Here is a 144,179-nt window from a genome sequence, read left to right as displayed (position 1 = left end):
GAATTAGAAGCCCAGAGGCAGGAGTGGGGTGGGGGGAGGAGTTCATGTTTTCACCAAGGCCATGGGTGTGTCTGATGCAGCCCAGGACACTCTATTCCAATCTTTCATCACTGGTCTGGGGTCCATTTTGTGGATTAGAAAACTAAGAACCAGAGAACGGAAGTAACTCACCTCTGAATTGTTTTAGTATGGCAAAATACACCTAACATCAAATTTACTATTTGAACCATTTCTAAGTGTGCAGTCCAGTGACATTAGGTATATTTACCTCGTTATGCAACCAACACTGCCATCCATCTCCGGGACTCTCTCATCATCCCCGACAGAAGCCGCACACCCATTCAACCCTACCTGTCGGGCCCCCGTACCCCCAGCTCCTGGTAACCTTATTCTACTTCCTGTCTCTGTGAAATGGACTCTTCCCAGTGCCACATGTAAGGGGAATCATATAGTATTTACCTTTTTGGCTTCATTCACTTAACATAATATCTTTAAGATTCATCCATGTTATAGCATGTTTCCGAATTCCATTCCTTATTGAAGTTGAATAATATTAGGGGCGCCTGGGTGGCTAATCGGTTGGGTGTCTGACTTCAGCTCAGGTCATGATATCAGGGTTCGTGAGTTCAGGCCCCGCGTCAGGCTCTGTGCTGACAGCTCAGAGCCTGGAGGCGGGTTCAGATTCTGTGTGCCCCCCTCGCCCTGCCTCTGTCCTTCCCCTGCTTGTGCTCAGTCTCTCTTGCTCTCAAAAGTAAACATTTTTTAAAAATTAAAAGAAAGAAAGAAAGAAAGAAAGAAAGAAAGAAAGAAAGAAAGAAAGTTGAATAATATTCCATTGTATGTATGTACATTTTGTGTTTATCCAGTCAACCATCAATGGACATTGAATTTTTATTTTTAGCCATCTTGGACCAAAGACATGACATTTTCACTTAAAAGTCTTCCTTTTCCTGTCCCCATCATAGGGTCGCCAGATTTAACAAAAATACAGAATGCCCAGCTGAATTTCAGGTAAAAACAAAACAAAAAACAGTATACATTTTCAGTGTCAGTATTTTCTATGCAATATTTGAGGCACTCTATGCTAAAACATTTTTCCTTGTTTATCTGAAATTCAAATTTAACTGTGCATCTTGGATTTTATCTGGCAGACCTACAGTCCACATTCAATAAAACCACAAGGAGATTCCTGTCTACTTGGAACCCTGAGTTGCCAGAATTCTTGTTTTTGAACCTTATCTTAATCAAGATTAATGTAAAGCAAGTAAAAGCACAGTATAAGCAATATTTGTACACTTTTTCTCGGCTTCAAAAGCTTTGTCTGATACATTGCACCGTTGCCTCAACCCTGCAGCCATCATCCCAATTCTCTAGATAAGGAAAATGAGGCTTGTATATGGGGACTGCCTGACCTCATACAGGTGGTAAAAATCAGGGGGTGGCTCAAATCCAACACCCCCAGCTTCCAAATCCAGTCTTTAGTGTTTTTTTTTAAATTTCACTTTAAGTATAGAAATAGGATAGACTATGGGGGGAACAGATACCTTCATTCAATGCTGGAGGGGATAACAAATGATACAATTCCAAGAGGAGATTTGGCAATACCCATAAACAACCCAAGCAGGAAGCATTCCTCCATCAATCTAACAATCCCACACCTGGAAATCCACCCCAAACATACTTCCATACTTCCAGCCGCATGAAAATACATATGCACATGGTTTTATTGCTTTATTTATAATTATAAATATTGGAAGCTACTCCAGTGCCCAAATATAGGATTTGGAGTGAATAAACTATCACACATGCACACAATGGAGTACTATGCACCTGAAAGAAAAGAAAGGAAGCCCTAAGAACTGATACAAAGTGATTTCCGGGAAATAATGTCAGATGATGAGAGCAGTGTGCAAAAAGTCGATCTTTTGGGTGGGAAAGAAGATCAAGTAAGAAACAAAGGTACGTCTGCTTAGCTCTGCAAAAAGAACCACAGGAAGGACCCAGCAGAGAAAGCTGATGTCGGGGAGGAGAACAAGGTGGGGGGAGTCCCAGAGTGAGTGGCATTTCTCCGAGCACATCTTCGCCATAGATTTGACTTTCAGAAGCAAGTTTATTTCTGTGTATTTACAAGTAACTTTAAATCAGCAAGGATAGGATGGAGGGAAGAAAATCTAGAACGGCGTACAAACTAAGGCAAATAAACCCCAAAATATTTAAAATCAATGCAAAAACCATACTGATGCGGGTGGGGGGGGGGGTTGGATAACTAATCTGAGTAACACACTGTGTCACCCTTAATCTTGAGTGGGGTTGAGGACCAGGAGACAATTGAATTCCTCTTATGATGTGTGTTTTTCTCAGTGGTGTGGGTGAAGCAATTTTAGTGAGTAATGTGCCATTGATGTTGTTGGGACCCAGGGTTCTCACTAAAGAAGAAGGGAAATTTAAATATAGAATGGGAGGGTGCCAAGAACGACCCCCGGACCGGAGTTAGAGATTTCCGTCAGTGCACACTCACGATTCCCAAAACATGTACACATGTGCATACATATGTGTGTGTGCATGTGTATACATGCGTATTTGCGCCAGTGGCACGTTACAGACAGCCGTACTAGCTCATGAGATCTCATTTTCCAACATTAGGCACTCTGTGAGCCCGTTGTTATCGCAAGTGTTGTTAAAATTAAAGTACATAAGCTTAAAACTAATTACATTAAAAATGAAGGTAATGGGGTACCTGGATGGCTGAGTCAGTTGAGCATCGACCTCTTGATTTCGGCTCAGCTCATGATCCCAGTGTCGTGGGATCAAGCCCTGCATGAGGCTCTGTGGTGAGTGGGAAGCCTACTTAAAGTTCTCTCTCTCGCTCTGCCCCACCCCCACTTGTGTGTATGCTCTGTGTGTGTGTATGTATGTGTGTGTGTGTGTCTGTCTCTCTCTAAAATAAAAAATATATATATAAAGATAAAAAATACACAAAATTCATAACATCCTCATTTTTTACCACATTTTACTATTGTCTATGCACTTGACGTTAGGTGCATTATCATACCTGTTCTCAACGCCATGTTCAGTAACATCACATCGGTAGCTTAAAATTGGCTGCGGTGGAAATATTTACACCATGGAAATCCATAAGTACTACAAAGCAAGGTCCTGTTTGTTTGCGGACCTGGTTGTTAAATACATACCAGCATATATTGTTTGTATGTGCATATACAACTATGCCTACATTCTCTAGTTCTGTTCTTACTATTGCAACATTAAGAATCCACATCTAGGGGCGCCTGGGTGGCTCAGTCGGTTGAGCATCCGACTTCAGCTCAGGTCATGATCTCACAGTCTGTGAGTTCGAGCCCCGCGTCGGGCTCTGTGCTGACAGCTCAGAGCCTGGAGCCTGTTTCAGATTCTGTGTCTCCCTCTCTCTGCCCCTTTCTGCCATGCTCTGTCTCTCTCTGTCTCTTAAATATGAATAAATGTTAAAAAAAAAAATTTACCAAAAAAAAAGAATCCACATCTAGGAGCACCTAGGGGGCTCAGTCGGTTGAGCGTCCGACTTCAGCTCAGGTCATGATCTCACAATTTGTGAGTTCAAACCCCACATTGAGCTCGCTGCTGTCAATGCAGAGCCCGCTTCATATCCTCGGTCCCCTTCTCTCTCTGCCCCTCCCCTGCTTGTGCACACACACACACACACACATACTCTTTCTCACTCTCTCTCTCAAAAATAAATAAACATTAAAAAAGAAAGAAGGCATACTAAGAATTGGTGGAATAGGTGTTTGTTCACTCCCCCTTTATGGTCTGCCTCGGGCCTTTGGAACATTCATTCTGAGAGAGCAGAACCTTGTTTATTTTATGCATCGCCGTATGTAATGTCTAGAACACAGCCTGCCGTACAAGGTGAGTGGTTGAGAACTTTTTGCCAAATGAGTGAAAAGACAAATAAATGTCTAATCATTCTCTTTTAAAAATTCTGAGGGGTCCTTGATTTGTCATAGTTCTAGTAGGAGGAGCCTACCAAAGAATCCCGAGATTCTAGCCCAACTTGAGACTAACAGATGCTCTCTCTGGCAGTGCAAAGAGAATGCCACATGAATTCATTGACTTCCACATACAGGCTGGTGTTTCCCAAGCTCCCTCTTCAACACTGCCCAGAAAACTAGGGTCCAAGGGACTGTGGTGACCATTGCCAAATCCCCAGCTCCTAGAACAGGGCCTGCCACATAGTAATTCCTTGATCAATAAAAACAGCATCTCTTCTGGAAGTTCTCAAAAATGAACTTGAGGTCTCTCCCTTGTGGATCAGCACTTACACACACAGCCACTGTTCCTTAATCAACATGCATGTGACTTCAAATAAATCGAGGGAAGTTATTCTTAAGGAAAAAAAAAAGTTGGGAGCCCAAGTATTCAAATCCAATGAATAATACTTTTGAAATCAAAGAGATTATTCACTGAAAGCGAAACAATGGCCAAACAATAAGTCACCTGGGAAAGCCAGGCAGGACAGGTAACATAGGAGGCCTACCCTATGATGCCACGGTCCACAGCCTACTTAAAAATCCAGAGTTCAGTATTTTCTGGATGTGGGCTTTGCTGCAAACCTCTAAAATATGAAGTGCTAGCCAATCATGTAAGCACCCTCACTGTTTGAGGATAGATCTGACCTTTGATTATTTTTTTCTGCTTCTTCCTTTGCAAAGCCTTCAAAATCACATCTCCTCCCCCAGAAGCCTGATGACCTCATCCACTGCATGGACCCTGAATCACTTCTTTTTTTTTTTAAGATTTTATTTTTTAAATTTTATTGTTTAATTTACATCCAAATTAGTTAGCATCTAGTGCAACAATGATTTCAGGAGTAGATTCCTTAATGCCCCTTACCCATTTATCCCATCCCCCCTCCCACAACCTCTTCAGCAACCCTCTGTTTGTTCTCCATATTTAAGAGTCTCTTGTGTTCTGTCCCCCTCCCTGTTTTATATTATTTTTGTTTCCCTTCCCTTATGTTCATCTGTTTAGTATCTTAAATTTCTCATATGAGTGAAGTCATATGATTTTTGTTTTTCTCTGACTGACTAATTTCACTTAACAGAATACCCTCTAGTTCCATCCACGTAGTTGCAAATGGCAAGACTTTATTCTTTTTGATTGCCAAGTAATACTCCATTGTGTGTGTGGGGGGGGGGGGTGTGTATATACATATATATATACCATATCTTCTTTATCCATTCATCCATCGATGGACATTTGAGGTGTTTCCATACTTTGGCTATTGTCGATAGTGCTGCTATAAACATTGGGGTGCATGTGCCCCTTCGAAACAGCACACCAGTATCCCTGCATAAATGCCTAGTAGTGCAATTGCTGGGTTGTAGGGTAGTTCTATCTTTAGTTTTTGAGGAACCTCCATACTGTTTTTCAGAGTGGCTGCACCAGTTTGCATTCCCACCAGCAGTGCAAAAGAGATCATCTTTCTCTGCATCCTTGGCAACATTTATTGTTGTCTGGGTTGTTAATGTTAGCCATTCTGACAGGTGTGAGGTGGTATCTCTCGTTGTGGTTTTGATTTATATTTCCCTGATGATGAGCGATATTGAGCATTTTTTCATGTGTCTGTTAGTCACCTGGATGTCTTCTTTGGAGAAGTGTCTATTCATGTCTTTTGCCCATTTCTTCACTGGATTATTTGCTTTTTGGGTGTTGAGTTTGATAAGTTCTTTATAGATTTTGGATACTAACCCTTTATCTGATATGCCATTTGTAAATATCTTCTCCCATTCCTTAGGTTGCCTTTTAGTTTTGTTGCTTGTTTCCTTCACTGTGCAGAAGCTTTTTATTTTGATGAGGTCCCAATAGTTCATTTTTGCTTTTGTTTCCCTTGCCTCCGTAGATGTGTTGAGTAAGAAGTTGCTGCAGCCGAGGTCAAAGAGGTTTTTTTCATGCTTTCTCCTGTAGGATTTTGATGGCTTCCTGTCTTACATTTAGGTCTTTCATCCATTTTGAGTTTGTTTTTGTGTATGGGGTGAGAAAGTGGTCCAGGTTCATTTTTCTGCATGTCGCTGTCCAGTTTTCCCAGCACCATTTGCTAAAGAGACTGTCTTTATTCCATTGGATATTCTCTCCTGCTTTGTCAAAGATGAGTTGGCCATATGTTTGTGGGTCCATTTCTGGGTTCTCTATTCTGCTCCATTGATCTGAGTGTCTGTTTTTGTGCTAGTACCATACTGTCTTGATGATTACAGTTTTGCAATACAGCTTAAAGTCTGGGATCGTGATGCCTCCAGCTTGGGTTTTCTTTTTCAAGATTGCTTTGGCTATTCAAGGTCTTTCTGGTTCCATACAAATTTTAGGATTGCTTGTTCTAGCTCTGTGAAGAACACTGGTGTTATTTTGATAGGGATTGCCTGAATCACTTCTTGTTTGAGGATCCCAAGACACCATACTTCCTAAGTCTCTCATTGCATTGAGAAAATACTTTAGGACTAGAAAAAGGAAGAATATGGCAAAGTTCACATGCTAGTTAGTCTCACAGCCCTGTATCAGAACCACAGGCACAGAAACAGTGGTGGAATGGACTCTTTTGCCATTTCTTAACACAGTGAGCCCAGACCCTGTCTTTTCTATTCCATGGGAATATCCTCTGGGAAGGAGAGAGCTTATTTTGTAAAGGTCATCGAACCCTTAGTCTGTGTCGGGCACTGTTCTAAGGGTGTTACAGCTATTAACTCACTTTATCCTTGCAACAGCCCTAAGTATTAGCCACTAATTATGCTCACCAAATTATTTCTGGCTCTCCATTCTGCAGGCACCTCCTGAACCCCTGTGGTTGGACAAGGTCAGGTGACTGGTTCTGACCAATGAGTTGTAAGCAAAAGTGATATGTGTGTCTTCCTGGCTAAGCTAAATTGCCAGACCCTCCAGAGACCTCTTTTCCATCTGCCATGAGTACCCACAACATTCAGGTGCCACTGGCTCTATTAAGAAGCAGTTTCTCACACATTTTATCCTCGCCTCAATCCTACAATCCAATGTCAGTTCTTACGATGTAGGAATTGAGGCTCAGAGAGACCCAGTGTGTTTCTCAAGTTCGCATGGACGATAATAGTTAGAGGTTGAACCCAAAACAGTTTTTTTCAACTTTATAGAAAAAAGGTAGGCAGTTATAATAATGAGCTTCTGACAAGACAGAACAGAGTCCCAACTGACCCACCATGAAGATGGAGTATCAGAGAAATAAAAAAAATCTCTGATATTACAAACCATGAGAAATGGAGGTCTTTTGTTACGACAGCATACCCTGGACTCTCCTGACCCATTTTGTGAGGCAGAGCCTACCATTGTCCTCCCTTTGAGATATGGAAACTGAAGCATAGTGCTATTAAGTAACTTGCCAAGGTGACACAGTTGTAAGCAAGGGGTTCCTATTTGAACCCAGATGGTTTGGAAGGCGATTTATCTCGCTGTTCTTCCAGCTGGTTTGTCTCCCAGAAGCTGATGCTTCCCATTGCCCAGGTACCCACAGAAAGATTGGGACTCCTGCCTGTGAGGACCACGAATGAAGTGTGCTCATTTTAGAGCTGCCGTAAATAATTGCCATGAACGGGGTAGCTTAAAACAGCAGACATTTATTCTTTTGAAGTTCTGGAGGTGAGAAACCTGAGATCAAGGTGTCCCCGGGGCCATGCTCCCTGTGAAGGTTCTAGGGGAAAATCCATTCTTTGCCTCTTCCAGCTTCTGGTGGCTCCACGTGTTACTTGGTGCATAGCCCCATTGCTCGAATCTCTGCCTCCATCATCACTGGCCTCTTCTTCTTCTGTACATCTCGCTTCTTTCTGTGTGTCTTTTATAAAGACACTTGTCATTGGATTTAGAGCCATCTGAAGGCTCCAGTATGATCTCCTCTTCTGAAGATCCTTGACTTAACTACATTTGCAAAGACCCTTTTTTTTTTTTAAAAAAGCTACATTCTGTGATTCTGGGTGGACATGAATTTGGGGGGATGCTAGTCAAGACGTAGAGAAGCAGAATGCTAGGCATTTACTCAGGACACTGCCTCTACGATTCCCAGATCCAAGGGTACACTGACACCTATCAAGGTTTAAACCCCAAAGACTTCAGAAAATTGTGTCAACTCTGGATAAAGTTGGAGATCAGGGGTTGGAGACACTCAATGGGAGGGGGTGAGAAATGTGAGGAGTAGAACAAATCAAGGCTTGAACCGTTGGCCTGGCTAAGCCCCTTCGTTCTTTGATGAGGTCTCACTGCTCAGGTCTCAATCCTCTTTGATTCCTTCTTACATTAAGCAAAATCCTGCAGCAATGGGTATCCCTTCAATTTCATAGGCATGTCTCCCTTTCCCACTTAAAGGGGAAAGCTGGGCTCCAGATTTTGGTCTTCCAGTTCCTTGGAAAACTGAACACGAGCTCTTGCCTAATGATTGGGAAGCATGTGACTACTTGGTCTGAGAGATAGAGATAGGAAACTAGTGTCCTCAAGAACTCAGCTACAGATGTCTTGTTTGACCAGATGCCCTAGTTCTCCAAAGTAGCCTGGACTCTCCACTACCCTGTACACAGCCTGTTCACTCATTTATCCTACTTTCCTGGCCCCCAGAAAGCATTTCGGTTTGAGCCTCTCTGGGGTATGTAAAATTAAATGTACCTCACCACCAAGAGAATTAATTTCATTCTGAAAATTCTTGTCTGGTCTACATTAAAAATTCATAATCTTGCTCCTAACATAACTGACCTCATTTCTTGAGCACTAATAACCTTAGCCTTATTGTGTGTTCGCCAGTCCCCATCCTCCCTGCCAACTCCACCCCCTCCTTCCTGTCCTGAGTCACAATACAATGGTTCCAATATTGAAGGGCCCCATGCCCCAAAAGTTTCTAATCATTAGAGAGAAGGGAGAAAGAGTCACCACAAGAGAGAAGAGTCAAAGGAGAGTTTCTGTTATCCCTAGATGCCAGGGACTTTTGCAACCTGCTGGAATGCACAGATATCATAGCAAGGTGGCTATTGCAGAGGAAATGGAACTGTTCCCCCAGACAGACCCAGGCTTTGCATTTGGCTTGCAAGAAAACTCTCACAGAGAAACCCCAAGTCTTGGCATCTCCATGCCTTCACGTCTAAATGGGGATAGCAATACTCTACTTGGAGAAGTTAGACAAGATGATAGTAGTGAAATCACTTCTTATGCTGCAAAACCTACACAGATACACAAGATTGCTGCCATTTTTCAATCTGCGCATTTCAAGTTTCCTCCTATATGAAGTGACCCTTCCATCCACATCCAGAACTGCCAACCAACCCTTGGTTTCTTCAGTCTGCAAAAGTTGTTGACAAGCCTATTGGAAGGCAGATGTGGATAATCAGACACATGACTTCAAAGGAGAAATACTAACGCCATCATCATTATGGTCCTGGTATGATTTCAGGAGAAGTGCTTCCTTCCTGCCCATCCTCCCCCAGCAATTGCTTTCAGGTTCCCTTCACAGAATGATTATAGTTGATCCCCAATTTGGCTGCTTATGTCAATGATAATCATCTCCATAGTCTGTAATTATTGAAACCTGCTGAGTCTCCACCAGCACCCGCCCTTGGAATAGGAAAAAGAATTAATCACATCATCAACAGATGTGACCAAATAATGGGGATGAAATATGGAAATCCACAATGAACCCTTCCTGCCATATATTCCTCCATCAATTTTACTGCAATGTGAAGAGACACAAATTAAAAATAATAATAAACATTTATTAATGTCTCCAATGTGCCATTATTTCTCTTAACCCTTGTGTATCTGTCAAGATTCTCTAGAAAAACAGAACCAAAGAATACACACATACACACACACACACCCCACAATTAGTGACTGAAAACAACATCCATTTAATAGCTCACAGTTCTGTCAGTCAGAAGTTGGGGTGGGGTGGGGTAGAGAGTCAGCTGGATTTTATATTCAGAATCTTATAAGCCCCAAATCAAGCTATTGGCCATACCCTCTTACCTGAGGGTCCCAAGGAAGAATCTGCTTCAGGCTCATTCAGATTGTTGGCAGAATCCATTTTCTTGCAGTAGGAGGATGGAGATCCTCGCTTTCCTACTGGCTGTGACCCAGGGCTCACTCTACTTCTAGAAGTCACCTGCACTTAGACTACTTCTCACATGGCCTCCTCCAAATTCAAAGCAGCAAGAGCCACTGAATCCTCCTCGCCCTTAGAATCTCTCTAACATCCTGTGTTGCCACTAATAAGCCAGAGAAAACTCTGCTTTTAAGGCCTCATGTGATCAGATGAGGCCCACGTAGATAATCTCTCCCTCTTAAGGTCAACTTTGCCGCCATATCATAAAGCACAATCACCAGAGTAGTATCTCACCCATTCACAGGTCCCAGAGAATTCAGGTGTATGATTCCTGTGTTTTCCAACACCATCAAGCAATTCTCCACTTCTCAGTGAACACTGACCCATTGCCTGACAAATTCAGCTGACTTCTGACACTATATACCTGCAGACAGCACCAGATCCCACAAGGTAAGGGCTCAGGCTCACAAGACTACCCCCTCTCCAGACACTAATTACAAGTCCAGGCTGTCACCTGTGCTTCTGACTGACCAGCTGTACATCAGAGGCTCCCATGACTTCCTCCTCCTTGGGTTCCATCAATTTGCTATGGCAGCTCACAGACCTCAGGGAAATATTTTACGAACTAGTTACCAGTTTATTACCAAAGGATATAATTCAGAAACAACCAGATGAAAGAGATGCACAGGCAAGTTATGTGATGGCTTCCATGTCTTCTCCAAGCAGGCACCCTAGTGTCCATCAATTAGGAAGCTCTCCAGACCCCATGCTTTTGGGTTTATGGAGACTTCATTATGTAGGCATATTGATCAAATCATTGGCCATTGGAAACTGTTCAATCTCCAGCCCCTTTTTCTTCCCTGGAAGTCAGGGGGAGGGGCTGAAAGTGCCAAATCTCTAATCACATGGTTGGTTCTCCTAGCAATCAGCCCCCATTCTTAGGCCTTTTCCCCAAATCACTTCCTTAACAAAAACTCAGGTATGGTTGAAGGTGGTTTGTTATAAATATCAAGACCCCTTTATCGCTCTTGTCATTTAGGAAATTCCAAGGGTTTTAAGAACTCTGTGATAGAAACAGTGATAAAGACAAAATATATATTTCTTAACAATAATCACAGGGTAGAACATCCTTTGGAGGCTTGGAAGCTTCATCTTTGAATTCAGCCTACCACACTGGTGATTCCCATACACATAAAGCTTGAGAAGTACTATTTCACACCATTTAGAATCATAATTCACACAGTCAATTCTTAAATGTCTTATATTTTGGTTAGCAATTTGGCTAGCAAGTATGGTCCATTTTCGACTGCACTTGCATTATCTCATTTAATTCTCCAAAGGGCTTATGTATGGTAATGGATACTTCTCATCTGAGGATGAAGAAGCTGTTACCCAGAGACCCTCCGTGTTCCACCAATATTACATGATAAGTACTCAGAACCTCTGGTATTTGATCCTGAACTCCTGCTTAAAAGTCAAACCTGCTTCCTCCCTCTCTCCTTCATACACTTCGAAAAACTCATTTTCATAAGATTATTAGAAAAGCAACTCTGATATTAAGCTCATTTTTGCTGAGGCACAAGCAACTGAGAGAATTCTTTCAGTGTTTTGTGCGTGACGTGCTATGTGTGACGGGTTTGTCCATTTGTGAACAGGACTGACTATAATTGCTGTCTTCACCAGCATGCGATATTAACAGCTAACAGACAGGGTACTCCAGGACCTAGTGGCCCAAGGTGATAGGGAAGAGTTCTAACCTGGTCTAGGAGGCTCAACAAATCCTTCCACAGTGACTTGAAATTTATGGGTGTCGATTCAAAGAGAAAGAACCCAAATGGCATTTCTGAGAAGATTTTGGATCAACCCCTTTGTTTTGAAATCCTTCAAACCACACCCCCAGGATGATATAGGCATACTTCTGAATCTGTGTGTGAGGTAGAGAATATTTGCCTTGGATGAAAGTTTGAGACCTGGAGTGTGGGTTCTCAACCTGGCATCTGCAGCTATCATTGGAGATATCACATACCGGCTCTGTGCCTCAGGTTTTGAAAAACTTTGGGTGGTTTTTGAAAAAACCTCAGGTGGCAAAGTAACTCTATGATCTTTCTGTTCAAGGATGATGTCCTAGAGACAGCAGTGAGGTGTAAAGGGAACTCATGAAAGGAAGGACCAAATACCTGGAAACCATTTTTTTGGAAATCTTCCCCGCCCCAGTGGCCCCAGGGTGGGGCGGAGAGCTAGCAGTCATTGAGCAAAAGCCAGAAAAGCTGGTGGCTTTGGAGTGGGCCAAGAAAAGGTGGCCTGGAGGAGCTTTGTTGTTGACAACTTTCTACAAATTCCCACCTCATGCCTGGAAGATAGCTGGGTTCAGTAACAATGTAGATCTCTTCCAGCTACAGGACTCAAGTCCTGCTGAAAACATTGAACCAGACCCTTCAGTGCCCACCATCAGACACTTTCTCCTTTGACATTTTAACAGCTCAAATGGAAAACTCTTGGGGACCCAGTTTCTGAAGCATGATGAGTTGTGTCATCAAGTTAAATGATGCCACCTGTATACTTTGTTTCATCTGGAAGGCTTTTAAAGTCTGGTGTCTTTTCTTTAAAAGGGTCTAAACAGCTGGCCACCAGATGCCAGTCTCTATCCCTTGAGTTGTGTTGGCAGCTTATAGTTTGGATAATTTAATGACCACTCTTCACTTAAGTTGGTGCACAATTCCTGCCAAGCTGGACTTTTATTATTATGTGGCATTTATATCCAGGACTATGGAAGACTTAATGAAAAGAGGATAGAGATGGGTCTGGAAAACATTCCCAAGGATAGAATGGCTGGAGCCAACAAAAATTTTAGAATTTTTAATTTAGAACCTTATGCCTGATAAACAGATGAAAATAAATATATAAAAATAAGGCCAGCTTATAGGTAATAATTCAGAACAAGTACCAAATCATGGTACTTTTCAAGACTTTCCAATATTTACCTGAAATATATCTATGATAAAACGAACTGAAGACAACACAAGGAGTGTTTGAACATCAATAGTCATAGTGTTTGCCTTCCTACCGCAGGATCCACTTTTCTGAAGAGGATATACAAACTGAAGGGAAGAATCAGAATTTTCAAGATAACTGCAAAAATTCTTTTCAATACTTTTTGTCAAATTTCTTTAAATATAATTCACGTATAATGCATATAATACAACCACTTTAGGTGTATGGTTTTATGGTTCAATGAGTTGTGACAATTGTCTACCCTTGTAACCACCAACACAGCTAAGATCTAGAATGTTCTCAGTACTCCCTCCAATTTTTCTGGAGCCCTTCCCTGCAGCCCCTATGTTTTCAGTCCCCACTCCAATGCCAGATCCAGGCAATCACTGATCTTCTTTCTCACTATAAATTGGTCTGCCTGTTCTAGAATTTCTTACAAATGGAATCATATAGTATATTCTTTTTCATATCCAATTTCTTTGGCTCAGAAGTGTTTTTGAGATTCATACACATTGTTACACAGGTCAGCCTTCCATTGTCTTTTTCTTGAGTAGCATTCCATTGTATAAATTTACCATAATTGGTTTATTTGTTCACCAATTGATGAACATTTGGGTTGCTTCCAGTTTCACTGCTGAGTAGTGTTCTATCCTATGGATATACTTAGAATTGGTGATCCAATCACAGATAAATGTTTTGTTTCTAGTCTGGGGCTATTATGTGTTAGGCTGCTAGAAATATTTTTTCGTATTCACTTCTCCCAGATATTCTTTCATTTCTCTTGGGTAAATGGCCTAGGAGTGGGATTGCTGGGTTTCACAATAAGGATGTAGTTAACTGTGTATAAAGGCACCAACCAGTTCTTAGAGTGTTTGTGCTATTCTCCTCGCCCACCAGCAATACACAAGAGTTCCAGTTGCTCCACATATCTGTCCGCTCTTGGCAGTGTCATTTTTTACATTTTAGCCACAGTAGGGGGTGTGTACTGTTACCTCACTATGTTTTCAATTTCCATTTCCCTGGTGACACCCCTTAAGACACTCTTTTAGATCAGAAGAGAGAAGACGTCGACACATGTATAAGAGAGAAGGCTAATGTGTAGAGTTACCGTATGCCATAGTGTCTCTAGGACAGTTCGGGATTATACCCAGTGTCCTAATGGCATTACCCACAGCACCGCCTGACTCATTTGCTCCAACTGCCGTAACAAAATACCACAGACTGGGTGGCTTTATTTACAGGAATTCATTTTTCCACAGTTCTGGAGACTAAGAAGTCCTAGATAGGCGCTGGCCAACTTGGTTCCCCAATGAAGCTTCCCTTCCCAGCTTGCAGGTGATCAAGCTGGAAAGAGAGAAAGAAGCAAGCTTTCTGGTGTCTTTTCTTAGGCAGGGCCAACCTTCCTGCCCTCATCTAAACCTTACTACTTCCTAAAGGTGCCATCTCCAAATATCATTGAGGTTAAGGTTTCAATGTATGAATTTGAGAGAGGGGGACACTCCATAGCAGCCCCGTTTAATTTGGATTAAGTTTTGTTGTTGAGTGTGCAATGTAGTCTTCTCTACCTCTTCACAAAACCTCCAGTAAATCCACATTTCTTACCAATCTATTTGAAATTGTAGCTGTGCTTGTAAGTCAGGTACCAAGAGCAGAAGTTACCTGATAAGACCCCATTGCATTTGTGCTACAATTATTATAAGTTTTGAAAACATTCAAAAGGATACACTACTATCTGCATCATCTTATTGAACTATTTCTTTCAGTCTAGTATTTTGGTTTGAAGAACAAAACCTACCTCATAAAAGCACACTGCAAATTAAAGAACCACTATCATCAATGAAAATATATTATTTCAACTTCTGGCCAGTTGTAAAATAACATTTTATTTTGACCTTTTGTGAATTGAAAGAATTATACTGCACATTCAGGTACAAGTTTATCCACAAAGGCAAAATAAAAGTTAAGCCAGACATTCTGTCCATCCCTAAAACCAAAGCCAAGCAAAAGTGTTTTCTTGACTCTGTTCCCATTTTCCTCTTTCATTCTGGCAATAAACCACCATCAGAATGTAACGATTTCAGTTTTACATAGTCTGTCTCTTTCCTGTTCATAATATGATTCACAACATGATAACGTCCAGTCCCAAGCATTATATCTGGTAGCACTTCATGACAGGTTAGAAATAGATGGAAGCATGCATTCATACCTTAAATTTGTTCCATAACTCTGGCCACATTTTCACCACGTAACCTTTCATATAGTTTTACCCTTATGTAGTTTCATTTGGCAAATTTTTAGCATGGATATAAATACAAGGTATCGCAAAAGGCACCATGGATAATGGAAAGTTACAAAGAAGTTTAAGACATAGTCCCAGCCTTCAAGAAACTTATACTTTAGTATGAAGAGGGGGTGGGGCACTTACATAAAGAACTATAAGATAAAGCAGAAAGTGGTAAGTACTCTGTGCATGAGACAAATGGTTGTAGCTTGGAAGCATTGAGTGTCCTTGTAGGCAGGGCTTTGCTGTTCCCAGAGAACTATGTATGCAAGAATTACTAGCCAAGTGGGGAAGAAAGTGATGCTTAATAGCTTTGCGAGTGCCCCTTTGTACCACTCCCTGGTCAGGGAGAAGAAAAGCTGAACTTTTCTGATGTTTAGTGCTGAAGCACAAGGTTTATAATTTCAATTCAAACTGAGATTTGCTGCTCCACATCTCCCACCCCTATATTCACAAAGCCAACACTGAACCCACTTACTTAATCATGGAAGCAGTGGTGGACCCACCTGGTGGGGCACTGACTTGCCCACTACCACACAGAAACAAGAAATTGAAAACACACACCTCACTTAAGCACAGGAAATGAAAGGTAGACAAGGGAACTGGCTCTGCTCAGCCCTGAGAACGTCAGTTATTCCCCAGTCTACCACAGAATCAGAAAAAAGCTCAGCTAGAAAAGCGTCAAGCTGTCATAGCTGTGTCTCCATCCACTAATGAACTGTGGCCAGCCTTGGACCCAGCAGATTATAACTCTGTCTTCATTAGAGGGAGGTTACACCACGAAAGGAAGATTGCAGAAAGGGAAGATGGTAGTATTATCTTTGTGTCTCCTGTGGGCTGAAGATGAGAGATGTAAGCAGGGAGATAAACATATCCTCCCTTTCCCCACAAGTTCATTACTTTAGAACAGCCTCTTTCTGAATGTGCTTTGCCCAATATTTGTATCATAATGTGCACTACCAATAACATTCTTTGAATCAAGTGTTTCTTTGAAAAATATGGAATATTTTAGCTGTTAGTCGAAGATTGATTGCACTCATGATGCAGCTTTTTCACATCTTGTGTCCATGACTTTGGTAGACTCTCTCACACTGACTCTGGGCTTGAGCCAAGACTTGCTCTGGCCAATAGGTTCATAGCAAACTTGATGCACACACAAATTTGAAAAAATAGTTGCCTATTTGCACTTCTTCTTTTGGACTCTTACAACTTCCTTACAACTACATGGCCACACTATCCTTTTGGAGAAAAAGACCCACAAAGCAGAGTCAGTTGCCCAGCCAAGGCCATCTTGGATCAGCCAACAGCCAGAAGACCAAAAGACATATGGGTCAGTGCCCACCAAGACCAGAAGAAATGCCTACTAGCCAAGCACAGCCAAGATCAGTGGAACTGCCCAGTCAACCTACAGATTCATGAAGAATAATAAATTGTTGCTGTTTTAAGCATTTAAAAAAATTGGAATAGCTAAATGATATGCCCTAAATGAGATTGCTCTGGAATGAATTGTGTCACTCCAGAATTCATCTGCTGAAGCCCTAACCTACACTGTGATGGTATTTGGGGGTGGGGCCTTTGGGAAATAAATTGGTTTAGATGAGGTCATGAGGGTGAGGCCCCTATGACAGGATTAGTGCCCTTATAAGAAGAAGAAGAAGAGACACCAGAGTTCTCTCTTCCCACTCCGTGTGAGGACACAGTGAGAAGGCAGCCATCTAAAACAGGAGGAAGAGAGCTCTCACCAGAACCTGACCACACTGGCACCCTGATCTCAGACCTCCAGGCTCCAGAACTCTGAGAAAATAAATGTGCTGTGTAAGCTACCAGTTTACAGTATTTTGTTATGGCAGCCCAAGCAGACTAGGACAGCTTTTGGTACCGAGAAGCAGGGTGCCACTGTACCAAACACTTGAACATCTGAAAGCAACTTTGGAATTGAGAAATATGAATTTGGAATATTGTCCAAATTGGAAATATAGACATTAATAGCAATTCTGGCAAGTCTCAGACAGATGAGGGACATGTTATTGGGAACTGAAGGAAAGGTAATCCTTGTTTAAAATCTTAAAATCAGCAGAGAACTTGGTTGAACTATATTCCTAGTGTTTTGAAGGAGGCAGAAGCTGTGAGCAACAAAACCGGATGTTTGGCTGAGATTTCTAAGCAAAATGCTGGAGAAGTGGCTTCCACGCTCCTGCTGCTTGGAGTGAAATGCCAAAAGAGATAAATTAATTGAAGAAAGAACTGTTACGCAAAAATGAACTATAAATTGAGGGTTTAGAAAATTCTCGGCTTATGCATATCGTAAAAGTAAGAAACTTGTTCTGAAAAGTACACGGAGGGGGTAGCTGAACAAGCATTTGATAGAGAGATCATGGGTGGAGCTCACTCACTTAGTCAGACATCTCAACAGAAGCCAAGAATAGAGATGGGATTTTATCAACAGAGACACTGCCTCTTTGACTACAGGAGAATAAAAAAGGTGGGAGAAAATAAAGGAAGGCTGTCATTTTTTTTTTTTTTTTTGGATTTTACAGGATGGAACCATATCGTTCTTTGGCAGTAAACATGTACTATCTTTCCAGAAAAGGGAAGAAGGAACCCTCAAAGCAATTCAGAAATCATCAAGGCTACCACTGTCACTACAGACCCAGAATACACAGGCTCAGAGGCAAGATGGCCTCCACCACAGTTTCAAAGAGTGAGACCACCACCCAATACAGCCTCATGGGTGTGGGCACCCTGCTAAACTGTGGGGTGATACTACTACCCTCAGACAGTCTGGAGGCAGGGCATCAAACCAAAGTGGCTTCTTCACAAAACTTAAGATCGAATGCAAATTGCCTTGCAATTGCCTTGCTAAGTTTTGGACTTGCCCGAGGCCTATTCTCCCTTTCTTCTTTCCTATCTCTCCTTTTATAATAATGTCTATCCTATGCCTGTTCAACTATTGCACTTTGGAAGCACATAACTTCTCTGGTTTCACACGTTCACAGCTGAAGAGGGATTTGCCTCAGGATGAATCCTGCCTAGAGTCTCACCCACATCTGACTGAGATGATATTTATATGAGAATTTGGACTTTAGAGTTGATACTAGAACAAGTTAAGACTTTGGGATGGAATTAATGTATTCTGAATACAAGTACAACATGAATTTTGGAGGACCCGGGGCAGAATGTTATGTATTGAATTGCGTTCCCTCCAAATTCATATGTTGAAATCCTAACACTCAAGTGATGGCACTTGGAGATGCGTCTTTGGGACATAGTTAGGTTTAGATGTCACAAGGGTCGGGCCCTCGTGATGAGATTTGTACCCTATGGAAAGAAGGAAAAGACACCAGAACTCTATCTCCCTGCCATGGGAGGACACAGTAAGAAGGTGCCCTCAAGAAGACAGAAAGAGAGCTCTCACCAGAACCGAACCCTGACGGCACTCTGATGTCAGATCTCCAGCCTCCAGAACCATGAGAAAATAAATTTTGATTGTTTGGAGCGCCCAGTTTATGGCATTTTGTTATGGCAGCCTGAGCAGACTAAGAGATTCCTATATATAACTAGTATCATCCAAACTTATTTTACTGTCATGTTTCTTCCCATGGAACATTCCAGAATATGAATCTACAGACAACACTCCAGGGAAACACTGGGATAAATAAATTGTAATAATATAAGTGCATCAGGATGCCAGATTTCAGACATAATAAAGAAACAATCAGTATTTTATGATGGAATTTTGGGGGAAAGTAGCAGAGAGAGTCAAAGCAGTATTTAAAATCCTGACAACCTGACAGGATTGTGGTTTTAATGACAGAATTAGGTAACTCAGGAAGAGTGAGTTTGAGGGAAAATAGTTTTCTTTTGAGATATTAAACCTGAAGAGAATGTGCTATCTCCAAGAAGTAAGATCTAGCAGGCATGAGAAAAACAAGAATGGTGTCAGGGGAGAGGTCCTATTAGTTCTATAGATTCCAAAGAGAGGGTGACTAACGCATGAAAGAAAGATCCCACAGAGGAAAGAGAGTCAAAGGCTCAGTGTTGTGCCTCAAAGCGCTGGGACACAGGTGGGGCATACATACAGAGGCCAAGAGTAGGAAAATGACTTTTCAAGGCCAGCTCAGAGTTCAGGCTATAACTCTAACTGTTGAATTCTTGGTAAGCTTACCACAGGGCTCACGAGTCGTTTAGCAATGAATTGGACATTGGTTCCCCGAAGGGCAACCAATCAAGATGGCACCCTAATTGAAGTCATGTTACGTGAAGAACAGTTAGAAAGAGCCAGAATCATCGAACTTGTGATGAGGAAAATGGGCCTGTGGGAGATGAGAATGGCTGAAAGTAGCCTTTGGAGATTGTAACAGCTTTTACGTGTGGAAAACTGAGCAGGAATATTTGCTGTTGCTCAGAGAATAACCTGGGGAAGTTGTGGCCCCTTTCCCTGGGAACAGACAAGCAGAAATGGAGTGGCCTCTGCCACGGCTGTGAAGGAGGCTCGTGAACAGAGAGAGAGAGTTAGATTGTCCCCAGTCGGCTATCCTCTGATCTACAGATAGTCTCCTTTTCTCATTTTGATGAGTGGCAATAAGCTGATCTTCTACTTTATATCACCAAGAAGGTAAAAAGGGACTTTCAGATTTGCTCACCATGACTGGAATCCATGAGAGGTGAGTTCTCGAGAAACTCACAGAAGCGGCTCTATCCCGTCTCCGTCTCTCACAGCTAATAGTGACAAGCACACAGTAGGCATCTGTGTATCATCTAACCCTCTGGAGCAGGGCAAGGGCCCCCCGAATGGCTTCACCTCGAAGTTATGACTAGATGATTCCCTACCACTCTCGATAAAGAACATTTCACTTAACTCTCCCATCTCTAAACTTCAGCAACATCTTCCAAGAGGAAGATGAAAATTTCCAACGAGATTCATTTCTCCTTTGGCCTCTTTCTTGATGTCTTCACGTATTTGATAGAACTCAGCAAAGGCTTTATTATAAGATCCAGATGAAGCCACCTGGGTTTTAGGATATAATTGGAAACTTGGCTGCTGCGTGCATGCAAAGGAGAAGAAATAAAATCAACCATAAGAGCACAGACCCTAATATATGAAAAATGTTCAAACTTTATAATTACATTCAGATAGAGGACTGCAGGTTTTCCAAGAATAACAACTGGTGCCTCTAAGAGTTTAGAGTGTCTTTCACAAGTAATCTGTATTCATCTCGAATGTAATGGATGCGAAGGAAAATATATGGTGCATGAATCTTCTCTGCATTTGGTGTGGAGATTGTGTTTGAACCAGCATTTAACAGCTCAGGTACTGGAAGAACCAGACAACCTACATTCAAATCCCAGCTTGGCTACTTACTGACTGTGTGACCTTGCGCTAGTCACTTAACCTCTCTGTGCTCATGTGTAAATTGAGGATAATGTTAGTATCTATTTTATAGGATTGTTGAAAGGATTAAATGAGCTCATACACTTAGCACATGAACCAGTGTCTCGTGCATAGTTAATGCTCGACAAATGTTTGCAATTTTGCCACTATTGTTTAAAACGGTAGAAAAGAAAAGGGTCTGACCCTTTTACAAGCGTGCGTGGAATGAAAAAAGCCACATTTCTAGTGGGAAGGGCTCAAAATACTTGAGTTAGAAACAAAATGTATGGGGGTGCCTGGGTGGCTCAGTCGGTTAAGCGGCCAACTTCGGCCCGGGTCATGAATTTGCTTTCGTGAGTTCGAGCCCCGCACCGGGCTCTGTGCTGACAGCTCAGAGCCTGCAGCCTGCTTCGGATTCTGTGTCTCCCTCTCTCTCTGCTCCTCCCCTGCTCATGCTCTGTCTGTCTGTCTCTCTCTCTCAAAAATAAATAAAGATTAAAAAAAGTTTAAAAAAAAAACAACAAAATGTATGAACTAGGACTTTCTGTACCTACATTTAGAGCAGTTCAAAGCCAACAACACATGGCCTGAGTAGAGGGCAGCTTTTAGGGATATTAGCTTTCAACTAGCTTTAATAAGCTGTTTAGCCCATTTTGACTGAGGGGCAGCCTGGAACAATGTCAGGATGAAGGCCTTGTTCTGTACACACAGTAAAATAAATGTTTGGGTAAGTGGAGTTTACACTAGTTAAATGCTAAACAGAGTATTTAACTTGTAACTTGGAGTTTATAACTTCCTTTATCCCTTGCTTTGAAGGTTGCTCGTGAAATCTGACAGTGACTTAGTGGACAATTTTCTTAATAAATGCAAGCATTTTTAAAGATGGGGAATAAATGTTGTTTTCAGCATCTATTTCTGTCACTAATCTTTCTACGGTTTCCAATTTACTTAGCCTGATGGCACACAATTTTCAAACCTTCACTTTATCGTGTTCCCAACTGACATTTAGCTAGATTAGTTTTGCAAGAGAGAGGAAGCGGGGATTTACGTTTAATATAAAAATACCCATCATTTGTCGAGCACTTTTTATAGTGTCAGGCCCTGCTCTGCATTTTTTGCATATATTGCCTCATTTAATCTTCTAAGAATCTTTCAAGGCAGCTATCTGTGTTAGAGTATTTGACATTAGCCGACTCTGACAAGCCCCCAAACTCAGTGGGGAGACGCAGCATAGGTTTATACATTTTCCCACAATGTCTGATGCCGTCATGTGGTTCCCCCAGGCAGCATCTTCTAAGGGATGCCTCAGGGTTTGGGTGCCCTCTACCCTGCAGCTCCAGCACTTTCGCTTCCTGCCAAATGGAGAGAGAAGAGGGAAAAATGTGCCCTAGGCACACCACCGCTAACTACCTGAGCCCCAAATGAACCCTCCCTTAGCCCTGCTCACGTCCCATTGGCCAGAAATCAGTCACATGGTCCACCCAACCTCAGAGGCGGCTAGGAAGCGGGAGGAATACTTGACATCACTAAATTTTAAACCTACCTGCCATAATTTACCCTTCTGGTCACTAAATACCTATTTTCTCCCCTCTTTCCTTATATATGAGGAAGAGAACGCAAACACAGAATCCGTGACTCTTCGGATTCCATCTGGTCATTGCACCCAGCTCAAAGTGCAGACTTCCGAGTTATGTGAGGTGCTTGTCAAAAGTCCGGATCTGCCATTTCTCGATCCAGTGGTCTATAAATTCAAAGGAAAGGGATCTCTATCACCTAAAAAGACAAATTAAAAGGAAAGTGATCTCTATCACCCAAAAAGACAGGTTTCCTCCATCAGGCTCGCCCTCTCTCTCTCTCTCTCTGTCTCTCTCTCTCTCTCTCTCTCTCTCTCTCACACACACACACACACACACACACGTGCACACACGCACACACACTCTACAAATGGAGTAACAGTGATGATAGAACTACAACAAAAAATGTCCCTTCAGAGAGATACCCAACAGCCATTGATGCCACATCTCGCCAGGCAGACATAGGAAAAGGTTCAGGCTATGGGCCTAGCTCCCTTTTCTGGGGAGAGCTCCCTTGTCCGTTTTTCTCTGTGGCCATCAGTTCCCCCCTCTGGGAGTCTCCCCTTGCTACCCCCGAGCTGTGTATTGGGGAGCCAGCCCTCCGTACAGCCAATAGTTCACCTGCTGGAGGGAGCGGTTGTTTTTTTCAGTCTTGAAAGATACTCTGAGTACCGGCTTATAGTTATTTCAGCGACAGAAAGTCCTCAAAAAAAATTCGTAGGTTCCTAAAAACCATGAAGTTTAGGTACTGTGTCTCTATTCCCTTTTATTTCTGCGTAGAGTTTAGCCATTTCCTTCCGGGGCTCATCTCATTCTCGAAATACCTTGCAAAATGCAGTCAATAGCAGCCAACACACACGGCGGATGCTTTCCCCCCAGCCTCGCGTCCTAGAGCTGCGGGGTGACTCCCACAGATGGCTGTGCGCGTTATCACAGATGTCGGTTTCACCACACGTGTCTGTTGGGGCAAAACCTGGCACTTTACTTGTCCAGCCTCCGGTATCCATTTCCTTGCCACTCAGCTCCTGACGACCCGGCCAGTGACACCGAGGGTAGGTTTTTATTACGGCAGCACCCTACGTCCATTACCAATTTTGGTATTGATCAGGGAGACAACACTAGCCGCTGTGGTCAATCGCAGTGACTCACAATAGGTCCTGCTGAGTGACCCATACGTAGTGAGGTGCTTAGTTAACGGTCGTTGAGTAAATGCAGCATTATGTGTCTCTATACAATTAGGTTATTTAGCATATTTGTATTTAATCTTTCACAATTAAGCAAACAAATTCCTAAGGAAATTAAGTGCATATTCAAGGTCACAAAACTGGAAAATCATAGATCAAGGTCCGGGGCACTACCTGTACTCGTGCCTATAGACGTCTCTTCAGTAGTAGCCAGAGCGAAAATAGACTCGACCTTTTTCTCTGCTTTCATAGGAAAGAAAATCTGAAACCTGACCGCTTCCCTGCAGTTGTAGATCCTTTCTGTCTTTGCGCTATTTCAGTCAGAGGTATTATCCTCTGTCTATGGCATAACAGTTCCTTTAGGTGAGTCAAAAAACACAGTGGAAAATAATCTATAGTTTTAAAATAACGAATGAGGTTTTTGTCCTGTAATTTGTTCATGTAAGTTTACATACTTAATAGCATACTTAATAGACTGCACCTGTGTCCGTATCTCTATTCTCCACCAAATGGTTTACTTATTTAACTAATGTTTTCTATATTCATCGAGGAGATTTTACTATACCATAACCATTCATTAAGTCTGGCAAGGGCACACATTGTCCTGTTTACTCTCTGCATAAGCTTTGACATATCCCTCCCCAGTGCAAACCCAAATTGTCAAAACTGTCGAATGATGTGAACCCAAATGATACTTTATTCATGCAGCATGTATTTATTGAGGACTTATTATCTCTCGGGAACTGAGTGAGACCTGCTTTAAGATATACTATAAATATTTTTTAAATCATCATTTTCAGCTGGCCACACTTTAAGTTGACTATAATTTGAAATCACAAATGCTCAGGGTGTGTGTGTGTGTGTGTGTGTGTGTGTGCGCGCGCGCGCGCACGGGCGCGTGGGTGTTTCATGGCAGGTGGGGAAGGGTGGTGGCACGAGTTAAATCGGTAACACTGTATGCCACAAGACTTATATCCCGCTGCATGGACACACTCTGCAAAGTAAATATCCCTCCTGGAGTTTATGATTCACATTCAGGATGCAGGTTAAAATAAGCCCGATGCGAATGACGTCATTTTAGGTATGTTCTCCCTTTTATGAAAACATCACATACACTAATTTTACATTTTCAAGCAGACAAATTAGGGAAGAATTGCGTGGAAATAATTGTGTTAGCAAACGTGACGTCTAAACCTAATTTCACCAGGAGTAACCGTTCTATAAGTTGAGACAGAAACTTCCTTATGTACTTTTATGCATCCAGTGAAGTGATGCCATTTGGTCTCAAGGCACCGCTTGAAAAGGCAAAGCAGCTTCAAGCACCACAGCGAGAAGAGCTACGGATAAAAGAGAGAAACAGAACTGCTCAGATACCTGAAACCTTTGCCTCTCGTTTGCCTCAGTCTGGAGCTTGGGGAAGAAATTCACCCACTCCCACTCCTGCCTAACGAGCGTATATATTAAGCTCTTTGAAATGTGAGTATTATGGGAAGGATCGCAGTTGCTTTAAATTATAGACGTTGGCAAGTGGCGGGGAGGAGCAGGAGGTTGTTTAAACTGAGAAAGACAGTTGCAAAACTTCATGCAACAGCATGAGCTCCAAGCTTCAAACACATTCTCGTGCTCAGAAGAGCACTTTATTTTTCACCGAGTTACTTTTTGTATTGTTTCGAAGCGGCTTCGAATAATATACACATATTCCTGCTTTCAATTTTTTAATGGTTTCTAAATTCATGGGACAACCAAAGCAAGAAAGCCTCATGTCTTGGGGGAAATGTTGATAGCGGCAACGCCTAGAAAAGGTAAGCTCCTATTTTCATTGCACTTTTTCTCTTTTTCCCTCCTGTTTGGCCTTTGTCAAAAATATATACTGGAAGAACTTAAGACAGCTACTTGTAAAGAAGGGGGGAACTTGTAGAAAGTACGTCAACAAATGATAAATCAGAGGTTGGAAAACCTCAGCGATCATGCCTTCTCCTGCCTTCTATTCCGCTTGACCCAAACCTCTGTGAAATAGCTTTGACTATTTGAAAAAATGTCATTTCTCTCAGAAAATGTGCGCAGGTCCTCCGAATTTCCAGCCTGATGCACCCCACATTCACTAGTGGGGTGATGGGCTCATTTATTACCCGGGTCAGAGGATCCGTGTTTTCTTGTCCGGTTGTATGTAAGTCAACTTCCGGAGCTGTGATCTTTCTATTAACTCAGAAACCATTCCCAGGGAAGATTTTAATATCTTTCCAAAAATTCTCTTAAGTGTGGTTACTATGACTTCTTATAAACTTGTTTTGCAGAATATGGTTTTAAAAGTTAAATAAATCACTTGGCTTTTCCTTTGTAACGACGCGAGAGGATGTTACAGCTATTATGTCCTGGGAGAAAAAAAGTCCAATTCCAAGTTTGTGCATTCCGGTTGTCGTTGACTGACAATGCTAGTGTCTGGGTAGGGTGGCTGTGCCTTCTCGACTGTGCCTCAGATACAGGTAGGGAGCAGAGAGACTCAGATATTCCTCGGTTTTCTATTGCATTGGTCCTACGGGAAGTATGCTGTGGTTTGAGGTAGAAAGGTGCAAAAATGTGTGGTGTGTTATTCCTATTTCCCTGGGAAAGTCTCTGTTATCAGATTTCCCATCTTTCTGAGGCAGAATTCCAGGTGCAAAGAACTAGCTATCCACAGAGATCTAACTCCAAATTCTTCCAGCAGGCTGTGATTTGAACAGAGCTGTGCGTTCGTTCCTACACACACACATATGTACTCACAGGCAGAGGTTACAGAGCCCCGTGGGTTGGACCGAGCTGGAGGGGTCTGGGGCCTCTAGGCAAGCTCGGTCTACGCAACCCACTGGTACAGAAGCAGGACGGACATCCCCTCAGGCCTGGGTGAGAAGGCGAGGCTCTGCCCCGGGAAGCGTGCTTGGGTTGGGAAGGGTTCTACCTGCTTTGCCGGACCAGCTGCTGCCCTGTTTCTGGGATATTTTTTTTTTTTTTACTTCTGTGTCAAATTCTGATTATGTAAAGTGGATTATGGTGGCCTCCCTTACCTTTTGTGGTCTCAGTGAAAAGAAAGAGGTTAAGATCAAAAGAAAGACATTGTGAGCAGAGAGACGGCAGCTAGATCATTGCAAGGTGGTCAAGGGAAACTGCCAGCTCCTTTCTCCATCCCAGCTGTCAGTGGAGGGAGGGATCCGTGCCTGCCACCCTGCTGTCCTTCTCCCCGTGTCTTCCCGGCTCTCTCTTCCTCCTTCCATTTCTGTCCACACCGGCCATGCAATCTCAAGAGAGGGAGCAGCGGGTTGGACAAACAAGATTATTACCATCTCCTCCTCTCCACCAGTCCCAGGCCAGTTGGGGAAGCCCCCACCCTATTTGGAGGGGGGGGTCTCCAGGACCCCACCCCATGACCTCATCACAGGCAGCCGGGGAGCTGGGATGGCCAGCAGTTGCATGGCGCCTGAGTGCACCCTGGGGAAGGGTGCGGCCCAGAAATGCACAGTGTGGCATGACGTGGCTGCTGGGGAGTGGGGCGCGGACTTCCTATCATGGGCTCTCGTGGAGGCTGGCGGCATTTCTGGAAGCCAGGCCCGCCAGGCCCCACCTCTGGGCCTGAGAAGGCCCAAAGAAGACAAAAACAAAAAGGCAATTAGCGTTGCTAATGAAGCCCCAGGCCAGCTGACTCATCTGAGGCACAGCCACTGGGGGGCTTTGTAATGAAACCTGGACAACACCCTGGAAAGGACAGGTCAGGGTTGTCCCCAGAAGGACACTGATGAGAGGCCGAGGTGACCTAATCGTGCTCCTCACCTCGGAGACGCTGGGGAGAGGCAACATCTGCGAGGCACAGAGGGAGGACGGTGTTAACCAGTGAACTGCCAAGCAGCTCAGGAACCATGCTGTCCGAACCCGGGAAGGTTCGGAGCCAGACTCAGCCCAGGTTGGCAGCTACAATCACACCCCCAAGTCTGAAGAGCCCCAGGCTGAGGAATCAACCCCCCAGAGCAGCTGGGAAGATCATGATTCACTAAGCTCTGAGTGTCCACTCTGTGCCAGAAACTTTACCAAGGCGCTTTGAACATGGCCCTAGACAGACAGACCACACTTGGAGAACACAGAAGGGCTTTGCACATCAACCCGCTGACATCAAAGAAAGCTCCTCACAGAGTTGCATTGGAACTAGACCTTGGAGGAGGAGTAAAAGATCAGGAGACAAGGGGGGCAAGCATGCAGGCAAGGGTCAGTGAGCAAAGGTGCAGAAGTGCAAAGTTCATGGCTCCTCCCGTGAACCAAGTAGCTTGGGAAGGCGAGGCTCTGTTTCCCAAAGTTCATCCCAAGGAACGACACTTTGATGGGACGTTCATAAGAGGATTTCGTGGTCAGGCAAATCCAAGGATGTGGAAAGCCGTGCACCACAGTGGACCAGAACTCGGGTGCTGGGGTGACAAAGGTCTGATTCAAATCCCAGCCCTAACTCTTAACTGCCGTGAGAACTTGGACCATTCGAGCATCAGTTTCTTCATCTGTTAAGTGAGGATCATAATTACATCCATTCTTAAAGGGGCTAAGGCATTTGGAAGATTAAGTTAAAGAATTCAAAGGAATTCTCCTCATATAGGAGCTCAGTGAATGTTAGCTACTCTTGTTAGCTGTTAAGAGCTGGTTTCTTTACTGCAGGACTTCACATACATTTCAGTTTCCTACTGCCCCCTCTGTCTTTCCCTGAGCGGGTCATTAGAATCTAATGTTTTCCATAAGAGACTCTTAAGGACTGAGAATAAACTGAGGGTTGATGGGGGGTGGGAGGGAGGGGAAGTGGGTGATGGGCATGGGGGAGGGCACCTGTTGGGATGAGCACTGGGTGTTGTATGGAAACCAATTTGACAATAAATTTCATATTAAAAAAAATAAAAAATAAAAAAATCAAGTAAAAAAAAAAGAATCTAATGTTTTCATTGGAACTTAAAACCATGTCCCCCCACCCCCACCCCGCAAGGCTTATTGCACAAAACATGGAATACGGAATGCCTGCTGGAAAATGGCGAGGCTGAGTTGATCCAGTTGGTTGAGGCCACCGGGCCTTCAAGAGCATGCATTTCCCGAGATTACTCTACCGGCCTCTTCACACACTGTCTTCCATATTTGTGTGAAACAAAAGCCCCACAACTGGGATTCTCATATCTAAAGAAATCAACTTTTTTTTTAATATGGTCACCTTTTAGAGGGAAGAGAAAAGGGACAGCCAAGAAAATTGTTGTCATACCCAAATGTTACACCTAAAAGGTCAGCTTTTGCCTGTGGTTTGAGGGTGTACCTCACAGGGGGCAACGCACAGGACACAAGCTAACCAAAACATGATCCCACCTTCAAGGAGTTACCGATCCCATGGGGACAATAACACGTGGGTTCCAATATCGAAAATGCAAAAGTATGGGGCGCCTGGGTGGCTCAGTCAGTTAAGCAGCTGACTTTGGCTCCGGTCATGATCTCACAGTTTGTGAGTTTGAGTCCCTAGTCGGGCTCTCTACTGACAGCTCAAAGCCTGGAGCCAGCTTCGGATTCTGTGTGTGTCTCTCTCTCTGCCCCTCTCCCATTCACCTCTGTCTTTCTCTCTCTCTCGAAAATGAATAAACATAAAAAATTTTGTAAACGCAAAACTGGATTTACAAGAAGGACTATGGGAGCTCAAAGGGAGTGGGAGCTCACAGCAAAGGAGCCTTCAGCTCCCTGGAATAATCAAAGTAATGTGTAACATTCTTTGATGTTTACCATGTACAAGTGACTAGGCCTAGTACTCCACAGTATGACCGGCCCATGTGCCCTTCGTAAGGCTTCACGGTAGGTGTGGGCTTGTGCATCTCACAGATGAGAAAACGGAGCCGTAGAGAAATTCGGTAGCCTGCCTGAGATGTCCTAGGAAGTAAGGGGCAGAATACACTCTCAAACTCAGCCCCATCGAGGGCTCTGTATCCCTCACCCAGCGAAGACTCCTCAGAGGAGCTGCTATGTAATTTGGCCTTGAAGGATGCATAGGGATTGGTAGGAGGGGTATTCCAGGCAGCAAGAATATTAGTAAAAGCATGAAACAGGAAAGCATGGGGAGTAGCAGGAAAGCCACCTTAGCAGAATAAAGTGTATGAATAGAGAGCTGGGGGAGATGAGCTCAAAAAAAGAAAAGAAAAGAAGGGCAAGACTTTGTTGGAACGAGATCATAGAAAGCCTCGAACGCCAAACCACAAAGTTTAGATTTTTTTAATGGAATAATCATTAGAAGTTTGTAAACAAGAAAGTAACTCCCTGGCAGTTCATTCGGATGATGATTTAAGACGATTAATCAGGGTCCAGAAGGCGCAGAGACTAAATCTCCAGTTAGGAAGCGGAGATTTGTCCAGACAAGAGATAAGAGCAGCAGGGGGGTCACATGGCAGTTAAAGGGCGGAGATGCTCCTTGGGCCCAGTCCCCTTAAACTGTTTACACCACGGCCTTGACCATCCTAGTGGACTTTCTGAATAGCAGCCTCAAGGACTTCTTAAATCCGGATTCAAGCCTGTAAAATGTGAGGGAGTGGACGATGGACGGGACGAGAGGAGCTGATTGACCTCCGAGGGCCTTCTGATATCTCAAACTCGATGGAGGTAGCCTGCCAAGCACTTTTATGAAAACCACTAACTGTATAGTTCCCTATTCAATCAACTTTCCGGACTGCTCTTTCATATCAAGCCGGCACATTTCCAAGAGAACTTGAGGGTGTGCAAAAGTTCGGTGAGTTCACAGCCGTGGCAATTACATAGGAGTGGTGTTGGCACGCAGTGATTGGGGGAGGGTGTATTTCAACGTATCCCTGTGGGAGGAACATTTATCCATCATCCTGGCCGTGTGCCTTCTGCAACATTCAGCTGCCTACCTCCGGTGACCGCGGGGTCCTGCATTTCATACAACGTCAGGACCTCTCGGGGCTCCAAATGGTAGTTACTCCTATAGGTGTCGTGTGACCTCCTCCAGCTCCCAAAGAGGTGGTCAGCTTCCAGACAGTAGGAATTAATTCATCTTTGACTATCTGCTGCCTTACGGCCATGGCAGGTCTGACTCAGTTTACAAACGCAGGTCTCCAAAAAGTGTCACATTTCCTTATTTTCTGATTTTCTTATTTTCAACTTATTATTTCAACTTATTATTTCAACTTATTTTCAACTTACTTTCTTATTTTCAACTTGAACCTGATCCCGAGTCCATGCCAGCAGGAACTTCAGTTTCTAAAGTTATCTGGCTCCTGTCCCCACAACTTCTAATACCAGGGTGGGCTTCCTTCACAGCAGTCATGCCCACTCTTATAAATTGCCTGTCTCTTAGATGTCTGTGGATTCTGCTTTCCAACTGGGGATCACCATCCAGTCCAGGGACCTGGTGTCTGAGCAATCCTGGGCCACCCAGAGCGAGCGTTTCCACTTTTCACAAATGTACCCATCCACGGGCTCCCAGTCTCCAGGTCAGGGTGAGGATCTCATCTCAAAGGTGCCCCAACTCCCCCTCTCCCAGCATATTCTCTTGGATTTGGACTTTCAGAAAATAAAGGAGCAGGCATTGTTGTCAAGAAATTTCCACCTCCTGCTCTGCACAATCTTGAAACAAGGACACACAAAGGACCAGGCCACATTCTTGGAGTAAGCTGGGGGTGGAGAACACAAATAAAGTTATTTTGTCACTCACCCTATAGGTGTTTAACAATCATCAGTGAAATGCACGCCCCAGTAACTGACGAAGTGGTTCCTTCAAAGTTTGTCACCAGAGGAGGTATTATTATGATCCGCTTAAGAGAGCCTTTTTGTGAAGCACCTACCATGTGCCAATGCTTTACATATACTGTGTCCATATCTCCATTTTTCAGATGAGGAGAAGTGAGCAGCTTACCTAAGATCCCACAAGCACATGGAGGTAGAGCAGGTATTTAAACTCAATTTGTGCCCGTCTCCAAAACCCATACCCTGTCCACTCAGCCACATGGACTCCTGGAAAGGATTCCTATTTTCTGTCTGGCAGTCTAGAGGCCTGCTCTGGACAGGTGCCTTTTCTCACTAAAATTTGTTTTAAATGAAGATTATTTTTTCACCATCAACATAGTATGACTCCGCTCACTATAGTAATAATCCCATAGAACGATTTACTGCCCCAGCTCGTCATACACCTGTAGGCAGTGTGGAGTCAGACGTACTCCTGTCGGAAAGACGAGACCAGGGTAAGGTGGCTCGTCCAGCACCACAAAGGCAGAAGAAGGGTTAAACCCATGTTCGTCCGTCTCTACCTCCAAGTCAAGGAGAGGGAATTAGTCCTAATTAATGAAGGGCTAATTATAAAATAGCATTAAATATTTGCAGTTTAACAGACTTTTCATCTGCCAATAGCCATAGTTTATGCAGCCTCAGAACACATCCTACAGATGTAACCTAATGATATTTGAGAGCCATCAGTAAGACACCAGTTGGTGGCCTTGCCAATCACTAACATCCTCAAAGCAGCTCATCCTCTGAAGGTGGCAAATAATTTTTTTCAGTTTTTTTTTTGCACCATTAATCTTATTTTTTTTTTAAGAAAAGACTCTTGATGAAGTGATTTTTATCCCATTTCACTCTAAAATCTAATTGGACATCACTGGAATCTTTGTCAAGGGATCCCTTGAACTTATTACCACCCTTTTATGTCAGGTGAATTTCTATCAGTTTCTCGGATCATTAGCATCTCCTCTTTTCCTTCACAACAGAGACCATATCCGTCAGGATGGTCTTGGAGAGCCTTTGAAAATTTGTCTTTGGACCACCCTCCTTGTGCACATTCATCCCACCTGCCCCCCATATACCCAGGTTTACCAAATACTACAGACTGGTGGCTTAAACAGCAGGAATTTTTGTCTCACAGAGGCTGGAAGTCTGAGATCAAGGTATCAGTAGGTTTGGTTTTTTCTGAGACCTCTCTGCTTGACTTGCAGAGGGCTGCTTTCTCCCTGTGTCCTCACCTGGTCTTTGTGCGGCCCTGGTATCTCTTTGTGTGCCTAAATTTGCTCCTCTTAGGAGGATACCAGTCGAATTAGATTAGGACCCCCTTCCCGGGCCTCCTTTTACCCTTATCACAGCCTTCATGGCCTTACCTCCGAATACAGTCACATTCTGAGGTACTTCACCATGGAATTTCGGAGAGCCTCCGTTGAACCCAGAGCAACCCAATGCCTGCACAGTGAAGTCCACAGTTTATCGGGCACCCCTTTTCTCTATGTGTCATATAGGTCTAAAGAATCTAGTCCAGGGGCACCTGGGTGGCTCAGTCGGTTGAGCATCTGACTTCGGCTCAGGTCATGGTCTCGCGGTCTGTGAGTTCGAGCCCCGTGTAGGGCTCTGTGCTGACAGCTCAGAGCCTGCAGCCTGCTTCAGATTCTGTGTCTCCCTCGCTTTCTGCCCCTCCCCCACTCACACTCTGTCTGTCTCTCTCTCTCTCACAAATAAATAAAGAATCTAGTCCATTCCCTTGCCTTTGTGTGAATTACGCTGAATCTTATAAAATTGCTGACCTTCAACCCTTCCATACCTACCAAAGTGGCACTTTTATATGATTCCAATATAATCTGGAAACTTAACAAAAACTTTCATTTCTTGATGATGGTTTTATGTGCCAGGCCCTTAAAATATCACACCAACAGTTGCTCGTGCCCCTGTTTGTCCCTGAGGCTGAGACAGAATGATATTCAGACTTTGAGAATTTATTCACAATACAGATCTCACCTCCAGCTTCAATGCCACCGGTAACAAAAAGCTCACACTTAATAAGGCCGCCCCTTCCAGCAAAACACCATTGGTCAGCAGGAAGTTCTTCTTTATTCTGCCTAGAATCTGGCCCTTATTAACGTCTCTCCATTAGTCCTTGTTCTGCATTTTAGCAGTAGCAAGGAAATGTCCAGCTCTTTCTCTAGCATTTTAAATACTCAGAGGTGTCCCTGTGTGCCTTCCCACCCTCTCCCGGGTCTCCCTGCACTTACAGGGAGGGCTTTCCCCCTGGACACCATGGGGTTCACAGAGGATACCCGTGACCCTCTGGAAACAGACCTCCAGACCTGAACACCAGATTCCAGATAAGTTTCACGTCTTGGGCTAACTCCATGTCAACTTCCTGGGATGGAAGGTGACTACTTGCAGTCCTGCACTGAGAAAGGATCTGAACTCACTCTAGGGTTAGCAGGAAAGACTGTAGAAAGAAATCAGTGAATTCTAAGGGAGAATCAGGGGCTTTCTAGAGTTGGTCCAACTACTACTCTGCATATTGCCTGATGGCCCCAATTGCAGGGAGACTAATTTACGCTCTCTGATTTAAACATTCTGTTTTCCTCAATGCTAAATTTTGCATCAGCTTTGCTAGTGAACCCATCTCATAAAAAGACCATCTAAAACGCTCAGATTATTTTTCACACTTACTTGTCGCAAGGGCTATTTTGACCCGTGTTATGATCTTGCTTCTCTTCATGGTTAACTAGAAAAAAAAAATGAAGAATCAGGAACTATGATCTCTGTGTGCCATTTTTAGCCCTAACCCTTCCCGGTTGTGCATGTTATTTGAACTCTGAGTCTCTGTTTGTTCATCGTGGAAGATGGGAATAATATATTCCTATCCCACCGGACTCACTGGAAATATTCTAGTGAGATGTTAGAAAAGGTACGCATGCTGGAAGGCAATGCAAATTTTTGTTACTGTTAGGCACCTGGTATTTCTGGCCAGTCATTCAATGTTTCCCTCGTCCTCCTTGTCTTACGGAACTCCTTCTCACCAAACTGACAACTAATAGGGAATTAAAACAAAAGTCCAAGCAAGAGAAACTAATGCACACCCCCAACTCAGTAAATAGACTTGTATGTGAATGAAAGGTGTCAAGGGAAAGGACTTCAGCCGAGACGAAAGCGTTGCCATGACGCTGTCAAAACAGAGTGACAAATAAAATCCAGATTGGCTCTCTTGGGCCTGATGTGACGGGTCGAGGCCTCGGGTGTGTGGCTTGTGATGGTCTGTGCTCACCATTGGCTCACCTGGTTCTACACTGTGGCTCTAACACTTTTGCCTGCGAAAGAGACTACACCCGCTTCTCAGTGTTCTCAGCAATACCTTAGCAGAGCTCGAATCAATACATTAAGCCAAGGGCTACAGCTACCTATTGGACCTCACGGGAAGTGTGCATGACTGAATAAGCGTGTGGCAGAGACCCTGGCGACCTAGGACATCATGCTCCCCCTGAAGTGGGCAGACACCCTCCACTCTAGTGGGCTGTGTCCGTGGGACAACGTGGCCTCACGGTGTCAGATCTTCAGATTTTTCAAAAAAATCCATACATTTGGATTTATATGTGAGATGTTCCTTTTTGAGAAACACTTGCCGGGGGTGCCTGGGTGGCTCGGTCAGTTAAGCATCAGACTTCAGCTCAGATCGTGATCTCACAGTTCGTGAGTTCGAGCCCCGCGTCCGGCTCTGAGCTGACAGCTCAGAGCCTGGAGCCTGCCTCGGATTCTGTGTCTGCCTCTCTCTCTGCCCTCCCCTGATCACACTCTCTCTCTCTCACTCTCTTTCTCTCAAAAATAAACATTTAAAAAACAAACACACACTTGCTAGGTTTTTGACCCTTAGAAATGGCAATTTCATATGGTGCAACTCACTATAATCTAGAGACAGAAACAAAGTTCCCATTTTCTTGTTGTGTGGGAAATCTCAAGAGCCTTCGCTATTCCAAGAAATTTCCTAAATAAACATGTACACAGACATGCGCAACACTAACGGCAATACTTAAACGAGGGCACCTGCTGCCCAGAAGGTTCTCGTGTGGTAGGGCTTTCTGGAATCCTTTCCGCATCCCTAATAAGGCTGATACTGCTTACCATTTCTTACAAATGAGACCAAAGCCTCCCCATCGGTTAGCGGTGACACATCCGTACATGAGCATATAATCCCCTGGCCAACAAAGCTTGGACCCTTGTGTCTTTTGGATCAGAGGAGGAAGTGTAAAACACAGGTCACCCCAGAAGTGGGCAGGTTGAGGTGAATGCTAATTCTCCTGGACTGTTGTGGTAACCGCCAATCTCCTACCCCTTGTATTCGTGCACTTGGGCCACTGTAACAGAATGATGCCACAGGCTGGGGATTGGACAACAGAAATCTCTCTTCTCATAGTTCTGGAGGCTGGAAGTCCAAGAGCCAGGTCCCAGCAGGGCTCTTTCTGCCTCACAGACACCAGCTTTCATGCTGCGTCCTCACATGACAGAGAGAGAGAGAGAGAGAGATCTGTGTCTCCCTCTCTTATAAGGACACCAGTCCTATTGGGTTAGGCGCCCATCCCCATAACCTTGTTTACCTTAATTACCTCCCTAAAGGTCTTGTCTCCAGGTACAGTCACATTGAAGGTTAGGGCTTCAACATACGAATGGCGGCAGACATCATTAAGGCCCTAACACCCCAAACCCTTTCCATGGACACTTCTCCTCTTCTGCCATTTTGTTCATTGCCAGCCCACACCCTCTGACCCCCACCCGCCTGCCTGCCTCACCCGGCCAGCTCCCTTTCCATCGCACACTTCTTTCAGACCACACTGTCTCTCTTTTCTCCCTTTCCCAACCTCCTTCCCCTTCCCTGTTCTCTGCCTATTTCTCCCTTCTTCTGCTTTTCTTGCCATCTTTTGCTGCCTTCTTGCCTTCTCTTTCTGCTTTTCTTGCCTTCTCTTTCGCTGCGGCCATCACCTTCTCCAAAATCCCATTCTCACCCCATTTTCTCCTCGCCCTCTTCACACATCCCCTTCAAGCCTACATTCCATGTTTGTGTGTGCACCCTCCATAACCAGGGTGCCTCGCCCAGTGCCTGCTAAACAACAGAAACCCCATAAATGTCAGTGTACCCCCCCACACACACAGGATTTGAGGCACGTTCAAAGAGAAGGGCGAATGAAGCGGTTTACGTGGAAATAGAAAATCAAAGCCATGAGAGGAAGGAGGGACAAAATGTGTGAACCACAAGGACTGATCTGGAGACTGTGATTGAGAGTGAAATTTCACTTCCTGGCAGCCGAACCCAATCTTTCCAGACTTCGAGCGACTCGTGCGTTCTCTGGTGTGCTCAGGGTGCGGACTGCAGAAATGGGGGCCACCTCCCTTTCTGTTGCCCTGAGCCCGTCAGGCCTTGGAACAACTGTCTTTCCCCACATGTCAGCTCACTTCTCAGGACTGGCTCTCCACAGCTGTGTTGTGTTAAAATCTCACTCACATCCTATTTAAATGTTGTCTTGTGCTGTAACACATGAAAATCTTATCCTTAAGGCAATGGGTAGTCGAGGTTGCAGCTATGGTGTTGCTGGAGGGAATGTGCAACCTGTGGTGAATCAGAAAGCTTGCCAAGTGCAGGTTCAAAGGACACCTGGGTGGTTTGGGGAGAAAAGGATCAGAGAAAGCAGTGGGGGGAGAAAGGAGGAGGAAGAAAGAGAAAGGTTTCTCTGAGTCCTTCCAACATTCCCCTGAAACCACTCATTTTCCTCATCTTTCTGATCCTGTGCTCTTTCCTCTCACCGTTACCTTCCCTCTGAGATCTGCAGAGAGACCCTGTCTCCACCTCAGGCCGCTCCCTCCCACTGAAAACCTAGTCCTTCATTTCCAACATGTTCTGCGGAACATAGAAAACGAGCCATCAGGGGAGCCTGGGTGGCTCGGTCGGATGAGCGTCCGACTTTGGCTCAGGTCCTGATCTCACATTTTGTGAGTTCGAGCCCCGCGTTGGGCTCTGTGCTGACAGCTCAGAGCCTGGAGCCTGCTTCGGATTCTGTGTCTCCCTCTCTCTGCCCTTCCCCCACTCATGCTCTCTCTCTCTCTCTCTCTCTCTCTGTCAAAAATAAATAAACATAAGAAAGAAAGAAAGAAAGAAAGAAAGAAAGAAAGAAAGAAAGAAAGAAAGAAAGAAAGAAAGAAAGAAAGAAAACGAACAATCATCAATGAACTTTCTGTGTTGTTAGCGGCCCGGCCATTCTCCCAAACGGATCAGTGTCTGAGGCTATCACTGCTCTATTAGATTCTGGACACACGTGTCAACAGGGCCATTGTCAAGCTGAAGAGAGGTGGCTTGGGTGACTGGAAGAGGAGTGTGAAAAACAAAGAACACAGAGAAGGATTGTGGGGTCCCACCGTGCAAAAGGGCAAACCGTCAGGAGACACAAGACTGATTTCAGGTATTTGAATATCTCCCTCAGGAAGGATGTCTGAAGCAGTTCTTCAAGACTGGGCATCAATTACTTAGGATTCTTAATCCATAGAGGATTTTATCTGAGTTAAAATAGCAGCTCTATCATTTTCTAGGCTTGTGTTCTGGGGCAACTAACTCTTCCAGTGGCCATTTCCCTGCTGTAAAAAATGAGGAAAATAGTATCTTTCTCATCAAAGTTTCTGTGAGGATATAATATGGTGCTCAATCGATCAGAGCTAAGATTAATATTCCTGGTATCTCTGTTGAAATGCAATAGAAGAGAAAACATTAGATATACAGGGTTATTAAGTTGTTTGGATCATAAAGTATAAGATTTTCCTCCCTCCCTCCCTTCCTTCCTTCCTTCCTTCCTTCCTTCCTCCCTCCCTCCCTCTCTCCCTCCCTCCTTTCCTCCTGCCCTCCCTCCCTTTCCTTCCTTCCTTCCTTCCTTCCTTCCTTCCTTCCTTCCTCCCTCCCTCCTTTCCTCCTGCCCTCCCTCCCTTTCCTTCCTTCCTTCCTTCCTTCCTCCCTCTCTCCCTCCCTCCTTTCCTCCTGCCCTCCCTCCCTTTCCTTCCTTCCTTCCTTCCTCCCTCCCTCCTTTCCTCCTGCCCTCCCTCCCTTTCCTTCCTTCCTTCCTTCCTTCCTTCCTTCCTTCCTTCCTTCCTCCCTCCCTCTCTCCCTCCCTCCTTTCCTCCTGCCCTCCCTCCCTTTCCTTCCTTCCTTCCTTCCTTCCTTCCTTCCTTCCTCCCTCCCTCCCTCTCTCCCTCCCTCCTTTCCTCCTGCCCTCCCTCCCTTTCCTTCCTTCCTTCCTTCCTTCCTTCCTTCCTTCCTTCCTCCCTCCCTCTCTCCCTCCCTCCTTTCCTCCTGCCCTCCCTCCCTTTCCTTCCTTCCTTCCTTCCTTCCTTCCTTCCTTCCTCCCTCCCTCTCTCCCTCCCTCCTTTCCTCCTGCCCTCCCTCCCTTTCCTTCCTTCCTTCCTTCCTTCCTCCCTCTCTCCCTCCCTCCTTTCCTCCTGCCCTCCCTCCCTTTCCTTCCTTCCTTCCTTCCTTCCTTCCTTCCTTCCTTCCTCCCTCCCTCCTTTCCTCCTGCCCTCCCTCCCTTTCCTTCCTTCCTTCCTTCCTTCCTCCCTCTCTCCCTCCCTCCTTTCCTCCTGCCCTCCCTCCCTTTCCTTCCTTCCTTCCTTCCTCCCTCCCTCCTTTCCTCCTGCCCTCCCTCCCTTTCCTTCCTTCCTTCCTTCCTTCCTTCCTTCCTCCCTCCCTCCCTCTCTCCCTCCCTCCTTTCCTCCTGCCCTCCCTCCCTTTCCTTCCTTCCTTCCTTCCTTCCTTCCTCCCTCCCTCTCTCCCTCCCTCCTTTCCTCCTGCCCTCCCTCCCTTTCCTTCCTTCCTTCCTTCCTTCCTTCCTTCCTTCCTTCCTCCCTCCCTCTCTCCCTCCCTCCTTTCCTCCTGCCCTCCCTCCCTTTCCTTCCTTCCTTCCTTCCTTCCTTCCTTCTTTTCCTTTCTTTCTTTCCTTCCTTCCTTCCTTCCTTCCTTCCTTCCTTCCTTTCTTCCTTCCTTTCTTATCTCTTTCAGAGATAGCTCTCTGACTAACCAAGAATTGCAGGTTTCCTTTAGCAACACTATAGCAACAATTCCAGCTATAAATTGCCTTACTCAAAAGACTGCATTGTAAACAGGATTCGAAAGAGACCCTGAAAGAGACTCAGAGGAAGTGTCTGGCAAGCAGGGGGGAAAGAGAGCTTTGCAATATTATATAAATAAAGGAAAGGGAGAGGAAAGCTGTGGTTCTCAACCTTACCTGCACCTTAATCATCGACAAGGGAGCTTTGAAAGATCCCGGCGCCCAGAGTGGACCCCAAACCATTACATAAGAACCTCTGGGGCTGAGATCCAGACGTAAATAATTCTTAAAGCCCCCCCCCCACTCCAGGGTGATTCTAATGTGCAGCCAAGATTCAGAACCGCTGTGTTAGAGGAAGCGGTGTCCAACAGACGGGGAAGCTGCAGAGTTGACAAGGCTATATGCTGTCCGTGCAGTGTCAGCACACTGGGAACTCTCTAAACTCTGGAGAGACTTTTCAGGAGAACTGCAGAAACAGAAAGCCTGCTGTACACGCAAGGAGGAAGAGCCTATTACAGGGGAGGCTCGGTCCTTCAACACATGTGCTGGAACAGAGAAGGGAAGGGTGAGGACCAGAGCTTGAGGAGTTAGCAAAAGCAAAATACTTCCTTTTCGGCACATGGGAGACCCGAACATACTTGAGCCAGAGATGAGCCTACCATATCGTGTGTGCTTGCAATTTAAATTTTGGAACGTAGCGAAAAAATATGTGCACCGATCCGGTCAATTTCATCTGGAGGATTTCAGGTTCATCGCAGACCAAGTGTGCCCGGCAGCTTTACACCTCACGACTTGTTTTGTTTTAACTGTCACTTGTTACATTTTCCGCTGTGGGTCAAACGTGTCACTGGAGGCTCACAGCCTCCCTGAAGCCCCACAACCCTGTAGAGGGCTGCCATTTTACCGACGAGGAAATGCCTCAGGTGAGGAAATGAGATCCAGAGAGGGTGGGTGGTTTGCCCAGAGTCGGTGGGTGGCAAAACCAGGCTTCAAACCTGGATCTGTAGGACCCCCCAAGTCCCCTGGGTCTTCTCGCCCTGCCGTGGCACCGCCGGATAAAACACAGGGTCAATCCTTGGAGAGCTAGCTGCGTGCTTCCATCGAAATCCACACAATGGCAACGACGACCTGAAAGGTAACGTCCCGGCACTGGGGCCTCTGAAAGAAAAGAATTTTTTAAGAGTGAAAAACGTACCAGAGGCTGCAGCACCTACTCTATAGGTTGCGGAGGGCCTGGGCGAGAGAGGGGCGGGGACGAGGTCTGTGGCATCATGGACGTGGGTGCCCAGGGAGGCAGTGGGGGAGCAGCCAGAATGGGGATCGCCCACAACTGACGCTGATGTGCAAATGCAGCGTCTCGAGCTCAGGTGCGGCGGCATTCAGACAAAAACGGCCACGCTCAACATGGCTCCTCTCTGCCATCTGCCTAATTCCCTGGACGTGCGGTGCTTGCTGGCCTCCGCCTGCCGGCTCATGCGACACATGTCGGCTCACTTGGCTGCCTTCGCTTGCGGAAGCTAAATCTCCGCATCCCTCGATTACCCCTGAAAACTGACTAGTGTTTATTTGCAAGTGGTACTTCCCTTCAGTACGTCCAGGTGTATGTGGCCCAGAGGGCCGCTTTGATTTCCGGAATATTAGCATAGAGGAGAATGAAATCTAACAACATATATAAAATTAGCTCCAAATAGCTGCGTAATCTGTGTCAAAGAGATGATTTCCACTTGGGCCAGCATCTGTACATATTATTGTTAGCTATCCCTCGCGCCCCGACGGAGGACTGAGCAAGACATTGCTTTCCCTTCCAACCAAAAAGCCTGGAAACTGCTGATGCAGTGTCTGCATGAAAGAGCCAGTGACATTTTGTGTTGCCTTTTTAAACAATGTTTTAATATAACCGTATTTTAAGAGAAACTGGCCAGCAAGTTCATTCCAGGACAAGTTTTGGATTCTTTGCGAATCAAGTTGGGTAAGACCACAACAGAGACTGTTTGGTTTGGACAGAAAAACTGCCAACATGCCCATAAAAGGGAGAACTGGCTGGGCATTTTTCTTTCGGCTCTCATTTGCAGATTTTCTTCAAAAGTGAGTCTAAGAAAAATTTGGGAGAAGCCGTGTGATATACCCATAAAACACAAAACACCTCAAATAGAGCTTGTGTCTCAGACCGAACCAGTTTAGGGATTTTGTGGTGATTGAGAACAACATTCCTGTCTCTGATATCCCTAACTGATTATAGAAGTCATCAGAATAAAGGAAAGATGGGCATTGGCTGAGTGCCCACTGTGTGTCTGATATGTGCCCTATGTCCTAACTGTTAGACAAGCATGATCTCATTCAGTCTTCCCGGTCACCCCCTCAGTTAGTATTATTCCCATTTACCAAGAAGAAAAAGAAGCTGAGTTATGAGCTCCAGAATGAAACTACTATTTGTCCAAAATGTGTTTGAACCAACAAATGTATGAATCTTAGAAGATGAATATATGAGTTCATCTTCTAAGATTCATACATTCATTGGTATATGAATCTCTTAGAAGATTCATATATATATAGTGAATATATATGGTGTATATATATATGTATATATGGTGACTTTATATATATATATATATGTGTGTGTATATATATATATAGAGAGAGAGAGAGAGAGTGAATACACACACATATTATATAATGAATCTATAGGTCCTGTATCAATTCTAATCCTTGGAAATAAGAAGTTCATGTTTTGTGTGTCTAAAGCTTCAGTCGAGGTACATCCCAGTATTTGTGGATCTCCTTGAAGAAGCACCACGAGCTCCTCCACCTCCACAGCTGTTTTCTGGAAGGCTGGTTGTGTGCACTTAACCCTCATTAAAACCCACTTTCCAACTGGGGAAAATGAGGCTCAGAAGTCCCAAACTGCAAAGGAGAGGAGGCTGGACAGGGTCTTGAAGGAATGATGGGACCTACGTGTCCAGTGGAAAAACGGCAGAAAAGGCTTGCATATGGAATCCATGGGGAAGGCCAAGGAGCCCTACACAGATCAGAGAAAAAATGTTCTGGAAGGAAAAGTAGTGAGATAAAAGTTGGATAAGATTTGGACGGGATCAAACCAGGAAAAACTCAGTACAGGAGAGTTAATGCTGACTTTGTTCTCAATGAACTGGGGAACCCATCGGAGGCTTTTGAGTGAGGGGGGCATGTGGGATGCAGAATTTTAGGATTAGCCTGGCCCTGGTGTGAAGAGGGACGGAAAGTGGAGAGGCCAGAGGGAGAACTTTCCTCAGAAGGATTCCATGACACTCTCAAGGCCAAGGCTCTGCATGGCATTTGGGCTCTGATGTGTCCTATTCTGGATGAAGAAGACATCCTTATGGACTCCTGTCGAATGGGCTCAACCCTGTGGCCTTTGATATGGCAAAGCCGTCCTGACAGTGCAGGAATTCCAGGAACTCTTCCAGCCCCACCCGCTAATGGAGGAGGCCCCATACACTCATGTTGACCTTAGAAAGCAGGAAGACAAGATAAGCTTGTCTCCTAAAGAATTTGGGGGGGGGGGGGTGGAAATGTGGTTGTCTCCTAAAGAATTTTTCCCAACGCTCTGGAACCCAAATTTAAAGTATGGGCCCCAAAGCAAAAATGTCAGAATGCAAAGAGCTCACTTGAACTTTGTTAATACTTAGAGGACTGTGTCCCAGAGAGACACTGCTTCCTCACTCCACCCCAGCTCAGGTATGCAGGCACGACACCGCTAGATTCTTGCTTTTGTCGGAGCAACGTCCAGAGACTGATGCATTAGGAATATCCAGGCGAGGCCTCGCTTTGGGGCAGGTGATGGGTCCGTGCTGTTTACAGGTTGTAAAAATTCAGGAAGACTGAGTGGGGAAAGGGGCTGGAAAGCTAGGATTGAACATCTAGTCCGCTTTGCCAGAAGACCTTGGGCAAATTCATTCAGCTGCAGAATAGCAATAAACACATGAGGATGAGATTAAGGAATGTAAGTGACGGCATCATAGCAGAAGGAAGGAGCTAACACAGCAGTGAGCCGGGTCCTAAATAAACACCTGTGGGGCCAGGCAGATCGAATGAACGTTGCAACCCTGTGAATACCTGAGAAACTAGAATCTACGGCCCCACCCAAAGAAGGCAGCCCTGGGGACCACTCGATTTACTTTCTGATTTTGAAATAATAGCAGCTGATTCACATCATCAGTTAAACCCCAGACAAAACAGCAGATTGGGGAGCCTGGGTGGCTTAGTCGGTTGAGCGTCTTACTTAGGCTCAGGTCATGATCTCCCAGTTCATGAGTTCAAGCCCCGCATTGGGCTCTCGCTGCTGTCAGCCCAGAGACTGCTTAGGATTCTCTGTCCCTCTCTCTCTGCCTCTTGCCTCCCACTCTCAAAATAAATAAAGAAACACTTAAAAAATAATCCATCAGTCTTTTAAAACACATACAGTCGAGGGGTGCCTGGATGGCTCAGTCAGTTAAGCATCCAACTCTTGGTTTCAGTTCAGGTCATGACCTTACGGTTTGTGGGTTCAAGCCCCACATTGGGCTCTTCATGGTCAGTGCAGAGCCTGCTTGGGATTCTCTCTCTCTCCCTCTCTCTGCCCCTCCCTCATTCATGCTGTCTCTGTGTCTCTCAAAATAAATATAAACTTTAAAAAAAAAAGTCAAAATAAAACACATACAGTCAATTATTGCAATTTGCAGTAGTTACGTTCTATGCAAAGTCATTCCAAAGACTGAATTAGCAAGTCCTGAACCCCTGCTCCTGGGGAAAACACAGGGGTAGGGTCTTGCCAGCTTCTAGTCACAGTGTTTTCAGCAGTAGATCAATATACAACTTTGTTTTACATGTGTTTCTGTTTAAAGGCACTTTATTTAATGCGTATTGTTGGTTCATTAACGTTGAACCCATGGCCAGCAGCACCGTAACTCATGACTGAATGAAGCTTATCTTACTTTCTCCATAAGGCATCTCACAGCCCTCTTGTGCTGAGGAACGTGAGAAGGAACTTTTATGTTTGGGGCCCATTTGAACAGCAAAATCACCACCAAAAAAAAACAAAAAACAAAACAGAAAAACCTAAAAGTGTCCAAAATGTGGCACTAAACAGACAGCTGAAAGGATACTTGTTTATAGCCTGAGGGACTAAAAGAGGAAGGTAATACATCGCCTTGTTTGACCCCAGCTGGAAACACGCCCACCAAGGCACTCAAATCTTTGCTGCTCTGTGCATATCTGCAAATGACCATGAAAGCATCGTTGAGTATTGATTTGCAGTCACCAATAAATTTCAGCAAGTAGGCGAATTTACCAACACAAAGCCTGAGACCGTATCTAAAACTCCATTCATACACATACGAGACATAACATTTACACTTCAAGTTAGCCTATCAGAGCTCTGGTCAATTCCTACCAACTCAGTGTATATCTAAGACCCACAAGAATGTAGCCCAGAGGACACGATGGTTGTCCGAAAACAAAAACAAAAGTTCCATTGTGAAGTCGGATTTTTTTTTTTTTTCTGGAAAGGGCAGAGGCCCAAAATGGAATTATGCCTGAGACAGCTTTCCAAGATACTACAACAGCCTTTTGCACATTTTAGCATTAAATGATAGAAAATCTTCTTCCTATTGAATCAGACTCTCTTTCTGGAATTTTTCTGAATTGATCCTAGTTCTGTCATTGGGAACTGCTCAGAATAAGGCCAGTCCTCCTTCCACGCGGTGGTCTCTCAAATATTTGAAGACTCTACCAGTTCCGTCTTCCAAGACAGCGATTTCCCATGTTAGACACCCTCATCCTTCATAATTTCCTCATTTCCGCTGTCTTTGTGATTTTCTTGCTCTAATCTGTCAGCAATAAACTGCTATCACCCACTTACTTAGGCGCTAGAATAAAATGAGTAGCCTCGAATTCTGCCTAAAGGACAGTTAACTTCAACAACCTTACTGGGGGGTAATTTGGCAATGTATACCGAATTCCTTAAAATAAGCATATCCTTCTATGTCTTAAAATTCATTCTAAGGAAATACTGAGATTTACTCATGAGGATGTTTATTACAGGTGATTTACAATCCCACCATGTGGAAACAATCTAAACACCCAAGAATAAAACAACATTAAAGAAATTAGGGTACATCCATATAGCCAGTAAATACTACGTAGCCATGAAGGAGACACTGAGCAAATCTACATAGACTCACACAGGTATTTATATAATCGTAATAGTAAAAAAGATTATAAAAGAGTGGGCACGGTTTGATTACATTTTTATTAAAGCATTCATCTACATTCCCAGGGGTAAAGAAAAACACTCCCTAGAGGTTAACACAGGCTCTTGAAGGTTTAATTTCAAGTGTTTCCCTCCTTCCTTATCTATTTTTTCTACAATAAGCTACGACATTCATAATAAAGGAAAGCAGCTCTGATTAGTGTATAAAAAGATTAAAATTAAAACAACTCTGGTGTTCCCTATTGCTTTCAGGAAAAAGTCCGACCACCCTGGCTTGCGACACGGGGCCTTTTATGATCTCAACTCTTGGGGTTCATCCCCTAACAAGCCGCACACACAACATATTCCACTTTGGCCAATATGAACCATCTAAAATTCACCCAGTTTGTTAAAGCTCTTTTCCACCTTACACCTTCTGTTCGAGACATCCTCTAAGTTTCAAAACTGGTTTGGGGAGATTGTCCAAAATTATACTACTCATGAATGGCAAAACCAGTCCAGGCTGCCTGCCTCTGGAACCCATGGTGTCTCCCCATGATCCAAATGAAAAACTGGGACAAGTCAAGGTGATATTTTTCTAACTATCTCTGTGCCATATTTAACGTCAGCATAGGCAAACACTTACACCGTTTATGACCTTATCTGAGGGAGAGGAAGAAGCCATGAAATCTAGTTCTTTCCATTGTCATATAGACAGAAAGTCAAAATGATTCCAGAAATGTGTTTTTACCTTCTGAGAAGAATGATCCAGGGTATTTGGAGCAATATTTTAGCCTGACATTAAAGCCCAGTTTGCAAACATATGCCCTATGTAGTCAGATTTCACTAATATGGTCTACTTTGACTTCTTTGTCTGTTTCATTATAAGAATTTAATATTGAGTTTCAAAATCCAAATGGCATAAATAAATTCCAGATGTCTTCCCAAATCCCTAAATCTCGCACTAGAATGAGGAGAGACACAGCTACATATGAGTAGGTGGCTCCATTTTAATTCACTGAAAAAATGAAGAGAGCAGTTGGTCAGAGTTTCTTTCATGAAAAAACACATGAACTCTTTTGAGTTTCTTGAGGAGCTGAGCCTTCAAGATTTACAGCCCAGCTGTTTGACATATGTTCTGCCTTATTTCTCCCCCTCGACGGGTGAAACAGCATCATCGTAACCTAGGGCTCCAGGACCGGGCTGTCTCAATTCCAATCCAACTGGGTGACTTTGAGCGACTCATTTAACCACTGTATTCCTAAGTGTACTCGTCTGCAAAATGGGGATAACCACGGTACCTACCTTGTAGGCTTGTTGTGAAGACGAGTGAGTTTATAATCGGGCATGTTTAGCACAGCGCCAGCCATACAGCAAAACGTTGGCACTCACTGTCCCCTAACAGGTGTGTGTATGAGAAGCTGAGTGACGTCTTCAGTGGCTAGAAAATTCCTTTCTCTTCTTCCCGTCTTGACAAATAGGGCTAAGTCTCCTGAACCTCGGGTTAGGAAGACTCCCATCTTTTCCTCTGTGAGTGACCACCAAGCAAACTTCAGATCCCAGACCCCTCCCTGAAGCCTGGCCCCGGGCCCACACGTGCACTACCTGAGTCCACGTTCCCGATCTCAGTGCCCAGGTCATACCATCCCACCAATTTTGCATCCGGGCAACTTACTCACAAAAACGTAAAAGCTCTGACCTCAGAGGATTTGTGGAGGGAAATTCACGCACGTCTCCAGTGAATTAAAGGTCATATGTGTAAAACACCGAAGGATCATAATTAGTGCTCCAAAATGCTAGTTTTCTTCCCTCATTTTCCCTCCGCCATTAATGATTGGTACTGATGTGTGCAAGAAACAATCACACCCATAAAAGACCTTCACCGCTAACCTTCAAGAGACCGTTTACAGTCCGTATATCCCTCGGCATCTCCGTTTCCACACTTGCCATATCTTTTCACCTCTCAATAACGACGAAAGCCTGTGTGACATTTTGATGTTTACAGGTCCCATATGTACGTCACCTCACTTACTCCTCCTATCAACTCTCTAAGTAGGTTGTATTATTACTGTTGTTGCTATTGCTGCTGCTGCTGTTGTCATAATTCTGCATGCTAGGGAATGAAAGCCTCAGCAAACGGAAAGACTTGCCCCAAATTATGCAACTGATCAGTGACTCCATAAGGATTTGAACCTGGATTCTCTGCCCTACCATTCTGCGCTTTTTTCCTACCAAACTCCACTGCTAGAGTTACAGGATTCAAGAGTGAAAACCTCATTAATTCTGTGCTATATCTCTTCCACTGGATGTCCTTTATTTAGGGGACGCTTTTGATTTTTCTGTTTTCTCTGATGTTGCTACGGCTTGGCAAGCTCGATCTCGGCAGTCTCGTGGCTAGGTCGGAGTTGTTTCTGCAGGCTATCATGGCTGTGTGCTAGATGGTTGGTTTAAAAAAACAAAAAGACATGCTTAATTGGTGTTTTCTTTCGGGCAGCACTGTGTTATACTGTGGCCAAACAATGCCTCATCTAGAAAGAAAAAATGAACGATTCCAGAAAGTTTGTTCAGAAAGAAGCCAAATCTTTTGCAACAACGAGGCATTATACACAAATCTGAAAGTATTTCAGATTGAGAAGATGATGGAAATGTGGTGTAGAGCTGTATCAGTTAGGGAATGTGCTTGACGTCATGCAACAGAAACCCAGCTTCTGTGACCCGGCCCAACGGGGGTTATGTCTCTCATCTACAATGAAGTTAGTTTGGAGCTACGCAGTCAAGGGTTCGTATGATGGCTTCAATGTCATCAGACCCAGGTTCCTTTCTGCTCTTATGTTCTGATATGTGACTGTGTTTGCCATGATCACAAGATGTCTATATTAATGTCATGACTGCATTCTTGGTGAATGGCAAAATACAAAGAACAAGAACTGAACAGGTGACACCTGTCTTTCTCCTTCAAGAGGTTTTCCCAGCAACCTCTTCCATCAATCTCTGCTCACATATTCTGGCCCCGACTGGGGGTGCCACATGGCCTTCCCTAGCCACAGAGAGTCTGGGAAGGGGGGCATTACGTGGTCACATTGCCTCCTCAAACAAAAAATCTGTTAGTACAAACAAAGGGCAAGATCGACATTGGGAAGCAACTAACAGAGACTTTCAAGACAACTACCATTCACTGAGGGCCTGCAGTGTGTCAGGCACAAACTAAGACAAAGCTAAGAAAGAAATAACCCTAGGCGAGCCTGGGTGGCTCAGCCAGTTAAGCGTCCGACCTCAGGTCAGGTCATGATCTCACAGATCGTGAGTTGGAGCCCCATTTCAGGCTCTGTGCTGACAGCTCAGAGCCTGGAGCCTGCTTTGGATTCTGTGCCTCCCTCTCTCTGCCCTTCCCCTGCTCACACTCTCTATCTCTCTCTCAAAAATAAAGAAACATTAAAAAAAATTTAAAAAGAAAGAAAGAAAGAACACTATCCTTGGGGTACCTGGATGTCTCAGTCGGTTAAGCATCCAACTTCGACTCACATCATGACCTCATGGTTCGTGGATTCTAGCCCCGCATCGCTGGAGCCTGCTTCAGGTTCTGTGTCTCCCTCTCTCTCTGCCCCTCCCTCTCTCTCTCTCTCTCTCTCTCTCTTTCTCAAAAATGAATAAACATTAAACAATTTTTTAAAAACAAATAACACTATCCTTGCCTTAGACATACAGAAAATGATATCCACAGAGATATAAAGTGTGAAATGAGAGGCACTGTTCTCAGAAGATTGCTATGTGAATTTTTCTCATGTAACAATGCCTGGCACTGAGTAGACACTCAAAAATGGTTTCAAATGTTTCGCTTCTCTCTGTCCTCTCTCTCCGTTGAAATTAGAGATGCAGTGCCAGCTTTCACTTGGAATGCCTTTATATTTGCATTGTCTAATTAATCTTATTATGATCTAACTATGGCTACCGTTCTGGCCTATGCACCCATATACCCCAACCTTTGGCAAACATAGCATTGCTGACTCTATTAGATCACGTCAAATCTTTCCTACTTGATATGTTCTCTCTTTTTGATTGACTCTCCAGAACTGTGATGACACTGTTTTTACTTGTCATTTCATCAGCTAAGGCATAAACAGTCTTTGGCTTGGTGCCTTATCAGTCTCTTCGTGTAGGGACTCAGTGATATCCATTGAATGAATGAATCTAGGCTTCATCAATTACCAGTTGCATGGTCTTGGGCGTGTTTCATAACCTGCCATGAGCGAGAAAAAAAAATCAATGTTTTTTGTCGTTACAAACCACTGAGATTTGGGAGAAGTATTATAGCTGCAATAACTGATTATTAGATTCCTCTACAGGGGGAAGGGAATTCGTGGAAAAGAAATGATCAGTAGATAATACCAACGGGATTTACTACAGAATAGTATCCACACGGTAAGAAGACACATTGTTTTTCTAGCATTCATTACAATCAATGGGCAGTCTTGAATGATAATAATTTCACACATAATAAAGGTTAAAAAAATGACACACAAACTTCCCCAAATCATACTGAGGTTTTTAGAGCATATATAGATTACCAACAGGGAAAAGAAATGTTTTCTGGGCAAGCACCATTCTGCTGCATCACTGGGCAAGCACATGAGATGCCAGAGATTAAGAAAACACTCTGAATGCTTATCTCGCTGACACAGCCGCGTTTTCAGGGTGTTAGGTTTGAGTTACGGGAAACAAATTAAACAATCTCTCTGTACAGAGTAGAACGGGTAAAGGATTTCTCTTTCGTAGAGGCAAAAATTGCATCTCTTGATTGTCAGTGAAAACCAAAGCTGGAGTAAATTTGGAAATCTGACATATGATCGCCTGGAGCTTTATCCCTGCTAAAATGTAAATACACACCAGGGTACAATGGGGTTTTCCATCTCGTTTGGCATTCTCCTGTATTTGACTTCTTTTCATGAAACAGCCAGTGACACAGGGATTTGGGGAGCAATAAGCAGGTGTTTGGCACCATATATAAGTTCATACGTAGGGTGTGAGTCACAATTCAGTACTTTTCAAGGCATTTGTCAAATAGCAAAGGATAGCTCTCAAGAGATTGCTTTTTATTTTTCAAGAAGCATGAAGAACTGGAAATGTATTTGTGTACCTTGGAATCAAACCGACCTGGATCTGATTTCCAGGTCTCCTATCTAATAAATGTACAACATTAGGCACACTACTTATCACCACTGAGGTGTTTTTTTTTCCTCATCTGTAAAATGGGGGAAATAATACTTAGTTGAAGCAAGTGATCCTGCCATATTTGCAGTCAACAGAAGTGGAATGTTAGCAGTTTCATACGGGTCTACTGTCTCGCGGGACTGAGTTCAGAAAAGAAGACCAAGCCCATATATGTCTGCTAGTCACAACTCCTTTGTTTCATGTGACAGACACCCTACTCAAGATAGCTTAAGAAAAAAGGGAATACATTAGCTTATGTATTTGGTCAGTTTAGGAATGGTGTTGGCTTCATGCATGGCACAATCCAGGGGTTCAGATGATGCTTTGGATCCCTTTATCTCTCTCTCTCTCTCTCTCCCTTTCTCTCCCTCTCTCCCTCTTCTTCTCTCTCTCCTTCTCTTCCTCTCTCCTTCTTTCTCTCCCATCCCACTTTCTGCTGTGTCTGTTGACTTTGTTATACACAGTGGACAGGATGGCCAGTGATAGTCTTTAGGAGAAGCAGAAAGGACTTCTCTCTCCCAAGGGCTGTCTCTCTTCAGTTACACTCTCACCTCTACCAGTCATTGTTTTCAGATGTTTCAGGTGGCTTGCCATGCTTGACCCAGCCTAGTTAACTTTTTCGCTCCAAGGGAGGTAGTGCTAGCCCAATTAGAACCACATAAGATAAGGAAGGAGTTAACCAAAGAATATTGGGGCACCAGGTAGGCAGGGAAAAAGAGATATCCATTACATTGTGTGCAACACTTAACAGATGCACCGAAACTAGCTAAAGCATTTTCTACACAATATCCAAAGGACATGAGAGGTAATATTTACCCAAAGATAAGGTTTCACCCAAAGACACAGTGACCAACTTTTTTCAATTTGCCCAGGACTTTTCTGGTTTAACACTGTAAGCCTCATCCCCTGGAAAACTCCTTGCCCCCAAGCAAACCATTTTAGTTTGTCTGGACTATCGGGTTTTACACTGAAAGTCCCACATCTGGGGAACCCCCTAAGTCCCAGGCAAACCAAGATAGCTGGTCACCCTGTCCAAACATGGCACTTGTAAGTGTAAATGTTAGCTGCATTTGAACTCTTAGTAAGTGAGCTTATAAGGTGCTGCTTCTGTAGAAGAATGATGTAGTATGGTACATCCAAAACAGCAGCTGGTCTTATGGGAAAAATGCTTATCATGCCTGTTTGATCTAGAGTTGTAGGCTCTGCCCCTTTGCTTTTCTTCCCCCTCTGCCTTCTTTGTTTTCCTTTCATTGTGTCTTTCTTTCTCCCTTTTTTTCTACCCCCCCCCCCCCCCGCCTTTCTTTCCTTCCTTCTTGCCTTCCTACTGACCTTCCTTCCTTCCCTCTCTTATTTTCCTCTTTCTCTTTTACTTTCTTTTCTGGTGACATATTGACCTTTCAAATTGCATATGGCTTAGATTATGTTTCAAATCTTCAAAGGAGCTCTTATGCGTTGTTTGACTGAGATAAACTGACCACCGTACATTCATTTATCCCAGATAATGCCCCAAATAAGTGGAAAGATCATTGCTGATTAAGATGAGCAGCATATGGGTGATTACTAGGAGTTTGCTGAGAAAGCACAGTCATGATGTTGAGCATGAAAAATGAAATAATTAGGATGGGGAGCAGAAAAGACAGTGATGGTTGTGAAATGAGGAAGTGGGAGACTGGAAGAATTTGAGATTGAGTTCCTTCAAGGGACATTTTGGTTTAAGTGTTTACGTAGAGGTTACATCTACTACCAATGGAAATTGCTAAGATTTGGGAGCTCTTTCTTCCTTTGAATCAATATTATCATTAATTAAGCAATGTAAACCAGGAAATCCTTCCTGGTTACAAACTATGCTTTGAAGCCAGGCTTGCATTTGAGTGTTTTCAATCAAAATCTTAGAATAAAATTGGAAAGAAAGCAATTTCTCATCTTCAAAGGAGAGCTATCCTTGGGGAAAACAGTCTTCTGAATTATACTTCAGAGAATGATGAGAATTTTGTTGCCCTTATTGAAGTGCTGTAGTTCTAAAGAAATAACTACACTTTGGAGACAAATCCAAATGCTCCCTTATAGCAAGGTTCCACCCACAAGTCAAGGTCATTGACTTAGGACTTCCACGAAATGTGGGTTTTTCACATATTAGTACTCACATTATTTTCATAATTTTTGTCATTGCATGGTACCACCTGTGCCATTTATTTACCTGACATCTTGCTGCAAATATATTTTTTAATTAGATAGACTAAGCCAATGCACCCAATGCAGCCAATGCAGCTTATTAGGGCTCATTAATACCCTTTGTGGGAAGAATAGTATTGTCACTCAGAAGAAAAGCAGTATACTATGGATGCATTGAGTAAAGGCTGGGAGACTCACCACCTGGTTCTCAGCTTGGTTCTACCTTCTGGTAGCCTTGAAACTTGGGATTAATTTCAATTTTCTACTCATATAGTTGTAAGGATTAATTGGTTGTAAAAATTGAGGAGCAATGTTAGCACATAACAAATGTTAGCTAAGATTCTCTTCTTAGTCCATTAGTGAAGAGAGAGATTTGCATAGTCCTGTAGTGCAGAAGAGACACTTTTGGGAGGAAATGTGTCATAGCTAGGAAGGGACAAAGGACACATCATCATCTTTGTTTCTAAACTGGTTTCCCCCAGACCAGGTTTTTATCACTTGTGGCTTGAATAATCAAGAAGGGAAAACAAGATTTTGTGAATCTGTCCACACAAGTTGAGCCTATTAAGGGCCCAAGTGAGAAAAAAAGCCCAGAGTTAGGGAGAGGATAGGATGCCCTTCCTCTAAAGAAAAACCAACATCATTTTGCTGTTAACAAGGATTTTAGCTGATTTTTTTTAACATTCTATCCTCTGATTATTTTTAGTGTTTAGGTTATTTTTCATGTGTTTATTTTTTGTCTGGCAACCATATTGAATGTATATTCTTTCTAATAGGCTTTTAAAATTTGCATGCATTGTTTGGGTGTGCAACTGTGGTATCTTTCAATAATGATACATTTGCTTCTTCTAATCCAATTCCTGTACCTCTTATTTTTTGTTTCTTGTCTTATCACATATAAATTATTTTACCACTATTTAGGAATGATTAAACTAGTATTGCATTCTTGGATACACTATGGTAAGGATGATCTTGAGAATGTAACAACTAAAGCCCAAGAAATAGCTAAAAATATGTTGCAATAATTTGAATGTATTGTGACAATGCCATGGACAAAGACAATGGGTAAAAGAGCATACAGGAAAAAAAAATCACTGAGTCATATGTTAATTGAATAAATGAATGAACATAATGGAATGTAAGAATCAAAGCCTGACTGTAAGGCTTCAAGTGTGTAATGACACCAGAAGATTAGCATTCATATCAGTCAGGAATCAGAAAAATAAAAATCACTCTAGGTAGGGATTGAACATGAGAAATCAAAGCCTTAAACAACCATCAAAAGAACTGTAGAGAATCTACACATAAGATTAAATTGCACTGAACTTTACAACATACAAATGAACCCATGCAAACCTGGTGAAATCTGAATATGTTCTACAATCTACTTAATAGTGTTGTACTGATGCCAACTTCTAGTTTTGATATATTACAGTGATAAAAGATGTCATTATTGAGGGGAGCTAGTTTTTGTTTTATTTGGTTTTTATGCAACTTTTTTTTTTGCAACCTCCTAAGAGTATGCCATTATTTCTAAATTTAAAAAAAAGCTGTGGAACCAATATTTGAAGAAGAGACCATGATGTTTTTCTGGAAACTCAGAAGTGCAGGGTTGCTGGAAAACCACACTAGATTATGTGATTCCGGGATCTCACCCAGAAGCTTCTACAAACTTTGCATCATTTGAGTGTCCTCACTCTGACTGCGACTGCCACCGAAGGGTGTCCCCTCATTCATTTCTGCCTTTGACATCCCTGTGGTGCCCTCATTGGCTGGTTCTAAGCAGGGAAACTGACTGAAAAAGTTTTGAGGAAATTTAGTTTCAGGTGTCGGGTCCCTGAAATATAAGAGAGAGTAGAAAGATCCAGGGATAATGCTGAGTTAAAAACCTGTATCCCAGCTCACTGACGTTTAATAAATACTAGAAATTTATAATCTAGTCTTTGAAAGGGGGATTTGAAGAAGGAAATTAGTCAAATTTTTCAGTTTGTGAATGAAGAAAATTCATAAATAATTTCATTTCCCAGCATAGTTTCTCGGTCTCTCTGCCAAGCTATCTTCATCCAAAAGAATTTCTAATAAGCAAATTTTTATAACATTTTTACAGTTTATAAAACAATTTCACATGGACTCTGTCATTGGCCCACCAAACACAGATGAGAAACAGATAATAATGAAAACACTTAATACCTATCTGGAACTTTCACTAATGTTATCACATTTCCTTGCAACACACTGACAAAAGCGTCTTCCTTGTAATTCTCTAACACAGCACGTTGTCTTTCCATATCTTTGCACATGTGGCTTCTGTCGCTGAGAATGTCTTTCCTGGTACAAACTCCTGCTTGGCAAGTCCTATACCGCCTCATGCCTTGTTGCATCGGGATCTCTCTTTCGTCTCTTTCCTGAAAGAGACCAAGACTAGAGGAGTATGAATAGGCAGCCCCCACCGTGGAGAGGGCCAGGCTGTGCTGCCCTTACAGGAATCCGAGGGTTGACCAGAAGGCTGGCAGGTGTGACCCAAAGTCCGTTCCTCAGCTATTGTTTCTTATTCCAAGAACCTCACTCTTGATGAGCCAAATCTAGTTTCCTTGTGGAAAACAGCAAGGAGAAAAATTAATTTGGTGATAACAGAGGGCTTAACATTACTGGTCTAATGGTTGGAGATATTTCAGTGAACCAGACATCCCTGCCCACAGTGAAACCTACAAACCAGTGAGGAAGACAAGCATTATGCAATTATCTTAAAAATATACAACTCCTCAACTACTATAGCTATGAAGTAACATTTGTAAAGGTGTACAAAAAGGAAACAATAATGAAGGGGAAGGATAGGAGAGTATAAGGGAGAGCTAGAGCAGGCACAGGGCAAGTCAAAGAAAGCTTCCCTGAGGTAAGGACACTGGTTGAGTTCAAACTGATGAGAAGGATTTATCAACACAGAGGAGTCTGGGAGGAAAGCAGGAAGAGAAAAAGAACGTTCTGGGCAGACTCCCGACAGCTGTCACCCTAAATTCAGTGGGGAGTCCCTAAAGAAAACCACAGAGTTCCCCTTCACCCCCTCCCCTTCTCACCGGGTAACACCTCCCTGACGTGAGGCAGCTGAGCTCAGTGTTAGCAGGAAAGAAACATAGAGCTTGATGGCTCAGAGCCCAGGAGAAAAGAGGGGATGGAGGTAGATTGTGTCATGAAAAGAACACGGTGCTGGTCATCACAATTTACATGTGGACACTGCCACTTACTAGATTTGTGACCTTGGAAAAGTCACTACCAGCCTCTGAAAATTGTTATGAGGATTCAATGAGAAAAGAAACAAGTGGGGCCTTATACCCAGTGAGTGCTCCGTAATGTTAGCTTAATGTTCTCACTTTCTCCAGGTCTGCTCTGGACTCAACTGTGTCCCTTCAAAGTTCGTAGGTTGAAGCCCTGACATATAGGGTAATGAGACTATATCTGCAGATAAGAGTCTTTAGGAGGTAATTAAGGTTAAATAAGCTATAGGGTCGGAGCCCTGCTCCACATGGACCGTGGCCTTATAAGAAGAGGGAGAGAGGGAGAGAGGGAGAGAGGGAGAGATGGAGGGAGGGAGGGAGAGCCTTCCCACTCTCCATCATGTGGGGATACAGTGAGAGGCAGCTGTCCACAAGCCAGGGAAAGGGCTCTCACCAGAACCCGACCATGCTGACACCTCATCTCAGACTTCCAGCCTCCAAAACCATGAGAAAGTTAATTTCTGTTGCTTAAGCCCCCTGTCTATGGTGGTTCGTTATGGCGGCCCAAAAACTGCTCTTAGAGATGATGGAGTGCAAATCTTAACTGCAATGACATTCAAAGAATGAATTTATGAAAGGGCAAAGGAAGGGAATGGGATAACTAAACAGGACTGGGGGTTTGAGCATTTTCATCAGTGAGGCTGGTCTCGATCCATTTGCTGTCTGGCCATGAATACTTGGATGTACAAGTACATCCTGTGTCCAGGATGCACACAGCCTCGCATGTGTCAAAACTCTACAGATGGTTTTCTGTGTGGTTGAGGAAAACATTTTCTCCTTCTTTTCATTCTTACTGTTGCATGAGAGATGGAAGGACACATAAACTCTAAGAAAGAAGGAAGATCAGTAGTGGCCAGACCGGGGATACAAGCGCCAAGAGATGGCATAATAAGGGAAGAAAGGCAAAGTATACTCCTTAAAAGGAGAAGGGAACAAGTCCAAGAACCCAGGATAGAGGACGTGGCACCATCCCATCAACAGAGCTTTCTGTGTGAGATGCTATTCGGGATGCTGGAAAATACTTCCTCACAATTTCAAAGCCTGCAAGTGTTGATAAGCACGACCTCCATGCAGAATGCATTTGATCTTCCCACCGCAAAATGAGGCAAGCCCGGCAGGACAGGGATTATGTCTCCAGGGAGGAAATTGTGGTTTGTAATGCTTCAATGAAGTTCCCTTGGCTGATGAGTGTTAGAGGCAGTAGCCAAGCCTTGATTTTCTGATTCCAGACCCAGTGTCCTTTCTGTGGCAAATGTCCAAACATGCTCTACCTTTGCATCTGATCTTGATCTGGTTTTCCAAGGTCAAAAGTTTTCTCCGTGTCCTGTCTTCTTCCTTGACCCAAGGAAATTCTCTGCCCCAACAAGTCAGATGGCTTGTTGGATGGCTTCTTCCAGAACAGAAAATAACCCTGAATGGACTATGAGAACAGAAAGGGACAAGAGAAGCATGTAGATTGGGCCCTACTGACAAAATCCCATCGTGGGGTATAATTGGTCTCCGCCTTGATGAAGTTCTCCCTCAGCGATCCCGATACTGTGAGACCACACAAACACAACCGTTATTCTGACTCCCACTTTGCAGCCCTGAGAACTGAGATTTATGACACGCCTTCTAAAGATCAAGAGCCAGATGCCAAATCTTTGTCTCGACCTCCCTATAGGGGACGGAGCTCTGGTGTGACAGTCAGGAGGCTCTTGGGATCCAGTCCTTCCACTCATACCCCGTGCGCTCCTGGTCAAGGCTTGTAAACCCTGGGTTTCATTTCCTTCCACTGTGAAATGAAGGGACCGGAGGGCATGGTCTCTGAGAACGTTCTCTGAAGTGGCTGGTAAGAAAGCAATCACAAATATTGAAACAAAATATGGTCCAGATTCTTCATGCTGGTTCCCAGATATGATTCAGGGAGGGAGCCAACAGATAGAGGAGGCTACTTATTTTTGCTGGTGAGGTCAACAGATACTTCTTTCGAGCTCGATCAAACAGGAGGTCTGTGCAGGCCACAGCGTCATTGCACGTCATGGGGCTTGCGTGCTCCCTCTCTCCCAGCCACTGCTCGAAGCCCGGGAGAACGCTTTTGAAACCAATCAGGAAATTACTTATCAATCTGCAGCCCCGCAGAGCTATCAGGCTCCTCGCTGCCAAAGAGAAGGGGATTTCGAGTTAAAGCTCCACATCTGCGTGCACTAGAATTCAAAGACTCCAGCTGTTGGAAGGTCTTGCGAGCAACGTAAGTAAACAGCCCTCTCTCCCGATCGAAGTGAACTTCTTCAGGCTTTTCTTCTCCCACAGATGAGTCTTTTGGCTCGCGCTGGTGTTGAGCTGTTCTCTCTCTGTCCATCTATGAAGTTTGGGGGTGTTTACTGACTGGGGCTTACTCAATGAACCGTCTCCTCTGGGGGTTGCTTCTGCTGAACAGAGGAGAGAAAGCGAAAGTCGTCAGAATCGGCTTGGCTTGGGAAGGGTTAGTTCTGAAAAGAGCCTTTGACTTGGCAGTTACGCTCCTTAGTGGCTATAGATCCATAGTCAAGAGGAGCAAGAGGCTGACACTTGCGGGAGCCTCACCCGGAAACACGGAATTGTCATCGAGTGCCTACATCTGTCATCCGTGCCTACATAATTCAAATTGAAGGGCTTTCCTTCATTCTGATACACCGCAGGAGTTTGCTCAAGGAAAGGGAAACATACAAGCTAATAGTGTCTGGTGGAGATTTCCCTGTAGTAGTATAAACCTTGTGCTAGATGTCGTTTGGGTTGAGGGTGCTGATTTATTTACTGTTTATTTTATTAAACAAATGTGCTCGACATTTTACATTGCTGTGGGGAGGATAAGCCGTTCGTTGCAATACACGAGCGCGAACTGTGTTGGTAAAACCATGGGCTTGCGTTAAGAGTAATTATGAGACGGGATTGCCTAGTGTCGTACATAACACACTGTACTAGAGCATATTTCTTTCAAAGCTTTTTTGAAATGTTTATTTTTGAGAGAGGGAGAGAGCGCTGGGGAGGGGCAGAGAGAGAGGAGGACAGAGGATCCAAAGTGGGCTCTGCACTGACAGCAGAAAGCCTGATGCAGGGCTCAAACTCATGAACCGTGAGATCGTGAGATCACTATTAGGAGATCATGACCTGAGCCGAAGTTAGACGCTTAACCGACTGAGCCACCCAGGCACCCCTCTTTTAAAGATTTTTTAAATCAGATTGTGGTTAAGGACTGGGAAGTAATTGCTAAGAGGACAGCTCATGTAAAGGAAATAGCTCTGTTTTGATCAACATTCGCTCTCTGACACCCTGCAGCTTCCCCAGGACCTTGTCCTTTTCCAGGGTCTCTCATCAAGAACCCTACGGCTGCAGGGAACTCGCGTCCCAAGGTCTCGGACTCTGTCCCCCCATCAGACTACACATCTCTCAATATGTCTTGATTCCTACTTTGCATAATAAAGCCTGGCATCCGCATCTTGGTTCTCCTACTCCCTGGAAAGCTCTCCTAAGCACAAGAACAACTGGCCTTAACTCTCCTCGATATCTGACTCGCTTTCTTTCCCTTTGAATACCTTTGCTTCACAGTTTGATGTCCTGTAAGGACGAGACCGGCTTGTTCCTCATATGCTAATTAACTCCTCTGTGCCTTGATGGCAGTGCGTGCGTAAGGCATGTCAGAGGGCCAGGAGGCTCCGGATGGAAAGGGATGTATAACAGCCTATTTCCTGTGTAGACACCCCCGGAGCAACTTTTAGTCTGAGGTGATCTCTAACCTTTCACTTTTACTTAGTACATATTACGTGCTTGATGTGCTAAAAGCAATAAAAACAAAAGCTGAGACGATGCTCCCCTTCTAGAACGAATGTGTTTGTAGTCTGTGGAGCCCAAGCCAGCTTTTGTTTTCATGGCAATAATTAAATAAATCTGGGCACTAGCTGTTGGACATGTGGGGTGCAATGGATCATAAAATGGAGGGATACGTGTTTGGAATGTGAAAGGAAATTATCCAAATATTGGGAAACATTTACTGGGCATTCGCCATGCATTTGGCCCTCTGCTCACCGTGTCGCGTGATGTCTTTGGAGCAGGCAACTCGCTGGTTAGGAGTAGCGGCTCTGCAACCACAGCACCCGGGGACACGTCCCAGAGTGGCCTCTGCGTGGTCACTTCACTCCTCTGTGCCTCAGTTTCCTGAGTATGAAATATGGGTAAAAACCTTGGGAGCTCATGGGAGGGTTGAGAGTTAATGTAAGCAAAGCGTTTCTCTGTAGGAGAAACTGAGGCTAAGGCTAGCTAAGTAACTCGCCCATGGCGGTCATGGCCGGCAGGGTTGGAATTTGGAGGTAAATGATCTGGCTGCATCGTAGTGGAGAAAGTCCACGTTTAGAACCAGCATCTGCTTTCCTTGCTTCCCTCATGCTGTTGGGTTCTTTGGGGTGTCTCCTTGCCAGGCCCTCACAATGCCTCCTGGGGACATGTGACTGACCACCGCCCGCGAAGATTTCAGACCAGGAAACAAGCTCAAGATGCGAGACAACTCGCCCCTAGGTCACGCACTGAGAAATTACCAGAGCTAGGAGCTAAGCACGGTCTTTCAAATCCCCACTCCCACTTTCAAATCCCCTCTCCCACTCTTTTCGGGACCCCACACTCTTGATGAGGCCAAGTCCATACTGCCCCCTGCAGGGGAGAGTGAGCTAGTGGAAGAAGCCAGTGCTGCATGCGTATCAGTGAAGGCCTCGTGGGTAACTGGCCCGCGGGCCTCATTAATTAAGGGCCCCTTGGTCAGTAACTCTCCAGAGGATTTGGATGTGCATCAGAGTCAGACAATCACATTCCTCAGCCTGTTTTGTAATCTGGGAAAGAATGCATATTGCCATATCCACCTGAAGAAGGTGAAAACTTGTGCTAAGTACAAGAGATTGGGCCTTTTCCCCATTCAAATTTTTTGGATTACCCTGTGGTCAGAATCAACCTTATTCCAGAGTTAGTTACTGTCTTGTTTATATCCCGGTGCTTTCTTCAACTTCTGGCATGCGTCACCTGCTTCCAAGCCCTGTGACCACCTGAACTTGTTGTCATCAACACTTTTGGTTGCATCAGCAGAGGGGCGGTTTTCCTTCCTTTGTAGGCCTTTTATTATAAATCCGTACAGCTCCGTGGAATTCATCACCACTTAGTACAAAGTGAGCTGCTGTCTGTATAGCATGAGAAATTTGCTCAATAAACTTAACACAGAGAAATCACGACTTGGAGCATTTACTGTGCCGAATAAAATACAATGAGATCGATTTCTCTGAAGACTACTTCGGCACAGATAAATGCAAGCCAAACGTGTTCTCAAAACATGTGCTAGGATCTTTAGCTGCCTCGGAAAGAGGTCACAGAGGGCGTGGTGGAACAGGAACCACTGATGCTGGGAATAATTTCTGGTGGTGGCAAATGTCAGAATTGGAAGGGAAACGGCCGTGGTTTTGAACTCTGGCTTGATCACCTTCTAACTGCAAGACTCCAAGTATGTCACTTACCTCTCAGGTGTATGTAACAGACATAACCAAGCCCGCATGGCACCTAGCATAATAGGTGCCCGACCAGCAGGGGTGTTCCTTTTCTCCTTAGCTCTGGTCCATTCAGTCTGCAGATATTTACTGAGCACCTACAATGTGCTATGCACTATTCTAGATATACCTGTGAAGCGAGAGCCAAAGTCTCTACCTTCCTACCTCTAGAGGGGGCAAAAATAGAATCATCAACCAGAATGTAACTTCAGAGACTGGAAAATGCTATGGAGAGAAAATAAAGTACAGTAATGAGATAGCGTGACTAGCAGTAAATCCATGGAGCTTCTTTTAGGCCTGAAAATCTGTTTTGTCATTTCCTTTCCTCATCGTAACATCATATGCCGTGAGTAATTGCATGAAAAGAAGGAGAGAAAAATCTCTGAACCAAACCATACTACATTCATTCTTTCATTCCATCTTCTGCACTTTTTTTCAAACTGCTCTTTGTCATCAATGATAAAGGAGTAGGTCTTAAGTGAATGAAGATTAATTAATTATTCTTCTTAAAAAGTTCAAATCATCACAATTCCTAGGGATTACATTGTTGGAGAGGAGAAGAACCACCGCATGGCAGATTTTAGGGATGATTTGTGCCGCTTCACCATGACTTCATGTGTGGCTGCGAGTCTGAAATTGTACATATGTTAGTGCAGCCAACATGCAGAGCTGCCAGACGTCGGCCGATCCAACGTTCTATTAGCCAAGAGTCATGTGTATGGCTTTGAAAAACAATCCACGGTCTGAAATGTTTCCTTTCTTAAAATGGTGCAGCAAACCTCACTTGGGTCTGAGACAGCGTCTCTCCATAGCGAAGGTCACAGTGTAGATAACTTGTACCGGAGGAGTCTTTGTCTTTCAATCAGCCAACTATTTGTGGCCAGAGTATACTTGGCCGTAACAATCTGGATGATTGTCTCATTACTCCATTATGCCTTTATCACCATCGTGTAAACCCCAATTAAGGGTCCACAACTTAGAACGAAAATCTTGTGTTCATGGCAACACAAACCGTGAAGGCCAAGGTTTCCGATTTTCAAATATAGCACTGATATTTTTTTTTTTTTGCTTAATTTATAGAAATGTGATCTCTCCAAATTGCAAACACATTTTTAGCAATTGTTTTGGGAAAACCGGGTCCAAAGTTAAAATCCAAGGACTGAAAACTAAGAGTGAAGAAGAAGGGACTAGGACATTGACAAGTTAATTAACTGGTCATGGAGAGTGTTGTGGGGCAATTCTCCAGTCATGGAGAGTGTTGTGGGGATGCTTCTCAGGACTCCAAAGCAATCTCACCCAGAGAATGGTGGTGAGCTGCTGTCCAGAGGCAAGAGTAGGAGAAAGAGGCTACTGTTACATGTGCACTTTTATGACAGATACCATTCTCAGCTTTTTATGTATATTAGCTCCTCATCAAGACCCTAGTGTGGCTACTATTTGCTTATTCTACAGATGGGGGGCTGAAGCTTGGTGCAGTTAAGTAACAAGAAAGTTCAGCACCCGCTAGGAAATGGCAGGACAACCTTAATCCAGGACTGCCCAGCCACACACCCCACTCTACCGCCCTGCTGGAGAGAGATAAAGTGTTCTCCCATCCCATGCGATACACATTCTATGTAAGTAAAGGAAGGATGTACTGCACGTTTTTAAATGTTGAAATGGCCTTCTGAGGGAAGAGGCTGAGGAATCGTCTCTTCTTTGGAGGTCTATTAAACCCAGATTGCTTATCATACACGTCTGGTAGGACTTCAGTGTGGTCCTTTCCCAAGGTGAAAAGAAAGACAAAATGATTGCTCAAGGTCCTTTCTAGTTTTCCTGACCAAAGGCCAACTCTACACCCATGCAAGGCAAAATGGTGGTGACATGTCAAGCCTGGTCACCCCGCTCTCCCTGCCCGACTCCATGCCGAGTGCTTTGGCTGAAGTGATGTCCAGGCTTCCTGGAAAAACCACAGTCAGTCAGATCACAGGCTCTGCTGGCCATTTTCCCACAACCAGGGAGGAGACCCAACTCTGTTCCAGTTCATGCCCAACCAAAGGAACACCATTCCAGGGAATCTATTATCTAATTTGGTGGTTGTACTTCCAGTGTTTCGGAAATGCAAATTGGGACCAAACCGGCATAAAAATGGAACACGGTTAGAAAATAAGAATGTCTTCTAAAATTCTGGTTACCAAGTGCATCAGTTTGGATTGCATGTATCTGTGAGCATCAGAAAATCTGGTCCTTTCACATGTAAGGGGTTTATTTTTCTCACATAACAAGAAGCCGAAAGGTAGATGATCCAAGGACGATGTGGCTATTTAAAGGTGCCATCAGGAAGCCACATTCCTTCTGTCTCCCTGCTTCACTAGTGTTGGTTAGCACATGGTTTTCATCCTCATGGTGGCAAGACAGCTGCTGTACCGCTAGGTATTGAGTTCATATTCTGGGCAGGAAGGGAAAAACCTTCTTGTCAAACTTTGCCCCTTTAATTGGAAAAGGAAACCCTCTTCCAGGACTTCCCATGTACTTGTGCACCCCTCACAGCAAGACGATCTGGAAATTTGTGTATTGTTTGTGTATTCTGTCTTTCATGTAGAAAAAGTCAGGGGGAAACGGATTGGGGTGGGTTTTGCAAGAGTCAAACCTATAGTATTTGTCAAAATATTCCACAAATTCCTGTTTATGAAAGCAATAAATTTGGAATTTGATACATAAATAAGAACTATATTACATAAACATTTGCTAGTTGCATATATTTTGATACTTAGTTGTGAACATAAAAGTATTTTTAAAACAAGGGGCAGGTAGGGACAGGATAAGGGGGCAGGTAGGGACAGGATTCTATCCAAAGTACCACAGAGGAGGAGGAAGAAATGGGTTTGGGTGTCAGATCAAGGTCTGCATTCTGCCTCATACCTAACTAGGTGTGGGATATCTGCAGGCCGTCATTTATTTATATTTAAACTAGGGGTAATAGTAACTACCCACAGAATTACTTTAGGATTTAATAAGATATATAAGTTTATAAAGAATATACCTTATAAAGAGTCTGGCACATAATAAGCATTCAAGAAATGATAGTTCTAAGGGTGCCCGGGTGGCTCAGTTGGTTAAGCGTCCGACTTTGACTCAGGTCATGATCTCACAGTCCCTGAGTTCGAGTCCCACGTCGGGCTCTGTGCTGACAGCTCAGAGCCTGGAGTCTGCTTCAGGTTCTATGTCTCCCTCTCTCTCTGCCCCTCCCCCACTCATGTTCTGTCTCTCTCTGTCTCTCTGTCTGTCTCTCTCTCTCTCTTTCTGTCTCTCAAAAATTAAAAAAAAAGATAAAACGTCTAGAAATGATAGTTTTCTCTTGCTTTGCACCTTTTATTCAGCAAGCGCGTAAACCTTCATGAGCTGACAGTTGAAAAATCAACTCTTTGATTGCAAGAAATGAGGACAAATCCACCGAATGGTGTGTAGCCTTGTTCTATCCGTACACGCCAAGATTCTTTCATTTTGGGTTTCATCACATTATCTTAGCAAACCAGACAAAAATGTCCAAGTGATTGTGTTTTCTAAACTGCATCATACACTTCAAAGTGCCATCTGCTTGTAACTTGTTACAAAACAGAGTCAACAGAGCCATTTGTTGACATCTGAAAAAGTGACCAGTGTTTGTTATCAAGGGACATCATTCCCAGAATTTGTGCAATTTGTTCTGTGGTGTTGGGATGTGAAGGAAAGCCTGCACAGAAACTCTCAGCTGTTTCAATACATTTTCCTCATTTTAATCCACGGACCCAGGTCTTAAATCGTGTTGCTTTCCGTTTTAATTATCTCTCCATGTCACTCCAAACTTTGCAGTCAAAGGTGGAGATTTAAGGCTTATCACCTCACAGTCGTCATTGCAAAATTAAAAAGAGGAAATGAAACAAACCAAAAAATGTCCACAGCTTTGCCAAGTCTAAATCTATCCATCAGCCAAAATCTCATTTCTGCACTACGATCAGGTTAAAAAAAAAAAAAATGATAGAAAGCAATTCAAAGTCATTGGCTCCTGTTCACACATGAGCGGACCATTTAAAGTGACCTTTAGCAAGCCATTTATTGTCTCTGTCCTTACCCAGAAAAGTTAATGAACATACCCGTCCCTCCCATCCCACTCGTTTGCTATGAAGACCACTGAGCTAATGCATTAGCAGTGGCACTCAAAATAAAATGATGCACTCAAGCTCGTTTTGGTGTTTTCTGTCCCTCGCAGCACCGTTTGCAGCACACCGTCGTGCATGAACTGCATGACCTTCTCGGGCTCTCCTCTGATTTCTCACCATATTTTTGCAGCCACGCTCTCTTAACAAAAGGCCACTGCTCCTCTGTCATTCTCTCTTCCATACCTAAGTCTGAATTTAGCCAATTCAACCCTTTTTCCTGACCCGAAGGAAGCCAAATTCATTTCATGCTCCTTGAATGTATACTTATTTATTGGACCGAAAGTGATCCAAACAGGCAAAAATCCCTGCCCTCCTTGAGATTGCATTTCCGTCCTCTGGCCTCACCAGCCTAGATATACTGATAAGGACACCTCAGAGTCAACCATCCAATGTCATGCTCTCTCCTCTCGCTGAGATCCTTCCAAGTTGTTTCTACGCTGTGCTCACATGTGCTCATGAATTTCTGTGCAGCAGTCACCATAAATCATGGTCCAAATCATAGTCCTCTATGCAAATCACAGTCTTTAATGGGGTCCATCTTGAGAATGGCAACATTCAAATGATAGATGCAATCTCTTGTTTTCCCAAAGTTGATGATCCTCATGCAGCCAGAGTGTTGCTAAGTTCTGGGCAGAGATGGAGAGAAAGCCTCTTTCCCATAGTGAGTCACCTGGCTCCAAAATAGTTTTGCTTGTACCCAAAGACTCAAGTTTTTACTGGAAATGTCTTCCTGAAAAGTTTCCCTGGAAACATTTCTTTCAACATCTGACATTAACAACTCTCTCCATAAAGCCTTAAAACTAGTCACTGGGCAGGGAAGAGAAACAACTTATACTCTCTACTGTCTGTATCTATCCCCCACCATTCAGATACCCGTGCATACACATCCCCACACCTCTCACCCTTAATGGCCAATATCTAACTTCTAGTTGGCCTTAGGTAGAATACTTTAAAAACCAATGAAATCTAAGCAGTCTAACTAAACAGTTGCCCGTTCAAATGAGTATAGTTTGGAAATAGTTATTCCCAACTGCTATGAAGCACAGAATGGCCAGGCACACCTGAATGCCTTCAGATAGTGGCTTGTGAAGCACCCTTGGAAAAAGCTGATTTGCTTTCTTCACTCTTTATTGGTCCTGTAAGTTGCCTTTAACCTACCAGATCTACTTTCCTTGGAAGAACATAGAAGTAGAGTGGTTAGAAATAGAGCTAAGTTCAAATTATTTCAGGGTGAGAAAGACGAACGTTTGTACAGACTGAGAGCAGTCGGCCAGTGGTGAAGTCGAAGATACCGGAAAATGACAGAAGGTTACTGAGCCAGGTAATCTAGGAGAGACAAGAGGTAGGTTGAAACAGTCCCCAGGGGGAGGGCTTGGTTTTGAATAAGCATGGGTCCTGCCTCACACCAGTGTCCATTAAGACCGGCAGGAAGCTGGCTGGCTCAGTCAGGTAAGCGTCCGACTTCAGCCCAAGCCATGATCTCACGGTTCGTGAGTTCAAGCCCCGCGTCAGGTTCTGTGCTGACAGCTCAGAGACTGGAGCCTGCTTCAGATTCTGTGTCTCCCTCTTTCTCTGCCCCTCCCCCACTTGCACTCTGTCTCTCTCTCTCTCTCACACAAATAAATACACACACACACACAAAAAAAAAGACCAGCGGGAAGCAAATGAGAATGGATGAGAATGTGGATAAATTAGGTATGGTAGAAACATTGAGAGGATCCAGATCATGCTCTCTGTTTTTTGCTAGGATGTTGGAAATAAGATCATTGCTTAAGATAAAGACAGCAAACTGATTAAATGTGTACTGCAAGTACCCAGCCCAGTTCTTGTCATGGGGAAGCACTAGAAACAAATTATATTTACTTCTTTCCCCCTTGACAGGTTGAAATCTATAGCAAATGTTTATCTCCAAAAGACATCATATAAAAATAGCCACCATGACACCAGTCATATATTTTGCATTTTAACTGAAACACATGAGCCTTCCTGAAACTTTTATTTTAAACTCTGAACTATAATGACCTCTCTAAACTCATCTCAGCTTTGAAAATAACTTGGCTCAAGTGCAGACTGTCAGAGAAGGCCTCTGACCACACATATTCTCTTTCTGTGACCCATGAGCCTGGAGAATGTTCTGGAACCTTGCCAGCAAAGAGGTGTGTGGAGGAAGAAAGCTGAACTCTTGGAGCTTTTGATTTCAGTGCTGTAAAAATGGTTCCAGACATGACAAATGAGAGGGAGATAATCTAAAACATGGACCATTTTCATGTTTGCCCTTTGAAGATTTTAATAAGCATCAGCTTTCTTGGGGCAAATCGGGTTCTCAGCTTCCAAATGTTTCAGATTTAGACTGTCTTCCTTTGATTACTTGAAATCCTAAGGGTCAGTTTGGGGAGGTTTCATGCTCAGACTCGAGGGCAGCTGGCAGACAGACACACAGGTAGTGGCCTCTCAGAGGAGAAGATGTTCTTCTTCCCCTCGATACCACCCTCGCCGGCAACGGGGTGGGGAGGAGCATGGATGTGGATGGACCAGGTCCAGATTTAGCCAGGTTTCAAGGTTCCCAAGGGAAGAACTCTCTTACGAGAACAAGGGCTAGGAGTTTGAGATTTCTAGAACACTGGTTTTCTCAATCTCTCTCTCTCTCTCTTTCTCTCCTCTCTTGTAAGTAAGTACTGGTTTCTTTGGCTTGTCCATTAAGAATCCTTGTTACCTACAAGACTGGTAGAGTCATAGGGAGCCAGGATTAAGTATCCACAGAGTGTCTGGAACTATTCTAGACACTCAGGGCAGGGCTGCTATCAAAACAAATGAACTCTCTCCTCTAGGTCTTACAGGCCACTTGAGGAGTATACAGACAAAGACAACAAAAGATGTGAAAACAATGAAGAGGGAAGTGGCTAAGAGAGAGATGTGCTGCTTTAGAAAGGTGGGTCAGGCAATAGCCAAAGTAGGGAAAGAGCCCAAATGTCCATCAACAGATGAATGGATAAAGAAGATGTGGGGTGTGTGTGTGTGTGTGTGTGTGTGTATGTGTGTGTGTAATGGAATATTACTCAGTGATCAAGAATGAAATCTTGCCATTTGCAACAATGTGCATGGAAGTATAATGTACCATGCTAAGCGAAATTAGTCAGAGAAAGACAAATATCATACGACTTCACTCATGTAGAATTTAAGATACAAAACAGATGAATATAAGGGAAAGGAAGCAAAAAAAAATGGAGGGGGGGACATAAGAGACTCTTAAATATAGAGACAAACTGAGGGTTGCTGGAGGCATTGTAGGTAGGAGGATGCGCTAAATGGGAGAGGTTCATTAAGGAAGACACTTGTTGGGATGAACACTGGGGGTTAGGTGTCAGGGACGAATCACTGGAATCTACTCCTGAAATCATTATTGCACTATATGCTAATGGCTTGGATGTAAATTAAAAATAAATAATAAATAAATAAATAAAATGAACCTGCAGAAAGAAAGAAAGAAAGAAAGAAAGAAAGAAAGAAAGAAAGAAAGAAAGGTGGGTCGGGAAAGGCTGGGGCCACAGAAAGCCAACATTTGAGCAGAGACTGGAAGGTAGCAGAATGAGTCATGCCAGCATCTGGGTGAAGATCATTGTGGGCTGAGGAGTAACAAGTTGGAGGGAAGGTATGATTGATGGTGCTTGGTTCCTTCCAGACATAGGAGGATGCCAGGTAGCTGGAATGAAGTGCATGAGGAGGGATGTGAGGTCAGAAGGGAATGAGGATCGAGCCCATCTAAGACCTCGCAAGGGCCTTGAGATTTACCTCCAGGGATGCAGGAGGCTATGGCAGGGCTTTGAGCACGAGAGTGACCGACAGGCTCTGATTTAAGTTCTAAGACCAATCTAAGGCTGCTGCTTGGAAAATGGACCGTTGGGTAGATCGTAGCATCCCTGCTCCAGCTCTCAGCAGCCTCGCCAGGCTTATTGGTGTTTCAACAATAGCAGGCTCACTTGATAAAGAATTCACAGACCAAAATAAAACGGACGTGCATGAAAAGTCTGACAACGGTCCACCTCACAGCTTCTATTTTACGTTGCCTTGTTCTGTTTGAGGGTAGACCAACCCCATCAAAGCACGGTAAAACAATGCAATTAATTTGATTAAGGACATTTCTATTTGTGACATTTTACTTTCCCAGCCAGAAAGCTCAAATGCCAGACTGCTTTGTTCAAAACTAGACCCAAAAGCCAAATAAAAACTGTCTGTTGCCTTTGTTTTCCCTGGACCTGTCTTCCGTGGCAATCAGAGTGATATCTCCCAGAACGCAAGAAGGATGTTTGCATCCCAGCCCCGCTCACCAGGGTCCTGGGGGTCCTACTTGAGCACGTGTGACCAAAGCTCTAGCTGTAACCAGATGTTCCTTTGATGGGCCTTATCTCTTGTGCACAGGACTTTTTAGGGGGCCGGGAGTGGGGGACCGGGCTGATACAGAAACTAGCTAATTGAAGACTTAGATATGAGGAGACATAGATCCCAATCAAATACTGTTTATCATCATTCGTGGCCTTTATTTCATTGTTTCATCAATAAATTCATGTCCCTAATATGCAGCAGCTGCTGTTCCAGACGCTCAGGGCTCAGCGACAAAAGGACAAACAAGAATACCTGCCTTCGTGGAGCTTACATTTCATGGGGGTAGATAGGTGATACCGAAATAAATCAAAAGCATAGTATGTTCTAGAATAATACACGCAATGGGCTTTAAAAAGAACACACAAAGAAGAGGGTATGGAATGGCTGGATTTGTAGTTTTGAGAAGAGCGGTCGGAGAGGCCTCGGTGGGAAAATGAAATGTGAGTATAGCCCTGAAGTGGTGATACAGCAAGATGATGACAGATACAGATACAGATGATACAGATACAGATACAGGTGTAGTTATAGGTATAAATAGACGCAGGTGTAGGTGTAGATATCATACATGTGTACATACACAGATACACAAACACATGTAGATGTACATTACCTACACATATACAGACACCTAGGTGTTGAGGATATAGAAACAGGTATAGATATGGACAAACCTCTGAGGGAAAGTTTTCTGGGTGGGAAGAACAGTGCGTGCAAATATTTTACCTTGCGTTGTTCTGTCTGGGGGCAGACTCACCCCGTCAATGCACAGTGGCAGGAATATGTTGAGGAGCAGCTCAGAGACAGTGTGGCTGGAGCAAAGGAGAGAAAGGTAGACTATAAGGTCACACGGTGGGGAGGGGCAGGCCATCAAAGGCTTGTGACTTATTCTAAGCCTTTACTTTTTAGTCTAAGAAGGGAAGCCATGAGAGGGGTTGCACGGGAGTGCTCTGCCTGTTGAGCGCCTTCTCCAAGGGCGGGAGCAAAAGACCGGGTGGAAATGGTTGCAATGACTCAGGCAGGAGATAATGGTGAAAAAGGGACAAGAGTGACAGCGGTGGAGACGGTGAGGAAGGGTGAGATGCTTGAGACAGCGCTCAAGGAGAAGCACAATGAGTTGTCTCTAATGTCGGATTCATGGAAAAGAGGGGCATCAAGGGGAATCCAAGGTATTTGGTCCGAGGATCAAAAAAAAGAAAAAAATTGTTACTGATTGGAGCTCGAGGCTGGCGATATTGGGTTCATGTTTCTCTGAGACACCATGTGTAGATGTCTAGTCGGTGAGTCTGGAGTTCAGGAGGAAGGTCTGAGCTGCAAGTAGATGTTTCAAGCCATGTGATTGGATTGGATAACTAAGGGGAAGAGGATCAGTACAGATAAAGAAGGGATCCGAGGATTGAGCCTGGGCTTCCAACATTTACAGATTAGGAAGAGGATAGGAATCCAGGAAAGGAGGCAGTGAAAAGGAAAAGGAATAAGAGGAGAACTAAGAGACAGTGGTTTCTCGTGGACACGCGAAGGGAAGAAGTAGGAGTGATAGTTCAGGTACTGAGAGGACTAGGAAGTGACCGCCACCGTAGACTCGTGGGAGTGGTTGATGGCTTTGAACAGGTTGCTTGCACTGGAGCAGCGGGAAGGAAGATGGAAGCCGGTGGGGCAGGTCTGAGAGACAGTGTTGGGGGCTGGGGATGAAACTCCAGGGAGGGAGTAGAGAGACTTCATTCAAGGACTTTGCTATAAAAGGGAGCAGCAAGGTGCATAGGGGCACTTGTACCCCAATATTTATAGCAGCACTCTCAACAATAGCCAAATTATGGAAAGAGCCTAAATGTCCATCAACTGATGAATGGATACAGAAATTGTGGTTTATATACACAATGGAATACTACGCGGCAATGAGAAAGAATGAAATGTGGCCCTTTGTAGCAACGTGGATGGAACTGGAGAGTGTTATGCTAAGTGAAATAAGTCATACAGAGAAAGACAGATACCATATGTTTTCACTCTTATGTGGATCCTGAGAAACTTAACAGAAGTCCATGGGGGAGGGGAAGAAAAAAAAAGAGGTTAGAGAGGGAGAGAGCCAAAGCATAAGAGACTGTTAAAAACTGAGAACAAGCTGAGGGTCGATGGGGGGTGGGAGGGAAGGGAGGGTGGGTGAGGAGTATTGAGGAGGGCACCTTTTGGGATGAGCACTGGGTGTTGTATGGAAGCCAATGTGACAATAAATTTCATATTAAAAAATAAATAAATAAAAGGGAGCAGCGAAATGAGGCACTGTCTTGAGAGAGAAGCCTTTGGAAAAGGTAACATATTAGTGCTGTATATAGTATATGTAGCAATACAGATCAGTACCCAAACATAATTTACTTTATATGCATTGTTCCTATACATTATTTCATTACTATATATGTATATGCAGCTACATATATAACTTCCACATTTACATATATAATATGTATATATGTAATCTCTAGATATACATTATTACACAACTAGAGAGAGAGAGAGTGAGTGATAGATAGAAGGGAAGAAATGACCTTCAGAGTGTGCAGGACACCGAAGAGACTTGCTGGGGTGATGTCATTGAGAAGACAAGAGGGGGAAGGGAGAATGGATGAGATCCAAGGCACAGGAGGTAGGTTGACCTGGGATAGAGGCACAAACAACAATAAGGGAGTGGCAGAGCATACCCACTTGATACAATACAAAAGGGGGTATCAGTGTGGTGGTGGGAACTTCTAGGTCTTCTCCTCTATTTTCTGAATAAAATGGGAAATAAGGTCATTCATTGAGGATAACCACAGAGGAAGAGGTGTCAAAGATTTAAAAAGAGAAGACAGGTATGAAATGGTTATAAAGGAGAGTGGGATGGTTAATGAAATGAGAAAATTGAGTATCACTGATGGGCAGCATTAATCAAGGACGCTTCTGAGGTGAGCAATCACATTTGGAGACGCAGGGCAGTCAGCCTGGTGGTGCGTTTTTCTCTAGTGCTTCTAGCCAAAGTGGTGGTTTAGCTAAATAAGGTTCAATAAGGCAAAAGAGAGGCCAAGGAGTCAAGGGTTTATTGCTGAGAGTAATTGTCATAGAATCTAAACAGGGTAAGGAAGGAGGTGAGGACTTGAATAGGGTAAAGAATAAAAATGGCAGCATCCAAGTAAAATTAAGCAGTGGTTGAATTGGGGATACTGACTGGAGTCCCAGAAAAGAAGCGTCAGTAGGACAATGGGAAGCATGAAGCTTGGTTTATGAAGATTCTGCAGTTATAGGTAGTTACAAGCTCTCCATACCAGCATGTCAGTAAGAGGCTGAGATTGGGTGGGAGACGAGACCACTGGAAGAAGTCAAGGAACTGTTAACCAAAGTATGTGGCAGGTTTTCTAAGGAAACACTGAAATCACCTAGAATCAGGACAAGAGTGTCGAAGAGAGTGACGGACAGAGGCCAGGAACTGAGACCTCCCAGATATGATGGCAGTGAAGTGAATTAGGAGATGATGTCAACCCGGAAGACTGGTGAACGTCATGGACTGATGACGTGAGACTCAACCCTGGAGGGATAGAAGGATGCAGGGAGATGAACCATCTAGAAATGGCAAGGAGGAACAGGTAGGTCCTATGCACATCAAGATCCAGCAGAATGACAACCGAGGGGTAAAGAACAGCCACTGCCTGAGTGTGCTACAGGGACAGAGATGTCTCTCAGGGGACAGCCAAGCTGCAGTCAGAACAAAGAGATGCGATAACATTCAGAAAGGAGGGTGAGGATACAGAGCACTTCACTGATGAGCAACCTTGCATTCTGAGAGGCATCAGGGAAGGGAAGGAAGGGGTGGGAGATGGGTCAGGAAGGGGTATATGGTGATGAGAACCCACAAGATGGGTGATGGCCTGGGGGTCCAGAAGGACATGAACTGGGATAAAGGGGGTGATAAGACTCCCCTGTGTCTCAAGGTAGAGAGTGGTGATCAGTCTGTAAGTGGCAGGGAGGACCAAGGTGGGGTCTACAGGAACCATGACAGGTTTATGGAGCTTTGAAGATGGGAGAGTGAGGAGCCTTGTCTGAAGCACCTAGAAAGCTCTGGTGTGTTTTCCTTGCTCCCCGTAGAGATTTTCATGAACTCTCTTGTGGAGCCCGGGTGCATTGTTAATCCCGGATTCTAAAAAGTGAGAAGGTGGGAGGCCAGAAATGAGGTTGAGGTGGTCAGCGGGGACAGGTTATGGAGCACTGTGCACCATTTTAAAGACTTGGGCCTTTATCCAGCAGACCAGGGTTCTTAATCTTTGTGATGTGAAAGGAGCTCCTTGGAACTCTAAAGACTGTGGTCTTACCTCCACTCCTACATAGCCCTGCACACCCACTCTGCCTACCATTTCAGGGAGTTAAAGATTTGTCACTTGTGTATGTCAGTGTTCAACCAGAGAACCAGAACCAGGAGGAGATAATATATAAAAATCGATGTATGGGAAGCAACTGATTATGCAATTGTGAAGATTATCTGGAGAGTCTGAAATCTGTAGGGGAGACCTCTAGTTAGGACACATAGGACTTTTAGGCACGAGCAGATGCTGTAGTGTGTAGGTAGAATGTCTTCTTTATCAGGGAAGCCTCAAAGACCTTTTAATTAACTAAAGCATGCCCACCAGATTACTTAGAAAAATCTCCTTTACTTAAAGTCAACTGGTAATGGATTTTAATCACCTCTACAAGATACTTTCACACCAAAACCCAGATGAATGTTTAATGAAGAACTGGGGACTGAAGCCTAGCCAAGTTGATGCATAGAACTGACCATGACTTCAGTGTATTCCCTAAAATCTACAGATCTATGGCTGGGGGCTCCTTTTGTGAGCAATCAGGAATCTGTGAAGCAAGAGGAAGAAGGTGGTCCACCTTGCAGTTCAGAAAGATCAGATCTCTGTGCTTAAGTGGTAAAAATTCTTAGTAAAGAATTTGAGTAAACAGTACTAAAAATAAAATATGACTTTCTCCAGTGCAAATCCATGTGAACTACAGTTGGTCTCAGTGGGAAATCAAGCAAGTTGGAAACAACCCCAAAGAAAAGTTATTTCAAATTTCCCTGGATATCTCATGAAAGGGAGTAAATGAGTCCAGTATGCAAGGATTTTTAAGTAATCGTTCAAAATTCTTAATAACTACCCCATCCTCCACTGAATTTGTGCTTAATGAATCAATAAATATTTATGGGAACCTAATCAGTGCCCAGCATTCCAATGAAAAAGGAAAAAAATAATTAGTCACAGTCCCCCTTTCCCCCTGCCAAGAAGTGGTCTACTTGGGGGGGGGGGGGGGGGCGGGTCTGTCAGTTAATACCCTTTCAACTGAAACTGACAGAACACCCAACTCAAGACACCTCGAAGCAAGAAATAGGGAGGGGATTTCTTAATGCATAGAACTAAAATCTGGAGTAGATTTTCTGGCTTCAGGTTCTGTTAGATCCAGTTACTCTAAGGAGATGCCCTGAACTCTGCCCACATCTCTTGGTTCTGCTTTTTCCCAAGTTGACTTCACGGGTGATCAAGTCTCTCCTTGCCATGGTAGATGGGGTCACCAACAGCTATAGGCCTCTATCCTTGGAGCTCAGCAATCCCAGCAGAACAGTCCCAACATTGAATGGATGGATGAATGGTTGTGACCAGACTAACATCACACCCTGGAGAGGCTGGAGCATTGGGTAGGAAGACCTCATGTGAGCCACAAGTTCTGAGGTGAGGAGTGAAAAAAAAAAAAAAAGTCCTCAGATGAAAATCAAGAGTCTATTCCAGAAGATATAAGAGATGTTAGATAAACAACCAAGTCAAGGACCTCTACAGGAACATCATCACAACTCAAGATCCAGAAACCAGTGCAAGTCAGAACAGAGCTGAGAATTCCGACGGGCTCGCTGTCCTAACCACGAGGCTGTTTCCTTATCTCTAAAAGGCAGCTAATAACAATGCACGTACTATGTGAGACAAATACAAGCGTTATTAAAAGCCAAATGAGATATGTGCAAATACACCTCATAAATAATAAACATCATACATTTAAAAAGACATGATGAGAGCTTGACTGCTGAGGTGAGGCTTGGTTTGTGCTGAAAAGGGGAAGCAGGAAGAAATAGAACAAGCAGAAAGAAGTACCACTCTTGGGGCAAAGTTACTCACAGGTAAAGAGATTTGTTCTGTTTTGCTGACGTATAGTTAGTCGACGTAGTTAACACAGTCTTAGTTTGTATTCAGAAGTCCCATCTGCGAGAATGATGTAAAATAATAGTAGTGAGAGATACGGACTTGTTCCTTACTGGCTGTGTGACTTTGGAAAAGTTTTTTAACCTCTCACTGTTTCCTCATTTGTAAAATGGCATAATAACAGTACCTACCTCCTAGGATAATTGTGAGGATTACATGTGTTAATATTGGTAAAGTGTTGGGTGTAGACTAAGTGTTCTACAAATATTAACTCTTGTTACTGGTCCTCAGAACCACCTGGATTGCTAGGGTATTCGTATCCCCATTTTTCTAAGTTAAAAAATTGATGCATAAAGGGCGCCTGCGTGGCTCAGTCGGTTGAGCATCGGACTTCGGCTCAGGTCATGATCTCGCAGTCTGTGAGTTCGAGCCCCGCATCGGGATCTGTGCTGACAGCTCGGAGCCTGGAGCCTGCTTCGGATTCTGTGTCTCCCTCTCTCTCTGCCCCTCCCCTGCTCATGCTCTATTTCTCTCTCTGTCAAAAGTAAACATTTTAAAAAATTTAAAAAAAAAACTGATGCATAAAACAATTCAGTAGATAAGGTAAGATCTGAACCCAGGTCTGACTGACTCTGAATTTCGTGCTCTTCCTGTTGCAACAAAGACTTCATAAATCTAGGCAGGCAGAGAGGGAGGTAAGGAGACAGAGGAGGGAGGGAGAGAAAAGCATTCATGAGTATCCAGATCCTTAACCTGAATTTACTCTAACAACAGTTAACCAAATATTCTAGAATATTCCTTTAGCTTTGGATTGAGTAATATTAATTTTTTTTACTTTTTTAACATTTATTTATTATTGAGAGACAGAGAGAGACAGAGCATGAGCAGGGGAGGGGCAGAGAGAGAGGTGGAGACACAGAATCCGAAGCAGGCACCAGGCTTTGAGCTGTCAGCACAGAGCCCGAAGCGGGGCTCGAACCCACGGACTGTGAGATCATGACCTGAACCGAAGTCGGATGCTTAACCGACTGAGCCACCCAGGCTCCCCAGGATTGGGTGATATTAATTTAAATGGTTCTGTTAGAGTTTTGGCCAGCGCAAAAAGTGACAATTTGAGGAATGTGCCTCAGACACCAAGCTGAATGTAAGTGCACCTCTGTCGAAATTCCCCAGCTCTCCATTCCTCCGGACTTGGAGAAACCCGACTCCATGTCCTGCCAGGGGGCTGAGATGGCACATTCATCCACCTCGTGGTCCACACCTGTGCCCATCTATAACGCTCTCCCACACAGTGGCAGAGTGGACACAGCCATCATCACAGCCCCGCCGTACAGACAAGAAGAGACTGGCAGAGACATTTGCGAAGCAAACCTCAATCCAAGCGCTCTGCTCCTTCAGCTCCGTACCTGGCATCTTTCCAGGGAAAGCGGCCCCAGCCCCAAGGCCTTGGCCCTGCTCCCCCTGCACAGCCCCGAGGCACAGCCTGGTCCATCCACGGCCTCTCCTCCGGGAAACCCAGTCTCAGCCCTTCCTCAGATGACAGTGTTGAGTGATGCCAGAAGGTTCCCAGGAGCCTGCAGGCAGAGCACAGGGTTTACGGAAAGAGGCTTTAGAGCCAGAAATTCCCTGGGGGTCCTCTTTGCTCTCCATGGGCTTATTTCCTTCCCCCATCACCTAACAGTAAACAGCATAATTACCATCTAAAAAGAGCACCAACAGGTTTTGCAAGAGGGATTTGAGTGATAGGTAAGTGTAGGAGCGAGAATAATCAGGAAAAAGAGGTGCATGCCTAAACCTGGGAGTTTGATATCCTCCCCTCCTCCCCCAAGAAGGAAGTAATCGTGACAATTGCAATAGAAGCCCAGAGAGAGACTGTGAGTTTGCCTGGAAAACACAGTCCCCTGACTGAAAAACATCCGACACTCATCCCTCAGGGTGGTCTGCACAACCCTTCCTTGCGGTCAGAACCTAGGGTGCCTGGGCTGCGGGAGCTTAGAGAGCAGGCAGGAGCAGACCCTCCAGGGAGGCAAAAACACATTCTAGGACAGTGGCTCCCAGCCCTGGTCTTTCTCAGAACTGCCTAAGAGCAGGTTAGATTCCCTGGAAATTTTGGGTTTCAAAGCCACCACTCCAGGGGCACCTGGGTGTCTCAGTCACTTAAGCATCCGACTTCAGCTTAGGTCATGACCTCGCGGTCTGTGAGTTCAAGCCCCGAGTCGGGCCCTACGCTGACAGCTCAGAGCCTGGAGCCTGCTTCAGAATCTGTGACTCCCTCTCGCTCTGCCCCTCCTCTCCCCTGCTCATTCTCTGTCTCTCTCTGTCTCTTAAAATATAAATAAATGTTTTTTAAAAATTAAAAAAAAACAAAAGCCACCACTCCAGTTAACTTCCTTGCTGTGTGATTTGGGCCAAGAGAGTTTACCTCCCGGAGCCTGTTTCCCTCCTCTTCCAGATGGTGGCTGTGAACAGCCAGGCAATGTGAGAGCACTGGCAACCCTCAGGGCTGTTCACAGTAAACACACACCTGTTGAGGACCTGCTCCGTCCTAAACATGGGGGACACAGTGAATGAACAACACAGAAACTCAGTATGCACTTGGACCTTCCAAACAATAAACCAAAACCACTCACTATCTCAAAGAATGACACAGCACTCAGGGAGAAAATAGAGCAAGGGTGGGGGCACAGGGCCACAGTGGGGAGAGTTATATAGTGGGTAAGAAAATGTCAGATGTGTGATGTTTGAGCAGGGCCCTGAAGGAGGTGAGGGCACGAGCCTAAGAAAGTCTAAAATATAAGCATTCCAGGCAGACAAACAGTCCTATGCAAAGGCCCCAGAGTCAGAATATGTTTGGAATATTTGAGGAACAGTGAGGTATGTAAGACAGTGTGGCTGAGGAAGAGGTAATGACAGGAACTGAGATCAGAGAGAAACCCAAGGATAGATAGCAGAGGGCCTCACCAGTGGCTGTAGTGAGCTCTCTAGAAATAGCAGTTAAGTCAGCACAAAATTAAAGACAGCCTAGATGTACATCAAGAGGAAAAGGCCTAAGTAAGTCATAGTCTACTCATACTACAGAACTCTGGCCGGAGGTGGGCATTCACCAAATATTGTTGAGTGAGGAAGCATGTTGCAGAAAAGAGATCTATTTGCATCTCATTTTTGAAAGAAATTTACCTCGATATGTGTACCTGTCCACGCAGAATAAAACAAGTGTGGAAAATGTGCACACAAATCGTTAGTAGGCATCTTTGAGGGTCAGGATTGAAAGGAGATTTATGGAGAGGGACCCTCACATTTACCTTCATATCCTTCCATATCATGTTCATTTTTTTTGCAACAAATATATTTATTTTGTAATTTTCAAAAAATACGCAATATGTATCTGATCCAAATGGAATTGGCATCTACCCTTCATATTTCAGGGCTCACAGGTGAGATAGTGAGGAGTCTTATAGGTCGTGAGCCAAAAGCCTTAGCTCTGGCACTTTCTTACCCAAGGAACCAGACATCTGTCCCCAAGGGGATTCTAATTACTAACAACAATTTGAACACTTCATTTGTTTCCCAAAAGGATTTGAGCAGGACTACCTCAAAATGCACCTGTGGGATTTTAACCCAGGGAGGTGACTGATAACACGGAGAGGCTGAGACAGTGCAGGATCTTTATTACTTCCATTTCCTGAGAGGAGAGGTGTACCGGGACACCCCAGACCACAGGGGGAATCACCTAGCTTGGTTATAAGACAGAGCGAGAGAAAGAAAACCCTACACCCGAATCTAGGTTGTGTTTTCTACAAGAAAAGTAAGGCAGGTCAGGGTACACAAGATTGGCTAGTTTGAATAATTCCGGCAGGCTCTGGGGCATAGGAACTCTCCCCAGCTGTCAGAAAGCTAGCCCTGGGGTGATTTAGGGCAGGAGAAATATAGGCTTGGTATGTGAGAGTTTGATAAAGGATTTGTTTTGGGGGTCTGGTCTCTGGATTGGATTTTGCTTATAAAAGTCACGCCCCCCCCCAAGTGAGCCTTTTGCCATCTCTAAAAATTGGCTAGCCCTAGAAGGAAGCAGTCTCTCCCCGGGCAGTGAGGCCATAAGTGTCAGAGCATCGTGAATATCGAATTTAAGACAGCTAGTGAATTTATTACTTGGTCCTGTTATGAATTAATGTCAAATAGATTCACAATCTAAGAAAACACAGAACAATGACCCACTGAAAAGAGGCCAGTGTCCTGGAACATAACTCAAGACATTCTCTGCCAGGAGGCATAGCTGGCTGTGGGTTGAGGGGGCCAAGGTAGGGGGAGGCAGGGCCAAGACTGGGGAATCAAGAGCAGGGCTAATAATTTAAATGACACTGAAAAGAGCAGCAGAAAATCCTAGAGCCTCCAATGTGCCGAGCAAATACACAGCACTCTTAATATATTACCTCTCATAACCCTTTGAAACAGGTGTGACTATCACATTTTACAGACAAGAAAACCAAGGCTCAGAGAGGCTAAGCGTCTCCCCCAGAGTCATCTGGCCAGTAAGTGGTGGAGGTGGGGTTTCCTCCTCAGTCCATATGATTCCAGATTTAAAGCCTGATTCCTCATGAATTTGGGCTTAAACCTGGGTAGATGCTGACCTTTAAGGAGATGAACTCTGGTGAGTCAGGAGGAAGGAGGAAGCAATGGCGGCTGTCAACACTAGTGTTCCCCAGTCAGGGCGCGGCCGCAGGACAATTCCAAGAAGAGCTGCCAAGCAAGAAATTTAGCATAACCGAAACTTTCACAAGGATCCCAGGGCAGATGTCATTCCGAGCGCAGCCAGACGGCAGGAAAGGGTGCGGACGACCGCTTGAGGGCACCTGGCTGTGAAGACGCGGCCACCTGTCCCGCGTGCTGGGCCCCCTTAGTCCAGATCCCCACAGAGGTGGCCTGAGCCAGTGCCAGTCAGGTTTGGCAATAAGACTGGACAGAGGGGCCAACTGTGGATGGGAGGGGAGCAGTGCCTCTAAGTGGGAGGGCCAGGGGGCAGACAGTGACTGGCACAGAGGACCATGCATGCAGCAAGGCAGGAGAGGTCCCATCCAAGGTCAAGTGAATCAACACAGGTGCAACTGACGCTTCTGCGAGCTTCCCATGTTGTGATCTGGGAAGAGTTGAGCACATCTCTCTCTTTTTTTTAATGTGTATTAATTTTATTTTTGAGAGAGAGAGAGAGCGCACAGGCCAAAGTGGGGGAAGGGCAGAAAGAGAGGGGCACAGAAGCAGGTTCCAGGCTCCAAGCTGTCAGCACAGAGCCCTGTGCAGGGCTGGAACCCACAACCCGTGAGATCACGACCCAAGCTGAAGTCAGACGCTTAATCTACTGAGCCACCCGGGCACCCCTGAGCAGATCTCTTATACTGAATCTGTATTTACGGAGCGCCAACCATGTGTGTCACACGGGGAATCATACTTGGTTTTCCCAAAAGTGAACCCTAAGACAAAGACTTGGGGGCAGGTTGGTTTTTTTTGTGCATAAAGCAAAAAAGTGGAAGAAGGAAGAAAAGCGACAGTAAAGCAAAAAGGAGGGGTATTATCGAAAGGATCAGCGCTGGAGGCAGCTGCAACTCCGTCCCTCTGGGGATCCCGAGGAGCTGTGTAAAACACACTTCACCTTCATCTCATCAAAGATAGGGAAGCTGAGCTTTTATCCACCAACCCACGTCCCTCACGGGTTGAGGGTCACCCCTGGGGCTTTCCATCTCCAGCACTTCCTGGCAGGTCACAGGCTCCAGTAGCCCCAGAGAAATCCCCCAGACTGGGAAGCAAAGGGCCAGGAGAGGCAGCTGTCCGCGTGGATGGGGACTTCCCACCGCAGATGCATGCAAGCAGGCTCAGAGGTGAGTCGAGGCCACGGAGCAGGATCACAACAGTTTCTGATCCCGCAGAGCCCTCACAGACTCTGTACTTCCCTCCTGAACTGTGTGCCGTAACAGCCACCCCAGCTCGGCAACCATCCAGGCCTATGCTCAGGAATCCTCCTTCTGATTGGGAACCCCCGAACCAAGCTCCCGAGCTGAAGGCAGACATTCCTTTCCCCAAACGTCCTTTGTGAGCCTCCCTCCCTAGGCGACGATCGGCTTCTTCTGGCAGCTGAGTATCACTAGCAGATCCATAGACAGTGGTTAAGCTCACGCGCTTGGGCTTGAAGACAGTAAGTCATGGCCCTTATCTTCAAGGGGCTCGCGGTTCAAAGCCCAAGATCATCGCAAAATCTTCTAGGCTGTAAACGCTCCCGAGTCTTTAAGGCTTCACTTAGAAACGTGCTTTCTGAGAAATGAAAACAAGCAATGTTCTTTGGAATCAGCCTCACTCTAGCTCCTAAATTAAACAGACGACACCTAATATCCCACCTAAGACTGCCCCACCCACAGCCAGGGAAATCCCCCTCCTGGTGCTGATGACTACTGAGTTCTACTTCCAAGAATCCCCAAACCATCCAAACGCTTTTGAAGGTGCCAGACACACAGTGGGGTAACCACCCCACCCCAGCTCCTACCCCCATGCAGAACACATCCTCAACCAACACAGGAGCTCTTCTACGAATCTGGTCTTTATTGCTTTTTTCCTCCACCTTGGCTACTGTCAGTAATCTACGTATTCATTCGTTAATTCACCCACTCAGCCAACAATTTCTTGGGTACCAGTCATGGGTCAGATGCTATATTCTGTTCCAGCAATGCCAATAAAAATGAGGCATGGCCATAGGTAACAAGGAGCTTAATAGACCATAAAGAGGATAACTATTTTACACTTCCATACCCAGCTGAAAACTTAGAGCACTTGGGGTACCCAAGAGTTCTAATGAATCCCAGCTAGAATCCATTTCCCAAAACCTACCAGCAAAGCCAGTGATATTAGACTTGTGCTCAACATCCAGTACCGGTCTGCCGTCAGGGGCCCAGCTCTTTCATTTGACGTCTAAATATCTTGATCAGATCCAAGCCTGTCCTCCGATACTGACCCACACAGCTTCTAACACTTGCCCAGGCTCAGGTTTCCTCTGAGCGGTCACCCCCTCCTCAGACTTCAGGGCTGAGCTCAGGCACCCTTTTCTCCAAAGGCCTTCCATGACCATCCATCCTGAGGTAGCTGTCTGCTTCCAGTGCCCATCTCCTGAGGCGCTGGAGGCGATGGTTAAACACGTGCACCTGAGGTCACACTGCCTTCAGTGTCTGCTCAAACTCTGCTGCTCGGTGACGTGGGCCTATTCCTTCGTACCTCTGTGCCTCAGTTTCCTTGTCTCTAGAGTGGGGATAGTGATGCGGCTATATCTAGAGCTGATGCACAGATTTCATGAGACGGCCCATGTACGGCCGTAGCCTTGTGCCTGAGCACATGGTGAGCACTCGGTGCTAGCTACTGTAATCTCAGAATACACGCAACATCTGATTTTAGTTGTTACCTTAATTTGACTGTCACCTCCTGATGTATGTCTCGCGTAACAGCAAGCAACTGTGTATGCGTTAAGTACATGAATAAACGCACCCATAGGCCACTTGCAAAATTAGCAAAGTACTTTCGAGTAAGAGGTACTGAGTGCCCACTGGGGACCAGGCACTGCTCCAGGGGTTTTCCCGCATATGAGCTCATCAGCTCTCCCAGTATTCCTGTGGGATTAAAAAATCCACTGCTATTATAGCATTTTTGCCGATGAGAAAATAAGCTCAGAAATTGGATGCCATTTCTCTGGGGCCGTGCCATTAAAGAATGACCAGGCCGGGATGTAAGCCTGGATGGTCTGGTTCTGGAGAAGAGACGTACTATAGAACTAACGTGCAGGCAACAGACAAAACCAGAGCCAAGATATCTTCAATTGTCTCTTGGTCCCAGTGGTAATTCAGAGATGCAAGGTTTTATTTTTCGGAAATATCTAGGGTTGTACATACATCTTTTAATTACAGAGAGAACAAATAACTTGATCGAAAAAAAAAGAGAGAGAAACATTTACAGATTATAAATTGCAAAAAGACCTGAAGGCAGCAGCTCCCGTGGTTCTCTGGCTCTTTAGGGGATACACGGTCAATATAACCAATCAGAAATCAACCCGGTTTGTTCAGAGGTAGTAATTGAGGCTGTTAACAGCAATATGTCTGGGCAAAAGAAGGTGGAGAAAAGGAAGCAAAGAGAAACAAAGCCAAACAAGGTTAGGTTCCACTGTTGCATTTCCCCGTGAAGGCAAGCAATCTGAAAACTTCTGCAATAAGAGGCCTTAACTTCGCAGATTCGACAAAATTTCCCCTCCAACGTACAAGGAAGTCATCGAAGCTAGCCAGTGCCCTGGACGGGTGATGGATGGTCTGCTCTGATGTACACCTTGCAGCCTGCCCTCCCCACCTCCTCAATGCCCAGGCTCCCTAATGGTTGATACAGAAACTGTTGGCTTTTCTTGTCCTGTATTGGTCAAAGACCATGCGGGAGAAACAAAAAAATCCCAAACGTCAGTGACTTAAAACAGCAAAAGCTTCTGTATTCTCTATTGTTATTTTTGCCCCCTACTGTTGCTGCTACAACATGGTTATTGCCACATGCTCGACATGAGATAACCAGGTAGGCACTTAGAGAATTCACCAACCTTACGGTCTTCCTATACCACTATCATGGCACAGAGCTTCACAGTCCATCATGGAAAAGGAAGAAAGAAGGTAGGTGGTTCATGTTACTTCCACTCGCATTTTGCTGTTCAAGCAATTCATCTGGCCACGACTAGCTTTGAGGGGTGATGAAGGGTACATCTCAAAAGAGGATAGAACTAGAAATTCTGGTGGGCATCAGTGCTGTGCACCTCACACAGGGTAAGTCAGAATAGCCCTACAAATATCTACCTTCACATTGCTGATAGCTAGAGGGAAGGGAGTGGCAAATAAATGAGGAGGAAGCAGGAAGGCCCTCCATGTTTATTGTCTAGGATGCCTCTGGTTGGGAGAGCCTGCTTGGAATCAAATGGGATGAATTGGACTGGGTGGGACAACTCTGGAGTCACAACGTTCCCTGCTTCCTAAGCCACACTGATCCCCTGGTGACCAGTCTGAGGGACACATTTCACTGAAACACTTTGAATAGGAAGGCAGAGACCACAAAGTAATTTGGTTAACCACACCCCCCCGGCCCCCTCCACACTGTGTTGTTGATCAACATTTGCATGCACCTACTCATGTTTGAGTGATACCAAGAAAGACACCAGGCAGCAAGGACCCCAGTATGAGTATTGCAAGAGGGGGAAAATAGGAAGAAAAAACTAAATGCTGAAGGCAGATTTAAAAAATACAAAGCATAAATGATCTATGCCAGAGAACAGAAACATTAGTTCTCTTCAGTATTAAATGACTCTCAACATAGTTTTTCAAAGAAAAAAAAAAGTTCAAAGAAGGACTAGAAGTCATCAAAAAAGAAATAAGAAGAAAACAAGTTGCAAAGTGACCAAGCAGGACTCAGGAAATAAATGGAAGCTAAAAATAAAGCAATTATAGAGATGAAAGTCAACTTAGAAGAAACCGAAAATAGATAAATACCGTGGAAAGCACAGGCCACGCTTAAGAAATCACATGAAATGAAATAGAAAGGAACAGAGATCAAAATGATTGCAGACAAGACCATTCAAATTGAAGAAAAAGCCAGGCTCTCATCCTCAAACTGGTATTCTGAACAGAAAAAAAGCAAGGGAACATAAAAAAAAAAAACAAAAAACAAAACTTAAAGACAATTCAGAAAAGCTTCTTGAAGTAAAATAAAGCTAGGCATCTCTAGATTTAAAGGACATACCGTATCCCAGGAAAAATAAGCAAAATTAGAAGCATCAGGACAGTAGTGTGAGATACTGAAATTTAGGGGACGTGCAAGAGAACAGAATCACGTGATTCCTTCCAACAGCCACTGCCAACATGCAACAGGGAAACATCAACAAGTTCGAAGGGACAAAAGGGGGACCCGAGAGTTTTCTACTCAGCCAAACAGTGCCGTTACTATAAAAGAAACCAACGTTCCCAAACATGCAAGAATTCAAGGACTACAGTAACAAAGCATTTCCTAAAAAAATATTTGATGATGGGGGCATCCGGGTGGCTCAGTCGGTTAAGCATCTGAGTTTACTTCAGGTCACGATCCCATGGTTCGTAAGTTCGAGCCCAGCATCGAGCTCTGTGCTGACAGCTGGAAGCCTGGAACCTACTTTGGATTCTGTGTCTCCCTCTCTCTTTGCCCCTCCCCCGCTCATGCTCTATCTCTCTCAAAAATAAAAAATAAACGTTAAAAAAAATTTTTTTTAAATATTTAATGATGAAATCCAGCATCCAAAGGCCCGAATCAAAATTAAACACCCAGCAATGGAGAAGCCACCCTAAAGCACAACGGTGAGCTCCAGATGGATTTAAATACAGAACCACAGCTAAGCAACCCTAGGAGTGAGCTGACCGAACAGAACACAAATGTTGCAATTCCAGGCAATCCAAAAATAATAATGTAACTAACAAAAATCAGGGAGGCCAGGGGCGGAAAGGAAAAGGAAGTGCATAAAATCCCCTTTTCATGGCACAAAGTAATGACCTATCATGTAAAGTTGATAGAAACTTTCAGTTTTTAGAAAGTGAAATCATGCCAAACTCTTCATACCTTTTTTTAATAATTGTCTCTTAACCTTAGAAATGTCTTTTAGGAGTTAATATCTCCTGTTATGAACAAATATTTATGGGGAGTTCAACAATTCCTTCAGTTTGATTCGACTTTATTTTCCTCCTGGTAAATTCCAGTGGACTCAGGTTTAATCTTTTTTTATAAAAATAGCATGCGTAGTATGAATCTACTTTTGTAAAACTGTATCTACCAAGGCTTCTGGCTAAATATGTGCCTAGAGAGAAGTTCGGGACAATGTTTGATAATGTTGGCAAAATGGTTTCTAAGAGGTGTAAGTTTTGCTTCACTCTTTTTTTCTTCGTCTTTTCTCTAAATCTTAGATTTGTGTGTGTGTGTGTGTGTGTGTGTGTGTGTGTGTGTGTGTTTTAAGTTTACGTATATATTTTTGAGAAAGAGGGAGAGTGGGAGAGAGAATCCCAAGTAGGCTCTGCCCTCTCAACACACAGCCCGACACAGAGCTCGAGCCCCTGAACCATGAGATCGTGACCTGAGCCGAAACCAAGAGTCGGACGCTTAACCGACTGAGTCACCTGGGTGCCCCGGAAATTCTTAGATTATTTGTAATAAGCAGCCACACGTCCACAAACAGTACCACTGTTTCAGGCAAGTAAGTGGCCCTGCCACCTCCCTGGACGGTCGCTGAGCACCGTGCTTCCCCCCTGCCCCCCCAGACCCTGCACAAGCCCAGCCAAGCCGGGTGCTCTCTCTGCCCAGGGAGAATGTGTCTGGCCTGCGTAGCTCTTCTGTCCCCACCGTCATAGGCAATGCATGTAGCCTGTGCTTCTCATTCAGACACCGAGTGTTGGTCTCATCCTGTCCTATCCTCTTACCCTAGTGCTGTGCTGGTTTCCTAGATCGCATAACAAGTGACCACAGACGTGGTGCTTAAAGCAACAGAAATGGATTCTCTCTCTGTTCTGGAGGCCGGAAGTGATTTGGTTCCTCTTGGAGACCCTGAGGTAGAATCCCTTCTATGCTTCTGTCCCACCTGCTGGTGGCTGCCCCCACCTCCGGGCTCTGTGGCTGGCACATGCATCGCGGCAGCCTCTGCCTTCACATCAGCTTCGCTGTGTCTTCTCCCCTAGTCTCCTCTTCTAAGGACATGTTGGGTTTCGGGCCCACCCTAATCCAGACAATCTCATCCCCTCAAAATCCTCAACTTAATTTCATCTGCAAAAAAAATATATATTTTTTCCAAATAAAGTCACCCTCACAGATTTTGGGTGAACCTGTCTTTTGGGGGTCAGCATTCAATCTTCTGTTAATGCTTTCCGACTGGTGTTAAAACCAAAACTGTGTGTTTCCTCCCCCGGGTGGTTCAGGGAAGCCGCCAGCGGCCCTCTAGACAGGGCCCAAGGATCCCTAAAAATCACAGGTTTTAGAACCAGGTAAATATCCAAGAACAAGTTCTTTTTGTCCATTTACTGAGCTTTAGGACTTTGGGGAAATGACTTGACTTTTCTGGGTCTTGATTTTCATCAGGAAAATCATGTGTAGTCTGCAAAGCCTGGTGAAGATTAATTTTGGATTAGAGATCATTTTTTATAAAATGTTTCATAATATGCCTAGAGTAGAGTAGACGCTTATGCTCCTGTTATAAATTAATGGTATTTTAAAAGGATTATGGCAGGGAGACCACACCCCTCAGTAATTTCATCAGGGAACAGGAATGTCTCAAACTCAGAGGCGTTTGCATGCATCAGTGACCAGCATCACTGAAATAGCGTGCTTCCTGAACTCAGATGTGCACTTAGGACTTTAAAATGGCAGTCAGATGGGGCGCCTGGGTGGCTCAGTCGGTTAAGCGTCCGGTCACGATCTCGCGGTCCGTGAGTTCCAGCCCCGCGTCGGGCTCTGTGCTGACTGCTCAGAGCCTGGAGCCTGTTTCAGATTCTGTGTCTCCCTCTCTCTCTGACCCTCCCCCGTTCATGCTCTGTCTCTCTCTGTCTCAAAAATAAATAAACGTTAAAAAAAAAAATTAAAATGGCAGTCAGAACCAGACTGGCTGGAGTAAGGGTGTCGTGTGACCCTTAATGAGGACTAAATAGTCTGAGAGAGAAAGAAAGCCTCCAGCATGGCTCCTCTCTCAGGTAAAGGATGTCTGCACAAAACAGTAGAAAGCGTCTTTTCATCACGTCGCAATTTAAGAGCACGTCTGTAACGTCGAGATCATGAGCTCGAATCCACAAGCACAAGTTTCCCAAGTTAGGTTTGGCGATTGTTTCAATTTTAACACACCATGACTTATTCAAAACTTTAACGATTTGCGTAAGATTCTGTGGAATTACTAATGCAGTTGGTTTTACTTTGCCAAGGTGATCAATGTATCAGTTAGGAAGGCTTTGGCTACAATCAACAGGATACCTAAGGAACAGCAGCTTCAACTGGTGGGGGAGTTTCCTCTTTCCCATAAACAAAAAAGTCAGGGGGTTGCTGGCATTCGTGGTTCAGCCGCTCATTCAAGCCGTCAGAGACCCAGGCTGTTTCTCTCTTCCCACCTTGTCCTCCTTAACGTGTTAGCTTTCCTTCTCATGCTTGTCGTCAAATGAGAACGAGATGGCTCTGTGCTTGAGACATCACCTCTGTTCTAGTCACAGGCAGAGGAGGAGGTGGGGATGTGCCAATTGCGTCGTCTCGTGGGGAAAGCAGAAGCCTTTCCAGAATTCTCCAGGCAGTGTTTTCTTATACCTGATTGGCTAGAATTGTGTCACATGCTTCCCAAGGCTACCTGCAAAGGAGGCTGGGAGGGAGCCCTATATTGGCACCTGACAAAAATCAGAATTCTGGTAGCAAAGATCGAGGGGGTTGCATTTTGGATGTACCTTATTTGATAATTTTTAAAAAGTATTTCCATTTAAGGTATCTGTTTGCAGGTCAGAAAATGAGAAAATGTAATTGTGTAATGCTCTGAAATATTTCTTCAAAAGCTATAAATAAAATCGACTAAATAAAAAGATAGAGGGGGAATGGGTATCGATTTTTTTTTAATTATAATTACTGAAGTAGAGTTGACATGCCTAGTTACATTAGTTCCAGGTGCACAGCATAGTGATCCCACAATTCCTGGATATTGATTTAATAACAGAATCTGCCACAAGGAGAAACCTGGAAGGCTCAGGCAATGAAAACTCAGAAAACCATGTTCCTTCCTCCTGGCCAATATCTGTTCAGGAGTTATCACTCTCCCTCCTGAGCGTTTATCATCTGGATAAAAATTGTGGTTTAGGATAAAATTTGAGCCGAGTGATCTTTCTAAAATGAAAACCAGGGGCACCCGGGTGGCTCAGTCAGTTAAGTGTCTGACTCTTTTTTTTGTTGTTGTTAATTTTTTTTTTTTAACATTTATTTATTTTTGAGACAGAGAGAGACAAAGCGTGAACGGGGGAGGGTCAGAGAGAGGGAGACACAGAATCTGAAACAGGTTCCAGGCTCTGAGCTGTCAGCACAGAGCCCGACATGGGGCTCGAACTCACAGACTGCGAGATCGTGACCTGAGCTGAAGTCGGCCGCTTAACCGACTGAGCCACCCAGGCGCCCCAAGTGTCTGACTCTTAATTTCAGCTCAGGTCATGATCTCATGGTTTGTGAGTTCGAGCCCCACGTAGGGCTCTGCACTGATGATGCAGAGCCTGCTTGGGATTCTCTCTCTCTCTCTCTCTCTCTCTCTCTCTCTCTCGCTCTCTGCCCCTCCCTCACTCAGCCTCTCTCTCAAAATAAATAAATAAACTTAAAAAAATAAAATTCTAAAGAAAAAAAAAAAGAAAACCAGATCATGCTCCTCTCCCACTGCCTTCAAATAAACTGAACATCAAATAAAATTTAACCTCCTCCCCATGGCCTCTAAGACCAGCAGTGTAGCCCCTGTCCTGCCCCTCACCCTCTGTGTCTCCTGCTGTCCTGGGAACAGCTCGATTGTTCCTGCGCTGGCCTCCTTAGCGTGGCTACTCCTCTACAAGGGGCTGCTGGTCCCCTGCCCCAGTCACAGGCCACACCTTTGCCCCATCCAGATCTCTTCCCATGAGTGGTTTCCCCAGAGAAACTTCCTCTGAGCCCCTCCCGGAGACTCCCCATCCTCCTACCTGCTTTCTTGTCCTCCTACCGGGCATGGCTATTTGAAACCACCCCTGCCTGTGTTCCCTGGCCTGAGGTCTGCCTATCCCTCTCCAATGCCGCTCCCCGAGGGCACGGCCACTTTCTGTCTCATTTGCCCTTTTTCCCAGCTGCTGGATCAACACTTGGCACATCGGAAGGTCTCAGTCGGTCTCTCTTGAATGAGCGAGGATATGGACTAGAGTTAAGAACACAAACATCAAATATCCAAGCACAACAAGCAATGGCAAAGCAAGTTCGGGGTAACGGGCTGAGAGTAGAAATGCACGGAGGGCTACAGGGCTATATACTGGAGAGGAGGGAAGGAAGAGAGCATACGCTCACTGCCCTCAAAGGAGCACACGGTCTCCCCCAGGAACCCACGCATGCCCAGACAGTGCACCCACGTGCACGGACAGTACCCACAGATGCCCAGATGGTAATCACGCGTGCCCAGACCGTACCCACACGTGCACAGCAGGTCACACGCGTGCACAGACAGTACAGGGGAATCTGCAAAGGGAAGTAAGAGAAAAAGAGGGTGTGGGCCCTGTATGACAGCTGCCAGCTTCAGGCTTCCAAATTGGAGAATGGTGCACACAGATTTTGCTAGAGGGATGTGTATAATTGCAATGTTATTGGCAAAAGCAGAAATTGAAACCACTAAGCCATTCAACAATAGGGAATTAGTTAAGACAGTTTCAATACATCCATATAATACAGTTTAAAAATTACAATCCAGAATTAGATTTTATAATATGGAAATGTGAGTACATATAGAGTAAATGACAATATGATTCCAAAGAAAGTAATGTATAGAATGGTTTTAGAAAGAAGAGAGGAAGAGAATGTGTATCTTTCCAGATGCAGATCCCAAAATGATAACAAGGTTATTTCTGGGTGGTCTGATGATTACAGCTGATTTCTATTTTCTTCCTTTTGTTTATCCATATAGCCTAATTTTTCTATGATTAACATGTACTAATTATGTAATCTTTTTCCACTTTGGAACAACTGAATTAGGAATCATGTTTTAAATCCCATCTCAACAGTACGATCAAAACATTAGATATCAGATGGTTTTTTTTTTCTTGAGCAGGAGAATAGGCTGCTGTTAAATATTATTCCAGGCACACAGAAATGTTTAAGAGGTTCAGCGGGGCATGGGGACAAGCCCCTGGATGGCCGCACCAATGGTACACCATGAGGAGGCATAGGTGTCTTTTAACTTGACAGCCAGTGACACCATATGAACCCAAGGAAGGGCCACCACCGGTAGAATGCCTCTTATGGTTGTGCCTCACCAAACTCACTTTAACTTCAGAACGTGCAAACTAGGCATTACTCTGCCATTTTACAGATGAGGATCCTGAAGTTCAAGAAGGCTCAGTGAACCGTCCAATATCCTCCGGAGAGCAAAAGTTAGACCCACTTGGCCTGTCCCCAAAGACCGTGTTTGTTTCCTTACATCACAGTCAATCCTCATACGTACTGTCAGCCTCAAGTCATACAAGTGGAAGACAACTAGCCAGCAGTTAACCCGGTGGACAGCAAACGTTTCTTTCTGTTGTCATTCTGGAACCATTGATTTGAATAAAATTTTAATCAGAGGCAGAATCAGATAGGACACTAAATGCAACATGGGGTCTTGGATTGGATCCTGGAAAAGACAAAGAGCATTATGGGAAAAGCTGGCGAAATCTAAACAGTCTGGAGTTTAATCCTAAAAAGATAGATAGATAGATAGATAGATAGATAGATAGATAGATAGATAGATATTAGATAGATAAATAGATAGATAGAGGTCAGATTGATTGATAGATGTTAGATAGATAGATGATAGATAGATAGATAGATAGATAGATAGATAGATAGATGTCAGATAGATAGATACATGTCAGATAGATGTTAGATAGAAGATAGATAGATAGATAGATAGATAGATAGATAGATAGATGTCAGATAGATAGATGATAGATAGATAGATAGATAGATAGATAGATAGATAAGAGAGAGTTGCTCTTACTGAATAATGAGCTGTGGCAGGTAGGGGAGGGCTAGCCTACTGAGATAGAAACCTGCCTACTCAGTCCTCTACCTCAGCCCCAAAGAATGCTCTAGGTTTCCCGGGGGAGACTTTGGATACCCTTGAGCTGGTCCAATCAGCTTACCTTATAGATGAAGAAATTAAAGGCTGACAATCATAATAACTTGACAAGACCTTTCAGCTCGACATGGCAGAGCAGACTAGACCCAAAGTTATAGACTAAACGTTGTAGCCCCACTAAAATCCACCTGTTGAAGCTTTTACCTGCCAATATGAAGGTATTAGAGGTGGGTCTTTTGGAGGTAAGAAGGTTGAGATGAGGTCATGAGAGTGAGGCTCCCATGATGGGACTAGTTATAAGGAGAGGAAGAGAGATCGGAGCTCTCTCCCCATCACGTGAAGTTGTGACAAGAAGTGGCCGTCTGTAAGCCAGGAAGAGGTTCTCACCAGGAACTGAACTGGCCTGCACCTCGGTCTTGGACTTTCCTGCCTCCAGAATGTGAAAAATAAAAGTCTGTAAAACCAAGAAAAGTTGAACCTGTTTTCTCAAACACCTATATTCCCGCGAGGCTGTATGAACTGAAATAGTTGACATATGCAGCGTGAATTTGCTATTTTTTATTGAATTGTATAACTGTATCACTGGAGCAGTGGTCCTCAGCCCCAGACCCTGCATCCAAATTATCTGGGATGCTTGTTAAAAGTCCAGCCTCCAGGGCAAACTTAGGAGATTCTAGATCATCAAAACTTGAGAATGGGTCCCCAAGACCTATGTTTATTAGTGTTCTCCCTTTACGATGGTCTTCTCAAGGAAGACAAACTGGGGAATGACAGGTGGATATAGAAGACTTATTTTCACTGTATATGCTTTTTATTATATGGACTTTTCAAACACTGTGGTGTCCTGCCTATTTAAAACTAAACTACACTTAACAACTCCCCGTGCACAGCCATGGTAGGGAGTGATTAATCTAGGGAGAGACACTGTCGGGTCCCTGAAAAACAGAGCATTATACCAAATCAGCTGGAGGGTCTCTGGGCAGCCTCGTAAGCTAGCATCCTGTCTAAGGTAATGAACTGTGGCACCCGACAGCCCAAAGTCTGAACCTGCTTCTGCCTCAACCAATTAGTGTTCACTTTTCTGAGCATCTTTTCTGTTAAGTCCCTACAATCGAACCTACTTCACAGACGCGTGAGGATGAATGGAGACGATAAACTTAAAGCACCCAGCACAGAGCCTGGCACATAGCAGGCCTCTGTAAATGATAGATTTTCTTTCTTTTCTCCAGAGCCCCTGAGCTGGAATGGAGGTTACTGATCTAATCAGAACTGAATTGTTTTGGAGAGCAAAACTTTTCTTTGTTTCCTGAAACCCAATCAGCCGACTTAGAGCAAGAAAGCTGATGTGTTAGAATGGTCTCCGCATGCCCTGCTAAGTGCTAATAGCCAAGATTTCTCACCACGGGGTTCCTGCAATCAGCCCTAATCTAGGAAATGAGAACCCCTTGTGCATTTTCATTTGACTTGAAAATGTGTGCATTCATGATTTTCTTGCACATCTTCCACGCTGTCGTGAAGCTCTGGTTTATTGCTTTATGGTTTTTTAGCTAATTTTTTTCCTTAAATATGTAAATAGCTATATTACTAAATGTTTGGAAAATAGGAGAAAAAAGTTCACAATTCCATTGCGTGAACACAAGAGATGTTGGCGTTTTGTTATATTTTCTGCTAGGCTATTGATGTGTGAGTTAGAATCATCATAAGCATTTTATTACACCAAACACCATTTTGTCTCAATTTTTCTCCTATCAGTACATTGCAAATATTTTCCCTATAATGACAAGGTCATTATAGCCACACTTTCAACTAGCTACAAAATATTCCACTGAGTGACTAGACCACAATATATTTAACAGTCCCCCTATTGTCTAACATTTCCATTTATTCCATTTTTTTTTGCCGTTTTTAATAATGCTGCAATGAGAATTTTTGTATGTAGATATTTCTACTGAATTAAAAACGATTTCCTTAAGCTAAATTCACACAAGTGGTAAGTCTTCTGTTTTTCAAATATGAAATCACTTAGAGAACAGTATTATCCTAACTGGATAAACTCAGAAAAATAACGATTTCATGTGAACAAACTCCTTCTCTGGTCTTCAGAATTATCAGGGGAGTGACTTTTTTGCATAGCAGAAACAAGCAGCCCGTGATCTACCAGAGACGAACAGAAATGCAAAAAGTTCACAGGGCCACATTTTATTTGGCTGTTACAGCTGCAACATGAATTTTGAATTTCAAGCAGGAGACAAGACAGAGCTTTGAGGAGCATAAGTGCTGTCACCCCGTTTGAATCTCACTGTCCGCATGTGAGCAGAAAGGGAAAGAAACTGCCCTTGGCCTCACTGAAAAAAAAAAAAAAAAAGGCCGTGGAAATGAACACATACACTAACTAAAACAATCCTTGGACACTGCTCAACAGCTATCTGGTGAGCTGCTACCAACACCTGGATGCCAGCGCTCTAATCATTCTCCACTATTCCGGAAAACCAGGAATTCATTTCAGTAAGAACTTGTTTCTATTAATAACAACTTCTATTTATTGAGCACTTACCACGGGCCAATGTACTAATTATATCCATAATGTATGTTAGCTTTCATCCCATTTTATAGAAGGCACACTGAGGCACAGAGACTGGAGTTTTCTCAAGATCACAGTTAGATGGTGGAGTGGGCTGCAAGCCTAGGTATGCTGGCTTTAGAAATCATTATGTTGAGCAGCCCCAGAGACCCCTACTCTCATGTTGCCTGGGGCTCAGGCAGGGTCTCCCGGTTTCACCTGTATTTGTTTCCTAGTGCTACTCAGATGACCACAAATTTGGTGGCTTTAATCAGCATAGTTCTTACCCTACAGCTCTGGAGATGAGAAGTCTGAAAGGGTTCACAGGGGGGTGCCATGGTGGCTCAGTCTGTTAAGCATCTGACTTTGGCTCAGGTCATGATCTCGTAGTTCATGGGTTCAAGCCCCACATCAGGCTTGTGCTGAGAGCTCAGAGCCTGGAGCCTGCTTCGGATTCTGTGTCTTCCTCTGTCTCCCTGCCCCACCCCCACTCGTTCTCTCTTGCTTGCTCTCTCTCTCTCTCTCTCTCTCTCTCAAAAATAACTAAATTTTTTTTTAATTTTAATTAAAAATTAAATAAAAGGGTTCGCAGGGCTGTGTTCCTCTCAGAGGCTCTAGGGGAGAAGCGGTTCCCTTGCCTTTTCTTTTCTAGAGGCTATGTTCCTTGTTGATTTCCCCACCTTCAGAGCCATCAGATGGCAGCTCCTTCTCTCACTGTTTCCCTCCAGTTCCATCCTTACATCGCCTTCCCTCTATAACACCGACCCTCCTGCTTCCCTCTAGTAAGGACCCTTGGTTTGTCGTCAGGGGTTGCACCCGGATAATGCAGGATGCTCTCCCTCTCGCAAGACTCATAACTTCATCACATCTGCGAGGCCCCTTTGCCAAGTAACGTAGCATATTAACAGGTGCTGGGGGTTAGGATGTGGACATCTTTGGGTGGCCATTACTCAGTTTACCACACCTGAGAAGTGACTAAAGCTAAAAGACAGCTCGGAAAACCACAAGCGTACCTGCAGAGCTATTTTCTTGGAGACGATACAAGAAGGAAAAGCTGTCAGGCTTAGAATCCCAGGGATCCTGGCAGAACCGGCCATCAAGATGGAGACAGCATTAAAAGAATGTGTGTCAACCCTTCTGTTTCTGAGCAGCTGATATGATCCACATCCTTCACTTAATCCATTTCATCATCATAACACAACTGACAGGGAGTTTCTTTGTCCCCAACACAGAGCTGAGGGGCTCAGATTAGTTATGTAACCATCCCGACGTCACACGGCTAGCAACACTGGTGGGCACCAGGCTTATGGTTGGGACCCAGGTGACTGTGACGCCAAAGCCCAGGTGTACCCACCCTGCCCAGGCAACTGGTGACAACACTGATCAAAATGAACCACACCAGCCATGTGCACAGAACCCCTCCACTACCACCCCCTGAATAGCATTCAGCACTGATTTCCTTATTCATTTGCTTGTCCACATGTTTGTTATCTATCTCTCCTCATAGGTAAGAATCCTGCCTGTTGCTGACTGGGGTCACCCCGGCTCTGAGAACAGGCCAGGCACATAGTAGACACTAAATAACTGTTTATGTAACAAACGAATAACACTTCTTTGACCTGGAGATAACCAATGTGAGCAAACTCAACCACTTACAACGAGGATGAGATACTGAAAAGTAACAAACACCCCAAAAAGTCTTTGGAACAGCCAAAGCAAACATCTCTGAAGTCCAAGTTAATGCACTATCTCTTTAGAAAACCCCTTGAGACCCAATCCGAAGCCCGTGTTCTCTTTCTGGAAAATGATTTCTAACTAATTTGTTGAGCTCTTTATTACTCTGCTTCCTGCTAAAAGGGATATGCTTCAGTGACTGTTAAAATTAAAAAGGAAGATGGTCCATCTAAAGTATATGATCCGAGGGGGCAAGGTAACCACACATTAATATTATAGAGTTCAAGAGCTACATCAGTGAAGTTACAACCTCTGCTGGTGGAGACAAGGCTTCAGAGGAACAGATTCGTGACATTTCCCAAAATGACCAGTTGCAAAGCCCCAACCCCAACACCGCTATGCCCCTCTGTCAGCCCCTCTGTCTAAATATACATAACCAGATGGAACAACCTAGACAGAGAGAGATCATGTTCTTTCATGCAGACAGGACCCTGACATTATGGTCATACGCACTTAATCATTTTTAAATTTTGATCCTGCGTGTAAATATAATACCATTACTTTTTTGATTCACACTTTGGCCTCAAATATACCTCCTTCATGGCAACGGTTCACCTCTTAACTAGTTCTCTCTCTTCCTCAGAGTGCTATAAGCTTCTTTGTGGCAGATAATTGGCTAAATAATCTTTGAATCTCTAACCTTGGTGATTGGCACCTGCATGTTGATCATTAGGTGATCATTAAGATTAATGATCATTAAGAATTTCAGAAAATAGAGAAGGGTGGAGAACAACCAACATAGTCCATGACTGTGAAAAAGCAGGAAACATTTTGTGATATTTTTCTGTTTCTTTTTTAATGTAGACTGGTTTTTCTTTATTTATATTTTTCTCTTTACAAAATCCTATACATGCTTTTCTAAGCTGGGACTTTTTCACTGAACATTACAACATAAGCATTGCCCAGTGCCATCTCAAAGTTCTGAAGCTTGATGAAAGATATAGAATGCTCTAACACATCTCTTGAGGGCACTAATTTTATGCCATTGGGCACATTATCAACTTCAACTCTGGTGTAATACAAAGAGAATTCATCCCATGTCACAGCTACTATAATTCAGGCTTCATTTCCCCAACTCAACCAGAAACTCCTTTTGTTACCTTTTACCATCTGTGACCTAAATGGAGGTGCACCCATTTCTTCCCAGCTTGGTAAGCATCAACAGCCATCTGAATCTATCCCTAAAACCATCCAGCAGGAGCCTTTTGGCAAAACCCGGTGTAGGGCACTCTCGTTCTAGTCCCGTTCTATCGGGATTTTTTCTATTAAAATAAATGTTTTCATGAACTCACAAATGTGTTAGTCATAACCATCACAGAGTTCCAGTTGATGATTAAAAAACAAACTAGGTTTGGGAAAAAATTCAAGATGCCTTCCATACTCCAAATTTGTTCCCAGTCAACAGAGAACAGGGGCCAATGCCTTGAAACCAACATATTTTTATGAAACAAACATCATAAAACATGAGTGAGCGTACCCTTACATCACTCAGACCACTAAGATTAATAGACACGCTGAAAGCATTTGCTTCACACTTGCTCAACTGAACAAATACATCTTCTCACAAAACCAATCCAAAATCTTGGCCATTCCCAGATGTCTAAAATCCAAGACGTTTTGCTCTCAAATTCCTCAATGAGAAAGTGTAGAAGAAGAGAATTTGGGACTTTAATCAAATGTTTAAATCTAGCACCAGGAAGAGAAGGAACTAAAATTGTACATTGAAGAAGGAAGGGAAAGGAAAAGGAAGGGAAGGGAAAGGAAGGGAAGGGAAGGGAAGGGAAGGGAAGGGAAGGGAAGGGAAGGGAAGGGAAGGGAAGGGAAGGGAAGGGAAGGGAAAGAAAGGAAACAAAAGGAAAGGAAAGGAAAGAAGAAAGGAGGGAGGGAGGGAGAGGGAAAATAGAGGAGGAAAAGAAAACACACTGAGATAAATATCCACAAATAATCTCTTACGTTATCAATGTTTTATTTCTATGAGAGAAAAGACATTTCTTCTATCTGTACATGATCCTGTCCATTGGGTGGGTAGACTCAGTTTGTTTTGTTTTGATGTAGCATTCATTTGTTCACTTTTTAAAACCAGAAGGGATATGCTTATTGGCTCTCATGGAAATGTGGAAACCACAACAGGAATGAAAGTTGAAACTAGAAATCACTCATAACCCCTCCACAAAGCAATAAAGCCACATTAGCATTTTGGTATTGAGGCTTCTCATCTTCGTGATACACATGTTATTTTTTTTAACTTTTTTTTTAACGTTTATTTATTTTTGAGACAGAGAGAGACGGAGCATGAACGGGGGAGGGGCAGAGAGAGAGGGAGACAGAGAATCAGAAGCAGGCTCCAGTCTCTGAGCCATCAGCCCAGAGCCCGACGCGGGGCTCGAACTCACGGACCGCGAGATCGTGACCTGGGCCGAAGTCGGACGTCTAACCGACTGAGCCACCCAGGCACCCCCATATGTTATTTTTTTAAGCCAAAATGAATGTTCCAACACTGGAAACACTATTTGGCAGCCTATTTTTTCCCCTTAATTAACATATAATAAATATTTGCCTTTGTCATTAAATGTTCCTGTAGAACATACATTTTAGTGGCTGAAAAATCGTCCTTTTGTTGATGTCCCATTGACTTAATTAATCCATAACTGTAGAAGAAATAATTTATAACCAAAAAAGACCATCATTATACATATAGCTTTGCCTACATTCTTAAAATTTTCTTCAAATTAAACCATAAAAGTGTCGAGACAAAGGGTGGCGTAATTTTCAGACTCTTCGTATGTATTTGTCAATATGAATTTTGCAGCCCTAAAAGGTTGTACCACTTTGTATTTGTACAGCCTAAGAACATGCCTGCCCCCGAGCTGGTTTGAATTCTGTGCATCTTTGCCAAACCATTTGGCCATTAAAAACTATTTTGTTTTGCTACCATTTGTTTATTTATTAAACAAGTGCTTATCCAGCAACTTCTATGTACAGGCTCTGTTCTTGGGTGGGAGGCATTGCAATGAACACAGGCTCTGGCACAGACAGGGTTGGACTCCCAGCTGTCTCGTTCCCTCTGTGACCTTGGGCAGGTTCCTCACCTGAGCCTCCATTTTCTCAGCTACAAAATGGAGGCAAACACAACCCATCCAAGTAGTGATTCTAGAAGTTAGACACATGGACATGTGCACAGTGGTGCAGCCCAGGCGGAGTCCTGGGGCCTCTCAGTAAGTATTAATGCTTGGACTCCATCGCCCTGCAAGCCTGTGCAGCTACTCTGTTGATGCACCCACTCTTCCCATGACATTTGATGGAGCCTCCACTGGGAAGCTCCAGCCCTCCACTCACTATGCTTTTGTGTCTCAGACAACTTCTCCATCTGAGGGAAGAGAGACTAATTATGGGAAGCTGATACTTGTAGTTTGTCAGATCTCACACTGACATCGCATTCATTTTAAGATGGGAACTGTGGCCACACACACGGCATCTGAATCTAATGACCTTGAAGTCTCTCCTTTTATGTTTAAAGGCAGAGGCTTTAGTGGATGGAGAATTAGGCTGAAACTTGGCCAAGTCCGCCTTCATGCTGAGCTACGGCACTCTGATTTGCCTTAGCTCCCCTTCTCTGTTTGGAATCATTCCACCATTAATACAAATAATGCTAGGGTTTTACATTTCAGATCTTTTATAAGGAAATAAAAAATGTATTTATCTTTACAGAAAATAAAAAGTTGTAGGTTTAGCTAAGGCTCCATTCTGACCCTTTCCTTACTCTTCAGTTAACCACTAGCCTGGAGCTAGTACATTGCATTACTATGCATTATTTTTTATGGAGGTGAAACTTAACATGGTATAAAATTCACCATCTTAAAGTAAACAATTCGTGGCATTCAGCGCATTACACTAGCACAGTCACCAGCTCTAGCAAGCTCAAAACGTTTTCTTCTTGCCAAAAGAAAGCCCCTGTAACCGTTAAGCAGTCACTTTCCATTTCTTACGCCCCCACCTCCAACCCTTGGCAACTACCAATCTGTTCCTGTCACTACAGACTTACCTATTCTAGATCTTTCATACAAAGGGACATATATAAAACGTGGCTTTTTGTGTCTGGTTTCCCTCACTTAGAATAATGTTGTCAAGGTTCTTCCATGTTGTGACACGTACCCATATTTCATTCCTTTCTCGTAGCTCAACAATATTCCGTTGTATGTCTACACTGTCTAAGTCGGGTTGAGTTCCATGTACACCTACTTTCTGCCTGCTGCATTGGGCCAGCATTTCTTACTTGGTGATGATCCGAGCAAGAGCCCCGCTTCCCTAACGTGTAAGCCTGGTGGAGGGTGTGGGCAGGAAGGCCGCTGGGTGATCTTGCGCATGGTCTTTGGCACCAAAAAACGTGGATTCAAGCCACGCTTTAACGCATCATAGTTACGTGAGTGTGATAAAGGCAACCGGCCCTTCATGCCTTTGTTTCCTCTTCTATAAAATGGGGATGAAATATTAACCACTTCATTTGGGGTTGCTGAGTGTAGCACACGAAACAGTGCACAGTGACTCTGTGCGGTGCCTGGCACACAGGGAAGTGACCAATTCAACACATTTTCAAATCATTTATCAAGTACCTGCCATGTGGCAGGTACCGTTCTAAGTGGTAGGAGTGCAACAGTGGACACAACAATGAACAATAGGTAACTCGCCATCCAGAGAAAGCAGACAAGATAAAGTGAAAACCATCACCAGTGTGATAACAGGCTGGGGTGCTATAGGCCAGAGAGAGGGTGCTCCAGAGCTAGCTAGTGTTGACAAGGTCAGAGGGGCTCCCACAGGACACGATGTCTGATCCATCAAGACTTAAACAAAAGTACGTTTAAAATCTCTCCCTTCCTCTCTGTATCCCCTGCCCCCACGGTGCCCAACTGGCTGCATCAGTCTCCCGGTTGGTCATTCATCTCCCCTCCCTAGCCCTCTCTCATCCACTGTCCACACCACAGCCAGAGAATCATTATAAGAATAAGAAAGATGACAGTTTCCCCCACTCGGGGGTTCCTATGATACAATCTAAACTCTTCAAGCCCTGAAGTCATTTGATCTCATCTATTTCTCTGACTGCCTCTGTTATAGGCCACTTTGCCCTTTTTAAGCCCCAACCCACTCTCCTTTCATTGCTAGAATTCCCAACGCCCTCTCCTGCCTCAGAACCTTCACGTAGGCTTTTCTCCCTTCCTGGAGGACTCCATTCCTGTCTTCACCAAGCTAAGTCATCCTCAGGAATCTCTTTAAATGTCCCGTCCTTAGTGTGGTCTTCCTTGACCCCTAGAACTAAAGTAGTCTCTGAAGCTCTCGAGACCTGGCCAGATCAGGGGCAACTCTGGTGTCCTGATAGAGCTGTCCTCTCAGGGGGACAACAAGATGACTTCAACCCAGGCATTGTGTCTCATCACCTATATCCCATCTGCTAAGGTCGGCTGAGCACCCACTATGCACCCAGCATGGCTCTAGTTCTGTGAAATTACAAATGACCAGGGCTTAACCCCTGGCAGGAGCTGTGTAGGGAATTTGGGACCACCCAGCCCAGAGACGGTACAATTGTCAATACCACTGAGGAACAAGGTTCAATGTCCTCTCCACAAAACATACTGCTATGATCAAGCATCAGTAGAGGTCAGCTTTGCTGGCCTTTAAAGTTACTTCCAAATCAAAGATTCTGTGACCCTGTCTGTGTTCCAGGGACTGAGGATGCCTAACTGTTGGGGAGTTCACATTCCCCTAGATTTTGTTTTCATACAGGAATAGGGTAGTGTAAATTCACACAACCTTTTGGAAAGCAGTTTGGCAGCATGTACCAAGAGAGACATAAAACATCCAAATCTTTTGACCCAGTAATTCCATTTCTGGGAATCTATCCCAAGGAAATAATCCTAAATAGGGGTAAAGGCTTATGCACAAAAGTTTTCAATGTAATCTCATTTATAACAGGAAAAAATGGAAATAGCTTAATTGTCCAATCACAAGGGGAAAGAGATTAAATAAATTATGGTACAACTACTTGATGAATATTGTTTGGCCATTAATGGTTCCAAAGAATAACAGAGGAGAAATGCTTATTATATAATATTAGGTTAAAGAAAAAGTAAGCTGGTGATCTAGCAAGCCCACTTCTGGGTATATATCCAAAGGAAAAGAAAACAGGATGTAGAAGAGATATCTGCACTACACTATTTATTGCTATATTATTCACCATAACCATGATATGGAAACCGCCTAAGTGCCCAATACCAGTTGAATGGATAAAGATGTGGTATATATCATAGAATATTATTCAGCCATGAGAAAGAAGGAAATCCTGTCATTTGTGACAACATTATAGTAAGTGAGATAAGTCAGGCAGAGAAAAACAAATACTATATGTTATCACTTATATGTAGGTTCTTAAAAAGCTAACTATGGCTACAATGGCAATCATATTATAATACAAACATATTTCAAATCAACGTGTTTTACACCTCAAATTTGCACAATGTTGAGTGCCAGATATATTTCAATTACAAAGAAAGAAAGAAAAAGCAAGCAGCAACAGTGACAGATAATATTACACATCTCTGCACAAAAGATCTATGCACATGCACGCACACACACACAGAACAAAAGATAACAGAATAATAAACTAAAATGGTAACAGTGGTTATTTGAAAAATAGAACTGAAGTTTCATTACTTTTATTTTTCCACCTTTTCCTCTTCTACAAGTTTTTTTTAAGTTTTTAAGTTTTTATTTTATTTATTTATTTATTTATTTATTTATTTATTTATTTTTGAGAGAGAAAGAGACAGAGTGCAAATGGGGGAGGGGGTAGAGAGAGAGAGAGAGGGAGACACAGAATCCGAAGCAGGCTCCAAGCTCTGAGCTGTCAGCACAGAGCCCGATGCAGGGCCCGAACTCACTGTGAGACCGTGACCTGAGCCAAACTCGGACGCTTAACCGACTGAGCCACCCAGGAGCCCCTACAAGTTTTCTTTAATGAGCACATATGTAAAATAAAATATGAGTAATTCTGCATGACAGTTACACTCAGCATCCAGGACATAGAAAATAAATTCTGAGGTTAAATAGAGTACATGTATTTTGATGAAAACTTTCCAAATTATGAATAGGAAAACCTATTAGAAGGAAATCATACACACACACAAACACACACTCACACGGCCAAACAAAAAATGAAAAAGCGAAGCCTGTCACCGGTTCTATTACAAACATGATCCGTCGTTGGATGGTTTTCTTACCTATTTCCTTGCTCAAGGGTGCTGTCTACCATAGCCCTTCATTCTTGCTTTCCTCAATCCTTCTTGACATGGCAGTCCAAGAGACCTTTTCTTCTTTAAATGTTTATTTTTGAGGGAGGGGAGGCGGTAGTAGAGAGAGGGAGGGGCAGAGAGAGGGAGACAGAGAATCTCAAGCAGGCTCCATGCTGGCAGCGCAGAACCCGTCACAGGGCTTGAACTGATGAACTATGAGATCATGACCTGAGCCGAAGTCTGACGCTTAACTGACTTAGGCACCCAGGCGCCCCTAAGAGACCTTTGTAAATTGTATGTATGGTCCTGTCACTCCCAATCCTACTCTTCACTAGATCCACAATGGCCTTTCCATTCCTGTGATCAGCCTCTGCTCCCTCTCCACCTGTATTTCTCACCGGTGTCTTTTCACACTCTTCTGCTCCCCGCCAACTTTCTCCTAGTTTCTCCAAGGTATCCTGTCCTGTCCCAATGCCAGGCTTTTCCTCAAGCTGTTAGCTCTGCTTGGAAAGCTTACTCTACCCCAGCTCATACCTATTTTTCCAGATACCTGACATCAGCTTTCAAGTCTTAAGAAATTGCTTAGAAGTTATTTCTTTGGGCAGTTTTTCTAACCACATACATGAGGTTATTCCAAAAACACAGATCTAGAGCCCAGAAGGGGTGCCACCAAAGAAATGCATTTCCCAGCACCAGCAAGAAGGTAAATTCTAAATATTTTAAAAGAACATTTAAAAATATTTTTAAAAAAAAATTTAAAAAAAGAAGGAAGATCTCTGACTTAAAATTGCTTCTCCTTTCATCAACAGAAACCAACATTTCTTGCGTAGCACGAATGCCCGTCAATGAGATGCATTACTTCATTAACCTTAACAAGTATCCCTGGTTTGAGCAGTTTTCGATTTTTAATTTATGGAAGAGAAAAGTAAGGTTTAGACAGGCGATGCAAATTGCCCAAGGGCACATGGTGGGGCAAAGAAGACTTTAACTTTCAAAGCCAGTGGTCTTACTCTGCCTGCTGCCACAAAGAAATGTCAGTGGGAAGAGAGAAGATGGGGAGAGTCCTGCTAATTTAGACTGTGGTAACATTCCATTTATTTTGTCTTTCCTTTGCCAAAACCACTCTCCTCAGCTTTCTTCCCAAGCACACTATGAGTCACTATTGGATTTCCATCCACTGGGATGGAGTCAGTGAGAATGTTGTTTTGGCTGGCAGGGTCTGTGTGTGCAAGTGTTACCACCTGCTGCTAAATCTTTGTCTCTGTTGGGTCTATTGTCACTCTGGACTCTGAGACTGGCTCATGTCCACTGGTCTCCTCCAAGAATGCCCCAAATGTTTTCAGCAAGAAGAAAAGCAGAGAACAAGGGTCTTCCTTATCTGGGTAGACATTTAGTAACACCCGGGAGTTGGAATACAACTGAGATGCCCCAAAAGAAGCGAGTTTAGGGGTTTTCAATAAATGTGAGCTATCGTATTATTATCACCACCATCATCACTCTTTTTCTGCCTAGATAATGTCACACAGAGACTCTCAACGGCCTCAGGATAGAGAGGCTTCATCAGCAAATGGCCATGTTGCCTCTGGCCTCCCTGCAACCAACATGGGCCTTTGGATGCTTTTCAGGTGCAAACAAAGTGGACACAGAGAACAGAGGACAGATAGTTCATCAAAGAACACAGTCCAAGCTGCAAGAGTCAGAGCAGTGGGGCTAATGCCAGCAATATTAACAAATGTCCATTGTTTGGGTTCACTTTTGTAGCACGCAAGAGCTTGGACGTGAAGGCACAAAACTGCAAGGCCAAAGAGAGCAGGTCAGAGACTGTTGCAAGAGTCAGGGGAGAGACAGGGAACAGGAGAGCTACTCACATAGCTGTTGAAACATACTGGTCAGTGGTTACCTCCAGAAGCCAATCAGCATTGAATACTCTGACATCTAATTAGCATTAGTCATTAACCCATCAGTATATGCTGCACCTCTACATTCTAGCCCTTGGCTGCGTGGGGGTAGCGCAGAGATGAGTAAGACAGGGCTCTTGCCCCATATGAGCACATTATAAGGTGTGTATTCTTATACCTGAGTCTGTACCAGTCATAACTCATGTACAGAAGCCTGAATTCCCCTCGGAGATTGCAAACCCGTTAAAAGGAGGCATTGGCTTCTCACATTTACTGGGGTCCCTCTTCCCTTCCAGAACTCCAGACAAATTGAGAAATAAAGCAAAAGATGATGGGCATCCACATTGTGGAAATTAGTGAAGATTAACCAGATGAGAGCAAGGAAAGACTATGTACTCTGAACTTGCTATAGCAAGGGAGTCGGCCACCATCACTTGCTTTTTGGCAGAGATTCAAAGAAAGGCAGAGGGGCAGGAAAGCTTTCTAGTAGAAAAAAATGGGAGGCTTCAGGCATTGCCTGACTGGAGGCTGTCAGTGTAGGGAACAGGAGGGTTTTGGAGTCCAGCTCTGCCCCTTACCAGCAAGGCTAGTGAGCCATGGCTATCGCCACGGCTGCAAAGACAATCTTCCCCTAACCTCGGTCCCCTTGTCCACCATAAGGAAGTCCAAGCAGCTACCTCACTGGCTCGTGGTAAAGAATAAACAAGAAGTAAATGTAAAGTGCTTAGGACAGTGCCTCACCACGATAAACACTTGATGAATGGTAACTATTTTTTTATTTTTCATCATTCAAAGATGCGGCATCTCAGAAACAACCTTAAGTGTCCATCGATGGACGAATGGATAGAGAAAATGTGGTATGTATATACAATGAAAAATTATTCAGCCATAAAAAAGAAGGAAATCCTGCCCTTTGCCACAACATGGATGGGCATGATGTCAAGTGAAATAAGTCAGACGGAGAGAGACAAGTGCCGTATGATCTCACTTACATGTGGAATCTAAAATCAAAAACAAAACCTGGGGCACCCAGTGGCTCAGTTGGTGGAGCTGGACTTCGGCTCAGGTCATGATCTTGCTGTTGGTGAGTTCGAGCCCTACATCAGGCTCTGTGCTGTCAGCCTATCCGCGCAGAGCCCGCTTTGGATCTTCTGTCCCCTCTCGCTGCCCCTCCCTCACTTCTGCTCTTCCAAAATTAAATAAATATTAAAAAAAAAAAAACTCCTACTATAGACATCAGATTGGTGGTTTCCCAGGCTGGGAGTAGGGTTGGGTGGGTGGCATGGGTGTAGGAGGCTGAGGGGTGCAAACTTTCACTTATAAAATAAATAAGTCCCAGGGGTGTCACGTACAGCATGGTGACTAGAGCGCACACTGTCTCGCAGACCTGAAAGTTGTGAAGAGAATAAATCTTTTAGTTCTCAGCACGCGAAAAAAATCATTTGTAACTAAGGGTGGTAAGGGATGCCAACTAGACTGCGTGACCACTTCACAATATGTACATCTACTGAATCACTACGCTGTGCACCTGAAACTAACATAATGTCATACGTGGACCGTATCTCGATGTTGTTTTTAAAAAGAACACACACACACACAAAGATACAGCGTCTCTCACATGCCTGATAGGTCTCAAGAAAGTGTGCAAATTGAAGTCCGCCTAGCCCAGAGGCATAGAGGTAGTGAAGCAAACACACTGAGATGGGCTGTCCACCTGGAGGTCATGCCCAAGTTCCCCCCTGGCCCCTCTGGTCCGACTGCCCCACGGTGGGGATGGAAGCCACTGTGCCCAGCCTTGCAGAGACCTGCTCCAGGGCAGACGCACCCCATTCTACGCCGGTCGGTTGACTCTTAAGTCTCCAAAGCAACTCATCACCCCGTTGGCCTTCACATTCCAACATTCTTAGATTACCTTTTAAAAACAGCACCGGCTCTCTAGTGTCTCTTCAACAATCTCAGGACGGTTTGACAGGTTGTGTTAGTGACAGCCGAACACTGGAGCACCCAGCACCAGCACCACTCATCCTGGACGTGCCGTGTGTGGTCTTCCGTCCCAGGGTTCCCCACCCCCCAACCATCATAGGGTCAGGCCTTCCATGAACCCGCCTCTTCTTGGAATTTTTGTAACAAGTCATGGGAGAGCTTCCCGTGCACTTTGAAAACTTCGCTGAAGAAGCTTGACAGCCCCATAAAATTATATTTCAGAACTTCAGGGCACAATATGGCAGTCTGTGAGTAAAGTGCTTTCCAGACATTTTTGACTTATCTAAAGTATGCTCGTTTTTTGCTTAAAGAGGCCTCAAGGGATGATGGAGCTGCAGGGTGTCAATCGCTCTGTCACTTATTATCCAAGATGATAAAAATTGCTAGGTTTTCTGAACTAGTTATGGAATAAATGATATGATGGGTGGAGTTTGCTTCACAACACACAAAATGCAGGGAATGGGGGAGAGGGGGAAGGGACCTTAAGTGAACGGGGGCACGGGGGACACAATATTATTCCCCTTGCGTAACTTGCTGCCAGATGCTGGGTGCAGGGGACCTCATTGTATATGAAATTTTCTGCAATTTTTAAACATTTTCTTATGATTTACAATACAAGAAGTGATATTTTGAACATAAGGGGAGATCAAGTATTATAGCCTGGGATAGTACTGTTTGTTAATTCTCAATTTATCCACAATGACAGATATTTATATATATAAAGAATTTTGCAGTGTCTTCTCCATGTGAAGTCAGGAATGAGGGCTTGATGACAGGCCATGCTGTGTGAGGAGTGACTCCTGGAAGTGATACAGGAATGCAAGTTCTAACATCGTGTGTTATTGTGACCTTTGGGCAAGTCACTTCTCCCTGCATCTGTTTTCTGGTCTATAAAATGGGAAAATCAGGCTGTTGCCCTCTGGGGGTCCTTCCTTCCCTGATGGCATGAAATTCTTGCTGGAATGTGAGCTCCGTGCACATCAGGATCCTGTCTTCCTCTTTCAACTCCTATCCCCCCGGGGCCAGGGACACCACCTGGCACACAGAAGGAGTCAATAACATTTGTTCGTTCAATGAGTGAGTGAACTGCCTTATTTTTAAACATGCAAACTACTTTTCTCACAAGAGCACACTTCTTTCCCTACAGCGAAAGCAGACTGAGTTCATAAATCACACTGAACTGGCAGCTGGGTGGCTCAGTCGGTTGAGCATCTGACTTGATTTCGGCTCAGGCCATGATCTTAGAGTTTGTGAGTTCAAGCCCTGCATCAGGCTCTGCGCTGACAATGTGGAGCCTGCTTGGGATTCTCTCTCTCTCTCTCTCTCTCTCTCTCTCTCTTTCTCTAAATAAATAAATAAGCTTTAAAAAAAGAAAAGAAAGAAAGAAACTACACTGAGTCTTTATGGCTTGTTGAACTCACCTTGAAAAGCCCAGAAAGTGCCAATAGGCATCTCCTTAATGTATACCATCCCCATTGTTCTAACCTATCAGGGCTAAAGGAAAGTTGACAGCCTGACCCAGAAAACCTTGCCCATAGTCCTTCAAGGGTTCCTACCACTCCCCAGGACAAAGCCCAGAACCTTCCATGGGCAGCAGAGCCATCCCCCTTCTAGGCTCATGCTCTCCTTTGTTCTTTCTCAATGGCCTTCTTCTACCCCAGGACCTTTGCACATGGCAACCCCTGCACATGGAAGTGTTTTCTCACCCCTCTTCCTGGCTATTGTCTGCTCCTGTTTCATATTTCAGGTCAGATGCCCTCCCTGATCCGTACTCTCGGCTATGTCTCCTGGTAAACACACCCGTAACACCCTTCACCTTTCCTTCAGAATGGTTTCCAGAGTTTACTGAACTTATCAAATTACCTCATCTGTCCTTAATATGATATAATTCCAAAACAACTTCATACTTCTCCCATCACTTCTTCCAATCAAATGTGTTTGGATCTTTCTTCCCCGTCCTTTCATGTCACTGCAGGCAAATTCATTAACTTTCTGGTCACTTTCAGTTACATGACCCAGTTTCATTATTTAATTGTGACTCATTTTCAGATATTAAAAAGACCAATCTAAAGAATAACTTTCATCTCACATCCAAAACACAGTTTGTTCCCTTTCTGTGCCTTCAGTTCAGGATATACTACGGGTTTTCCGCTTTTCCTCCATCTCCTACCCCTACTTCTGCTTCACACATGCCTAGAATCAGACCACAGGGTAAGAGAATTAGAAAAACATGATAAAAGTATTTTGAGATATCACCTCATGCCAGTCAGTCTGCCTAAAATGAACAAATAGGAAACTATAGATGCTGGCAGGGATGTGGAGAAATGGGAACGCTGTTGCACTGTTGGTGGGAATGCAAACTGGTGCAGCCGTTCTGTAAAACAGTGTGGAGGTTCCTCAAAAAATTAAAAATAGATCTCCCCCATGACCCAGCAATAGCACTGCTAAGAATTTACCCAAGGGATACAGGAGTGCTGATGCATAGGGGCACTTGTACTTCAATGTTTATAGCAGCACTTTCAACAATAGCCAAACTATGGAAAGAGCCTAAATGTCCATCAGCTGATGAATGGATAAAGAAATTGTGGTTTATATTCACAAAAGAATACTACTTGGCAATGAGAAAGAATGAAGTATGGCCTTTTGTAGCAACATGGATGGAACTGGAGAGTGTTATGCTAAGTGAAATAAGTCATATAGAGAAAGACAGATACCATACGTTTTCACTCTTATGTGGATCCTGAGAAACTTAACAGAAGACCATGGGGAGGGGAAGGGAAAAAAAAGTTAGAGAAGCAGGGAGCCAAAGCATAAGAGACTCTTAAAAACTGAGAACAAACTGAGGGTTGATGGGGGGTGGGAGGGAGGAGAGGGTGGGTGATGGGTATTGAGCAGGGCACTTGTTGGGATGAGCACTGGGTGTTGTGTAGAAACCAATTTGACAATAAATTTCATATTTAAAAAAAAACAAAGTATTTTTACTCAATACGTGCTATTTGCATGGTTCTCTCCTCGCACACATGGCTGTACCCCAAGTCTTCAAATGCCAGCTCTCTCTAGTTGAACATATTCCCAGGGCCGGTAGAAGCTTTCTGAAAGACCTCCATAGTATAGAGTTCCCTGAATGGATGAATCACTCCTTGGTTGGTATTTTGCATTGCCCTGCGCCAGCCTCAGGTTCTGTATGTAGCTGCTGGCTTCTTACTGGCTTCCTCACCCTAGGAGGACTCTATCCTGGCTTAAGGTCCCATCTAATGGCCAACCCCACCTGCATCCTCAGCACCATCTGCCTCTTGAGAAGGCAAGGAGAGGCTCTTTGCCTCTCCAATGGCTACCCCTCTACTGGCTCTCTTCTCTGATGGCCTTCTGCCTTTACAGAACTAGAATTCTCTGGTTTCTATGATCACATAAGACATCAAGCTCCAGGGGTGGGCCAAGCTCCCCCACAACTTGTTTATCACATGTCTCTGATCCCACGAAAGCTGCAAAGCTTTCAGTTTCACAGTTTAGCTAAACATCCAACTGGAGAATAAACAGCTTCTTTCTTGCAGGCACCTTTCACATTATCAGTGATCCTTTGGGATCCTCGCCACTTGGTTGGAAAGTTGGTGTCACTCTTCTCTTACCTCCCTTATCGGAATGGAGGGGAGAGCTCCTCAGCACTTCCTTATCAGCTATTATCTCCCTACCTTGAAGCCTCTCTTCAACCATTAATCATTTTTGAACTTCTAGTTTTCTCTTATGTGTACTGAAAGTGGATGCTGGTCCAGCTATTTTTGGCAAGTCTTAAGTGGATGTGTGGGAACCGATTGCCCATTTATTCCCTACTTTGGGTCCTCATCTGAAACTCCAAGATGATAAGTCATCTTGTTAAACATAGTTCTGTGAGTATTTGATGAATGTCTGTCTTTTCCAGTAGACTTTTCCTCGATAAGGGCTCTGTGTTTACTCTCCCTTGAATACCAAGACCAAGCATTCAATGTCTAGCATATAGTAACAGCTCAATAAATATGTGATGAGGTAATCAGGGGCACCTGGGTGGCTCAGTCGGTTGAGCGTCCGACCTCAGCTCAGGTCATGATCTCACTGTTTGTGAGTTTGAGCTCTGTGTTGGGCTCTGTGCTGACAGCTCAGAGCCTGGAGCCTGCTTCGGATTCTGTGCCTCCCTCTCTCTCTGCCCCTCCCTCACTCATTCTGTGTCTCTCTTTCTGCCTCTCAAAAATAAACATTTAAAAAAAAATTTAAATAAATATGTGATGAGGTAATGAATAGAAAAACAATATGAAAGAGGGAGAAGACCAGATTTGTATCATTAAAACACCCTGCTTTAGAAGAACTAACAGACAGAGCATCATTCGAACAATAGAAGATCAGGCAAAGATTCCCAAAACCTGGCTATCCATCAGAATTACTCATGGAGCTGTTGAAAAATATAGATGCTTAGATCTGATCTGCTGGTATGCTGATTCAATAGATCTCATTGAGAATCCATGAGCTAAGATGCATAAGAGAGATCTAAATAATGTGCCAGGAGAGCTCCTGGGAAGGAGAAGCTGTACCTGATGGGGAGAATCAGGGAAACTTTCTGGACAAAGCAATGCATAAGGATGAAAAATGTGAGCAGGTGAAGAAAGAGGCATGGGGAAGACATGGTTATCAGGAACTTGTAAGCCAGAGAAGATGAAGCAAGCAAGGCACTGTGACTAGAAAGAGATTAGATTCTGGACAGAATCTAGTGCTTTGGGGAGGAGGAGTCAGATGGGCATTCCACCTGACTGAAAGCTCTTTGGATGCAGAAACCTGACCTAAAGTTAGCAACACCCAGGGAGGTATATGGTGTAATGTGGTTGGGTGAGCCACCTGTGGATTAGACTGCCTACATTCTTCACCTATAAAAGGAGGAGGATGAAATTATTCACCTCAAGAGGTTATCATGAAGATTAAAAGAAGTATTGATGTAATGTCTTAGTCTGTAAGTGCTCGTTATATATCAGCTAGAACTTTTTTTTAATAATTCTAGTACCTAACAAAATAGCCAGTTCTGCAAATATCTTCCCAACGTTGCATTTAGTCAAGGTCAGGTTGGTGGCTTGAAATAAGCCATGATGGGAAGTTTGTTTTGCTGTTGTTGTTGTTGGTGGTGGTGGTGGTGGCTTGAAATAAGCCATGATGGGAAGTTTGTTTTGCTGTTGTTGTTGTTGTTGTTGTTGTTGTTGTTTTAAATCATTAATCATCAAGGAAATGCAAATCAAAACCATAATGAGATACCACCTTGTACCTGTCAGAATGGCTAACATCAAAAAGACAGGAAGTAACCAGTGTTGGCAAGGATTTGGAGAAAAAGGAACGCTCGTTCGTTGTTGGTAAAAATGTGAATTGGTTCAGCCACTGTGGAAAACAGTATGGAGGTTCTTAAAAAAATTAAAAATACCACATGATCCCGTCATTCCACCACTGGGTATCTAACCAAAGAATATGAAAATGCTAATTCAGAAAAATATATGCACCCTCACCGTGGGAGTGTTTATACACCGAGGAAATTGGCAAAACTACAAACTTGAACCCTTTCTTTGAGATCTGAACCAACGCATTGTTAGATGCTCTGTGGATATTGATTGGATTGATCTAGATTGAACAGACTTCAGTTGAAAAGTGAGTCAAGGATACAGGAAAACAAAAGCACAAGCTGAGAGGAAAAACTTCTCTGTATAGGCAAGACAGAGGAAGACCTTGGCCTTGGAATGACTGACAGGAAAAAACAGAATATGATTTTTTTACTCTAAGCTAATGAAATAAGCTTCAGCATATTATTTTACCCATCACTTTCACCATTGTCTCTAAAATAAGCATCAGAAAAGCTGAGTGAAATAGTCACTGACAAGCTGTAGCCCCATCAGAGCTCTGAATGCTCTAGGAGAAAATTTCAAAGGCTAGTTCTCTCTGGAAAGAAGATGTCCGAGAAGATACAGTTAATAAGGAGTTATCTGAGATGAAAAATAATTTTAAAAATCTAATATTGCAAAACAGAAAAATGCATGATACCTCAATAATACAAGAAACTTTATCATCAAATATTAAAGAGAAATTAAGGAAGTTGCAAATGACACAGGAAAGAGAATATAAATGCCCAAAAATTGTATCAACACTTGGCCAAGGGAAGGCAGTAACACAAAAATACATCTGTCTGTTTTGGAAGTCAACAAACCACTTCTAAGTTCTTTAATAGAGATTGTGCTATTTCGTAGAATGAGTGAGAAAAGTCCTTTAAGAAGTCATTACTTTATATAAATAAATTAACACATCAAACGGCTAAAACACCTGAAATTAAGCTTGTAAGGACTGATATTCTAGTTCAGCCTCTTACAACACTTCAGTGTCAGAAGTGGGGAGATTCCTTCAAGTCAGATAGTCAAGGCCATCTTACACATAAAAGTGTTATGGTGTGACATTATATTGGTACTGAGCTAATGGAAGCATTTAGCCCCAGGGACCTGCTTTGCCTGTTCAAGTTCAATACAGTCATGCGGTTTTTCAATACGGTCATACGGTTTTATTTCAATGAATTGCTAGGATCCCATTTACTTTTATTAGCACATGGACTACTCAAGACCTAAATACTCCCCTCCATGAACAACCCAAGAATTCTAGGGGCTTGCTTGCTTCAAAAGTGGTCATCCCAACTTCCAACCTACTTCCAAGGAAGATGTACAAAACAAAACCTTTAATTGTCCGCCCCATCCCCCCACCGTTGATTTAGCTGTCACCAATTTGTGACATTGTTGAACCCTAGTCACGCACATTCCAGTAGATGCTCGTCCGTTTGTGGGAGATACTGTTGCTGACCCCAATAGTACCCCCTTCCTAAGTTTCAGTGTAATGATCCTTTTAATTCACCACTATGTGTTTAACCACTATCCCCCAAATGATATCTGCTCTGACAGAATGACTGAAAGCAGACCAATTCGCAGCCTCATTCATACACTGTACCAAAGCCGCCACCCCAAAATCCTTTAGACCTTTTGGCCCAGATTCCCACTTACCTCCTGGTCAATTCCATTCTGTAATCCACCGTGTCCTTTCTTGGGGTGTCCTTTCTGGATGACAGGATTTGGACCAGGCCAACCCTGTAGTCCATGACTAACTTCCCTGAAGTTGCATCATGGAGAGGAATTGGACCCTTGGTTCTTTCCTTCCAGAAGACCATGGATGCTTTAAGCAAATAATCTCAACACCTCTCCAGCCAAAAATTCCTAAGAGGAAAAAGCCTTCATCGAGCTACTATCAAGTACCTCCTTGTATGCACAGCACTAAAAGAGTCACTTGAGTGACTTCTGTCAGTAACTGTCTCCTTAACTGTACTTGTATCTCTACCCATATGTATAGAAGTGGCATTTTTTACAAATTCCATCTCATCAGCCACAACACATTGTTAGGGGATATTAAGAACTGTGAGAAAGCTTAGAAATAATGAAGGATGCCATTTTATTTTGAGGAAGAGAAGACAAACCCAGGGACTCCATCTGATTAAGACCATACTCGATAAAATGATGGTAATCAGGGAAGGAAGGGGATAAAATCTGATGGTGTTAAGGGTACTAACTTGTAACGAGTGGTTAATAAACCTTAGAGCTCTAAGGCACAATTTGATGAATATAGATAATATTATTGTACTATAATTATATAATTTGATAACAACCACATTACAATATTTAAGTATACCAAAGAACACCATACACCTTAAACTTACACAATGCTGTATGTAAAATTGACCAATTTTTAGAAACCCTACTCTAACTAGGCAGAAAATAACTGTCTCACTTCTGTGCCCAAGGCATGGTTTTTACTACCCTATGATAGCATTCATATTTTGGACAGCCAACAAATCCAAAAGACCATTTTCCTCCAGATGGGAGGGTGGACAGCTAGGGTAAAATGAAGATCATCAAGATGGGGATCCCATCCATCTTCTTGGTCAAACTTAGCATCAGTGTTCACTTCGATAACTTTGAAAATACTTCTCCCAATTAGCGTTCTCAATGGCTTGAGAGGAATGGTGGGGAAAGCAGGATAAAAACAAGATTTTTCAGACACTGAATTTCCATAAATGACATCATGAATTATATATTGCTGTTGCTAAGGAGATGTAAGAAGTATGTATCAGAAGGAAACAAAGAAACTGATTACACCAAAGATGAGCAGTCACAGGCTTTGGAGAACCATTCTGCTTTTTGAGTTGTTATGATCAATTCTCTATAGTAACAAAGACATATCAGTCTTCTAAAAATACCCAATCATTTATCCATTCAGCAGAAAACAAAGAAAAGATCAGTGCAGTACTCATAGCCCTCTTCCATTTCAGAGCACATAGGATGCGGGGCCCTTTTCCTGCCATGTTGACCAAGAATATTTACCACCTCTCCCTGTTTAGTCCACGAGACACCACCCAATTTCCAGAATTTGAAGATTCTACCTTGAAAATTCTCAACTAGGAAATGACTCTCTTCTCTAAGTTAACAACTAATTTCCAGTCAGTGAGTAATTTTTTTCCTGAAACTTCCACTCAGTGGAAAACAAATTAAGAGGGAAAAACTTAAGTAAACAAATCTGCAAAAAGAGGCCACGACATACAGAGGTGGAGACACCTCTAAACTCACCAGTCAAAGAAAGCAGGAGCTTCAGGTTTATCTCAAACAAAACCGTAATTTTGACCAGCCCCTGATTGAGCCTCACCCCATGAATGACTTCCAGGACCTCTGGCTTTTTGGGACTAAAGGAGAAAATTATTTTTAGCACAACTATTTGGAAACCTCTGAGAACTTGGATCTCTTTTTCTGTCTGGTACCAAAGCAAGTTTTTCGCTGAAGCTCTCATGAAAGATCCTCAGTCTCTTGTGGATTTAGAATCCTGGAGCAAGCCACCAACCCAGAGAAAGGTATGGTGTTTCTTTTTTTTTTTTTTTTTTTAGAACTTTGGCAAATGTAGATGCAGTGGCCCATTTCATGATGGTAGCTTTGGAGTTTATTAAACAGACAGCTCTGTAAGAAAAATCCATGAAACTGAAGACCTGAGTTCAAATCTCTGGTCTGACAGTAGTTTTGTGGCCATAGACAAGTTACCTGACTTCTTGAGACATCAGTTCCCTGTCCAATCGACCACAGGGGGTCCTTTGGAAAGATGATACGGACTTAACGTTGCTCTGTAGGCTACAAAATCTTTGCCAGCTCTCAGAATATTTTACTCTTATGCCGTCATAGCACTTTACATAAAGCAGTCGAAGCTTTATCAGTCATGAGCTGTTGATATAACTAAATGTTGAGGAATACATGCTTTCTTCATTCAGCCTTCACTGAGCCTCTCCAGTCTTGGTCCTAAATGTTAGCGATACAGAGTTTATATTTCGGTGGAGAAAAAGCAAGGAGATAGACAGTCCTAACACAGCGTAGTTGTGAGGTGCTGCACGCCGCGTAGTGACAGGAGAAGGGAAGGTTTTCCATGGCTAACCGGAGAGGCACTTGTGAGGAGGAAAACTGGAGCCCCAAAGACAGAGATGAGGAACCAACCAGAAGCTTCTGGTATATGAACACCTAAGTTCTCTACCCTGTCTTGCTCACTCCTAGGGTCACTCCTAGGGCAGCTAGGGAAGGATAAAACCTACTATTGTGAAATGTCTTCCTCTGGGGGCCAAGGATATGTCACGTTTTGGCCACGCCTGGTTACCTATCTTTTCCCTAATGATTTCCAGGCAAAATACATTCTCAAGTCAAACTAGTAATCGAGTCAGCCCTTTGTCATGAAGTGATGTGACAGTTTCCCTCCCATGATGTGGGGGAAAACTCGAGTGTTTGGAGACAGGAAGAGCTCAGTTCAAATCCTGCCTGTGCCATTTTTATGGCTGTGTGGACCTGGGCCCTCAGAGTCTCAATTATCTTGTTTGTAAAATCGAGATAATATCACCTACTGTATACGAGTGGTTTAGGGATGAAGTAAATGCTGTTTTAAAACACCCAGCACAGGGGGCCTGGGTGGCTCGGTTGATCAAGTGTCTGACTCTTGATTTTGGCTCGAGTCATGATCTCACAGTTCATGAGCTCAAGCCCCACGTCAGGCTTTGCACTAATGGCATGGAGCCTGCTTGGGATTCTCTCTCTCCTTTCTCTCTGCCCCTCTCCTCTTCATGCTCTCTTTCTCTCTCTCTCTCTCAAAATTAAAAAAAAAAAGGGGCGCCTGGGTGGCGCAGTCGGTTAAGCGTCCGACTTCAGCCAGGTCACGATCTCGCGGTCCGTGAGTTCGAGCCCCGCGTCAGGCTCTGGGCTGATGGCTCGGAGCCTGGAGCCTGCTTCCGATTCTGTCTCCCTCTCTCTCTGCCCCTCCCCTGTTCATGCTCTGTCTCTCTGTGTCCCAAAAATAAATAAAAAACGTTGAAAAAAAAAAAAAAACCATAAATAAATAAATAAATAAATAAAGCACAGTAATAAAAATGCTAGTATGTTCCCTGCATTCCAACTCATCTGGGTTTTTTTTTTTTTCACTTAGTGTTTTTTCTGTTATGGCAAAATATACGTAACATAAAACTTACAATTTTTAAGTATACAGCTCTGTGGCAGCAAGGATACTTACACTGTTGTACAACCATCACACCATCATCTATCTCCAGAACTTTTTGAGACTTTGAACTCATTAAATATTAACCCCCACCCCACTCTCCAGCTGCTGGCAAGCACCATTTGACCTTCCATGTCTCCAATTTTGACTATTCCAGATACATCATGTAGGTAAAATCATGCAATGTTTGTCCTTTTGTGACTGGCTTATTTCACTTAACATAAAGTTTTCAAGATTCCTCCATGTTGTAGAATGGGTCAAAATTCCCTTTTAATGGTCGAATAAGATTCCATTGTATGTAGGTACTATACTGTGTCTATCCATTCATCCGCTAATTCACCTTTTTGCTGTTATGAATAATGCTATGATGAGAATGGGTGTGCAAATATCTGAGTCTCTGCTTTCAGTGCCTTTACGTATATACCCAGAAGTGGAATTGCTGGATCATATGATAATTCTAGGTTAAGTTTTTTGAGGAATTAACTTACCGTTTTGCACAGCTGTTGCGCCATTTTACATTCTACCAAGTATGTTTTTTCCAGGTTTACTGAGATATAATTGACATACAACATTGTGTAAGTTTAAGGTATGCAATGTAAAAGTTTGATACATATATGTATTGTGAAATGATTATGGCAATAAGTTAGTTAACACATCCATCACCATACATAATTATTATTTTTCGTGTGCACTAAGAACACGCAGTAACATCTCTTCTCTTAGCGACTTTCAAGCATGCAAGAGACTATTATTAATTGCAGACACCATGCTGCACATTAGATCCCCAAAACTTATTCAGCTTGTAACTGAAAGTTTGTATTTTTTGACCACCATCTCCCCATTTTCCCCACCCTCCAGCCCTGGGCCACCACCATTCCACTTTCTGTTTCTATGAGTTCAGTGTTTTAGATTCCACATATAAGTTAGATCGTACAGTGTTTGTCTTTCTCTGACTTCTTTCACCTAGTATATTGCTTTCAAAGTTCATCCGTGATGTCACAAGTGACAGGATTTCCTTCTCTTTATGGCTGAATAATATTTCATTGTATATATACCACATTTTCTTTATCATTCATTTGCCAGTGGATATTTAGGTTGCTTCCATGTCTGGATTATTGTGAATAATGCTGCAATGAACGTGGGAATATAGATAGCTCTTTGATATCCTATTTTCTTTTCTTTTGGATATATACGCAGGCGTGGGAGACCACTGCCAAGGATCTTTTTCTCTGTGTTCTCTTCTAGAGGTTTTCCAGTTTCAAGTCTTATATTTAAATCTTAATCCATTTTTAGTTGATTTTTTGAGTGGTATAAACTAGTGATCCAATTTCATTCTTCTGCATACAAATATACAGCTGCCCAACACCATTTTATTGAAGAGACTATTCTTTCCCCAGAAAGTATTCTTGGCTTCCTTTTCAAATATTAGTTGACTGTATATACATGGGTTTTTTTAATAAGTAAAAACATGCTATTTACAAAGAGATCTCAACCAGTGGACACATTTTCTAAAAGTTCAATTTTTGCAGTGATTTATTCAGTATTTCTCCAAGTACTTTCATGATGAGTTTAGCAAGAACAAAGGGTTCTATCACTAAAAATCTTAGAAAACACTACATGCTACATTCCTGCCTTACACATTCAAAACACATTTTTGACATAAAGAGTGTGAAATCTATAGTACCATAAAGTAAATATAAGTTTCAAAAACTGAAAACCTGTTACTTTATAATCCCTACAGAAAAATAGGATACATTAGCATCCCAGGACAGATCTGCACAAGATTAACAATATTTCCAGAGCTTTGATTTTCTCACTCCAAAGGAGCGTGATGTGGGAAAAAATACATTTTAGCACATATTCTACATAAATTTGCATATTCAATGTAATTCTTCAAAATACTTTGTATGAGGCATGACTGCAAATGTGGATGAGGTTTCTTTTTGTAGTTTTGAAAATGATCTAAAATTGGAGTATAGTATACATTGAGTTGTGTACTTTAAATTGGTCCAATTTATGGTGTGTAAATTAAATCTCAATAAATCTGTTAAAACATATTATAATGTTTATAAAACCATGACCCACATAGTGCAGTCCCAGCCAAAATAACCAAATCCACTTCAACCCAGTGGGACAGTGGGCAAAGGATAGATTATTCAATATAAGGTGCTGAAAATATACAGCTGGATCCCTACCTCACACTTTTTATCAGAAACATTCTAATGGGTCAAAGATTAAATGTGAACAAATGAAACAACAAAGAAACTGAAAGTGGGAGAATTTTTTTTTTTTTTTAGTATCGTGGAGTGAGGAAGGCCTTTTAAATGGAATAAATTGAACTTCAAAAATGTTTTTATAATAAAAATTTTTTAAAATTCATGAACAAAATACAAAGGCAAACTGGGGGAAGCTATTGTCTGCTCATATCATAAACTATGTACACACACACACACACACACACACACACACACACACACACAAAGCGACTTATTGTACTGTTGCTTATACAAGAATGAAAAAATCCCAAATATCCATCAGTAGGAGATAGGTTAAATGTAACACAACCATATAGTGGATATTCTATAGTCACTAAAAAAAGGATGAGGCAACTCTACCTACTGATAACAGAAAATCTCTTAGGTACCTGAAAAAGCAAGATATAGAAAGTTGCATATTTTTTGCCAAAGTGGAGAAGAAGACACACAAGAAACTAGCAACAATGATTGCCTCTAGAGAGGAGGACTGCATGTCTGGAAGACTGGGAGGAAGGGAGAGATTTACTTCTCATTGCATACCCTTTTTTAATTTTATAAATGTGCATGTTCTATTTGTACCAAAAAAAAAGATAATTATTTAAAATATTTCTAAATACTTAGACTATGCAAAATTGAAACAACTGAAGTCTTTTGTTTGTGTTTTTAAACACTGTGAGAGGGACCCACAGACCCCTTGAATATTTAAGTTCTTTTTTCTCTTTCCCTTATAATATTCTCATATTCCATTCTCCCATGTTTTTCATTTAGTTTTTCATAAAACACATACCTCACCCTGCCAAAAAAAACCCAAAAAAACAAAACAAAAAAACTTCTCTGTCCACAGCGTGAGTTTTTTATGCCAAACACTGTTCTAGATGGTTGTAGAAATCAATGACTAAGACAAAGATCCCTGCTGTGTGCCCTCATCCCTTACGTTCCATCAGATGGAGATATACCATATTTTTAAATCATAATAAAGGTAATAATAATCTAGTGAGTTAGAAGATGGTGGGTACAAAGAATAGAAAACAATAGAGCAGAAGGAGGGGGGTGGAGGTATGAGATGGCAGATGGCAGATGGCAATGTTAAATACAGTGTAAGAATTGGCTTCAGGGAGAGGTTGGCATTTGAGCAAAGACTCAAAGAGGGAGATGAGTGAGTGAGACATGTAGACAACTTGGGGAAGAGAAAGACAGAGGGAAGAGACAGCATGAAGGCCCTAAGGCAGAACATTCCTGGTGTCTTTGGGAGACACCAAGGCATCCTGAGAGACTGGAGCTGGAGAGAGGGAGAGAGAGTAGCGGAGGATGAAGTTAGGGAAGTAAGGAGGGTGGGTGCCCAATCCAGTAGACCCTTGAACCATGTACCATGAGACTTTTGGCTTTTAAGTAAAGTGAGGAAACATGGCAGGGTGATGCCACTGTAGTTTTCTATTATAACCCACACTCCTTTGTCATCCTAATAAACTGAGTCCCGAGACTCAAGTGGCCAGTTACCACCACTCTGTCATTATGTGTCAGGCAGCACAACACATTGTTCCTCGATTCTGATGAGGACTCTTAATGGATAATCATTTTGAGAGCCTTTCAAAACTTCTAATTGGGGATGCTTCCGGCATTTAGACTACCATACAGACAATATTCTAATGCATTTGTCAATGAAAGGCAAACCATTTGTTCAATGAATGCATCTGTTTCTTTTTTTTTTTTTTTTTTTTTTTTTTGGCTCTTTCATTATTTTCTTTTTTTTTTCCAATATATGAAATTTATTGTAAAATTGGTTTCCATACAACATGAATGCATCTGTTTCAATTGTATTAAGTTTTTACCTCCTTTGAGCACCTTTTTGCCTGGCTATTGGAAATATTAATATCCTTTCTTCCAAGCACATGTTTAGAATTTCTGCTTTTTCTATTCACCATAACCTGGAGCCTTACCCCAAGCTTCTTTGTAGACTGATCCCTGACTATTGGCGTGTTTGTGTTTTCAGCTTCTCCATCGTAATGTCTGAGAAGCCACTTCCCACAGCGCCTTCTCTCCAAGTAATTTCAAGTTCATCTTAGAATCAAGTCCTGGTCTCAGCTATAGGATGCCATCCCATGTCTCTTTAAACATTTAAACATTTAAACTTTTATGAGTATCTCCTATGAACATGTTCTATTCTTTCAAATTCTTTCTCAAAGCCTCCTCTCATCCATTTTTTACACACAAAAAAGCTAGCAATTTCATCATCACAGTTTTGTTTTAACTGTGGCAGAGGTATGGATAGAATGTTCTTTCATTTTCTATCATCTGGGACACCTTTGAAAAGGCTGGTATCTTTATCAGATCCACCGGGCTTTTCAGAAAGTGCCTTCATCCCAGTTGAGCAATGGAATCAGTAATGTTGAATTTGTGCTCTATTATAAGCAGACAGTGCACAGCAAAAATGTTCTCCTGGATGTGGGGGAGGGAGAACGGTGGGGAGAGACACTGGTGACGTGGAGATTTGGTGAAGGATACAGGGCCTATATCTGGGTAAGTTGCTTCAGTTTCTCACTAATAAGATTTCTAGGAATAGACTTATTTTGAATCACATGTGCACGCTGTGTTTTTCTCAATTTGTCATTCCTATGCTCTGGCAAATTTCTAGGTCTAATTCCAAGATGTTGCAATTTCCCCATGGGTATCATAAAACTGGTACAGCGCGCCTGGTTAATTTTCTGATGTGGCTGTAAGAAAGCAAGGAAGCCCCATCCGATTGCTTTTTTTACATTTCATGATTATTTCCTTTGGGCGGGTACATGCCAGGCATATACGTCAAGCGATGTTGAGATTTCTTATTAAAGCACAGGTCCAACTACCCCAAAACTATTCATTTGCACTGCCCTAAAACCACGTGCATACATTCTCCCATCCAAGAAGCTGCTAATCCTAGGGACCATTTAGCCTAGAAAGTCAGGTGTCCCAGCCCATATGGCCCACCGCTCAGTTTATATGCCAAACGTCATGCTAATAAACGATCCGTCATTCTCAGGATCCTGTTTGTGGAGGGAAAAACCAAGTCCTATTAGACCACAACTAAAGAGACCTGTTGTCTGCCTCCCTAGGCACATGTGACACCATGCATGGTTTAATTTCACTCAGCTCTTTAATTGAGCCCTGGTGCTAACAGCTTAATGGTTCACTAGGGCATTGTATTCTGCAGATTTTAAATTAAAGTTTGAGCCCCCCCCCCCTCCTTAGGACATACACAGTACTCCAATTAACACTAATTGGTTTTACACATGATTATCAAGTGAAAAACATGGTTTTCCTGAAAATGCCACTTCTTTTCTCCTGCTTAAAAAAACCCACAAATTCTAAGAAAATGACCATGGATGCATGCCAAGACTAGATATAAGGATGCCTAGCATAGTGTTTATATTGGCAGAAAACTGGAAGGAAATATCTACAATGGAGAATTGTGTACACAAAGAATAGTACAGAAAATGCAACATTTTTTTAATGTTAAGAATAATTTTTGACATGGGAGGATGTTCATGATGTATTGTAAAGGGAAAAAAAAGTTGGAGACATACAGGAGGGGCATAATATCATTTTCCTCCACAGCATAGACAGAAAGACCGGAAGGATGTCTGTATCAAAATGTAAAGAATAATTATCTCTAGTGGTGGGAATATTGTTGATGTTTACCTTATTCGTTTGCATTTCTAATTTTCTAAAAATAATGCATTATTTCTGCAAGAAGAAACCATCATTTTTCAAAGTCCATCATCGAGCCTACAGGAAAAAAAAATGCAACAAGTGGCTTTATTTTGAATTTTTTTTAACCTTTCATCTCCACCAACCCTTGTGTGGGACACTGAGAACCCTCTATCAGTAATGTGTTAATAGTTTCCAATGGAATTACGAGAGGTAACTAAGGTTTTATACATGCGTGGAGAGGCGAGCGCTGAAGTACGCGGTTGCCAATGCCCGCCCTCATGTTCATTTGTGCCAAAACTACCACCTGAGAGGGTGGATTTATGTCCCTGTGTTTCTTTTCCAGAGCCAAAGATGTTTATCTTGCTCTATGTTACAAGTTTTGCCATTTGTGCCAGTGGACAGCCTCGGGGTAATCAGTTCAAAGGAGAGAGCTACTCCCCAAGATATATCTGTAGCATCCCTGGCTTACCTGGACCTCCGGGACCCCCTGGAGCGAATGGTTCCCCGGGGCCCCATGGTCGGATCGGCCTTCCAGGACGAGATGGTAGAGACGGCAGGAAAGGAGAGAAAGGTGAAAAGGGGGCTGCAGGTAATGAACGATGAAGTGCCATGAAACACCCCTCGTTCACCCACCCACCCTCCCCCGCCTTAAACCGCTTCCTTTCTCTGTTGCCTTTTCTAATGGGAATTGCTCCTGAAATCCCTTCTCTATTTCACCTTCCTCAATCATAACAATGTGTTGAGCCCTTACTGTGCTTTAGATACCGCTCTGAACTCTTTACCTACACCTTATTTGATGGCAATGACAACTCTTTTGGTTATCCCATTTTACAGATGAGAACACAGAGCAATAACATGGTTAAATTAATTACTGAAGACGGAAGTTCACTGCTAGTGACCGGCAGAGCTGGACTCAAACACTGATGCCCGTGGCCACGGGGCTGTTATAGCTAGCAGGCAATGGCTGGATGTGCGGGGGCATGGATGGATAGACAGACAGATGGACAAGGAAGAGAAATGGACAGACGAAGCAGAGGCAGGAATTAGGAGCCAAAAGCACAGATGCCATCCTGACCTGTACTAAATATCCTGAGCAAAGCTGCATAAAGGACTTCTAGGTTTTATTTTTCACAGATGAAATGGCAATAGCACTGTTTAGCCCACCTTTCGTAGCTCATCTCTTTCCCTCCTGTCTTGTCCCAGCTAGAAAAGTACATTCGTATCACCCTTAACAGCAACACAATTGCTCCCTACTACTTCAGGAATGTTTACTTTCCCCCCCCCCCCCACAAATAAATTGGCCCAGGAAGATTGCCAGACTCTGCAATCCTTCAGAGTAAACCGAATTGAAATTCTAGAGAAGCTGGGTTAACTCTAAAAGAGGAAGCGATGTGGCATCAATCTTTAAAAACAAGTTTCCGAGTGTAAAGGCTAAGACAAAAGACAGGAAGAGAAAAGTCAATTAGTCTAAGAAACATGTCTCTATCTAGTCATTGCCCCTGATTTACTGGTGTTACGTGAAATAGCAGCATAATATACATGCAAGTTACTGGATAATAATTCATTTCTGAATTTGTCCTGCAGAAAATACTTGGAAAATCAGTAGCTACCGAATGTGTGAATATTGTTCAATATTAGATTAAAAACCTTTAGGTAAAGGTTCAACATCAGATAAAGAACCTTTAATTTGGAGCTTACATCTTAATCTATGGTGACACCTATGACTACAACTTACCGCTGTGTCATGATCACGAATAGCCTTGAAATCCTGTAATAATAACAGGACCGTCGCTACATACGACCAACCCTTTTAGTTTCTTTACTGTGTCTGGAAGCAATAATGTAGTGCTTCCACAAGCATGTATTGGAGTCAGTCTGATTGAGGCTTAGATCTCGGCTCCTTCAATTACTAACCTAGTATCCTTGGACCAATAACCGCTTGAAGCCTCAGTTTCCTCATTTGTAGTAAGGGTGATTGTGACAGTTAATAATACAATAATACACGGAAAACACTCAGTAGGGTAACTGCCATCTGGTAAACACTCAGTAAATGTTAGTTCTTATTACATATCACACAGTGATCTGCAAACATGAGTCATAGCTAACTTGCTGAATATCCAAACTCATGTAATAAACTCGAAATGGGCGCTCAGTTTCATTAAGTAGTTCTGATATCATTTAAAAATACACATGTGGAGAGGTGCCTGGCTGGCTCACTTGGTGGAGCGTGAGACTCTTGATCTCAGGGTTGTGAGTTTGAGCCCCACATTGGGTGTAAAGATTACTTAAAAAATAAAATCTTTAAAAATATAAGTATGTAGAGGGGCGCCTGGGTGGCTCAGTCAGTTGGGCATCCGACTTCGGCTCAGGTCGTGATATCATGGTTCGTGAGTTCGAGCCCCGCGTCGGGCTCGGTGCTGGCCACTCAGAGCCTGGAGTCCGCTTCCGATTCTGTGTCTCCTTCTCTCTCTGCCCCTCCCCCACTTGTGCTCTGTCTCTCAAAAATAAATAAATGTAAAAAAACATTTTTTAAATATAAAAGTATGTGGATATGCATTCAGATTAAATTGAATTGTTCATAATTATTACAAGGTTAACCATATGAGGTCAGCTACACCTCCGTATTCATGGGGCACCCAAGCATTGTCCTTCAACAAGCTTCTTGTGTACCTGTTGTTATCCAGTATTATTCCAGACCAGTGTTTTTCAACCTCTATCCTAATGATATTTCAGGCCAAATAATTGTTTACTGTGGGATGGATATCCTATGCATTAGAGGACATTTAGCAGCATCCGACTAGCTGCCAGTGGCACCCCCACCAACTATGACAACAAAAATGTCTTCAGACATTGCCAACTATTCCTTGGTGGGCAGTGTAAAATTGTCCCTGGTTGATATTACTGTTCTAGACAAAAAGAACACAAACATGAATAAGACATTGCCTTGATAAACATTTGGGTGTGGAAGGCCAATATAGAAACATATAATTACAATATTCATCATCATCATCATCATCATCATCATTATCATAGCCATTTATTAAGAACTTACTACATCGGGAATTTTACATTTAATACTTAATGTTTATCATAAGCCTATTAGAAAACATTATAATCAGCAATAATTGTGTTACAATGGAAAAATTGAGATTTGGAAATAAAATGACTTTGCGAACCTGAGATTATTTAAATCCAATATGCACACATACACACATAAGGATTTAGAACATCTAAGAAAGGTAGGAATGCCTTTGTGATCAATGAAGAAAAACACACCTTATTTACAAACAACAGTAACAGAGCCCTGGTGTTTTGGGGATAAGCTGTTAATGCATCTGAAACTGGGCACAACATGGCTAGTAGTCTTTGATTCTTCTTTCCCCTTTAATGACACCACGAATGTCTTCTCCTTCATGTGCCCTTGGTAAACATCCCCACCACATCCATCCCAACCAAGCACAAGCAGAATCAAGCATATTTTGGCTCAACTTCTCTACCTTAAATTACAAATACAGAGCTTATCATTACTGAATTAGAAACTTTCTATTAAAAATATGTCTCCTTCACTGGTCTGTCATAATTACTGTTGTAGCAGAATAGTACCATTTAATTTAATCTGAATGCACATCCATATAAATATCTTCAGGTAGCACTGGAATCACCTCATGAAACCCATCACTCTGGTTTCTTATATGGCTTTGCATATTCATGAACTTAGCTATGACCCATATTTGCAGATCACAGTGTAATATGTAGTAACAGCTAACTTGGGGGTGAAATAGGTGTCATTCATATCAATGTCCCACTCAGTCCCTAGCATAGTGCCTAGCATGTAGTAGATGATCAATCAATATTACACAGTTTAGATGTATGTATGCATGCACACACAAACCCTGGGATGGATGGATGGATGGATGGATGGATGGATGGATGGATGGGAGAAAAAAATAACACTGAAGAAGAAATCTTTGTAAGCCCATTTCATGGAGAACTAAGAAATCCTTTCTCTCCAAGTGTTAGTACCTAAACATAGACTAACCAGTACTCCATAATTCTCCCTCTACGTAATCATATGTCTAACTAAGTAGGAAGAGGGAGACTGATTTATCCCTTCTTTCCATTATTCATTAATTGGCCATTAGCACAGGTGAAAACCCTTCATGCAAATAGGAAGAATTACTTCAAGTTACTACAGCTCATCTCTGATTTTCTAATTCAATAACTATAGAAACCCAAACACTGAGATGGTAAAGATCTTTCCATGGCTAGCATTGTAAAATTGCATTTGTGGTTTTGTCTCAAAGAATTTTCAGTAGGATGAGGCCTTAGTAGGATGTTGGCCTAGTCCAACACCTTCATTTCAAGGACTGAGAAACAAGTCAGAGAGATGAAGCCCCTTCTTCAAATTCACATAATGAATCCATGGATGAACTAAAGTTTGCCGGTCTGCTGAGCCACTGTTGACTGCTTTTCTCACTAGGTTTGGAGTGGATTTAAATCCAGTTCTTCATATTGAAGCATTTGAAACACAGACAAGTGACTTGCCCAAAGTCATAGAGACAGGAGGATTGGAGTACGTAATGAAATTTAATAGTCAAAATTGTTGCTGATGCCAAAAAATTTTTCTATTATACATCCAAGGTCACTCATGACCTTCACCCATGAAGACAGCAAAAGTTAAGCTCCTATTGAAGATAAAAATAACAATTTAGAATTTGTGGTCCTTGATTCAAAAGTAAATTTAACATAAAATTGTATTCATATTTTATTTCTACCAGAAAGAAGCAAACATTGAAAGATCACACTATTATGGCCTTATTTCAAGAAATCAATACCAGAGTATATTCTGGCCGGGACCAGGGGAATTTCAACTTCACAACAAAAGCCATCCAGAGCTTTAGGACAGTTCTGTGATCAGTAACGATACTGATCCCAGTCACCAAAAAAAGGGGTTTCGTTCATTATTAAAATCTTTGGTGCATCATAAATTGTTAAACAACCTCTTTCCAAAACTATTAAAACAAAATACTGGATGTTTTAAGAGTAAAGCATTCATTCTAAAATTTTCATTATCCAGAACATTTCGTGCCTAAATTTGCCAAACTGAAAATTAATTAAACTCATATACTGGTGTGCATGTAATTTTCAAATAAAAGGTACCAAAGCACTATCAAGATAAAAATGTTCAACTTAATAAAGTTCCTGAAAGCAAATACATAGTTAAGAGTGAAAGTACACAGTATATCCATAATATATTTTCCCTGACTACAAAAGTCCTTCATGAATTTCCTATAATTTGGATATTTTTGAGGGTGTATCATTATACAAGCACTATCTATGGAACGGATTTGACCATAAAAATTAAAGGACATTTTTATGCTATTAAGTCACTGTTATTATATATATGGTTTAAAAATTAAATAGATGTTGCTTATCCCTTTCAACCGACGATCACAAGTTCTCTGCATTTAGCCTTTGGTTGATCTGTAGATGTAAAGATTTGGACAAACAGAAAATATTTCACTGTGGTGATTTTGAATTTGTTGAAATCCTTTCACAGATATTATGTCTTTTCTATATATAAGGAGACCCAGAGAAATTAAGGGACTTGCCTAAAATGATACAACCATTTAGCTGCAGAGCCAAACAGAATTTAGGATTCTTGATTCCAGCCCCAAAGGTAAGAGGCACTTTGATGGAGGGGAAGCATCATTACACTAAGACTTGGATTCCAGTCCTAGCTTGCTACAGAAGCCAGTTTCTCCACCTCTCTGGGATTCGATTTTCTCCTCCAAAAAAGAGCTACTGCATAGCGGTGGCATCACTATTTTTCAGTTATTGTAGCATATTGAACCCTCACTATGTGGCAGGTGCTCTTTATACTCGAGCTGCTGCCCTGGGGAGATGCTCAGGCTCCAGAGTCAGGCAGGCATGAGTTCAGATCACAGATCCATCACGTACTAGCTTTGTTCCCTTGAGCAAACCAACTTCTCTGTAGCTCAGTCTCCCCATCTGCAATGGAAGTAATAATTCCTAACTCATAAAGTTGTTGCAAGTCCTAAAGAAGCCAATGCCTGTCAATAGGATGCTGTCCCTGGTACATAGTAAATGTTGAATACATATGAGCTCATCTAATTTTGATTAATTATTTTATTATTAAAACTAATAGAAGTAGGGCGGGACATGAGACTAAATAACCTCTAAGGATTCATCTGGCTCTGTCTGCTCCCATGACCCCACTCTGGAAAATATCATTACGCTCAATTGAATTTCTCCTGTGGTGACAAATACTGTATGTGACTGATTTAGTTGCAGATGATCCATCACCAAAATAGCACTTAAATGATTTTTCATATACTCAGGAAAATTCACCTGAAATTCTGATGAAAATCTTCTATTTGTATTTTAATGCATCAGTGATTGTTTTTAAGAGATGCATCAGTATTTAGTAGTGTCCCATTGAAAGTTGGCTGGAGAGACGAATTTAGGGTGTGCTGGCACTGTGTGGACATGCTGTTTGTGACTGTATATCTAGAGGAACTATTAAATAAACTGTAAACTCTTTTTAAAGGTTTGAGAGGTAAGACTGGACCACTGGGCCTTGCTGGAGAGAAGGGGGACCAAGGAGAGACTGGGAAGAAAGGACCCATTGGACCAGAGGGAGAAAAAGGAGAAGTAGGTCCAGCTGGGCCTCCTGGAGCAAAGGGGGACAGAGGAGAGCAAGGGGATCCAGGGTTGCCTGGAGTTTGCAGATGTGGAAGCATCGTGCTCAAATCCGCCTTTTCTGTTGGCATCACAACCAGCTACCCAGAAGAAAGGCTACCGATTATATTTAACAAGGTCCTCTTCAATGAGGGAGAGCACTACAATCCTGCAACAGGCAAGTTCATCTGTGCCTTCCCAGGGATCTATTACTTTTCTTATGATATCACATTGGCGAATAAGCATCTGGCAATAGGGCTGGTGCACAACGGGCAGTACCGGATAAAGACCTTTGACGCCAACACTGGGAACCATGATGTGGCTTCGGGGTCCACGGTCATCTATCTGCAGCCAGAAGATGAAGTCTGGCTGGAGATCTTCTTCACCGACCAGAACGGCCTCTTCTCAGACCCGGGTTGGGCAGACAGCTTGTTCTCCGGATTTCTCCTGTATGTTGACACAGATTATCTAGATTCCATATCAGAAGACGACGAGCTGTGATCAGGACTGCCGTCCTGAATGTTCCAAGATTTTTGTGGCAGACACTTTGACTTAATCTGGGGCCTTGGAAGGTGGAGGAAGCAGCAATGAGATCCAAAGAGACTCCCACTCAGATTCCAAAGCATTTACAGAAAATTCTAGCAGAATCTATTAAAACAAGATGAACCACCAAATGGTTGAAACCACACCAAGATGAATTATATGAAACAATAACCCCAGATAAGAATCCTCCTGAAAGCAATGTTCATAAATATTTAAGCAAATTAAAGACAATGTTAACAAATTTTCTGTTAAACTCCCTGAGTGATAAAATCAGCTGGCAATGATATTGTCTCATTAAATCTTCATAAAATTACACTTTTGCTTGTTATTTAAGAGAATCATCACACCCCAGAGTCTTTAACAGTTCTCAAAAGTCAAAAACTAAAGGTAAGAGATACTAAGTGATTGCAAGTAAGCGAAAGTGATAACTTTCCTTTTTTTGTTGTTATGCGTTCCTTCGTGCTCGTATCTGTATTCACTCAACAGCTCTTAAATACGCCTGTGTGAGCCAGACACTGAGGTGCTAGGTCAGATCTGATCATGAGTTTGGACAAAAGCTGTGCCTTCATACGGCTGGTGTGTGAGGAACATGCTGTCACAATTCAGGGAGATGAGCACCTGACCAACAGACTGACTCCAAGCTGGACATACATGGGAGCCGCTCTTCCTGGGAACGGGGGCCAGAGAAGGTTTCACACGTGGAAAAACACTAACCATGCTAAGTTGTGTGTGTTTAAGGAAGTGGGAGGGATACAAAGGAAACAAGGAATTCTGCAGCTGCATTTACCCCATCCCATCCTCGAAACACCACTGGTATTCGCAATCAGAAAAGGGTGGAAAGCCCAGAGATAAAGGGGACCTGGGAAGGGTAATGGAAATGAAGAGAAACAAGTTACTGAGATCAGCCAAGAGGTCATTCTCCTAAATGTGTTTAGCTTGATGGTTTCCAAGACAATTATTATTCCTCTTAGCTTGCACACGAATGAGGACACTACCTTACATTGGTGGGAAGCATTATTTCTCATGGATTTCCGAGGTATTGAATCCAAATAAAAGTGAAGCGTATGTGCACTGATTTATAGTGAAATGGTGGCAGTGAACAGGAGGAGGAGGGAAAGAGACCAGACGTCTGAGAAGATAACTGTCGCTTCCAAGCCTCATGGCCCCTGCAGTCCCGCTGTCCCTGGGGGACATGATTCCACATGATTTTTCATGATTTCTACTGACAGTGATAGGATTCCCTTACTCTCTTTTTGGTGGCTTCTTTTTTTAATGTTTATTTATTTATTTTTGAGAGAGAGCAAGGGGGGAGGGGCAGAGAGAGAGGGAGAGAGAGAATCCCAAGCAGACTCTGTGCTATCAGCACAGAGTCTGACGCGGGATTCAAACCCACAAACTATGAGATCTTGACCTGAGCCAAAATCAAGAGCCAACGCTTAACTGACTGAGTCACCCAGGCTTTTTGGTGGCTTCTAATTTTTCTTCCATGCTTTCTCTCTTTGCTCACTCACTTAGTAAACGTTTGTAATGCCTCCTATGTGTGAGTCACCGAACTGGGTTCTGTGAAGGTAGAGGAAAACCAAGGTAAATATGTCACAGCCCCCTGCCACTACATGTCTAAGGATACAAGAAAGGAAATGACATGTGTACACATACACAAAATACCAAGAATTCTAGAAACGAACGGGCTAAAATATGCTAAGTTCTAAACTGGACATAGAGACCAATGGTCTGGAAGAAAAACTGAGGGGGGCAGGTGTAAAATTGAGCAGTGAGAGAGGAGGCTTGGGGAAAATCTCCTCCACCCTCTGGTCCTTCAGTGGTAGGTGGGACTTGGAATAGCCAAAGTGGGGACAGCGGTGACAATGGGGACAAAGCATGAAAGTGAGAACAGAGACCCAGAAGAGCCTCAAATGCCAATGTGATGATTGGGGACTTCATTTATGAGGAACCCTGGAGCCCCTGTGTGCCCCAGAGCCGGGCGCTGCCCTTATCAGCAAGGACATTTGCCATGATCAAGCAGCTGTAAACAAGGAAATCCTCGTTTCTGTCATCTCCAGACCTATCTCCCATCATCCTCTTCCGCCTGCCTTGCTCTGCCCACTTGTTGGTCTCCATCTGAGTCAGGACACAGGTCTGGAAGGCTAAGGGCAATGAAAGTATACAAAGAAGAGAAAGCAAAGGTCGTTTGAGATAGTCACCTGCCTCTAGATAACAGCTTAACCTGGAAGGCCAGGCTACAGAGGGTAAACACAGCCAAGAGCAGAAGCTGATCTGGGGATCATGAAACTATGGGCCCTTTGAAGACAGTGGGATGTGCTGGAAAAACTGGCGATGGACGAGTTATTGCAGACAGTCGTGAGCTACAAGGTTGTTGTGTAATTGAGAACTTTTTCTGATCGTGATCCATTAATGCATTCATTTTTTTTCTGGACGTTGTTTACTTATCTTTTAAATGTTTCTTTCATTACAAAGCCTATTTTGAGTAGCTTTCTTAAACGCATGTTTCTTCAGCTGGTTCTAGGCCCAGAGATGAACTTTATTTTGAAATATCTGGTGGGATGGTGATGGGGATCAGAGAGCTTAAGTAGGAAGCAAAAGGGTATTTTGGTTTTAAAAGGAAAAACTCCTTAAGCAAACATGGCTGTCTTTTATTCCATTAAAAAAAAAAAAAAAAAAACGACAGATACAACATATCCACATTTGTGGGTATTTGTGTAAAGAAAATAGAAGACAGATTTTGGTTTAAAAACTTCTGATTTTTTAGATTCCAATCATTCTTCGTAAGGGCTGACTTGTGATGAATTTGTGTTAAGAGAGATTTATTGACTATATAACATCTTGTTTCAGAAGGATTTAGAGTCACTTGCAAAGATGGATACAACACAGAAAGAATGCATTAGTCAGAATCAGGTGAGAGGAAAGGAGCAAAACAAAAAAAAAAAAACAAACGAAAACAGCAACAACAAGTGAGACCTACACAAACGTGCGTAGTGAGCTTGAGTGTGCCTGTGTAACACGCTTTCGGGACACGTGTGTTTCTTTGTACCTGTGCCTGCTAAAGGGCATTCCCAGGTCACTTATCATTGTGAATGATGTTGTTTGTGGTGAAAAACGAAAGATTCTATAAACTCTAAATATACTTCTTCCCTGCCACTCTGTGAAAAAAAAGATCATGGACATAAAAATATTTCAGAAACTGACTAACGTGTTGTTTGATACCTTCTTCCCTCTTGCCTTCTGTACCTCCATTTCCAGCCAGTGACATCCATACCCACCCTGTCACCAGTGTCACACCTAAGGACATTCCAGATGTCATTCTTCCCCTCCCCACTGAATTTTTTCAGTATGAAATTCTTGATGGTTCTCTTACATGTACATTTCTGAATCCTTGCATCTTTCCATCCCCAAACCCAAGGTTTCCTTCATATGCTATCATGACTTCCCTAGACTAGTAAAAAAAAACTTCCTAACTGACCCTTTGCCTCCAGCTGAAACCCTTCAATCCATTCTCCACAAATACAAATATGGTCACGTCAATCCACAGCTTACAGACCAACAATGGCCCTCCAATCCCCGCAGTATGAAAGGGGCCGTGAACTTTTGGAGGCTTTGCTATCTGGTACACATTCCGTACCACTTTTCTGACATTCATACATAATTTCCTTCTGAAGGACCATCCTTTACATGCTAAGTCTTTGAGCTTCTAAATGGAATTGACTCCTGCACCATGTTAAATCACTGGTCTGATCAATCAGAGCATAGCATTCCACTCACCAAAATAATTAGCCCTGGTGCCTCAATCAGAGATTATGAGACTTTACTGGGACTTCTTTCCTGTTGGACTTGAGTCTGTGAGCCTCTATGAGCCATCTTACCATTACAGAGTATAATACCATTTGAGACAGAATCACCCACAGATGAAGTCGAGTTGGAGATAAAAGGAGTCACCATTGAAATACTAGGCATGCCTATAGCCCATCTTCCTTTGGACTTTTCAGTTATGGTAGCCATTAAATGCCATTTTTACCAAGCACTTTTGAGGTGGGTACTTAATCACTTGCAAAAGGTATCTTACCTAATATTAATACAAACACCCTTTAGCAAGGCACATTAGACCCTTTGGGATTCAGCCTCTGCTTGCTTTTATGGTCACATCGCCAAAAGTCACCACATGCAACCTATAATCCAAGCAAATACAAGATACCTGCCGTTCTAGGACACCTTGTTCTTATGTGCCTCAGGGCCTTTACACACACTGTTTCATTTGCTCATAATGCCATTGCTGTCCTTGTCTGCCTGCTTAGCTCACCTTTCAAGACTCAGCTAGAAAAGTTGCTTCCTTTTCTCTAGTATGCCTCTTCCCCTATGCCCAAGGGGAATCATCGTGGACCTCACACATCTTCCTTATGATCTGGGAACTAGTGCAGAGTTACGATAGCCACAGTGAACGTTTAGCACTATTCAAATGCTTTACATATATCAGCTCACTTGCTCCTCACAGCAGTTATTCTCTCATTTTACAGATGAGGAAACTGAGAGGCAGAAAAGATAAGAAATGTGTTAAGTAAATAGCGTCACAGTAGACCCAGGCAGTGGAGCACCAGAATCCACTCTTAATCACCATGCTGGGTCCTTCTCCTATTACACACTCATTCCGCAATCATGCCATCATTGCACTGCCCATATTTTTCTACATTTGGCTATCTCTCCTATTCATCTTTATACTCAAGGACGGCACACAATGCTGGCCTTAATATGTACTCGATTAAAAAAATGTGATGGACTGATCAGTGCCAAGTTCTTTTTAGCCTCAATTTCTACATAGATCATTGCACTGGGGGAGGAGTGACCTGTTCCTCCCCCTCTCTCATTGATGCTTGTAAACATCACCTTCCTCCTATTTCAGCTGGAAGCTAAGCCCATCATAGTCAAGACTGGCTCCCCCATGATCAAAATATGCAGTGTGGCTAGAGCAGACAGCTCTGCAAACTCTAGGGAGACAAAGCTATTCTAACTTCCCTTGTTCTGCACAAGGAGCAAAGATGGACCCCAGGACAGGTGCCGAGTCAGTGGGTCTGGTTTAGTTCTCCCAAGGAGAACTCAGGCAATCTTTTACAACACCATGTTCATTGTTATGCTTACAAAAGTCAGGCAGCCTGAACTCCTCTCGGTTTTCCTCACAAGACAGTCCTCATAGTAAGCACACACACACACACACACACACACACACATACACACACACACACAGATTAATCCTCACAGAAGCCAGGAACAAGCAAGCAAGACTACACTTTGCACACACCTCATGTGCCCCTCAATACAGTTTGTACTCAAGCCTGAGACATGCCAGATACATTGGGTAACTGACGAGTCCTTTGGAGAAAAACATTTAGCCCACACACAATTTTCAATGAGGAGTGTTTCAGTGCTATACCAGGGTTTCCAGAGATACACTGATAGTTCCTTCTCCTTTCGTTCTACAACAGGATTTCTAGCCTTAGCAATAGTGACATCTAGAACCAGATCATTCTTTGTTCCACAGGTCTTTCTTGTGCATAGTAGGACACGTAGCAGCATCCTCGGCCTCTACCCAGTAGGTGCCAATAGCACGCCCTCCAGTCACGGCAACCAATGGTTTCTACAGACACTACCAGATGCTCCCTAAGTGGCAAAACTGTCCCCAGCTGCGAACCACTTCTGTACAATCTGGTCACGGTGACAGATTCTCCTCGGTCCCCACAATCCACCTGTTTGCCAACAGCCATTTTCCAGTTGATCCTTTCTTTTTACAGACACAAAACCACATGGCCAGTTGTCAAGTAAGATATTTTTTTCCTTTCCAAGGGATCTACCAGTTGAAGAGTACCCTGTCCTCAAAGGCACACAAAAAGCAGCAAGAAACTATGCCCTCATCCCAGTTCCATCTTGCTGTGACCAGAATATTTCTTTTGTGTTTTGTCTAAGATACAAAAATCACAAAGTCTCCAATTTCCGGGAATATATCCCAAGAAAATAATTAATAATGAGTGCAAGGGTCTAATTACAGAGAAAGCCTTACAGCAAAGTTTATAACACAGAAAACCGGGAAATAGCCTAAGTGATAATAGAATATTAATACATCGATCCAACAGAATATATAGAGTGCAATTAAAAGTGATGAGAATGGAATTTCATCAGCACCAGATTCTTGAAATATAAACAGAACGAAGAGATTACTGACAAGTATTTCAGTGCTTATCCTACTTTTAAAATGTTTTTGTATATATGCATAGAAAAACTGGATAAAAATAGGTAATTAATGGGGATTTTTTAATTTCTATCCTTTGATCTTTATTTTTCCCTTTTATAATAAACATGTTTTACTTATTTTACATAAAACATTTTAAAACTACTTTTTTCATTAATTTATTTTGAGAAATAGAGAGTGAGTGGGGGAGGGGGCAGAGAGAGAGAGAGAGAGAGAGAGAGAGAATCCCAAGCAGGCTTCACGCTGTCATTGCAGAGCCCAACATGGGGCTCAGTCTCACGAACCGTGAGGTCATGACCCAAGCCAAAACCAAGAGCTGGATGTTTAACTGACTGAGCCACCCAGGCGCCCTACATTTTTATGTAATTTCTAAGATAGGGTAGTTGCACACTATTATGCTCCCAAAGGATTGCAGAGAAAAGTCTAAGGAGAGAGAGAAAAATAAATAAATAACCCTAAAACTGTAGGTGAAGTGTGAAACAAATTCACCCTTTAAGTTTTCTGGTTGCATACCTGGATGTCTATTCCAGAGGATTCTTTAAAGCAGGAATAAAACTAAATAATCCTAGTTTATATATTTTTTTAAATGATCCCACCCTAACTTGAACAGGGAAGGAAATGAGTCTTGAATTGACATCATTTTATTGAGTTTTTATTAGTCCGGAACTGTAAACCCAATGGATTAGCCACAGCATGAAGTCATTCCGAATCAATGCGTCTGTCGGATGGCAAAGGCATTTATGAGCAGCAAGATGAAGAAGACCAAGCCCATGGCTTCACTCCGGTGCCATCATGGAGGTGGCAGAACGTATTGACATTTTTATCGCCTTGCCCGATCTAGTCAAAATTCCAAGAAATGATCTCAAAGCACTGGAAGTAGAAAAAATCATAAACTCTACGGGGTTGCATGGATGCCCTTACATTACAAAAGTGCTATTTTTTACAAGATTGTTTGTGAGATGCTTCCTTGGCTAAAATAAGCAACAGGAAGAAGCAGTCTCTGTAATCTATCCCTACCACAGCTTCAGATAACATTCCTGGCACTGCACCGCATCCCTGTTGTTACTGAAATGACTCCAGAACAATGAAAGGGAGTTGCAAGGATTTTCTACAGAAAACACCCAGGTCTCACTATATTCACGACGAAAAATCAAAGCACAGTTGCCTGAGGTGTTCCAGGTGGTCAGCCTATTGGCAAAAAATAATTAGATAGTTGATAGGTGAGATGGTCAGGATCCAGAATACATATTCATCGCTATACCAAGATACATAAACACACATACACAAAGTCCTTACCCACTTGACTCCCCCTAGGCATAAGATTAAATTTAAGATGTCCAATCAAATTTGAATTTCAGGTAACCCAACAAATCATTATAGAGTGTAAAGATGTCCCCAATATTTAACTGAGTGCCTTGTATTTTTATTTGCTAAGTCTGGCAACTCTATTCCCCTAGAATTCACCTGCAAAGGCATAATGTGAATCCAAATGACCTTCAGAAGAGCTCTGTACATAGTTTTTGATAATACGAAGAAGCAGCTTTTCTTATGAGGAGGGATTCTTAGCTTCTCAAAAGGGCCTCAAAACTAAATGTGACTGAATCAGAAAGACACAAGAAGAGCTAGGTGGAAAGTCAGAAGATGTAAGTTCTAGCCCTAGCAATAATGGTAAGCAGCCTTGTGTGACTTCTACCTAAATCCAGTAAGTGTATTTCCACATTAGATCCACGGTGTACAATATGTGGCTGCCTTTCTTTCTCTGAACTCATGCAGACATTGCTAATCGATCTCAGCATTCCTTCCCACTGTGCACGTGGGCAGCCTCAGGACCCTCCTCAACCAAATCTTCCAGCAGCCATCATTCATCATCCACTGACTAGAGTCTACCCTTGAGGTGAAATTGCTCGTCTTTCTGAACTAAGTGAGGCTTAGGTTTCCCTTCCGGCTCTAATGAAAGTTGAGAATTCTCTGCAATTCCAATTCAACGCTAAAAAGCAAGACCCTACCTAGTTTCACGCCCTCAATTAAAAGCAAAACATGACAATTGTTGTTTTTGAAGTAGAATTCTTTCAAGTTCAGAGTGGGAGTAATGGACACAGGAGTCCTGCTTTGATTGGACCTTATGGGAGCTGGATGGCTCCAACGGTCCTTCAGAAGCTCAGTGGAGGACATGGCAGGTCCTGACTCCCACCTTCAGTAATGCCTTTGACGCCTCTTCACGTTTTCATATCTTTCTGCACACCACGGGCTTTTCATACTGCTCACTGGCTTCCTCTCCCTCTATATATCTTTTCTACCTCGTGAGTTCTGCCTTCTCACAATTCCAACCTCTCCTAGCCTCTTGTAGTACCATGCTAGTTCATGACATTTTTTTTTTTTTGTTTCAGCTCCAATAGCTCAATCTGCCTGATTCTCTCTTATTTGCCCCAGACTGCGGGTCTCAAGGCTTAGCTGGTTCCTGTCTGCCAAGGGGCCAGTCTAGAGATTGGCTGCTAGCTCAGTCAGCACCCATCGTTCCTGTCAGCTAGGACTGTAAATACCTGTTATAAAACATGGTTGCCTGGGTGAAAGTTCATCAGCAGGGGATGTTGGGGGGTCAGGGGGTTTGTTCCGTTATTTTTTTTCCAAAAGGCGGTGATGGGTACCAAGATGTCTAGTTCATAATTTTACAGGGTCTTTTCAAGGACCAAATATGATACTGTATGTGAAAAGTGACTGTTTTAGCTGGTTTCCCCCCAAAGCAGAACCTGAGGCAAAAATTGGAGTGTAAGTAGCTCATTTCAGAGGTGCAGGAAACACCGACAGGAAGGTGGGGACACAGAAGCAAGTGATGTGTGTGTTACTAAGCCAACTGCCACAGTAGTTGTCTGAAGCTTATCTCAAGGGGACGCTGGGGGAAATGGGATAAAACACACATCCCAGAGTGAGCTCATCCTAAAAGTGAAGAAGCTCGAGCATTTAAAGACCAACTCCCAAGAGTTGTTGGTTGAGGACTACTCCCCAGCACTTGGGGCATGCACTGGTGCTTCAGCAGAGTGACTTTCCAGCGTTCTGGAAAAGGGCTTCCAGCACAGACATGCAGGTAAGACATTCAGAAATCTACCAGAGCATCCTGAATCTGCTAAAGTCCAAGGAATATGGGAGAGGCATGGACATCCATTTGCTATAGCACTTTGTCAACTCTCAAATAAATGTCAACTCTATGAGGGCAGGGATATAGTGCCTGGCACATAGCAGATGCTCAAATTTGTGGGATAAATGAGTAAATGGATGAATAAATGAATGGTAGAAAGTTCTATAGAAATGAATGGGGTTTTTTAATGTTTAGTTATATTGGAGAGAGCGAGAGAGAGAGAGAGTCTCTGTGTGTGCATGAGCGGGAGAGGCAGAGAGCGACTGCGACAGAATCAGAGCAGGCTCCAGGCTCTGAGCTGTCAGCACAGAGCCTGACACAGAGCTCGAACCCATGGGCCGTGAGATCATGACCTAAGCCAAAGTCTGACGCTCAACCGACTGAGCCACCCAGGCACCCCAAATGGAGTTACCAAAGTCCGACGTTCAACCACTGAGCTACCCAGGCATCCCAAGTGGAATTATTATTACTGGGGTAATGTCACAGATCTTTCGTATTTGTTTTTTTCTTTATGCCAGTGAAGTGGAGATATAATGGGGAAAGACAAAGAGGAGCAGTTAGTGGGACAAAGGACCACTAGCTAGGACCAAACAAAGCCTGGGTTTTAATAACAACTTTTTTTGTACCACCACCATGACTTGAACAAAGCAGAAGAAACATTTTTCTCTGACATACTCCTCAACCGTACCTTAAGGACTTCTACTATTTGTCCTTGTACTCATGTTAGTTTGCTTTCAGCTTTATGAAACGACGATGAATGGAAGAGGACTATATTTGTCTTCTTTCCTTACTCCTATGTCCCCAAGAACAACCCTGAGCCCTGCTCTTGCTTAAACCCCACAACAGCCACTTCACAAACAAGACAGCCATAATACGCATTGTGAGGAGACAATACAAACCCACCTCCATTGATAGGACTTGAAACCAGCTTCTGTTCAATCCTGCTTTTCTGTGACAGAGCTGAACAAACCAAGAGACACTCTCAAAAGCCACAAAAGAACCAAAACACTGGTTTTCCTACAAATAGCATAAAACCAAAGAGTACAATTTGGATATGAGGCTGAAACAAACTTTCCAATGGTTGCCTCTAGGTCGAGACATTGGGGACCATTTGCTCTGAAGATCAGAAACATCCATTCAGCTTCAGTGAGGACCAAGGTCTACCTTGCTCCAAGTCAAGTTCATAGAACCCCAGATGGGCCACACCTGCAAGTGGCCCTTTGCACACAGTCTGCTTCCAGGAGTCCCACAAAGGCCAGTGAGTTCTAGACTCTTGCCATCTCCACTCAGCGAAACTACCCCTCTTCCCTCCCTCCATGGGAAGGAGTCATTGAAAGATAGAGATAAGTTGCTGGCAGTTCTAAGCCAATAAGTGAGTAGAAGTTCCTATTTTTCAGGGTGGCAGAAACTCAGGAAGAGGAAAACAATGATGCCTCCCCATGCCACATCTAAGAGAGAAGAGCTGATCTGAAAACCTATTTCCCTTTCAATTCTCAGTGACCAAACAGGACCAAGCCCACCATTGGACAAGCTGAGGGGCCTGCTCTACAGAAGAATCACTTTCAATTATTCTTTCATTCTATCACACAAATATCAATGCCTTTGGGTCTGTGGAGAAACCACGCTTCAGTAACTAGAGCTGTACTTTCTGTTCATCTCAACTCTCACTCTGAGATTGTTAGTAAACTCAGCGGTGAGTACTTAGCAAAAGGAGTCAAGACCGCGGCTCCAATATGTCAAAAGGAAAACTGCTTCTTTGGGGATATTTCTTCCTTCTCAAAGCAAGGTAAGAAAATAGTAATTTTGCTTCTCCTTCGAGGTTTACTTTGATGGCTGAATGGAATGAGGCCAGTTTGCTTTTTAAGGTACTGACCTCTAGTGGCCAGAAATGATAACTACGCTGCTAGAGAACAAACTAAGATTTTACAAAGCCAACTGTGAGCATGGAGGGGCTTTGAAGATCATCTTTCTCTGCCCACTTCATGTTATGGAAGAGGAAACAGAGATCCACAAGAGATGAAGAACTTGTCAGTGGTCACTAAGATTGAACTGAAGCCAACGTCTGTCTCATTCTGTTCATCTCTTCCCACTGCTTCGCACACCTTTCAAAGCTACTCTTCCACATGTGCTGCACTTAACAAATAGAGTGACAGTGACAAGACTTCAGTTCCAGACACTCCTCTGTGACTGACCGCAAACCTGGCTGGATGCC

General features: G+C 43.4%; 1 protein-coding gene across 4 annotated transcripts; it reads left to right on the top strand.

Annotated features, from left to right (window-relative positions):
- Window positions 1-24,793: 24,793 nt before the first annotated feature.
- Window positions 24,794-135,787, top strand: C1QTNF7 (C1q and TNF related 7). Of its 4 annotated transcripts, none has more exons than XM_019453685.2 (3): window positions 24,794-24,970; window positions 125,683-125,928; window positions 131,911-135,787. In XM_019453685.2, exons 2-3 carry the CDS (start codon window positions 125,691-125,693, stop codon window positions 132,540-132,542), a joined length of 870 nt encoding a protein of 289 aa, XP_019309230.1. In that variant the 5' UTR covers window positions 24,794-24,970; window positions 125,683-125,690; the 3' UTR covers window positions 132,543-135,787. The 4 variants fall into 4 exon arrangements, with proteins under 4 accessions (XP_019309230.1, XP_019309227.1, XP_019309228.1 ...); XM_019453682.2 differs by lacking the exon at window positions 24,794-24,970 and adding an exon at window positions 25,017-25,296; XM_019453683.2 differs by lacking the exon at window positions 24,794-24,970 and adding an exon at window positions 57,873-58,429.
- Window positions 135,788-144,179: the final 8,392 nt, after the last annotated feature.

The sequence above is a fragment of the Panthera pardus genome, unplaced genomic scaffold (genome assembly GCF_024362965.1).
Source record: "Panthera pardus isolate Hobbes unplaced genomic scaffold, ASM2436296v1 HiC_scaffold_13, whole genome shotgun sequence".
NCBI classification, from domain to species: domain Eukaryota; kingdom Metazoa; phylum Chordata; class Mammalia; order Carnivora; family Felidae; genus Panthera; species Panthera pardus.
The sequence above is the reverse complement of the archived record's forward strand: the minus strand, read 5'-3'. Positions and strand labels throughout refer to the sequence as shown.

Excerpts from the sequence above, each read along its gene's own strand:
- C1QTNF7 (XM_019453682.2), top strand. The coding sequence starts at position 25,269 with ATGTTGATAGCGGCAACGCCTAGAAAAG. Across the intron at positions 25,297-125,682 it reads AGCGGCAACGCCTAGAAAAG|AGCCAAAGATGTTTATCTTG; the intron begins GTAAGCTCCTAT and ends TTTCTTTTCCAG. Across the intron at positions 125,929-131,910 it reads AGGTGAAAAGGGGGCTGCAG|GTTTGAGAGGTAAGACTGGA; the intron begins GTAATGAACGAT and ends CTCTTTTTAAAG.